The sequence below is a fragment of the Brassica napus genome, chromosome C1 (genome assembly GCF_020379485.1).
Source record: "Brassica napus cultivar Da-Ae chromosome C1, Da-Ae, whole genome shotgun sequence".
Classification (NCBI taxonomy): Eukaryota; Viridiplantae; Streptophyta; class Magnoliopsida; order Brassicales; family Brassicaceae; genus Brassica; species Brassica napus.
The window spans coordinates 3269218-3387820 of NC_063444.1; the positions used below are offsets into that span (position 1 = coordinate 3269218).

The 118603-nt window shown below is 36.9% G+C and overlaps 16 protein-coding genes, 1 long non-coding RNA gene and 2 pseudogenes across 30 annotated transcripts; 5 read left to right on the forward strand and 14 right to left on the reverse strand.

The window, feature by feature from the left end:
* Positions 1–3168: 3168 nt before the first annotated feature.
* LOC106375328 (ethylene-responsive transcription factor ERF043-like) lies at positions 3169–4302 on the reverse strand. Its single transcript, XM_013815206.3, has one exon. It carries the CDS (start codon positions 4031–4033, stop codon positions 3335–3337), a length of 699 nt encoding a protein of 232 aa, XP_013670660.1. The 5' UTR covers positions 4034–4302; the 3' UTR covers positions 3169–3334.
* A 5544-nt stretch (positions 4303–9846) lies between these two features.
* LOC106374213 (VAN3-binding protein) lies at positions 9847–13824 on the reverse strand. Its single transcript, XM_013814289.3, has 8 exons — positions 13636–13824; positions 13258–13556; positions 12453–12518; positions 11641–12007; positions 11390–11554; positions 11273–11322; positions 11117–11174; positions 9847–10310 (listed from the first exon to the last, which is right to left on the reverse strand). The coding sequence occupies exons 1-8, from the start codon at positions 13688–13690 to the stop codon at positions 10087–10089; spliced, it is 1284 nt and encodes a 427-aa protein (XP_013669743.1). The 5' UTR covers positions 13691–13824; the 3' UTR covers positions 9847–10086.
* Positions 13825–15878: 2054 nt separating this feature from the next.
* On the reverse strand, positions 15879–18566 carry LOC106375329. Of its 3 annotated transcripts, none has more exons than XR_001275242.3 (5): positions 17089–18566; positions 16683–16940; positions 16475–16601; positions 16293–16378; positions 15879–16206 (listed from the first exon to the last, which is right to left on the reverse strand). It is a non-coding gene; the product is annotated as an uncharacterized LOC106375329 (long non-coding RNA). The 3 variants fall into 3 exon arrangements; XR_001275243.3 differs by having other exon boundaries at positions 16475–16596; positions 17089–18565; XR_001275241.3 differs by having other exon boundaries at positions 16475–16583; positions 17089–18491.
* A 3122-nt stretch (positions 18567–21688) lies between these two features.
* Positions 21689–26311, reverse strand: LOC106375330 (TOM1-like protein 9). 2 transcript variants are annotated; one of them, XM_013815209.3, is made up of 10 exons: positions 26007–26311; positions 25649–25727; positions 25311–25409; positions 25113–25226; positions 24874–25034; positions 24322–24403; positions 24045–24130; positions 23409–23606; positions 22657–23105; positions 21689–22530 (listed from the first exon to the last, which is right to left on the reverse strand). In XM_013815209.3, exons 1-10 carry the CDS (start codon positions 26105–26107, stop codon positions 21944–21946), a joined length of 1956 nt encoding a protein of 651 aa, XP_013670663.2. In that variant the 5' UTR covers positions 26108–26311; the 3' UTR covers positions 21689–21943. The 2 variants fall into 2 exon arrangements, with proteins under 2 accessions (XP_013670663.2, XP_013670662.2); XM_013815208.2 differs by having other exon boundaries at positions 21689–22533; positions 26007–26307.
* Positions 26312–30730: 4419 nt separating this feature from the next.
* Positions 30731–35906, reverse strand: LOC106375331 (transcription factor MYB3R-1). 5 transcript variants are annotated; one of them, XM_048745202.1, is made up of 14 exons: positions 35697–35906; positions 35472–35567; positions 35075–35226; positions 34864–34918; positions 34615–34672; positions 34356–34450; positions 34164–34267; positions 33935–34063; positions 32237–33746; positions 31744–32012; positions 31558–31672; positions 31219–31437; positions 30915–31030; positions 30731–30787 (listed from the first exon to the last, which is right to left on the reverse strand). In XM_048745202.1, exons 3-14 carry the CDS (start codon positions 35122–35124, stop codon positions 30754–30756), a joined length of 2754 nt encoding a protein of 917 aa, XP_048601159.1. In that variant the 5' UTR covers positions 35125–35226; positions 35472–35567; positions 35697–35906; the 3' UTR covers positions 30731–30753. The 5 variants fall into 5 exon arrangements, with proteins under 5 accessions (XP_048601159.1, XP_048601157.1, XP_048601160.1 ...); XM_048745200.1 differs by having other exon boundaries at positions 35628–35842; XM_048745203.1 differs by having other exon boundaries at positions 35472–35532; positions 35628–35823.
* Positions 35907–36491: 585 nt separating this feature from the next.
* LOC106375332 (la protein 1) lies at positions 36492–38951 on the reverse strand. Its single transcript, XM_048745205.1, has 10 exons — positions 38777–38951; positions 38597–38675; positions 38365–38514; positions 38125–38267; positions 37883–38031; positions 37675–37797; positions 37257–37587; positions 37022–37169; positions 36865–36937; positions 36492–36753 (listed from the first exon to the last, which is right to left on the reverse strand). Exons 1-10 carry the CDS (start codon positions 38825–38827, stop codon positions 36660–36662), a joined length of 1341 nt encoding a protein of 446 aa, XP_048601162.1. The 5' UTR covers positions 38828–38951; the 3' UTR covers positions 36492–36659.
* A 2865-nt stretch (positions 38952–41816) lies between these two features.
* On the reverse strand, positions 41817–42488 carry LOC111201842 (putative defensin-like protein 230). The gene is made up of 2 exons (XM_022694175.2): positions 42340–42488; positions 41817–42162 (listed from the first exon to the last, which is right to left on the reverse strand). The coding sequence occupies exons 1-2, from the start codon at positions 42413–42415 to the stop codon at positions 41945–41947; spliced, it is 294 nt and encodes a 97-aa protein (XP_022549896.1). The 5' UTR covers positions 42416–42488; the 3' UTR covers positions 41817–41944.
* A 5753-nt stretch (positions 42489–48241) lies between these two features.
* Positions 48242–51756, reverse strand: LOC106375333 (proline-rich receptor-like protein kinase PERK14). The gene is made up of 8 exons (XM_013815213.3): positions 50540–51756; positions 49729–50172; positions 49553–49639; positions 49400–49470; positions 49225–49310; positions 48966–49113; positions 48721–48882; positions 48242–48611 (listed from the first exon to the last, which is right to left on the reverse strand). Exons 1-8 carry the CDS (start codon positions 51453–51455, stop codon positions 48414–48416), a joined length of 2112 nt encoding a protein of 703 aa, XP_013670667.2. The 5' UTR covers positions 51456–51756; the 3' UTR covers positions 48242–48413.
* A 391-nt stretch (positions 51757–52147) lies between these two features.
* Positions 52148–63374, reverse strand: LOC106375334 (helicase and polymerase-containing protein TEBICHI). 2 transcript variants are annotated; one of them, XM_022694509.2, is made up of 26 exons: positions 63120–63374; positions 62211–62653; positions 61887–62118; positions 60977–61792; positions 60366–60430; positions 60131–60236; positions 59845–60045; positions 59502–59702; positions 58999–59160; positions 58639–58878; positions 58263–58475; positions 57802–58152; positions 57563–57715; positions 57228–57449; positions 56863–57081; positions 56667–56784; positions 55421–56511; positions 55096–55293; positions 54716–54975; positions 54388–54577; positions 54204–54311; positions 53702–54054; positions 53294–53402; positions 52910–53050; positions 52700–52796; positions 52148–52626 (listed from the first exon to the last, which is right to left on the reverse strand). In XM_022694509.2, the coding sequence occupies exons 1-26, from the start codon at positions 63153–63155 to the stop codon at positions 52559–52561; spliced, it is 6393 nt and encodes a 2130-aa protein (XP_022550230.2). In that variant the 5' UTR covers positions 63156–63374; the 3' UTR covers positions 52148–52558. The 2 variants fall into 2 exon arrangements, 1 of the variants encoding a protein (XP_022550230.2); XR_007318295.1 differs by lacking the exons at positions 52148–52626; positions 52700–52796 and adding an exon at positions 53496–53591 and having other exon boundaries at positions 52944–53050.
* A 338-nt stretch (positions 63375–63712) lies between these two features.
* Positions 63713–65424, reverse strand: LOC106375336 (two-on-two hemoglobin-3). Its single transcript, XM_013815215.3, has 4 exons — positions 65099–65424; positions 64643–64776; positions 64181–64325; positions 63713–64025 (listed from the first exon to the last, which is right to left on the reverse strand). The coding sequence occupies exons 1-4, from the start codon at positions 65233–65235 to the stop codon at positions 63917–63919; spliced, it is 525 nt and encodes a 174-aa protein (XP_013670669.2). The 5' UTR covers positions 65236–65424; the 3' UTR covers positions 63713–63916.
* A 204-nt stretch (positions 65425–65628) lies between these two features.
* Positions 65629–67803, forward strand: LOC106372803. The gene is made up of 2 exons (XM_048745207.1): positions 65629–65946; positions 67093–67803. Exons 1-2 carry the CDS (start codon positions 65739–65741, stop codon positions 67746–67748), a joined length of 864 nt encoding a protein of 287 aa, XP_048601164.1. The 5' UTR covers positions 65629–65738; the 3' UTR covers positions 67749–67803.
* A 122-nt stretch (positions 67804–67925) lies between these two features.
* On the forward strand, positions 67926–71803 carry LOC106374214 (annotated as a pseudogene).
* A 2443-nt stretch (positions 71804–74246) lies between these two features.
* LOC106366681 (probable E3 ubiquitin ligase SUD1) lies at positions 74247–77993 on the forward strand. Of its 2 annotated transcripts, none has more exons than XM_048745209.1 (9): positions 74247–74563; positions 74737–75291; positions 75396–75926; positions 76000–76187; positions 76296–76622; positions 76690–76844; positions 76952–77103; positions 77243–77326; positions 77411–77993. In XM_048745209.1, the coding sequence occupies exons 1-9, from the start codon at positions 74333–74335 to the stop codon at positions 77786–77788; spliced, it is 2601 nt and encodes an 866-aa protein (XP_048601166.1). In that variant the 5' UTR covers positions 74247–74332; the 3' UTR covers positions 77789–77993. The 2 variants fall into 2 exon arrangements, with proteins under 2 accessions (XP_048601166.1, XP_048601165.1); XM_048745208.1 differs by having other exon boundaries at positions 74248–74563; positions 77180–77326.
* A 300-nt stretch (positions 77994–78293) lies between these two features.
* Positions 78294–82449, forward strand: LOC106374216 (annotated as a pseudogene).
* A 65-nt stretch (positions 82450–82514) lies between these two features.
* LOC106375337 (serine/threonine-protein kinase AFC3) lies at positions 82515–85577 on the reverse strand. 3 transcript variants are annotated; one of them, XM_013815217.3, is made up of 12 exons: positions 85278–85577; positions 85005–85122; positions 84785–84811; positions 84535–84688; positions 84381–84429; positions 84035–84149; positions 83837–83907; positions 83512–83659; positions 83359–83423; positions 83167–83264; positions 82962–83067; positions 82515–82869 (listed from the first exon to the last, which is right to left on the reverse strand). In XM_013815217.3, the coding sequence occupies exons 1-12, from the start codon at positions 85365–85367 to the stop codon at positions 82732–82734; spliced, it is 1179 nt and encodes a 392-aa protein (XP_013670671.2). In that variant the 5' UTR covers positions 85368–85577; the 3' UTR covers positions 82515–82731. The 3 variants fall into 3 exon arrangements, with proteins under 3 accessions (XP_013670671.2, XP_013670670.2, XP_022550231.2); XM_013815216.3 differs by having other exon boundaries at positions 83816–83907; positions 85278–85574; XM_022694510.2 differs by lacking the exon at positions 85278–85577 and having other exon boundaries at positions 83816–83907; positions 84764–84811.
* A 1689-nt stretch (positions 85578–87266) lies between these two features.
* LOC106411515 (potassium channel KAT3) lies at positions 87267–94740 on the forward strand. Its single transcript, XM_048745210.1, has 13 exons — positions 87267–88082; positions 88218–88433; positions 90992–91153; positions 91253–91310; positions 91442–91759; positions 92024–92263; positions 92344–92442; positions 92526–92558; positions 92663–92848; positions 92944–93021; positions 93211–93289; positions 93393–93524; positions 94478–94740. The coding sequence occupies exons 1-13, from the start codon at positions 87832–87834 to the stop codon at positions 94579–94581; spliced, it is 1956 nt and encodes a 651-aa protein (XP_048601167.1). The 5' UTR covers positions 87267–87831; the 3' UTR covers positions 94582–94740.
* Positions 94741–95112: 372 nt separating this feature from the next.
* Positions 95113–103500, reverse strand: LOC106375338 (protein transport protein Sec24-like At4g32640). Its single transcript, XM_013815218.3, has 25 exons — positions 103246–103500; positions 102170–103076; positions 101707–101934; positions 101523–101597; positions 101322–101420; positions 100997–101108; positions 100566–100693; positions 100154–100273; positions 99768–99848; positions 99316–99393; positions 99131–99223; positions 98711–98765; positions 98468–98544; positions 98322–98393; positions 98134–98217; positions 97816–97935; positions 97657–97725; positions 97371–97448; positions 97137–97275; positions 96884–97048; positions 96639–96784; positions 96363–96542; positions 96099–96187; positions 95972–96003; positions 95113–95608 (listed from the first exon to the last, which is right to left on the reverse strand). The coding sequence occupies exons 2-25, from the start codon at positions 103016–103018 to the stop codon at positions 95502–95504; spliced, it is 3276 nt and encodes a 1091-aa protein (XP_013670672.2). The 5' UTR covers positions 103019–103076; positions 103246–103500; the 3' UTR covers positions 95113–95501.
* Positions 103501–103711: 211 nt separating this feature from the next.
* LOC106374683 lies at positions 103712–107912 on the reverse strand. Of its 2 annotated transcripts, none has more exons than XM_022694176.2 (13): positions 107237–107912; positions 107041–107102; positions 106856–106943; positions 106720–106781; positions 106477–106570; positions 105766–106200; positions 105374–105691; positions 105149–105280; positions 104970–105065; positions 104796–104885; positions 104522–104702; positions 104390–104438; positions 103712–104311 (listed from the first exon to the last, which is right to left on the reverse strand). In XM_022694176.2, the coding sequence occupies exons 1-13, from the start codon at positions 107333–107335 to the stop codon at positions 104179–104181; spliced, it is 1839 nt and encodes a 612-aa protein (XP_022549897.2). In that variant the 5' UTR covers positions 107336–107912; the 3' UTR covers positions 103712–104178. The 2 variants fall into 2 exon arrangements, with proteins under 2 accessions (XP_022549897.2, XP_013670111.2); XM_013814657.3 differs by having other exon boundaries at positions 103712–104314.
* A 203-nt stretch (positions 107913–108115) lies between these two features.
* On the reverse strand, positions 108116–113794 carry LOC106375339. 2 transcript variants are annotated; one of them, XM_013815220.3, is made up of 5 exons: positions 113556–113794; positions 111068–113378; positions 109443–110969; positions 108926–109190; positions 108116–108834 (listed from the first exon to the last, which is right to left on the reverse strand). In XM_013815220.3, exons 2-5 carry the CDS (start codon positions 113309–113311, stop codon positions 108350–108352), a joined length of 4521 nt encoding a protein of 1506 aa, XP_013670674.1. In that variant the 5' UTR covers positions 113312–113378; positions 113556–113794; the 3' UTR covers positions 108116–108349. The 2 variants fall into 2 exon arrangements, with proteins under 2 accessions (XP_013670674.1, XP_013670673.1); XM_013815219.3 differs by having other exon boundaries at positions 108116–108837.
* Between the last annotated feature and the right edge of the window lie 4809 nt (positions 113795–118603).

Genomic DNA, 118603 nt, shown 5'->3' on the forward strand with positions numbered 1-118603 from the left:
AAGATTCACCAAGCTCTACATGCCGTCATGCAGAAATACTATACTAAATTATATAGTACCCAATAGAAAAAACAATAATAATAATAACACCGACACAACAGTTGAATATGGGGAAAATTATTGTTAAGATTTCGCTTTCAATGAATAGAAAAACAATGTACATGGGTTTTTACTAGAAAAAGTAATCAAAAGCCAAAATCCAATAATTTCATGCGACGATCATAGCAAAAATTAGACTGTCGCATAAAAGATGGATTCTGATTTAGCACGTGGCCTACTAACCATGCCGACGATCATATATATGTGCAATAATTCATGCAATATACAATGCAAGATTTTCACAAAAAAAAAAAAAAAAATACAATGCAAGATATATGAATTCGATGAAGAAAAAACTAGTGATCAACCAATTAATTAATCGGAAGAAATTTAAAAAGAGGTTCCCATTTCAATTACACCAATGTAAAAGGTCCTTTTTCTTTTGATTTCCTAGCATTCAGAGTCGAGGTTCCGACTAATATTTTTTAAAAAAGTTTACTTTCAAGGGAATTTGCAGTAGATATACAAATTATACAACAATATCTTTTAGAAAACAAACGTAGTTGGATCCAACAGAATTATATAAGGATTAACTGAAGTCGTAAATGCACACTTAAAATGCTTGCTATATAGCTACCAAGACGGTGGGTATTTAAGCTCCTATCTTGTTTAGTGCTATCATCGGCCAATGATGCGACCTTACTTTTCTAAAAGTACAGAAAATGAAACAAAAAAAAAAATTGAGATTTAATTGGGAACACGACAATGCGAGTGATAACTGGACCAATCAAGATTTGAATTTATTTCTGTCCTTATCTTCTTTTGGTTTTCCACGATGAATCTTAATTATTTTGTCATGGGACAATCTGCAGATTTTATTTGCCTTCCACAAATCAAACATGCACGTGGGCGTTTCCCTTCACGTATTCATGGAACCATCCAAAACTCTAGACGTCTGTTTCCTTTATAAACTCACTGCCGGTTTACCAGATGAGTATTTCTATAAACCATTTGAAACCAATTTATTAGAGAATCTCTTTCCATAAAAATTATAATTAGCGATCATACGCATTGATCAAATCAATGTTCTTGTGACCATTAGCTTAATTCCAACTCGTATGATATTTTCTACATTAATATCATGATTCCTGAACTTCAACCCAAAAACATTATTGATGATCATGAACGTACGTCTTCAGTTATGGGTATATTCACGTCTATGTATACTTTGGTACGCTCAATATAGTTGTTGGCCCTAGTTATATGTTACTCTATTCTACTTTTTAACAAATTCTCTACTTTACAAAGTTATATCCATGTTAGGTAAATTATAGTGGAAACGTTTTACAATTCGTTAATTTGTATTCATTATGCTTGTTCGGTGGGTATTTGACTGTCATTTAAATATCAGAGTAACAACGTTTTGGTAGGAGGAGACAATTAGTAAACTTGTGTTTCTTTGATATCATTGGATCACCTTACATTGTCAAACTTAAGAAAAAAAAATAAGAACAAGAAGTTATAGGATTTGTATCTTGGTTGTTGTTTGTGCACGTTTGCGACTGCATGTTATATAATATGATGTTTTATAAAATGAAACACAACCTACGTTAATATTAGAAAAGGTAATAATAATATCAAAAGGAAAAGAAACTATGTTTGGACCTTACAGAGATGTTTTACAAACAATCTTGTGTTTAAAGATATTTTGTTTAGAAATCATTTAGGGGAAAAATCACATAAACACAACTGAAAATGGTGTTTCGATCCATGATCAGAAGCCTAATAATGGTTATAGCCCCTGTTCTGGAACGCGGTAGGCGCTAGTCGGGCGGTCGGGTTGGGCCTAGCGCCTAAAGAAAAAATCGGGGATTAATCGGAAATTATGCGGGGCGGAATTTTTAGATGGTTTACTATGTTATAAAACATGTTAATCTTTAATTGTGTATAACATTAATACATTTTCATGTTTATGATTGTATAAAACACACAAATAGAATATATAGATTTAATATAGTGTAATTTTCATCAAAATTATGAATATAAATGATATTTATAAAATTTTAGATCAAATAAACAAATAAAAATATTATTAAAACTAAAAAAAAAATTTAAAAAAAAAAAAAAAAAAATTAGGCGGCCGCCTAGGCGGCTAGGCGGTCATTTAGGCGGCTAGGCGGTCATTTAGGCGGTTTAGGCGGAAAAAATCGGATATCCGATTTTTTAAACCGATTTGACATAAATCGGGGCGGAAAAGTGACGCGTAGCGCCTAGGCGGCCGCCTAAGCGGCTAGGCGGCCGATTTTTAGAACAGGGGTTATAGCTTAACTAATTAGGTAATTAGTTAATGAATGCCCTTTTTCAAAAAAAAAAATTAGTTAGTGAAGTAATTTTTTTTTATTCGAGATAAATTTAGTATACCAACCCCTACCCACCCTCCCCTTGCCCAATAAGTTACGTTTCATTTTGTAGCACATGTTTGATATGTTCTACCTCTGTTCGTAAATGTAGGATGTTTTAAAGAATTTTGATGTTTTAATATATAAGATTTTTCATTTTTCTAGGTAATTTTTTACTTTATTAAAAACTGTGCAACCAATCATATTTGATAATATATTTTTTAATTGGTTGAATAACATTAATTTATAGTTTTAATGATACTTTCTATACAAAACAATGATTTTCTTAATATGCGTGTTTTTATCTAAAGATCTTATATTTATGCATAGAGGGAGTATTTAATTATGCTCAAAGTATAAATTATAGAAGCTTTAAATAATGCATCACTCATACATCAATTAGTTTTTCCAGTAATCAAGTACCTGCCGGTTTACTTCTTCCAGCTAATTAAATGTCAAAGTTTAAATTGTTGCGCAATGGGAATGTCAAAAATTAGAAAACATGGCGTAACAAAGATGGATGAGCGGGCCACGTTACTGTTTTCAAATAGTAGAATTTTATATTGATCTTGCAAGAATATAAAAAATTGGAAGGTTTAAAAAACACAAACACTACTGTCATTATTTCGACTAAACTCGAATAATATAAACACTTACATTTAATTTTTTTTTTTGACTAAGAAACACTTACATTTCATCATCTTTCATTTCGCCGACTAAACAAGGAGCATAACTAACAAAATTATCATTTATCAATGCCACAGCACTACCTGACCATCTTAGAGATATCTCATCACGCAATGTGAAAAAAGAACATAGAGATTCCCATGGAAACTAAACCAACAAAACAAAAAGAGAGAAAAATACACCATTTTTTTATTTTACAGGGAAAATCGTTACCAAGAAAAGCTTTCATCGAAAACAGAGTTCAACGGAGAATCATTATTATTATACGTAAAATCATCTCCCGGACCACCGCGTAACCATGACGGCATGAACACCAAATCCTCCAACGTGTCATAAAACGCGAACTCGTTCGACTCGTCTAGACTCGTTCCTAGACTCGGCAGCTCGACTATTTTCTCCAAATCGTCCGAGACTCTACTTTCCTCGTCAATGCTCGTCACACACGACGACGCCGTTTCACTACTCTCGCTCTCTGACCCTTTATCAGACGTCGCCGTTTCATTACTCTCGCTCTCTGACCCTTTATCAAACGCCGCCGTTTTGTTACTCTCGCTCTCAGACCTCACGTGACGTACCTGCTTCGTACCGAAGTCCATGAGAGCCGCTTTGGTCGCCGCAGCTCTGACGTCACGAGGGCTGAGAGAAACGGGACGTGGCAGAGAATCCGAGAGCTCAGGGAAGTTGAGAATGGCGGAAGAGCCTTTGATGCTAAGAGCCGCCACGTCGTGAGCACGCATAGCCATCTCCGCCGTCTGGAAAGTCCCGAGCCAGATCCTAGACTTCTTACGTGGCTCACGAATCTCAGATACCCATTTTCCCCAGCTCCTCATGCGTACTCCACGATACACGGGCTGCTTACTTCCTCCCTTCTTCTCCTTGTCGGAACCAAGTGAAGAAGAATCCACCATTGTTAAGTTGTGTTCCAGAGCTGTCGGAGAGAGCTGGACTCTTCTTCTTTTACCTTTTTTTATTGTAATGAGATTTGGGTTTGCTATAAAAAGAAAGAATCTAATAAACTCAAGAATATCTGACGCGGAATGAGGGAGGAATTGTTATAAAGAGTTAAAAGATTGTTCTTGTTTGTATCACTATTTGGTGAAATTTCTAAGTCTAGTTTTTTTTGGATGTTTCCAAATCTCTCAATGATTTCTTTCAATGTTTAGAATTAACTTATATATATATAACATGTTTGCATACTCTCGTTTATATGTGGTGGAAAGAGATGGACCCATGCTTACCTACGAGACACGTTGGTGTGGATGTAATGTAATGTAACTATAGTTTTATTTTTGCTTAAAAGTTTTTTTTAAATCTTTTCAATTATAACGCAAAACACGAGACGATGTTTTCTAATCTTTTGCTTTTACTTTTTTCTTTTCTTTTGTGATGTGACACTTAGAGGTTCCTAGATTTTTCTTCTGCAGCTACGTTTGGTCTTATTTTTCGCTAAAAAAAGAAGAAGAATTACAATAAGACTCGGATCGTCTTCAATATATTAACTTGTACGACTTGAAACGTGCAAGGATTCGAATCTACGGTAGAGTACATAGTCAGTCAGCAGTCTGTTGAATTTACAGAACTCATAAGTAGAAAGAGTTTGTCTTTCAATTATTTGTCATTGTTACTCCACAAAATATTTTACTATAAATATAATAAATGAATTGGTTAAGTCGGCAACCTAGGCTAGGACGTACTAGTAAATTCCTAACTAATTAGTAATTACTAAGTAACAACTAACAAGTACTACATGCATTATGTCACGTTTCTTGAACCGGTGCTGAATCCGTTCCATCAAAAAATAAATAAACTTCATGAACGTTACCATCAAACTTACACTGATCGACCTATACAGTGGGAACACCTTGCTCTTTTTAATTGTTGTAATCCGTATTCTGGCTATAACTAGGTATGTTCAGAAGAACTAAATTACATATTGTGTGTCGGCTAGAGACGAATGTTAAATATGTTAATCAAATACCACCAAAGGTCAAATTTTTATCATGCGATATAGATACCATCATTGCAGTATGGATTTCTATTCAAATGATTATATTTTGAAGTTGTCGTTTTCTGTATCTCCTTCGGTGGTGGGGTTCTAAAAGGGCCTTCGTTTTTTTAAAAAGTTGCTCCATTATTACATCATCAATACTGTCGAAAATATCAAATAGTGATAAGGCGGACTTCTCAAGCTTTTTGTTGCTTATATTGCTGAGAAAAGATCAGTTCGTCTGTCTAGCTATATTTGCAGTTTTGCACGAATGTTTATTTGTATGATAATTTGTTCACAATGTAAGGAAATAGAAGGCTGTAGCCGTATATATCCATGAAAATGTACTATTGCTTATATAATCCATAAAAATTCGGAACATATTAGAGCACCAACATTGGAGATTCGTGGGTAGAGTTCACAGGCTTTCCCAGAAAAAAAAATATTATAATATGCTACAGTAATGATCCTGTTTCGCTATGCTCTTTCCGTATGAACCCGAGTCGTCACTGTTCAGCGGGCCCCATGTCACGTGGCGACTCGCTATTGGTCAATTTATTTTTTTTTATTTTTATTTAAAAAAATAAAAATAAAAAATAAAAAATAAAAAATTCAAATTATGAACCCCAACCGGGGGTTCATTATTAATGCTGGTGCTCTTAGTTTAGACGTACGATGATCAACCAATATGCACGATAGCTTATAAAACATGCATACATATAATGTCCTTATATATCTATGGTCTTCACTTAGTTCTTAAATCTCTCAGCCAAATATTATTTTCTTATTTCAATTGTGAACATAAATAGTGTGCTAGATACTTTTTATAAAGTCACAGAAGCATGCAGTTAACTTAAAAACCAGTAATCTTTAACTTGTTTAAATAATAACATGACAACGGTTAATTTATTTTTCATGAGTTTTAAGCAAGTGATTTTTTCTCTACAATAAAACTAAAGCTTTGAATACGTAGTTATGAGATAAAGTAGCTTTGAAAAAAAAAAATGAGCTTTATGAATGTATTTTTACATTATAAAAAGTAAATCTATGTAAATAAAAATAAATATATTTTACCAAAAAAAAAAAATCTATGTAAATATGATATGTAAGAAATCTATAATGTTAATGAAATACCCAAATTCTTTTAATAATATAGGTCTTCTAAAAGTGTTGTGCACACTCAACATTGTTAATCTCTTAGAAATTATTAAAATCATCACATCGTGGCATGTCATTATGACCGTTGACGTTTAAAAGTAGGAATGTTCTATTATTAAACCATAAGCTATTTTACTATGAGTTTGACCGGTGGGAGAATAATTAGAGGTACAATAATATAGAGTAATTTATACTTTTATAGGAGATAAAAGTAAGTAATAGGAAGGAAAATTAACTATTCAATTATATTGTATTATATTTTTATATTTTTATGTGTTATTCTAAACTCTTTTCAGAAAAGGAGAAGGAAAATATTATCAAAAATAAGAAAAGACAAAACAAAAATGGTTATTTTTAATGAAAACGAATGAATATAACTTTTTCTTTCGACTAATAAAAGCTAGAGGGAATTGGAATAACTACAAAATTTTATCTCACACTTTTACTTCTATAATAACTATCTAGCCAGATACTATATGTATACCATAAATGAAGACTTTTAAGAGTATTCTATCATAATAGCATTTAGTTCGACCAAATTGATTGACCTGCATATATGCTCCACACAAATACACACTTAAATCGACATAAACGTTACATGGAACCTGCATAGAACTAGAGAAGCGATGATGTAATTAATGGAGATCTTTAGGTTGAAAGAATAATTCTGATATTGATCAGATATTAGAGTTTGAGTTCTTTTATTGCGACTTTCTAACAAATGCAAAAGGCTTTAAACACATATACATGCGCAAGAACTCCGGTTCATATTTTGGTAGAATTTAAAACCTGGACCAAGTATTGTTATATTACTTCATACACTTATAATTAAAAAACTTGTCGTCACCAGTCATTGTCTTTTGTGTACTATTTCGCCATCGTCGTCTACAATCCACATAGTTTTTTCTTGATATTTATTTGTCGACGTCAGCTTTTTCTTTTGTTTTTCCTTCCCATCCACTGAAATTCTATGAGCTGGAATCAGGTTTTAACAGCCCAAAATTGAAATGAATTGAGTGAATGCTAGCTACGATATACTATTATGAATAATAATTAAAATGGACTATCGTGTAAAACAGAGTGAAGAAGTCGACAAAAGTTGAAGAAGAAGAAAAGAAAAGTTGTACGGACAAGATAATCCAGCTGTCTTGTTGAGTTGCATTGTTCGAGTACTTGACAACTCTTGGACGCGTTTTTTACTACGGTTTACACGTGTCCCAACCGCGACTAGACACGGTCTCACGTGATTCAATTATTGCACCCTGCCACCATATTAACAAGGGATTATAATATAAAGTTTGGTCATAGTTAAAGTACAATTTGACTAGTCGACACAAGAAAAATACAATATACCAGAAAAACTAGCGAAATGCAAACTAAAACTTTATAATCAATTTTTGACCAAAAAAAGAAAAACTTTATAATCAATCTGACTACATTTCCCCCATTAAGCTTAAATTACCTCTGCATGCTTTGTTACAAGTTACAGAACACATATAAAATTGTGTATATATGTTGAATTTTTAATGGTGTTTGATGTAGGATAACAGGTTAGAAAAAAAAAAAGGATAACACGTTTTCGTTTATACACTGCATATAAATGATGTAAAAAAAGGTGTCAAATAAGTAAATGACATTCCATTTACATCATTGGAGTAATATTAGAATATATAGATTGTCATTCGTATATACCTGGTAATCATTGTGTACTTTATATATTAACATTATTCATTAAAAAGTTGTAGTCTTCTTTTTCTTTTAAAGCAAAATAAAAATTGTAGTCTTCACTATGTTATTCTCCAAATATAATTTTAAGATCATTCGATCAAGAATATTAAAAGATCTTTTACTTTTATATTTTTATTATATAGCTTACAAATCTCTTCTCAAATTCTTTTATTTGAAATTTTTTGGTATATTTTTTTTTAGATTTTATAAATTTAATTTTCATATTATGATATTAATATATATATATATATATAATAAAAATTATTTTTGAAAATTTAAATAAGAAATTTCCTATTATAGACATTTTTTGTTTATTTTCACAAAAATAACATGCAAATAGAAAAATGACCAAAACAATTTTTATTAAAAAAATGAATATACATTTATATACTAGAGTTAACTATTCTAAACTTATGGTTTATAGTTAAGGAGTGAGGTCTCGAGGGTGGAGATTCAAATATTTTTAAAAATAAAAATAAAATATTAAAAAAATTTAAATAAAAAAGCTATTTAAATCATTTTTTAAATCTATTTTAGTGACGAAATTTTAAAAATGCTATTTAAGAGAATTGTCATTAAAATAACGATGTTTAAGAGATTTCTAACCATAGTCATCGATAGATTTCTAGATCCATTCTCAATATCTATAGATTTTATGGTCGAATAGTTTGTTCAAGAAGTTTGAAAAACATTTTTCAGTTCACGGGGTTCTGATATCATTTGTTACCAAGATCAATTAAATTCAAGTCTTGAACTCAACCTCACTCTCGATTATTCTGATACGTACCGAATCAAGATAAATTGCAAAGCACACTCGGAATAAAAGCCTAATTTTAATTTTGGCTAAACTGACAGCAATCCACTACTTCTTAAGCTCCCCAATACTCTTACAAAGATTCATCATCAACCTCTACATATACACATAGAGACTCAAGCTCGAAAGAAGGCTACCAAAATAAAGCCATTAAGACGAGCTTATTATTACTGTTTTCTTATAACATTGTAGTCGATTATCTCATTGGCTAACTCCAGACCGATAATGTAGCCACAGTCCTTGAATAAAATTGGAATAGCCTTCAACTTCTAGGCCCAAAATTACTAAACATATCGAGGAGCACTTTCATGTACCGCATGGATCTTGTTTTTCTTACCATTTACTTGACCATACGAACAAATGTGTATATATTTCTTACGTTCATGATGTACATTGTACATATGTATCTTCGTGATCAATAAACTTGAATGTGTATTGTGTAATATTTTAACGTACCCAGGAAAAGATAATCATAAGATCTATATCGAACACGTTATGTGGTCCTCTTTTGAATAATTTGTGCCGATGATGGTTACAAGCAATACCTACTTGGTCGATCCTGGCCACTGTAATTGATATATGTCTACGTAACCAAAATAGGAATATGATTTTAACGTAGGACACAATTATACACAAAAAGATATTCCATTATAAACAGATGACCAATTGAAAAGTAGCTGCATAGCCATACATGTCTTTTTACGCCATTGAAAAGTATGCCATTATGTTGTGTCCAAAGCAATGTTTGTCGTCGAGCATCCACAAGTCAATTATGTAGAAGTTCTTTTATTAAAGATGAATAAAAATCAAAGATTCTTCATGCTTTTTTCGCTGTTTTGAGACCTAAAGATCGATCCCTTTCAACCAGCAACATGATGGTTATGGTTATATGTTTGTTTGACATCTACGATGACAATATATCAGAACGTTCAAGATACAATCATATGAAAATGGTACTTTATAGAAGATGGAGCATAACAAAATAGAATCAGACGTTTTTCCAAAACGTATTTGTTGCTGTGGGAACAGTCAAATGATGTAAACTTAGTCGTAACAATTAGATCCGGAATGTTAATTGAACCGTTGAACCGGATACAAACCACTAGACCACTTCACAATTATTTTACTTGATTACACAAGAAACAAAAGATTTTGACAAATCACACAGGACACAAGGATACATACTTTCCTCAACACGCGCGAAACAGAAAAGTTCAATCTTCATCACATGATGTAATTTTCAAACATGGTTTAGTCTTTTTGATTCAAACCACCTAATGTTTTCCAGTGAACACTATGGAACCGGTCTCAAGGGAGCTAAGAAGCTGCTGAATCCCTTCTATCCACATCTGCTTCTCTCTTTTGTTTACACACTCGAATTCAATCACCCTTTCAACGGTTTTTACCCCAAAGTAGGCTCTGCTCTCGACCATTTTTTCTACTCTTCCTCCTCTATAAGCCCATTCCGGTATATCTCGGCATACTCCATTGACAACGCCTGCATCCAAAAGCACCCAGCCAATAATTATAGGTTTCTTAAATAAGGTGGAAAAAAATATTTAACGGCTTTCGCTAAAAATCAGTTTCTTATTAGCTTACTGTTAATGGATGAAATCAATTTAACATCGGTGGTTGAAAAAATAATCAACTAATATACAATAGAATCTCTATAAATTAATAATGTTAGGACTTTGAAATTTTTATTAATTTATAGAGATATTAATTTACAAAAGTTTCCTTATTTAGATTTTTTTTATATTTTTTATATTTTTATTTATAAAATAAGAAAATATTTGATTTTACCGTATGTACATTATTTAAATTTTAGAAATTTAACGTTCATATTGTTTTACTATCTTATTTGGTGTATATTTTTATGCTTCATAAAATTTTTACGTGGTGTTCGATATAACTTTACTAAATATTATCAAAATATATTGAAATGTTAAAAAAAGTAAAAGTATTTTCATTGTGAATATAAAACCAACAATATAATGTTTAGTTTGTATTTATATAAAATTATATATAGATAGATTATTAATTTATGATTTTAAATGGAATATATATTTACATGGGAGTTTTAAAAATATTATTATCTTACTATTTTATCGATTTGTGTTATATTTTACATCAGTCCAAGTAGGGACCGGTGAAATTTATTAATTTATAGAGATTATTAATTTATCGAGTATTAATTTATAGATGTTCTACTGTATTATATAGGTTATGACCAATCCATTTATATATCATTCATTAGTTTTAAGTTAAAAGTCAATGATCGATAAACCCAAATTTAACACTTACATTTCTTCGTCTTTGTGAAAGTTCCACCCACATGTTTGCTCTTCATTTTAAGTACCACCTATCTCAAAATGAAAGAGTCTATATATAAGAAGAAAGAACATAAAATGTGTATATATCAAATCTTGATGAAACAATCTTCCAAGCAAAGGAACTTACTTGCCAGTTCGAGTTGATGTTAAAAGATACTTGCTTCCAATGAAGATCCCCTTTCAGAACAATTTTTTTGTTAGCTTCCTGACATGATCAAAATGGATTTCTTGGATAACAAGTTACCTTTGCGGGTACGTTTGAGAAGCTCTTCTCCTCTAGAGACAAAAGTCATCGCTCCAAATACATTCCTCTCTTCCCTTTCTACGTTCTCCTTTGTTGCATATAACATTGATTTGTTCTCATTATTCCTTTCCATTCTTGCTCTTAGAATCGCAGCTCCTCGTAACGCTAAAATCTCTCAAACAAACCTCAAAATCAGCCGAAACATACCAAACCAAACGGTAAACTATGCCATAAAGGAATCATTACTACACCTGTTGCAGCACTTGCCGTCAAAGCCATAACGTCTCCGTTAGTCCTAGCGTTGGTCGCAGAGCTAACGGCTGTTTCTATCTGGTTATAACCCGCTCCAATCTCTCCCGCCATTTCGATGCAGTGTGAAGCAATGAGAGCGGCTGCAGACGCGACCGCAGCAGCCACTGCTGTTGATTCAACCGTATGTTCTGCGGCTGCAACCGCGTTAGATGCAGCGTTCGCGGCTACGGCAGCAGCTACTCCCGCGACAGAGACTGCGGCGTGAATCTCAGCGTTTCGAGTTCTGGTTTCTTGTTTCTTCTTCTCCTTCTGATCCTTGAGTCTTCTTCCCATTGTTCTTCCTCTTACCATGCTCTTGTACAAATGCTGCATCACTCATATTAAAACTTGTATATAAGTTTCATTAATATATACATTATTGTAATCTTATTGTGTATTACATATCCATTAGTTGGGATTTGGGAACTCGTTTATATTAATATTATATTTAATTTCCTCAAAATTTTATTTTATTAGACCATATCAGTTTCATCTCAGTTCAAGTTATTTTGAAATAAAGATAGGCAGCTCATAATATTCAGCTTTACCATATCAAAAAGAAAAGAAAATGGATTGAGTTAACAAGTGCATGTATCCATCATGACATAACTATTATAATGCCGTCTCTTTTCTCTCGGTTAAATTTTTTTATATACCAAAGTTCAGAAAGCAACCAGCTTTTTTCCTTCTTTACGTGGGCTTCTTTTAATAAAGACATGATTGATTTAAGACAAAAGATAAACCGAACAAAAACCGGTTTAATAGATCTTACCTTCATTTCTCTGCCGGTTCTTGGAGAAATTGGAGGACTGGTCTTGTTTCCTATGTGTGGCAGCAGCTGAAAAATAATTGACTAGTGTAAATTTTATGTTCAAGTAATGAAACTGTAACCAAAGTCATACTTTTAAGTACAATCGATTTTCTTCTTTACTAAAACACACAACAACCACCCAAAAATCATATACAAAATTCCCATAAAAATGTCCATGCGCAAAGTTTAGTTACTTTTGACCAGACACATATAATCAACCTCTGAGGATCTTTATTAAACTAAGATTTCTACCTTTAGTTAGTAAACTGTAATATATTAATGGGATTCCTCTCTAGGACGTTCAAAAAAAAAAATTAATTCCTCTCTAGGTCGACCAAAAAAAAAAGTTCCTCTCTAGCAAATCAAAAACAATACTAGAATTATTTTAGGTGAAATTTTATTGATTGTATACATTTATTTAAAACAAAAAATACTTAGTACTTGTAGAGAGGTAGTATCGTCGTGATATCTTTAACCTGTTTGATATCAATGTTGGTCGATAAATAAGTCTACGTACTTGGTACTCATTGGATATTCACATTAAAAAACATATTATGTATATATATATAATCATCCATCAGATATTAAAAAATCACACGAATATTATTTCCATCTATTTTGTTTATATTGTGGAAAAAGTTCACATTGTCATTTTTAATTGTCATATTTTCTATTGCCTCAAGTGCAATTTCTCATAGAAGTAAAACATCATCATACCGAACCAGACCAGCCGAACCGGTTTAGAATGTAGGAAGAGATGACTTACAAGGTCACGAGAAGACGCCATGGAAGTAGAATCTTCTTCATCTTCTCTAACTTCTTTATTGGTATTAACAATAGTAGAGAGAAGAAAAGAGTTAGTGTCGGCAGCCGAATTGTTGAAGAAAGCTTTTGTGAGTTCCACGGCTGAAATGCTCCATGATCTCCCTAGAAACTCCATCGTCTCCGTCGGCGTCTCCGGTGGTAACGCCGTCTTCACTTCAAGCGCCACCGTTGCTGGACCTTCCTCTTCTATGTTCTCTAGTTTTTTCCATGAGCTATCTTTTCCCGTATGGCACATCATCACTGAAAAATTCACATAACACCACAATTAATTTGAATGATTAAAGAAATTAATTAAGAGCAAGGAAAAACAACAACTTACATTGGTCTAAAGTAGTGGGACTATGTGTGAAGAGGGTGTTGTGCAAACTTGTCATTGTTGATAGAGATTTCAGATTTGATTGGAGAAGAATCACTATGTGACTTTGGCACTATATAGCTATAATTAAATGATTCCCTCTTCCCTATTTTCTTGCATTTCTACATAAAAGTAATAACTCCTTTTGTAAGTAAAATTTAAAGTAAGTAATATATAAAGAAACATTATAAAATACAGTTCTGTCAAGGGATATTTAAATAAATATATGAATAAAAGGTTTTCAACTAAATTGGAATTTTAATTTTGCTTTAACTTTGTTTTAGTTAAATCTATATTACCTTCATTTTAAGTGAGCTTACAGTTCAAATTCGCCGGTTAAAAATTAACCAGCATAGCATAAATTAAACAGTCAGCAAAGATACTGATGACTGGGAAACATAAAATTGAATTGTTATTCAACTTCTCCTTAATCATATACCATCTCATAATGTTTCATGATCTCTCCCTAAATCTTCACATTCTTCATGTTTACAGTATAAAACTTTGTTAGAAAATTTTATCCCAAAATCACTTTTCACCTAACTTGAACATCAACACCTAGAATACACCGAACTATCAAACCATTAAGTAATGGACGATAAATATAGCAACCAAGGAAAAAGAAACAGAATTAGAGGCACAAGTAAAATAATTAAAAAAATTTCGATTGAATTCCCCAAAGGGGGTTTGTGGGTTTAAATTTAAGTAAAACAAAATGATGGTTTGCCATTTGTGTCCTAATTATTGCTTAAATGGAATGTTTGCTGAGAAAAGAATTCCTTGCTTTCGTTTTTATTAGGAAACAAAACCAAAATAAACTTAACTTATGTATAATGAGATAATGTTACATCATATATTAGTGTAAAGCAAAGTAGAAATATATCTGCAGAAGAATTAAAGGTAAATTGGTGGAGCCATAGAGTGTGGCATTTGTGATGATACTGGACAAAGTGAGCCGATATTAAGGAACTTCTTCTTTCTCCTTTTTGCCTCCCACTCATTTTTATTCATATCTAACGAGTCGAACCCTTATGATTACCAGTCCATTATCATCGTGGTTTCTATCTGGGAAGAATGAGTGGAAACAAATTTATATATTTATGTTTTTTTCTTAATAAAAAACTAGGATAAGACATGCGTCTTGAGCATGATAAATTTAGTTGTATATATTATCTACAATTATTTTTATACATTTGATCATTTTATTTATGCATATACAATGTTTTTTGTTGTTATTATATAATTTCTTTCCGATGGACCAGATCAATTTTTATTAAAAATTGTAGAACTAAACTATAATTAATATATCATGGGTTGATCAGATTGGAAATTAAACAAATTATGACACAAAACCTTATTTTTTTCTACCAAACACATTCTTGAAAAAGTGAACAATATTTTTTCCACAGTTGAATTGTTTTGACATTTATCTTTCATATGGTTTTGAAAAGTTTCAGATCAACTATCAAATCGATACATGTCATTTTAACGCTTTTAGTCATATGCTTAAGGAAAACTTATATATTTTTTTTTTGTAATTTAAAGTCATTTTAAAAAAGTTCAAAATATAACATATAAGCAAAAACTATCATATAAAAAATATAACATATAAAGTTTCTTCATTTTTGTAATTTAAAGTCGTTTTAATTTTTTTTTAAAATATAACATATAAGGTTTCCTCATTTTTGCAATTTAAAGTCGTTTTAAATTTTTTAAAATATAACATATAAGGTTTCCTCATTTTTTTTAAATTTTAAGTCATTAAAAAAAATTCAAAAATTTAACATATAAGAAGAAAATCTAATTTTTTTATTATATGGTTAATTTGATTGTTTAATTTTTTTTAATAATATAAAATTAAAAAAAAATAAACAAGGATGCAAAAATTGTTATCAAATCTTTATTATCCATAATCATTAATTGTCATATATATGTTAACAATATTAGGTAATTTCGTAGCTTTTATTTAAGGAAAAAATACACGCTTCATATATTTTGGGTTAATATAATGTTTCCTAGTAATTGGATTTGAACAAATATTTTTTTCAATTGATTTTTAAGCTGTCACGTAAACTAAAATCCTTAATTAATATACATGGGATATCTATGTTTTAAATGACAAATAATTATCTATGGTAAAAAAAAAATACATATCTATACAATAAAAGGTAGTTGCGAAACAATGAAGAAAAGGCTTGAAAATAATGTATCGGTCGAATCTATTACCCTTGATACAAGTCATTCATGGTTCTCAGATTGTTAATCAGTTAATGGCTCTTTGGGTTTGTTCTTCTGGTTAAGAAATTACATATACAAAAAAAAAAATCAACTTAAAGGAAATACACATAATGAAACAGAAATAAATTTATTCGAAAATATATTTTTTAGAAGGCTAAATGACTTCAAATCAACCATGCATGAAATCACATAAGCTAGAGAGGCAGCTTGAACCGGTTTTGTTGTTCTTTAACCAGCTTCTGAGGTCGGAGCGCGCAGAGGTGCACGCGCTTCGTTTGTTCTTGCCTCTAGTTCCACCTGTCACAAAAGACATTCATCGGGTAAGCCAACAATGTTGTCAAAGTGAAGCTGAAAATGAATCCTGAGGAGGAAATAGATATTACCATATGGGTTTCATTCTCTGCAGTCATGTACCAATAACCCCAAGGAGACATTTCCCATCTAACAATCCATCATAGTGCACACAAACCTGCACAATTTACAAGGGGCTCAAAGATTTTTAATCTACTTGCCTAAAATTGTGTCTTCACTGTCAATGCGTAAAACGTTATTAATTAGTGTATACCAGCGCAGCAATTTCAAAGGTCTCAGTCAATCCGGGTAACTGCCTCAACCCGCCAGATGCAAGTCAAAGCAACTTCTCCTTTTGCTCTTTCAAATACGTTACACTGGACCTGCAAAGAGACACTTGACTAATAAAGCTATGGAACAGCATTTCAACGTGTAATACATGATGTATGTATGCCTAATGTAACATGGATGGAAATGTTTACCCAAAACCATTTTTCTAGGGAAGCCTCCACCCCAGTTATTTTCTGAATAAGAAGGCGCATCCCTAAATTCAAACCCCTACCCCTTCTTTGATAAACATTGAAGAAGAAGTCTCCTCCTGCTCCTCTGCAGCAGCATCTGAGTTGGTCTTTACTTCATCCTGAGATTCTTTTACCTCCTTCTGTTTATCCTTCTTTTTCTTCTTCTTCGAGGCCTTTGATTCTCCCACTGTATTCTCCTTCTTTCTTTTTCTTGCTTATCTGTCAGGTGTTTGCAGAAGAAACTTTTATCAGTATTAGCCAATGATTTTCTCAGCAAGTAATAATAAAGCCAGTGTAGAGCAGAACTGTGCGATTAAGTTACGCAAGCTCGCGTGAATAATGTAGAGGAGAATTGTGTGATAGATACCTTGAGAGTTTTCTTGACCATTGTTGGGTCCAACTCCAAAATCTGCTAACAAAGCGTCAAACTCAGCTTGTTCCTTTTGTTTCAGCTCTTTCTTGGAAAGCTGCCTCTCTGGCTCCTTAGGTGGTGCAGGAACTTCAGGAGCCTTCTTCACCTCAGTCTCTGCTTCTGGATGAACCTGCGTCTCATGCTCTTCCTCCAAATCATCATCATCATCACCTTCATCAAGAATATATTCTTCACTTTCACTTTCCTGCCACATTAGAAGCAAAGGCATCTCAATCAGAAACCAAAGAACAGATAGGCACACAAACAGGGCGCAAACATATCATTAAAATTCTCTAACAACAAAGGTAATAATTAGATATAGGATGACCTTCAGAATACATAAAAACCACATAACATTTTACGCTGAGACAATACAACATCCAAATATAACATGAAAATGCCAACCTTTTATCATACATCAGTCAAGTACAAAGGCTATATGATGTAAATCCACAGCAAAATAAAAGCCAAGACCGTTTGAACGCTCAAGTACTCAACGAGATTCATTGCATAAACAAAAAAAAAAAAAAAAAAGCTTCTTAAACCAACTTTAACACATGGGAGACACCAAATTAAACATATAGACGACGCAACAGCCTATGAAAGAAATACAGCATAAAACTACCAAAAAACTGAAAGAAAGATACGTCCCTCTGATTGAGCCACCCCCTAGGCGTTGTTTTCCGCAGATGGATTTTCATGGACATACGTGCCAACTGATTTGAACCATCGCAGCAAGTTACGATGATCCTTAACATAAATCCATGCCTGAAGAAACGGGAAGAGACTCTCGTTCACACCTCGCTCCTCTAGGAAGCTATGGAATACGCCTCTCATCTTCTCGTCGAGCTCCCTGTTAAAACAATTTACCAACACTGTAAAATCTTTGCTATCAACTGTGAGTCCCGTTTTTATAAACAGAATGCTGAAATTGCAGGAATGAACATAGAGCTGATAACGTTTTGGCCAACAGCGTTATCTAGATGTCTGACATTTGCTCGATGTTGGAGAAAACAGTTGACCGAAAGGCGTTTATGCGTTGTTCAAACACAGAATATGGTTTGGTCACAGAGTCTCATTGTCAAGATCGGTTAAAGGAAGAAACCGGTGAGGAAATTCGTGCGGTGTAAAGGCCTTTTGATTTTGTAAATTGAAATAGAATGAACGCGTAGGAGAGTTCGAGAATCAATGATTTTAGTTTCAGTGCGTTCCAAATACTTTATTTTTCTTTTACTTTTATTCTCTGACTCTCTGAGTTTATCATGAACAAAACCTATATACAAGAGCCACGGCAAAGAATCGTAGAGCATGATTAACCCGAGTTCTAAGGATGAAGTTCTTATCGTAAGTTAAGAAACTGTTTCTTAACTTTTAACTAAAAAAAGCTAAGAACCGGTTCTTAAATAAGGACTTTAAGAACCGGTTCTTAGTTTTTTTAGTTAAAAGTTAAAATTCTTAATTTCCGCTAAGAATCCCACTCTAAGAACCCCGGGTTAATCATGGTCTTAGAGGACTTAAATAAATGAACATGGAGAGAGAGAGAGAGTAATAAGAGGACACGTTTCAAAGTGTTTGTGGCAGCCAAAGAAACTAGCAAATCGCATTGCTATCACATGTTATATGTATCTTTAAGGTTCAAGTAAATACTATTCAGTAGAAACAAAGTTGTAAACACAATACAGAAGAAAAGAATATACTATTCATATATCAACCACCTTTCTGTTTGCCAACATTCTTTTCCCCTTTATATACATCTTTCTTCTCCCCAATTTCTGCACAAGAGAAGTGTTAGAATGTATATCAATGTTAACAAAGCTGAGTGAGAAGAAAAGACAAACTGTGTTCTCAGTCACTTCCTAGATTTCTTTCCATTAGCATTCTTTTTACCAGATTGTGTTTTCTTTCCACCGGCCTTCTCCTTTTCAGCAGAGTGAAAAGTTACCAAGCAAAGCTCTAGCTGACTGACTAAGGAGAGTAAGACGACTTTGTATCACTTTCATCTTATCCTTTGTGCTCCACTCATTTTCATGTGTCATCATCTTCTTCAAACTACAACGTGATTCAGCCTCTACTTGGTAATTAGTATGTTTGGTCGTGATATGTTCATAGAGAGCCTTGATCTTATCTTCTCTATAGAGTTCAACTTGCTTCTCTTTTATGTAGTCTAGATACATTATCAGACTGATTATCAATATGTGATATAACAATAAATGTTGATTGATCTTGCTCATAATAACAAAGACTCTTTTGATCATAGCTTCTTCAAAAAGTACACAATATTTTTTTGTTATGTAGCTTACACTATCTTCCTTAGTAATTAGTATAACTATACAGAAATTAATTCGTCTGTTGATCAACAGATATGAGTAATCATGTGATTTTCAATATAACTATACACAAAGGAATTTAATCATCAATAATATAATATACCTTGCCCGAATTAAGCTTCTTGGTCTTGCTCATAACATCAAAAACATGATAAACATGTTTTTATCAAATCTTCATTAAAAAGACCAGCATGCTTCTCTTTGATGTAGTTTACACTGTCTTGCTCATTCGTGGAATGTTTGAAGCAAAAGCCTAAACTTCCAATTAGAATAGCTTTGTCCAACTTGGATGACATGTTTGCCTAATTATCAATATGAGAAATGATGATGTGATCATGTAATTTGTGTAATTAGGTCCAAAGATATAGTAAACCAAAGAAGCAAAACCAATTAGGGTAATAGAACACCTAATAACCAAGATCTCCTCCCTAATTCTAGCAATATGGTATTTTTAGAAGACATCACATGACATCAGATCGAAACTGAAGCTTTCAGGATGTTTGACTGGTGAGGAATGAGTGATTATCAGAATCTAACATCAAATCGCAAACATTAATCCTCAGATTTACCAAAAAACCTTCTAAATCTACAAGATCAAATAAGAATTGGGAAATTTTTGAATATTTTGAAAGATAAGTTCAAGAAAACACGATCATCCAACTGAATCATAGCAATATGGTATATTGAGAAGAAATCACATCGAATCTAAAGCTTTCATGATGTTTGAATGATCAAACAGAGTGATTATCAGAATCTAACATCACATCGCAAACACTAATCTTCAGATTTACTGAAAAACCTTCTAAATCTACAAGATCAAGTAATAATTGGGTGAGAAATTTCTGAAGATTTTGAAAGATAAGTTCAAGAAAGATATCCAAGACAGATTTTCATACCTGAAAAGAAGAAGTTGCAGATATCTCTCAACTCTTCTTCTCTGCTCTCCTCTTCTCTTCTCTTCTCTCGTCTCTGGCGGGTTGAAACAAAAGACTGGTATTTTTTATTCTTTTGTGTTTGAATGTTTAAAATTAGTTTATTTTGGGTTATTGGCCCATCACCAAAGCATTCGGCCCATTAGTTTCAGAGTTGTTAGCTTCTTGAACACTCAATCAAAAGGGGAAAAAGTTCATTTTTAATGATGAAAATCACAAAAGTCTGTATTTTAAATTAACACTCAAAATAATAAAATTAATTTTGATAACATATCAAACTTGACCCAAAAAATACATATTAAACATTGGAATTAACTTACCTATCTATGATCAGTATTATTCATTTGTAAGAATTAGATAATCTAACAATTTTTCTACAAAAAAAATATTTTAACTAATAAAATAATATAACAATAAATAAAATTAAATAAATTGAAAATCAGAAAAACTATAAAAAAAATTCAACTTTTTTTTTTAAATCTTAAAATTCAAAAGATCAAAAATTAAAAAAAAAATAATTAAACTTTTAAGATTCAAAAATATAAAAATTGCTATCATATGTCTTGATATGCAAGAAAATATTGATTGTTGACTCTGATATATTAGAATTCTTCACCACCGACCGCCACTATGTCCAAAATCGTCATTTTTGTTCGTTTTTTCATTTACCAAGTTTTGTCCCTGGCAGCAGCGTATGATGATGACGACGATGAGGACGATGATGATGATTGATGATGATGTTGGAACAGAACGCAGGAATGGTTTCACCCGGGCATGATCTCGAGTATCACATGGAGTTTAGCTAGAAGTAGGATGTTTTAGATAGCTAGGGTAGTAACAGCTTTTTGTTTCAGCAAATGTTTTGGAAGTATATCATATACTTCATAGGTAACATCTTACCTTTTTACCCTTGTAACATATACTGTATAGGTAACATCTTAGTTTTTTACCGTTGACGCTTTCATGGTCTTTTGGGCTGAATATTTTTAAGATTGTGGTATTTGGAAGATGAAGATGTCATTATGTTAGATTTAACTTCATAGGAGCACCATCTTAGATTCTCAAGAGACTGCATAGATCAAGATTTCCCCACCCAAACTACCGCTAAACTTTCAATTACGGGGCTTATTGGATTAGGGGTTCTGTAAAATTTGAGGGATTTTAGATTTGGTGGAAATTAAATGGAGCACTAAGCCAATATCAACATCGCTGATAGTAAAGACATCTATACTGATAAAATGGAGTCTGTAAAAACGAAATGTATCCAGAAAAGGTCCTACAAATGGTATCTCCAGGTAAACCGCAACTTGCAAATGTTATTTGGTATGCACTAGAAAGGGTTTGTGATTACAAATATACAAATGCATTACCCGTCATAATCATAAGCAAGAAAGAAGACAACATGTAGATTTATGAATATGTATGTCTCTCCCAAGAGTGTCAAATCAAATTGATCAAAAGCTTAAGAACAAGCGAAGCAACAGAGTTAGCTGAGTAAAGAAGACAGAGAGATGAATACTCATAAATCATGAATCGATGAATGATTTCTTTTCACATGGTACCAGCTCTTCCGGATGTAGGTTTTGTACTAGGCTTGAATTTGGAGATGTCGACGAGATCCCCAAATAGCTTATCCTCTGGTTTATTCTTTGGTTTCATTGGAGGCAGATAAGACGATGATGATGGTGGTGCCTGATGCGACGCCTGGTCTCTGATGGACATGCCATGCATTTGCTGCTCAAGATATGGGCTGCTTCCTTGTTGCTGTTGATTATAACCATATCCATATCCTCCCATCTGGTTGCCATACGCATGTTGCTGCTGTTGTTGCTGTTGGGCATAGAACTGAGCCATCATCATCTGCTGCTGTTGCTGTTGGGGTGGATAGCCTTGCCCTAGAGCTTGGTTTGGCATTGGCTGTTGCATGTACATACCGCTAGGCATTTGAGGGTATGGACTGTTGTTGTTAAACGGTTGGCTGGTTTGCGGCATCTGAGGATATTGTTGAGCATGTGTGTAGGCAACTTGTGTCTGATTCATTTGAGGAGAAAACGGACTTCCTGACTCTGCAGGGGGACTGAAGTCTTGATGCTGAGCTTCCCATGGGGGAGGTGGAAATGCCGTACTGTCTTGCGCACCTTCTTCACATTTACAAAGTTACCATAAGTTAAGGTCTATACTTGAGACACACTTAGCTAATTCTCCCGAATCTAAAAAGTGAAATGCTTTCTTGTTAGCATGTCTCAAAAGTTGAGGTATATTACCATAAGATGGGTGCTGTGGTTGTTGCAACTGCTGTGCAGGCTGACTATTCCAGGGAGAAGAGGCCCCTTGCCCGTATGATGGCTGCTCAAACTGCGAATAACCACCATGAGGAGGAAATCCATTGGATTGTTGTAATCCAGCTTCTCCAGCTTGACTAGTTGGTAGCTGGTGCAATTGAGGATTCAAAGGGATACTCTGGGTAGCTGAACTTCCAGTTGGTGCAGTTGCAGGACTTGGACTATTGGTGTTGTCTCCGAACATATCGATAAGAGCAAGTGCATTTTGATCTGATGCGACCGGACTTGCTGATGGTTGAGGTTCAACAGGAACAAGGGCAAGATCATCGCCACTGAGGAGGTCTATTTTGGAATTGGCTGAACCATTAGCTAGAGGCGGTGCAGGGAGGGCCAACTGATTTAGAATCCCGTTACCAGAGCTTGATGTGGCTCTGCAAAAATTGTTGGACATGGTAGAAATCAGAAGCTATTTAAATCAGACAAAAAGCTTTTACCAGGTCAATTGGTCCGAAACCCCAGTTTCTTCTTGCTAAGAGACAAATCAGTATCGTTTATATAATAATGATTATATAAAGGTTCCTCTCATCTTCATCATTAACTTGTAGTTTTCGCATCCAAGATTGTAATAATTTATACGTGTAAGCTAGCCAAACAGAAGGCTTAATCTTGCAGCTAAGATTGGTGATATATAAGAAATTCTTGGGTGCATGAATGAAAAGTTTGGTACTGCATACCCGTTCGCCTGATTACTGCCGTCCCCAGTATCGATAAGAGGACCATCAACGTCTACAAGGGACTTTTCTGCGTCAGACTTGGGCTTCTCGGTATGAACAGAAGTTCCAGGATTTCCAGAAGCGATTGCTTCATAACTGGTTAGGACCCGCTGCAGATCATCATTCAACGCCAGGCCTTGACATAACAGAGACTCGTCCCTGGAAAACAAAGTTGCGAGGTAAATAATATTACAGATAAACGCTAGGCTCTAAGGCATACACGCAACTCTCGTCAAATGGACTATTCCACGTAAGTATTTCACAGCAATAACTCCGAAACGTGTGGATTTGAGATATTCTTAATAGGGTTCTCTCTTTACCCATGAATGCTTCCCCAGTATCTCTATGTTTTTCAATATAACACAGAACCTAACCAGCTAAACATGGTTACAAACAATAAATTGAAGAATCAACGATGGTTGTTTTATTCAAGTAGACTTAGATTCTTTGGGCCTCCAAACAGACATCATCTGTGGGTTATATGTATGCGTTCAGAAAAATAATAAAAGGAGAGATCTCATCGCCGTCAAAGCAATATAACTAGTATGAAACATGTTCGAAAACTATATGTAACTAGAGAGAAGAAAAAGCTCTTACGCAGATGAGTTGACTAGATGTACCACTCTTTGTTTGTATGTACGACACTGCTCCACCAGATCGACCATCACCTCCTGTTTAAGGTCCTAAAGAAGTCCAAAAAAGAAGGATGGTCATCCTGATATGATCGCGTATATGATACAAAAATAATTAACTCCACAATCGCAATTTCCAAAAACAATCCCGAAAAATAATCCTGTTCTTCTATTATATTTTGCACCAACTCAACACTTGCAAACAGGTAGAGGCATCTTTCTCTGGAGGTAAATCGTCTTACCTCTCGGTTTCCCGGCTCTATTGCACTTAGCATTTCCGCAAGCACATCCATGATGCCTTTTGCATTTTGAATCTCCGACAAACTGAAAAAGAATTTCGATATACAACAGAATAAATATTGAGAAGCAACATATACTGAGCAACAAAGGCATGCATTACGTCCTAAAATAAAGAAGCAAACAGACGCCAGATCCTAACATACATTCACAATAAGTAAAACGAAAAAAAGAAAATTGAAACTCCAGTACTACACTAATGTTTTACAAAAACTAGAGAGAGACTACTTAATTGTGGTTATTTTCTTGATTCTAATCACATCTCAAATGTGCTAAAAAATTCACATCTCAACTTTGGTTTACCCAATATCTAGGCTTACAACTATGGTTGCTTTCTGCTAATGCATTTAGGTGGAACAAAAAGTAGCTAAACGTATATAAAAAAATTGTCAGATAAGTCAAGGACGTTGACATTCATTGACCAACAAAATCTTTCAATGCTTTTGTTAAAAAATCATCAAATTAGAAACAGTGAAATTGTAACAGAAGATATTTACCTCAGTGTCGGAAAATCTGGCTCTGCCGAAGGATCAGGCACTTCGTTACTAGGTCCAGCATTACGAAGATTTGGAGGGTAAGACGACAGAGGCTGTGTTTGTGGAGGTGTGAACACAGGTGCTGATCTCTCCGATCTCTGAGGGAAAACAGCGCCAGCACGCTGAAAGAGACAGGACATCCATAGTCAGAAGCAATACTTTAGTGAAGGAAATATATAAAACAATTTCGGTAGACCTACCAACAACTCCTGGTATCCTGCATAGTATTGTGGATATCTGGCCCTAGGGCCACCAAAGGCCTCTTGCCATGTGTCGATAAGAACCAGGATCTTCTCTTTGACATGAAAGTCCGGCTATAACATCAATAGATACCTTGAATTAGATAGAGATATAGAGCTAACTTTTCCGAGAACACCAATTTTGAAGAAAACCTCCACCTTTTTCTTAGCTATCCGGACCATCTCATGAATAACGCCCTTCTCAGCCACATGCATATGAACCATGTCGCCACAGTTCTTCACTATCGTCTCAAGCAGCTAAAACATAACAAATCCATGATGAGTGAACATACACTATCGTTTACTAAACAAAGGAGAATATGACGTTAACATGATATTCAGCATATCATTCATGTTAGGCTACTCATGTATATCGCAAAATCTTCGTGTGACAACTGCCCATGGATCCTTTGAACTGAGGCTATGTGTGTAACTCAAACAAAACAAGATATATCTAAATGGCAGAGTTAATAAAGCAAAAATCATGGAGCTCTCACAGTTAAGGCAAGAAGTTGAGTTTTCGGATTCCTGCTACCAATCTTTTTCTTGACGCCTTTCACAACATCTTTTGCTTGCCTGCAAAAAAACAGCAACCAGTTTCAGACATTACGTAGGAACCACCCCCTTGGTAAAAATCAAATCAGCTTCTTCCAATTCAAAAAAGCATATAAAAGGAAGTAACTTCCTTTAATTTTTAAAATAAATCATGAATTATTAGGTGTTCTAAAGCTACTGCAATCAGAGATTCAATTCGATGTAGAAAGATTCAATATTTGTGAGGAGACTAATAAGCAAACATAGGTAGGACCAATCAATCAAAGGAATTCGAGGGAGGAGCAGAAGAGGCGAACATACACGGGATCGCTATTGAGCATGTCGCAGATCTCGAGGTTCATGGCCCAATCAGGCCCGATCAGCATCTCGCTCGTCGCTCTCTCCACCATAGCGTTCACCATCTTCGCTTTGACCTCCAGAAATCAAAAGCTTCCAGGGAGAAGAGAAGAGAAGAGACGAATTGAGAAGAAGCAGGAGGCGTAAGATCACGCACGAGAATACACCGGCGAAGAATCTCTCCCTCAGGAATTCACGCCCCTCTCTCCCTCTTTCTCTTTTTTCTAGTAGATTTGTTTTTTTTATTTTTTATTTTTTTGTTCCTCTATTATTAAATTTTTAATTTTATGTGTTCTTGGATGATCAGATCTTTTTATTATTATTTAAAGCGTTTCCCACTCACTTTTTTTTTTGACACTTCCCGTTCACTTTTATATTTACATCTAAATATAACTACGGTTATATAAACATTTTTAGAAAATGATTTTACTTTAAAACTACATATAACAAAATCCTTCAAAAAATTTAAAAAATAAATAAAGGACATTATTGTATAGGCCTATGATTTTTATCCGAGAACCGGATTCGATCCGAGATTCGATTCGGATCCGATCCGAAAATTCGGATATCCGGAGGGGCCGAATCCGGATCTAGATGATAAAATGTTGGATCCGTCAAAACCGGATCCGGATCCGGATATCTTGATTTTTTAGTCCGGATATCCGGATCCGTAAGTTTTATTAATAACTATTTCAAAAATAGTAATATCTATATATAACTTTATTTAATATATTTTCATTTTTATAATAGTATATGTAAATTTTGTGTAAATTTTGTAATATTATACATAGAAATAATTAAAAACATTATATATTTTTTATTTTTAAATTATTTTAATATTTTATATATATTATTATTATTATTTTATTTATTATAAGGATCCAAATTCGGATCCGGATATCCGCCGGATATTACAATTTTTAGAAGGATATCCGACACCCGGATATCCGAGAATCCCGGATCCGGATAATGATAATAAAATTATGGATCCGCTGGATAAGGATCCGGATCCGGATACCTTAAAATTGCCCGGATATCCAATCGGTCCCATGCCTATTATTGTAAGTTGCTGGTCAGCTTTATTATTAACATACGATGTCATGTCATTCAGACTACTTTCAATTCATCTCAATATTTTTTTCTTATACAGAAATAAATCTCAATTTGAAAAAGTAATATCCATCTATATTTATTGTAAAAAATACATTTCCTAATTTTTTTCAAAAAAAAAAAGAATATCTGAAATAGATTTTCTTCTATTTTTGACTTCTTCTATTATTTTTTTTTTTAAAGATAAAATTAGAGATTTTCTAAGTATATACTAGTCCAATATAACAACAGGTGTTCAAAAAAAAAGAAAAATACTAGTCCAATATCTTTGACTTAATTTCTTTTAATTTTGTTTTGCAGATTGCAATTACCCACCAATAAGGAAACAAATCTATCAACTTTTGGTGGTTACCATTCTTATCGGAAAATTGGATAAGAGCAACATTAACCAGATATATAAGAAGGTTTTTAGAAGGGGAGGGGACCACAAAAATGGGGAAACCGAGGAAGAAGGAAGTCAAATGTAGCCAAATAAGAAACGTATGTAGTGGGGTTTTTTTACAGTGCGCGGGCCCCACTGACACGTGGCGGCCTGCGATTGATTCTTTTTTAATTTTTTTTTTTTTTTTTAAATCGGCCAAAAAAAAAAAAAAAAAAAAATTAGAAACCCATTTGGATATTTGGGTTAATGCTGCTCTTATGTAAACAAAAGATGAGGGACCTATCTGTAATTAATTTGCCACTGCCCGACGGCAGTTACCTCTCACCGCTTTGCTACGCGCCATATTTGCTCCTCTAACAAACTCTCCTGCTCCATTGATTCTTCTTCAAAAAGCTTTGAGATCATTGGAGACGCGCTGCGTCAGGCGTTTACGCCGAAGCAGGAGTACGAGAGCCTCAGGGAAGGAAGATAGAGCCTGGGGTAAGCTTCGGAGGCCGGCGGTAATGTCTTCCGTGTCTTTACTTTGCTTTGTCGTCTTCGCTTGCACGATCGTCAGCTTGAGCATTGTGTTTCCGAGGAGGCCGTTCTGCGGAGAGGGAAAGGTGCGGACTTTGAATGTATATGGAAATGGTTTTCACTTGACGGATCAATAAACTGTGGATTTTTACTGGATTGTCTTTTTTCTTCCTTCGATGATGCTCTTCCTTGTGTCATCTGTTTATCTTGTTGCAGGTGAGTGTCAAGTCTCTAGCTTTTTGTAGTTTCATTATCTCTAGAACTGGGCTTACTATTATCATCCTAATGAATAAAGCCTCTTTAGAATGTATCCTTTGTGTTTTTTTTTTATTAGTCTTAATATAAAGTTATGGTATGTCTTCTTCTTATTTTCTCGTTATTTTGTTGCAAATACTGCAGGAATTTTTGTGGCTTATTCGTTGAAAACAACTACTGTGCTTCGAGAAGAGGTATATAAACTTTCTTCTCTCACTCCTTAAATTGTATTTCAGATTTCCATATATATGTTTTGTAACTTCTATGCGTGCCTGCAGCAAATTCATTCCTTTTCAGTACCAAACTTTTATGTACATATAATCATGTTTCGTATGCTTACTACCTCGAGCTTCACGATTTTTTTCGGCGAATTGCTTTGCGCGAAGGAGGACACTGCCGCTGGAGAGGCTCCCATGGTGGTGCATCTTGACGGAAGAGGGGAGACCGATGATCTTGGTGACGTGGTGGTATTCGTAGTCATGCAAGTTGATGCCCCAAGTGGTGACGTAAAATAGGTCGGTTATGTTGGCTGTGGAGTGGCAGTGGCCTAACTTCTTGATAGTCCTCACCGTGGCTTCTCTTCCCTGACTAGAGACCTCCACAACAACCAAGTCCTTCCGGGCCGCCAGGGGAGAAGCTACGTAGGCCCTCGTCTCGGTCACAACCTCAGCTGTTATATTAGTAATCAAGTATTACGTAACTAACTATGTGAATAAATATGCCAAATGGAAATTAGTGAGAGTAGGCAGTAGTTATTTCGTACACATGCGCATGAACTTCTCCCTGATGAGCTCGGTCGTGCGGTAAGTGTTGGTGTTGCCGTTGTGGTACTCCTTGAACTCGGTCGTGCGTTCACTAATTTGTTGATGTGGATGCGGTAGTCGGTCGTGCGTTCACCGTTGATGGTACGGCTGTAGGAGTTGAACGTCATGATCACTACCAATTGGGTTTCTTATAGAGCTTTGTGTTTATTCTTTGCACAGGCGGGGAATGTCAAGAATATATAGCAATTTCCATCACGAGCCGAGGTTCTTTTACCACCCGACCACGAGGGGTTTTACATGAGTTGCCTCTCGCCCTCCAGACCACTTCGCGTAACCAGAGGCCCTTAAGTGGACGCTTAAAAATCCTGTAATGGCATGGGCTTAGGCCCGGTGGGCTAGTCGATCACGCAAAAGTGGTCGGATACTGGATTATCAAAAAAAAATATAGCAATTTCCAAAGGAGAAGTGAGTGTGGTAGGTTAGATGGACGGGTCGATGAAGCTCAACGTGTCTCGTTGTTAGGCCCTTTGATTTTTTTTTTTCTTACCCACCATTCCCTTTGGTTGGTTTTTATTTTCTATATACTAACTGAAATTATTTAACTAATTTTTTTTTGTTTTTAACATTTCGCACCACTGACTAAAAATATTTATAACTATTATTGTTTGGCTAAATTGCCTAACTATTTTTAAAATAAATAAACAACCACATAAAAATAGTTTTTTTTTTTCAATTTATTGCAGAATATGAAAATTAAATACACAAAAAAATTACGTTCGAGTTCTCAAAACAACTTACATGAAATTATTTATTCATTTCCTTTCTGTATTTTCTATATTCTTATATAGGTTCCTATGATCCTACCTACCATGTATGTTTATCTTTCTTTTGAAATGGTGTTAATTGAATATAAGAACTTTTCTCTATGATCCACTTTGTTTCTTTTGGATCGTTACATTTCACCAGACAAATGTATATCACTAGGTCGTTGCTCTGTGGTCGGTCAGAAAACGCTCGTGTTTTTGAGCGTCAATCACGTAGATAACGCAATTTGATCGTACACTTCTTATAAATATTTAATATCATCGTGGCATCTCTTAACTTTTAGAGCAAGCGCATTAATGAACCACGGTTGAGGTGCATAATTTGAATTTTTTATTATTATTATTTTTTATTTTTTTGATTTTTTTTTTTTAAAATAAAAATAAAAATAAACTGACCAATAGCGGACCGCCATGTGGCGTGGGGCCGCTAAACAGTAACGACCTGAGTTCATGCGGAAGGAGTGTGGCGAGACGAGGTCTTCGCTATGGCGACTCGTTTATTATAATAATTTTTTTTTCTCGATTTGCGTGTGAATCTCCCCCTAAGACTCTTCAATGGGGTTGCTCTAGAGAGCTCACAACGGATATGGTTTACTTGGCTTTCAAGGTTTCTGTTTCTTCAATACGCTTTTAAGTTTAAGGTAATTGGGCTTAGATAACAAAAAAAATGGACCTGGTATGGTGAGGTCAAGACCATGTTAAATTAACTTTCATTAAAAGAGTAGATCCCTCCCAATAAAAATGCCACTTGGACGTTCTCTAATCAAGTTATATGAATTAAACTTTTTATTTGTGTTCAAAACATATTCATGGAAATTATAAGTTGATTTCTTGAGATAACAAGTAACTTTTTTCGCCATTTAATCAATTGTTTTATGTCCAGAGTTGAAAGATCTACACATTACAAGGAAAAAGTTAGACAGAGAGAGTGAATCTGACATTAGACATACATATATGGGATGATAAATAAAAAATTGAAGGTGAGAATGAATGTCTATCAACAAATGTTGTTTTTTTCTACCTGCAACTCTTCAAAAGGTAAGATGATGGGCTCGAGTAGCTGCCTGGAGAAGCAGATGATACCTTTGCTTTCCCCGGTGTCCCACAGTTACTGAAGTCCAAGGCACGACCCTCCACCTGCATTTCCACACAGTATTAGTTCAGAGTAAGTCAACTTATAAACTCAAAAACTGATATTCCTCTTATCTCTACCAGTTCAAGATTCAATTATCAACATTAAGCTAGACCAAGAAGAGGAGAAGAGACTTGATAAAGTTTTCTTGTAGCTAGCCTACTGGTTAAGAAGTGAGTTATGTTATGACTACCTGGGATCGGTTTTCCAGTTGATCCTGAGGCCAGTGCTGATTTTCTTTCCCTTGAATAGATTTGTTCAGCCGTCTCTTCTTGAGTATTGTTTCAGGTGTGTCATTACCCAAGACTTCCAAAGCATCTGCATATGCCGTAGCTGTGTGTTCACTCAAGTGTTTCATCAGTCCTATGGCATCATAACTTCTCTCTCCAGGACTCATAAAGCATCCAATATCCTGAGAATAAAAGTATAGCAAGAAAGAATATTTGTCCATCAGCAGCGCTCTCCAATCTAAAACTAACAAGTAGAGTATCCAGAAACTAGTTTCATTCTTAGTTAATCCACCTCACATTACCTCAAGTGTAATATCTGGATCCAAATTTTGGCTTTGCAAGAAAGAACCAAAGAGTAAAGGTGATTTCCATGGTGATGGGGTATCAAGGAGTTTTTTGAACGGAGTTCCATCAAATCTAGAAACGAATGGAACCAAAGACAGCTTAGAATAATACTTTCCAGCAATCAGAGGAAAGGAGAAACTTACATGCTGAAGCTTTCAATATCAACACTACTCTCTGCAGTGTTGGTTTTAATTCCTGAGATTACTGATAAAGGAATCTCGTCTGCTGTGAATGGAGGTTCTGACGAGATTTCTCCAGTTGGAATATTAGCTAATGACCTTTCGTGTTGGTCCGATGGATCTTTCGCCACTGTATTCACTTTGTTATCCAGTCTAGATCCAGCTTTATCAGGAGAGCTCACTTGCATTCCAACATCATTATAATAAACCAAACTCCTACGAGTTTCTTGGTCCTGGTGCAGATGAAAGCAACAGCTTTAGAGAGATTAAAGCTTTTAAGGTTAAAATACTGGAGAAAGACAGATTAGATTACTAGATGCAATGTGCTTGAACAAACTAGACTGCCACGTTCCAACAAGAAGAGATTTCAATGAACTAGATGATGTGTTAGGCAACGAGAAGTGAACTAGTAGACTCATTATATGTATACCAGAAAGTTCCCTTTGAATGAACTTACAATTTTAGCTGAAGACACTCCTCCTGACTCCAAGGTTTCCTTTGGATCCTCTTTGGCTTCGGAAGAGGAGGCACGTTTATTTTTATTGCAATCATCTAATCTTGAAAAATTTAAAGCCAAGGAGGAAGCCTTAGCACTTTTGACCATTTTTTCTTTTCTCCTATCAAGCATAGGTGACAGCAGCAAGTCCCCACGCCGCTTCCTTAAGATGGATGGTGCACCACTGAAACTTTTGACATCAGGGCTCTTATCATGACGACACGGTGAATCCCATAGCCTTAACGGAGTTGTACAATTCATCAACTGGCGGATACCAAAGGGACTGTACTCTTGCCTTAAGTCACTATTTGATGGTACAAGATCACAGCTGAAGAAAGGAATATCTGCACTTGGAAACCGTGGAGGCTCATAACAAAGAGATCCTTTGTCCTTCTCAGCTTGCTTCTCGTCAATAGGGAAATGAATCTTGTTCACTCTAGAAGGAGAAGCAAAGTTATTCAGAGGTACTAGCTTCAAAGAATCATTGGTAATATATGATTCTGGGATGCCATCATTATCATCATTGCCATGGGAAGCCAGATGTCCATCATTTGTATCAGTTTCACGTTCTAGTGCAGTAGCTCCAAGGAGGTGACAACCTTGAGTAGAATCATTATGGAGTAAAACTGAGTCCTCCACAGCTGAATATAATAAAGTAACACCATTATGACCCTCCAGGCTCTCAGAATTTGATTGATGCCAAGATAAAGCTGGAATGTTTCCAGTTTCATGAGCATGTGTTTCTTCTCCTTTGCCCTTTGGAGGGTCAACCATGTTCTGACCTTGCTCACCAGAAGATGTACCATTATCTTTAATGGCATATGGGAAAAGAACCCTACAACACTCCACGTCCGTAGTCAAAGTTTGAGGTTGTGGATGAAGACTTGTGTCCAAGTTTGGCAAAGAAGGTTGATAACTTAATCTGACAGAATCTTGAATAGCTTGGCATGCTTCATTATTTTCATCTCCGTCCATGTTATTGGTCAATAACTGAGGACAGTCTAGATCGAGATCCTGTCTAACGTTATTAGACACGCCCTGCAAGTGATTCTCTGTAGCTGTGGTGGTTCTAACCTCTGGGACAACAATTTTAACATCTTCAAATGAAGGGCAGTAAGATTCTGCATGAGATGGAGAGTTTGAGACTTGCTGCTCCAATCCTGAAAGCAATTCAGGAATGTAGAACTCTTCATTTGGAGGTTTAACCTCGTCTAGCAAATCATTGTTCGACTGTGAGCAGCTGAAAACGGTTGAAGCTTGGCTGCATTCTGATTCTTCAGCATCAGCCCCTTGCCTGAAATTACTTTCATCTCCACTGCTGTGCATCAACGAGGAAGATGAAGCGATGGATCTATTCTGAAGGGCAATGAGTGGCGAGCTTTGAGACTGATCTAAAAGACCTGATGCGTAGTAGGAATCCAACTTCTTCTTAACTGCACTGTTCCAGTGGTTTTTTATTGCATTGTCTGACCTATGAATGAGGAAGGAAAATGTCATAATCATCAGCAGGAGAAACTTTCTTTTCAGATCTGGTCTAAGTAAAAGTTGTGCAACAATCAAACAAGTCAATCACTAGCAACTTAAACCAAATCGGAGATACTACAATGTGTACATAAACGCTTAATGAAGTTTGGACGCATGGAAAAGATATATATATACCTTCCTGGCAAAAACTTCATTAGCTCTGCCCATTTATTCCCATAAATTTGATGTGCACGAATAAGAGTAAGTTCCTCTTCTTGGGTCCATGCATTTTTATTAATGCCAGGGTTAAGATGGTTATGCCACCTACATCAGCCACAATACTTGTTCATGTGTATCCAAGCACAACTTAAAGAGAAAAGTGTAGTAGTAAATGGTAAAAGAAGTAGAGATTATGAGCATATACCTTTCCCTACATTGCTTTCCTATGCGTCCAGGTAAATGCTGAGAAATAGTAGACCATTTCGTTGGACCATATTTTTCTACCAGAGCAATTATTGTGTTATCCTCCTTTGAATGTATGAAAAAAAATAAGAGTTATGAGACCACCAGGTAGACCAAAGTTGAGTAAAGCATATAACGCAATTTCACCACCTACCTCTTTGGACCAAGGCCCTTTCACAAGCTCTGGGTTCAATACCTTTTGCCATCTGTGAAGACACTGGACATCAGTCCGGTCCTTAACACATTCAGCTGAAAAGGTGAAACAAATTAAATCACACAATGCTTTCACCATCATAATCAAAGACTACAAATAAACATGACAGCTCAAAAGTGGAATGGTGATATGATCTTTGAACTCCTTGGAATGCTAAAGTAGGACAAGAAGGAAGCAAAAATTGCTACTTGAGTTTTACCTATCTTCTTCCAGTTCTTTCCTTGAAAACGCTCGACAGCTTTGCACAAGACTTCGTCCTGGTCCAAGAAAAACAGAATTAATCTAACAGGCAATTTCACAGAAACAAATACCCAGTACATGCAAATGTAGCTTTTGTACAGTTCGATTAGGCTAAGCTAGTGTGCCAGAATACATCTCTGATTGAAGAACTTGCCTGATTCACAATAAATAAAGAATGCAATAATCAGAGAGATTCACAGGAACTCACCTCTTCGGGCGTCCATTGTCCTTTAGTGGATCGTCTTGTAGGGCCACACGTCCTCCTATGAAAGTGTTCAACACAAAACAAAGAGCTAGCAACATTAACCTGAGAATGTCTTGTTGGAATTCAATAGATGGTGCTAATAAAACGCAATTCAACGTCAAGGCTTAAAAAAAAAAGCCTGACAGAAGAAAAGGAAGTGAGAAGTGAAGCATACCCATGTTTCACTCCTTCTGTAACATTGGGGGCTTTCATCTCAGGCTTCATACTTAGCAAGAGAAGCAACAGTACAATATACCCCAAAGCCAGTTTCTTTTGTTGTGTCTTTTACATATCCCTAGTAAGCTTTTCGCACAATGCCCACATAGCCTGATACAAAAAAATAAAAATAAACCATAAACTTAAACACAGTCAAACAGAAAAAAAAATCATCAATGTGCTTAAAGACAGAATACTCATATGATGAGATAATTACAAAACTAAGGATAATAAGAACCCAAAACAAAACAAACAATAAAGCTTCGAATTTTGTCTAAACAAAATCTGACTAAAATCGAAATGGCAGTGTGCTGTGAAGAGAAAACAAAGACAAGCTTCAAAGAGTAGATTTTGACCTTTGATTCAAAGCTCAAAGCTTCAAAGTGTGAAACTTGATCTTTGATTTAAAGCTCAAACCTTCAAATTTGATCTCTTTGATTCAAAGCTCGAACCTTCAAAGAGTAAATTTTAATCTTTGATTCAAAAAACTGAAGAAGAAGTCTGAGTGTGACCTTAAGAAGCAGGAGATGAATCAAATCCAAGAATACAGGGAACGTAGGCACGAGGCAACAAAGACTCACAGTAACAGCTCAGCAGATCCAAGTGACGATGATGATGAAAATAAAGAGGAGAGAGAGATGTGATGTATTCAAAACATGGAGAGGCGGAATTCAAAGTTTGAGATCAAACACACAAAAGTGGAAAGATGATCTCAGCCGTTCATTTTCAAGCTGTGATGAATCTAAAGTCTCCTTTAAAGTTCCACGCCTATATTATTTAATTTATTTATATTTATTAACAAAACGTTTTCTTAATTTCTCTCTCTTTTGGGAGATTCTGCTGCATCCTCCTCTTCTTCACTCAAATAGCATCATGCATTCATTAGCGTATATACACATTTTCAATTCATTAACAACTGAAACGCAATTTATTTTCCAATTTAGGTACTCTTCTTTTTTTTGTTCAAACAGGTTATATAACTCTTCTTCCTCCTCTTATTTCAAAATGCAATTTGCATTAAACCCCTAAAAACCATGTGGACAAAGTCAAACGAAAGGACCACAACAAACAAACTATTTAAAAATGACTTTTTTAACTTTTCAAAATGAACTAAAACATCTCAAAGTAACCAGTGAGTTAACAATAATTTCTAATAAAATTTGTATTTAGATACTGGAATAAACTTACTGTAGTTAGTACTGTAATAGTTTCAGATTATCACTTAACTAATATTTTTAGATAAAAGTTTCCCCAATTAAGACAGATCTATAATAGGAAAGAGAAAGACAATAGCAAGGGAAAATACTGCTAAATACTTTCCAAATATATAAAAACGAAACCAAATATGATCTTAGCAAGAATTTGTTAAGAAGCAATTACTACAAAACTTGATTGCTGATTTATAGTTTAGATAGCATCACAACAAAGTCACCAGTAGATGATAAAAGGTTTCGACTGTGAAGTTACATATAGATAATAAAGCAGAAGCAACAAGTCACGAGCTATAAAAGAGAAAACGAGAGTAGAAAGAAAGTGTGTCATCATCATGCTTCCACCTTCTGAGATTTGTTCCAGCGACCACCCGGGGAATCAGATCCCCTCTTTCTCCCGAACCTCCCTCCTCCTCGTTTCCCTCCCCTGCATAGACCACAAACCGAAATGTCTCAGGCAAGTTTCTAACAAAACAAACTTAACTGCATAAGCTGAAAATGAACCTAACATATTTAAATTACTAAAGCATGTACTCACCTTCCTCCACGGCCACCCTTGTCAAACCGGTCTTTGCTCCTAAGGAGTCCCCAGTACTCCTTTTCAGCTTCGCCTGACACAACCAATATACCAATTTAACTCAAGTAGAACAAGTATAAGTTAAAGATAAAGATGGAAGTTAAAACATGTTTTTTACCAGTAAGAGGTTCCAGGACTGCGATAAAGTTCTTCACGGCTAGTCCACCTTCTTTGGCTAATACCGCTGCAGCACGTGCTTTCTGGGATGCTTCTGGCTCATCAAACCTAAGGTAACCCGTCTCAGATCCCATCTTGAAATCCACAAACTTCACAGTGAAAAGTAACAAACGATGAGTAATAAAACTACAAAATAAAATGGAACAAAAGGTGTATCAGCCGAGGATGTTAGGTACCTTGACTTCACCGAATTTTCCAAACACGGCCTTGAGATCTTCACGCAGGACAACATCTTTGTTATCTTTATGAGTAGCTAGAGCACCACCCTTTTCTTCTTTCTCTCCATTTTTAGCTGGAGAATCAGAGGACTCGTCTTCATCGTCTTCCCCCTCTGTTCCTTGTCCTTGTGCCTGATCAGTGTTTTCCTTATCCTCAGCAGGGTTATCTTCAGTCTTTGATTCACTTTCATCCATTTTCTTATCGGCTGCCTCCTCAGAACTCTTCTCTGTAGCACCTTCTTCAGCTGAGCGCTTTAGAGTGAATGAAATGATCAAACCCTTGGGATAGCTACAATAATACAAAACAACCAAAGTCAGCTCAAGAACATTAATCAAAAGGTAAAGAAAATTAATAGCAGTAGTCAGAAACTCCTACTTTGCCTCGGATTCAGAACCGTTCCTATGGTCAGAGCCGTTCTTCTGATTCGCAGAAGCCTTTTGAGGACGGTAGTTAGCAAACTTCTCTTCATCTTTCTCCCTTTCATCATCAAACTCTTTCCTGAAAGACAAATGAAAATCTTTTAAGTAAACGCATCCTGAAAGAAAACCTTATGAAGTGAGAAAGAGTCAGTAAAGAGGATTACTTTGGTTTCATCTCCAACTCGAGACCAGCAAAAACCAAGCTTTGCTTCATAACATTCTGCGCATCCTCTTCAGTAGGGAACTCAACCAAGGCAACGCCACAAAACACTCTCGTCTCTGCTACATGACGAGGCATCCTCACACTATTAACCTGCAGAAAAAAAAAACACATACACTTGTATAATCAATTACTCTTAACTATTCTCCAAAGATTAAAAATTGACGAATGATGTAGTGCATTTACCTTTCCGTACTGACTGAAAAAGGCTTCCACGTCTTCCCTTTTAACATCGTACGAGAACGGTGAAGCAGCTACAGTTCTAGCGTTAAGCTGTTCAATCAAATCTTCTAGCTTCAACAACTCTGTACTCCTACCAACCTTTTTCCCTGAGTAATCAATTCAAATCCAAAAGTGATCAATATTCAATATAATATATATAAGATATTATTGAACTTGAATCATGCGTTTAATTTAAAAACTCACCATCTTCAGAAACCTTGAGAGCAGAAGAGGTACGGAGAGTATCAGCAACAGCTTTGATGGTATCTTCAGGAACCTCATCTCCTTTGGAATCACCCAGCTTCAAATAAGCTCTCATCTTACTGAAGGAGCATATCAACCCCAAACTAACCACTATTCACCAAAAACCAAACATCAACAACACTTAACCAATAACAAACAAGAAAACAAAAACACAACAGGTAAAGAAACTTACATCCATCATCACTCTCTCTAACGGTCTTCTTGAGGAAATCATCGATGGGGAGATTACTATCACTGAAGTAGAACTCCACCTATACAAAATCGATACCAAAACATAATCAAATCAAAACTAGTGAAAGCCATAGATAATAATAATAATAACGTGAAGAAGAAGAAGAAGAGATCTTAGAACCTGGCGTAGCACTGATTTGGCCGTCTCTTCGGTTAGACAAGGAATCGACATTCTTGGTTCAGTGATGGTGTTCGAGAGGAAAGAGAGAGAGGCAGAGAAGCAGAAGGGTATTAGGGTTTTAATGAGAGACAGCTTCGGTTCGAACTTTTGTCTATATTTTATTTTATTTTGCCTTTGAGCCCTCTATTTCATCAACTTTATATTGCGGAATGACCTAGACTCTTACTATATAATTGATTTACCCCCAATATGATTTTCAACTGACAATTTAACCCTGGAATAATCTCACAACCCTATGCCATCTGTTAAAATACTTGTATAAATATCATGCAATTCTTTTTTTTCCCCTAATTTAAGATGATAATTTTTTTTTACAATATTCTATATTATTATATGTTGCTCTTAATATCACAAAATATTATTAGTATATATTTATCAATTTTGTATTTGGTTTTGTGTCTATTTCTTTTTGTATTTGGTGATATTTTATAATAGTTGCAAATCATACTGTATTTTTAACTTTCAATAAAAAAGGTTTTATTTTATATTTTTAGTGATTTTATAATTTTATTATTAGTTGAACTGTTTGTTTATGATGTTTTATACCAATAATCTAGTTTAAACATTTAATGCTATTTTGAGAAAAGAGATCATAAATTAATATTTCTATGATTTTATTAAAATATCATAATTCCAACATGTTAGTGTACATCTCTTAAAATACTATTGAAGTTTTTTTTTGTTTTATTACTAGGTCAACCAATACCGGGTCACACTTGATTGCGGGGTTTAGAAGTTTTCATGCTTTATGTAGAAGTCATCGTGTTTACCGGTTCCACCATGAATCTAAACTTGGTACAAAAATATTGTTTTCATTTAATTTCAAAATAATTTATTTTAAAACAATAGATGTGCTAAGTGTGATCACACCATATGAAATTAAAAAAAAAAAGAATTACAAATATAATTACATCAATAACTAAATAAAAATAATTTTATTTTTTGTATAATACAATTCTGTAACATAATAGGTGCAACAAAACTAACATACTAATTTATACTCCATCTTTTCCCAAAAGTACAATTTCTAGTGATTTCACGTTTATTAAGAATATAATAAATATTTACAGTTTAATTTATTAATTATTTTTCTACACACTTTTCAAACTATCCACCAATTAAATCTAACCAATTCAAATATTCGTAATTAATGTTTCTCAAAAGCATTCAAAAGTACCTTAAAAATATAGAAAAATCTATCTTTGTGAATAATCATCCTAACATATAAATTTAGACACTAACAATCATACAACTTGGTTTAGTTCCCAAGTTGTAACATACATATTCTTGTCCAATAAGCAAGACATTTATATAGTCATCCCAAGGATGACTATCTTACATCGTTAGGTTCAGTGATCCTCGTGATTACGCTATCCTCATGATAGCTAAAAACCTCATGAGTGGAGGCAGCCGTAACTGACACTGCCATACCCGCCCGTCACCCGACCATAACCTGCATTTAATTCTTCAGTCCATCATAGTCCAACTTTCGAAGGAAGACCACGGCCCATAGCTCGATTTTTCCAATCTTAGTAAACCATTCAGCAAATCACATCCACGTACATATGATATTGCTGGAAATTGTATAATTTATCAAAATATTATAGTTCTAATATTATTAATTTAGAGTATTAACAGTATAAACATCTTGTGGTAAAAAATGATTTCTCTAAAATCTGGAAAATAGATTGATTGAGAAACTCATACTAGTTATAAAATATCAACTCATGACTTTATTACCAAACAAAATATGGGTTACTAACAAAACTTATTTGTGTTACACTAAACTCTCACAACTTTTTTTTTTAACTGAACAAACTCTCACAAGTTCACAACTTCTCTTTTGTTATTAGTATAAAAGGAGATTTTATTTAACAAGCTTAAGGTGGAATGCCGTCATTACATCGTATGGTACATTCGCAAAAACGTTTGATTTTATGTAACATGTAGAGGTTGTCATATATGCAATTATCATATTTGCTTTATATGTTTTCCTCATATAGTTAATGCACCCTTTTGGTCCATCAACTTTGCAGTCTCCTTCGAGATCTTCGATTCTTGGACACAAATTATTTGGTTCCTTCTTTTCTATTATTTTTATATCAACCACACACACAGAGCAAAAAGAATGTTAACTGGCGGCTGAAGATCATTATGTGTACAATTGCAGTGCAGCATTTGCGAGTTGTAACAATCAATGTTTCGTAATAAGCAAATACCGAAATGAAATGAATAGAGTATACCTTTAGGTCCTTTACCGTCACTCATCACGAGAAAGATGAGAACACAAAAAACTATACACCAAGTAGCAGATCTTATGTTAAAGATAGAAATTGTGTTAAACAATCTTTTACTTGCAGACTACTATAACTTGTGTGTTTTCTCTCGTGATAAATATTCTTAAACACACATTAAAAATAGACAATTCTATCTTTCGAAACATATACTTTGTAAAATTCAAATTGTCGCGAATTAACTAATTACACGGGATCAATTTTTATTTTTAGTAACTTCCTAACATGCATGAAATCCTTTTTCCATGTTTAATCATCCTTACACATTATTTTCTTATAAATGAATAAAATTAATAATAAATTAGTCTCATTCAAAATATAAGATAATTTAATAAAGTAATAAAATTTTATTTATGTTGTAAAAAATAATAGGTATATGTTAATTCTTATTTGGTGATTTTTTAAAAAATAACTTGTTACAATTTATTATATTTTCAATAAAGATTAATTAAAAATTTGTTATTATATTTTAATTATTAGTTTAAATTTTAATTCATACTAAAAATTAATTTTGATTTTTAATTTGATGCTATTTAAATAAACATAAATTAATAGTTCTATAATTTTTTAAATATTTATACTTCTTAAAATTATTAATTTGTAGAGTATAAACTATTAACAGTATAAACATCTTGTGACAAAATTTAAAATCTGGATTTCTACAAAATCTAGAAATAGTTATAGAATATCAACTCATGACTTTATTACAAAAGAAAGATTTGGTGACTAACAAAACCTATGCGTGTGTGATCTCCACACTGCAAACTTTCACAACTTCTCTTTTGTTATTAGTAAAGGACTAATGAGATGTTATTTAACGAGTGTGGATCGATGGAGGTGGGGCGTCTGGACATATTTCGTCACATCGGCAGTAACGCTTGATCTTACGTAACATGTAGACGTTGTCACATGTGCAATTAAAATAGGTACCGTTATAAGTTGTCGACATATACTTCTCACACGCTTTCGGTCCATCAACTTTACAGTTTCCTTCAATATCTTCTATTCTTTGACATGTATTATCTGGATCAACTTCCACCAAAAAAAAAACTTATCTGGATCAACCTCTTCACTAATTTTATATGAACCACACACATCAAAAAAAAATGTTAGCTGGTGGTTAAAGATATTTAGAAGAAAAAAATTGGAGTGCAACATTTTGCGACTTGTGACAAAAACATTATCGAAAGGAAATGAATAGAGCTATACCTTTAGGTCCTTTACCATCAGTTATTACGAGAAAGATGAGAAGACAAGAAACTATACACCAAGTAGCAGATCTCATGGTTAAAGATAGAGATACTATAACTTGTGTGTTCTCTCGTGAAAGTATTTGTAATCTACGTAAACACCTCGTAACAAATAAACTTAAAACACACATTAAAATAGATAATACTATGTTTAGAAACATATACTTCGTGTAATTCAACGTGTTGGATAACTAATTCCACGGGATCAATCTTTATTTTTAGTTAATTTCTTCTTTGAAAATTCAAGTGTTTATTTTCACATTTTTCTGTGTATATATGTACCATTGTATATACATTTAAAATAAGATTTTTTTTTTTTGAACATACGTTTAAAATAAGAATTGAAACAGCATTTATAACCATTTGTCAATAAAAGATCATCAAAAAGAATGATGAGGTGCTGCAAAGAGTGTGACGTACAAAAATGTTCAAGAAAATATATAATCAAGATTACGCATATATTTATAGTTCACGGTGAAAGCTAGAACACAAGCAGTGTTCTTTGGAACCCCTTCATGTACAGATGTTTAAAATAATAATTGAAACATCATTTATAACCCTTTGTCAATAAAAGATGATCAAAAAGAATGATGAGGTGTTGCAAAGAGTGGGACGTACACAAATGTTCAAGAAAATATATAATCAAGATTACGCATATATTTATAGTTCACGGTGAAAGCTAGAACACAAGCCGTGTTCTTTGGAACCCCCTTCATGTACAGATGTCAATCAAATAGCTACAAATGAATGAAGTAGACTAATCATGCCAATAGGGCCAGTAGTTGTGGTGCTGAAACTTATTACACTTTTAGGACCTGTAAAATGATGTTGTTAACTGATCCACCGATATTATTAATTTATAGAGTATTAACAATATAAACATCTTGTGGACAATAAAATAAAATATGGATTTCTACAAAATCTGGAAAATAGATATGTTGATTGAGAAACTCATACTAGTTATAAAATATCAACTCATGACTTTATTACAAAAGAAATGTTAGGTTACTAACAAATCTTTTTTTAATTTATACTAGATTTTGTTAATTTCACTAATAACTTAAAAAATATTTTGTTAATTTGTAAGAATTTTGTTAATTTAAAATATGTTTGCATTAAATTAGCGCTTATAAATCCGAGCCGGATCTGTAGTCAAACTGGTTAATCCTGTGATCCGATATGTAATTCGGTTTGGGGTTTTAAAAACACTCATATTTAAAACCCGATAAAACCTGTAAAAATCTCTAAAACCCAAGGCTATCCATCTGAACCGATGAATGACTGATATAGTTTGATTTAAATTGTTATAGTTTCATAATTTGTCACTTTTTAATCTAAATTCTAACGTTTGTTTTTTTTGTAATTTTGGAAATTATAACGTTTTTCAAAAAATTGATAGAAAAAATGATAAATATAGAGAAATTAAGAACTATAAATAAGTCTTGATCATATTAGTCTTATAAATGTAATTTGGAAATGTGAATTATTTTATTGCTCTTGATTTTATTATTGGAAAGATATGATGCAAATATTTAGAAAACAAAATATTTTAAAAAGAACCATAAATATAACAGTGGCACAAGATGTAATATTATAGTAAAAAAAAGTGGATATATAAAAAGTTACTTCAGTTTTAACTTTTAATAGAATAGATTTCACTAAACTCTCACAACTTTTTTTTGAACTGCCCAAACTGTCACAGCTTCTCTTTTGTTATTAGTATATGGAGATGTTATTTAACGAGCTTAAGGTGGAATGTCATTACATCGTATGGTACATTCGCAAAAACGTTTGCTCTTATGTTACATGTAGAGGTTGTCACATATGCAATTATCATATTTTGCTTTATATGTTTCCTCATATAATTCATGAACCCTTTCGGTCAATCAACTTTGCAGTTTCCTTCGAGATCTTCTATTCTTGAACAAAAATTATTTGGTTCTTTTTTTTCTGTTGTTTTATATCAACCACAAAAAGAATGTTAACGGGTGGTTGAAGATCATTCATTATGTATACAGTTGCAGTGCAATATTGCGACTTGTGACAATCAATATTTACAGTAGGCAAGTATCGAAAGGAAATGAATAGAGTATACCTTTAGATCATTTATCATCACTCATTACGACAAAGATGAGAACACAAAAACTATACACCAAGTAGCAGATCTCATAGTTAAAGATAGAAATAATTGTAATAAACAATCTTTTACTTTTTTACAAAAAAACAATCTTTTACTTGCAGAATACTATAACTTGTGTGTTTTGATCTCTCGTGATAAATATACTTAAACACTCCTTTAAAATAGATAATTCTATCTTTAGAAACATATACTTTGTAAAATTCAACGTGTCCAATTAACTAATCCCATGGGATCAAGGTTTAGTAAATTCCTAACATGCATGCAATTCTTTTTCCATGTTTACTCATCATTATACATTACGTTTTATAAATGAATAAAAAGTAACAATAAATTAATTATTCCGATTCAAAATATAAGATAATCTAATAAAGTAATAAAATTTTATTTATGTTGTCAAAAAATAATTAGTATATGTTAATTCTTATTCGGTGATTTTTATTTTAAAAAAACTTTTTACAATTTATTATATTTTAAATTTCCAATAAATATTAATTAAAATTTTTTATTATATTTTATTATTATTTAGAATTTGTATTCATACTAACAAACTAATTTTGAATTTTTGATGCTATTTAAATAAACATAAATTAATAATTCTATAATTTTTTAAATATTATACTTCTTAAAATTATTAAATTGTGGAGTATTAACAGTATAATTAACATCTTGTGGCAAAATTTAAAATCTGGATTTCTACAAAATCTGGAAAATAGATTGATTGAGAAACTCATACTAGTAATAAAATATGAACTCATGACTTTATTACAAAAGAAAGATTGGTAACTAACAAAACCTATTCGTGTGTGATCTCCACACTACAAACACTCACAACTTCTCTTTTATTATCAGTAAGGACTAGTGAGATGTTATTTAACGAGGCTGGATCGGTGTGGAGCGTCTGGACATATTGAATCACATCGGCAGTAACGCTTGATCTTATGTATCATGTAGACGTTGTCACATGTGCAATTAAAATAGTTACGGTTATAAGTTGTCGACATATACTTCTCACACGCTTTCAGTCCATCAACTTTGCAGTTTCCTTCGATATCTTCTATTCTTGGACATATATTATCTGGATCAACTTCAACCAAAAAAAAAGCTTATCTGGATCAACCTCTTCAATAATTTTATATCAGCAATACACACATTAAAAAAATATTAACTGGTGGTTAAAGATATTTAGATTAAAAAAATTGGAGTTCAACATTTTGCGACTTGTGACAAAAACTTCATTAGAAATGAATAGAGTATACCTTTAGGTCCTTTACCATCAGTTATTACGAGTAAGATGAGAAGACAAGAAACTATACACCAAGTAGCAAATCTCATGCTTTCTTTCGTGAAAAGTATTTGTTTTCTACGTAAACACACTCAGAATAAATATACTTAAAACACACATTAAAAATAGATAATACTATCTTTAGAAACATATACTTTTTGTAATTCAACGTGTTGGATAACTAATTCCAGGGATCAATCTTTATTTTTAGTTAATTTCTTCTTGGAAAATTCAATTTTTTATTTTCACATTTTTTCTGTGCATGTACCATGGTATATATGTTTAAAATAATACTATTGAAACATTGTTTATAACCCTTTGTCAATAAAAATGATAAAAAAGGATGATGAGGTGTTGCAAAGAGTGGGACTAATTACACAAATGGTCAAGAAAATATATAATCAAGATTGCAGCATATATTTATAGTTCACGGTGAAAGCTAGAACACAAGCAGTATTCTTTGGAACCCCTTCACAGATGTCAATCAGATAGCTACAAATGAATGAAGCAGACTAATCATGCCAATAGGCCCAGTTGTTGTGGTGAAACTTATTACACTTTAGGACCTGTAAACTGATATTGTTCACTGCTCGACTGAGAAGGATTGATTCCATATTTTGAAGTGTAGAATCCGTGTTGAACCTCCTCTTACTTGTTCCATACGTTAGAGGGTTGTCACTGGGGTTTTCAGAAGAGCTATACGTTCGGCCACTCCCTTCCACGTTTCTTAGGGTCACGGGTCACCTCGCCTTCAAGAGCACGGATTACCTATTCAAGTTTTAGGTTTGTTCAGTGTGGATATAGGGACTCGTCACGTTGTCATGAATATGATATGATGTGTTGGATTAGAAAAAGGAGAGACAAACCTGGCTCGTTCGGGGGCGAAACTAAGCTGATTGGCGTATGCAAGCAGCCATGTCTGCCATCTGAGTTTTATTTGGTAAATATTTTGTTACATATTATTATTTAGCCAATTTCTAATAAAATTAATTATTTTTATTAGTTTAAATTTTCATTCATACTAACAAACTAATTTTGATTTTTATGCTATTCATAAATTAATGGTTGTATAATTTTTAAATATTATAGTTCTAAAAATGTGTGGACCGAGAGCTTGTGGTCAAGTGGTAAGGGGAAGAGTTTGGGACGCCAACAATTTTCAAGTTCGATCCACTTACTATTCGAAACTAAGTCACATTCTTCCTGTACACCTAATATGGATATGAGCTATTGCTTTCGGTTCATTTGAATACCTCAGAGAGAGGGTGTATCCATGGGCTGCACCTCCCCTTTGGTGATTAGTCTGGGCCATTCTATAGACCCGAAATACCCCCATATTTATAAAAAAAACATATATTGTGGCAAAATTTAAAATCTGGAATTCTACAAAATCTGGAAAATAGATTGATTGAGAAACTCATACTAGTTATAAAATATCATCATGACTTTATTATTACAAAAGAAAGATTGGTGACTTTTTTTTTTTTTTTTTTTTTTTTTGAAACAGAAAGATTGGTGACTAACAAAACTTATTTGTGTGTGATCTCCACACTACAAACTCTCATAACTTCTCTTTTGTTATTAGCAAGGACTTAAGAGATGTTATTCAATGAGGCTGGATCGGTGAAGGTGGAGGTTGGTCTGCACATAGTGACTGACAATAGCAGTAACGCTTGATTTTACGTAACATGTTGATGTTGTCACATGTGCAATTAAAATAATTAATCTTATAAGTTGTCGTCATAAACTTCGCACACACTTTCAGTCCATCATCTTTGCAGTTTCCTTCGATATCTTCTAATCTCGGACAAAATTTTTCTGGAACATAGTCTTTTAAGAATTTGATATCAACCACAGAAAGAAAAGAATGTTAACTGGTGGTTAAAAATATCTAGATAAAATAAATTGCCGTGCAACATTTGCGACTTGTGACAAAAGCATTATCGAAAGGAAATGAATATAGTATACCTTTATCTTTTTTACCATCGCTGATTACGAGAAAGATGAGAACACATAAAACTATACACCAGGTAGCAGATCTCATGGTTAAAGAATAAAGATAGAAATGGTGAATAAACAATCTTTTACTTGCAGAATACTTTTAACTTGTGTCTCTCTTATGACAAGTATTTGTTTTCTACCTAAACACATTCGTAATAAATATACTTAAAACACAAAGGAAAAAATAGATAATACTATCTTTAGAAACATATACTTTGTACAATTCAACTTGTAGAGTTAACTAATTCCACGGATCAATATTTATTTTTAGTAAATTGCTTCTTGAATAATTCAATTGTTTTCTTTTCACATTGTTTTTGTGATGTACAATTGTCTATACGTTTAAGAAAATAATTGAACATCGTTTACATATCCCTTTGTCAATAAAAGATGATGACAAAGAATGATAAGGTGTTGCAAAGAGTGGGGACTTACACATTGTTCAAGAAAAATATATAAATCAAGATTACAACATATTTATAGTTCACTGTGAAAGCTAGAACACAAGCAGTGTTCTTTGGAACCTTTCACCGGTGTCAATCACATAGCTACAAATGAATGAAGTAGACTAATCATGCCAATAAGCTCAATAGTTGTGGTGAGTCACTTACTACACTTTAGAACCTGTAAACTGATGTTGTTCACTGCTTGACTGAGAAGGATTGATTCCATACTCTGAAGTGGAACCATTGCTTGAATCAGTGTTGAATCTCCTCTTACTTGTTCCATACGGTAGAGGGTTTTCAGAAGAGCTGTACGTCTCTTCCACGTTTCTTAGGGTCACCTCGCCTTCAAGAGCACGGATTACCTATTCAGGTTTATCCGTGAATTAGGCTTTTGTTCAGTTTGAATATAGTGACTTGTCACGTTCTCATGATATGATGTTTAGGATTAGAAAAAAAGAGAGAGAGACAAACCTGGCTCATCCGGGGCCGTAGCCAAGCTGATTGGCGTATGCAAGAAGCAGCACAAGCAGCCATGTCTGCCATTTGAGTTGTGTCGTAGTTCTTCTCCAGTCTAGGGTCTACAAGAAGGTCAAAACTCTCTCCAGAGATAGCTTTTGCAAGCAATGGCCTCGCCTGAGGAGATATCAACATTTAACTTCTTTCAACTCTAATATATGAATCATTATCATCATCATCATCATGTATATTGGACTTACCCAGTCAACTAAACTCTGGTTTCTGGTAGGATCTTTGGCGAAAATTGGTGGACGTCCAGTGATGAGTTCTAGAAGCACGACCCCAAATGAATATACATCTGATTTATCAGTTACTTTACCACTAGACGCATATTCTGGAGCCATGTATCTGTTTAAAACGCATACCATACATGTTGAGCACAAGACACTCTAGTGATTAGTTTATCTTTTCATAAAGATTTAAAAATGAAGAAAGCTTGAAACATGGATGGTGTTTTACCCGAAAGTTCCTACCACTCGAGTAGAGATATGAGTGACTGATGAATTAGTGTCTGAAAAGAACTTTGCTAGCCCAAAGTCAGAGACCTGAAAGACAAAGCAAAAACAGAACAAGAAACTCAAATGGTATGAACTCTAAGCTACATGTAGTTTTCTTAAATAGAACAACAAATCACCTTTGCTTCATATTTGGAATCTAGAAGGATATTAGCTGCTTTGATATCACGGTGAATTATAGTTGGACTGCCTGCAATATCAATCACAAGAAAAATCAAATCAATACAAGTATTTGAAAAAAAAAAACCGAAAAATCGAAAAAAAAAACTCACAATCCTCATGAAGATAAGCTAATCCTTTAGCTGCTCCTACAGCAATCCTGAGCCTCATTCCCCACTCCAACACACTTCCTCTATTCCCTACAACACTCAAAACAAAATGTCTTTAAAAAAAGTAATATAAACACACAAAAAACAAAAAAAAACAAAATCATGTAACATTTGTTTACCATGCAAGTGGAACTCCAACGTATCTTTAGGAACAAACTCGTAAATCAACAGTCTTTTATCTCCGTTAATGCAATAACCAACCAACGAGACAAGGTGCTTATGATGAACTCTACTAATAGTGTCAACCTCAGCTTGGAACTCTCTTTCACCTTGATTGCTCCCAATCTTCAGCTGCTTCACCGCAACTTCTCTCCCGTTTCTCAGCACTCCTTTGTGAACGTAGCCGAACCCTCCTTCTCCCAAGAGGTTGGCCTCTGAGAATCCACCCGTTGCCTCTAGTAGCTCTTCGTATGTGAACGTTCCTGATGATATTGTAACGTTCATTGCAATAGCATTGCTCTTCTCCTTAGTACCGTAGCTTACGCTAGATGAATAGTTAGGTGGTGGTATAGTGATAACATTGGACTGGTTTGGTTCCACATTACCACCTCGTTGATGTTGAACTGATCCAGACAAGAACTCAAAACCGTGTTACTACGTTATTAGAACTTTTAGACATATTTTTAAAATTATTATAAATACATTATTGAAAATTTAATAAATTTAATAAATTTAAACAATTCTTAAAAAAAAATACATTTTACCATCATTAACTATAAATATTAAATTAAAAATATAAAAACATACCTTTCTAAACAAATTTTTTCTCTAAAATATGGATCATTTTAAAAACAATGGAGTATCATTTTATTTGACAAAATGAGACCAAAGGTTCAATTTTTATGTATGATCATCACACTGTAGCCATAAAGGTTAAGTTTTTATTTTGCATCAGACCATAAAGTTTGAATTTTTATGGAAATGCGTTACCTTTTGGTGGAGTTTTTGATTGATGATGACGAGAGGTGTTGTTTCTGTTTCTGGTGGCTCTGTAGAAGACGTAGAGAAGACCTAAGAGAACAAGCAGAAGAGCTCCAACGATCACACCGCCGAATAAGAACCCGGCGGAGGATCGGTGATACGACGTCGTTTCGGGGAGACTCTTTGGTACAAGTGGCTGTGCTGTTCCCGGGGAGATTGTTTCGCCGGGGGTTGTTTTGGGCTCTATAATGGGCCCAATGGGTGCTGCTATAGTTCCATCTGGTGGGCCTACTGGGCCGAAGAAAGGAAGAGTTGTTGTTGCCGGCGAGTTCTTCGGCGCCGGAGTGGATGAAGACGGGAATGGTGGTGGTTTAGTTGGTGGGGAAGTTTCCGGGAGAGACGGAGTGCTCGGAGAAGTCTTTGGAGGAGAAGAACTGATGGGAGGAGGAAGTGAAGGTTTAGGGCCACGCAGGCGAGGAGGAGACGGAGGTGGTGGAGAAGCTGCATTCACCGGCGGGGGTAGTTCAGATGGTAGTGAAGGAGGTGGTGGACTATCTGTTTTTCCCGGCGACGGTAGTGTTTCAGAAGGAAGTGGAGAAGGCGGCGGAGACGGTTTGGCGGGAAGGAAAGGCAATGGCGGTGAACCGGAAGGAGACGGAGGAGAAGGTGTGGGTTCCTCTGGAGGAGACGGTGGTGGTTCCTCCGGGGGAACCGGTGGCGTTTCCAACGGAGGAGATGGTGGAGCTTCTAACGGAGGAGACGGTGGTGGTGGGGAAGCTGTGGGAGGTAAGATAGACGGTGGTGGAGCCAATGGAGGAGGAGAACCCAATGGCGAGGGAACAGGAGACAAAGGAGGAGCTGGAGGTGATGACGTGGCGGGCGGAGAATCTGCCGGAGCCGGCGAGGCGGAAGGAGAGAGCGACATGACAAAACGGAGTCGTTTTAGGAAATGAAACAAAGGGTTGGTGAGGAGTTGTCGCTTTATCTCTAAGAGAGGGAAGAAGCAGGTGAGGTTTTGATTTTGAGCATATTGTCACAAGGTTTTGTCGTATAGAGCAGTGTAAGCTTCTTAAGCTGAGAATGTGATTCAGCTTTTTCTCTCATGTCGACTCTGTTTCCGGTGATTATTAGCATCTTTTAATGCTTAACTTATTAGTTATTATCTTATATATTTTTTTTTAATGTTCAATAACACATTAGACAGCGGAGCAAATCACTCTGGTTAGCATCGCCGCTCTTGAGCAAACCCACTACCTATTGTCAATTATACAAACTTATCTACTGTGCTCGATTTTATCAGATTATTTTACATGTTTCCAGTTTTCTTTCTTAGAAGTGGAAAAGATAGATTCCAACTTTCTGTGGATATTTTTTTGTTGACAATTGGCCCATAATTTCCCCCACTAAAGAATTTCAATGATAACAATTTTCAACTGTGAATAAGACGGGTTTAGAGGTTCACGGGATGAGTCTTGTGCCCGTTGAAAACGACGGTTTGTTCTATTAAGTGGCGGACACAGTCCACAGAATCTAAAGCCCACTAAATTAAATAAACAAAATGTGTTAATGTACATTAATTGCATCTATCTGAAGCATACTAAATTAAATCACAGAGCATAATCAACAATTATATTTACTCTTTTTGAGCAATGAGTACATATAGAAAAACTATGTATTTACAGAAAAAAAATTACATTTTCTAATCTTTCCATATGAATTTGGTCATGTTAAAGTCATTGTCTAAGTAAAACTATCTGCTAATGGTTGTAAGTTTGTAACTTTACAGTCTCTTTGAATCTGATAAGGAGAGCACTCTGAACACAGCATCCGAAAAATTCCTTTGGAATGGTCCTGAGCCTCTCCACTTCCATCTTCAAGCACAAGAAAGATTGAAACAGAGCATTGCCTTGAGTCAAGCTGTGGATGTGGGAACATTTCGAGTCATCAAATACGCATGTGAGCGACTTGGTCAAACAATCTGAAGCTCTCAAATAGAGATTTAAAGACAACTGAGATTTTGTTGATGTCTTAATCAGCCTGCAGCGGCTCTAAAGAACCCCATGTTTTCCCAACCTTCAGTTTCACATGTAGAGGGACTGAAAATACACAACACAATCAATCAAGTCAACATATGATTTACATGTATACATCGCATAAAAAGGAACATACCGAGAAGTGAAACCGCATTTTCCATGCTGGATTGTAGCAGCATTGCAGCTTCTTTCACGTAAGAAGGATCAACTTCCAGCACAAGTTCATCATGTACCTGCATCATAATGTGAAAAAGAATATGTTAACGTGCAGGAGAAAAGTATAAAGATATAAATTATGGAAAGAAACAACATAACTCAAGCTATAAAAACGGTGGACAACTCTCACCTGTAGAAGAATCCGGCATCGTCCCTTCAACACGTGAAACCTAGTTTCAGTTGAAGAACTAGATGCTGCACTATCAATATCCTCAGAAATTGTAGAATATATGTTTATCATCGCAATCTTGATTATATCAGCAGCAGAGCCCTGAATGAAAACACAAACCAGGTAAACATTATATGGTCTGTAAGCAAATGTTCAGGAATCCATTTTTGAGTATTCATATTGAATGAAATGAGACTTCTTATAACTGTCACCAACAGCGAAAGACCAAAAAGGGAAGATCATACATTTTTATACTAAATAGATAGATCTGGTAAAGTGTCTTATTAGACGTCACAGCATAACATGAAGTGTAAGGGAAAAGGAAAGGAAGAAACAAGGTCGGACCTGGCACACAGAATTTACAGCTTGTCTTTGAGCCTTAGATTTCTCTTTGGCATTCCCAAATTTAATTTTCGACAAGAATCTTCTTCTTCCCTTGAGAGTCTGAATGTACCTGCATATCCAAAGATGTTCTTGCATTGTAATCATAGCTCATAAATAAGCAACCCAATTAATTATAAAGCTGAAAATTCCAAAGACCGAATACAATGCAAAGGGGCCGTGGACTGTATTCAAAGCAAAACATAGAAGGAACTACTAGACTTGAGGTCTCCACATGAAGCTGATCAATTCGTTGACCAGACTGTAAAGCAAAGCCGAGGGAGATTGAAGAAAATTGATCAAGGTATAAATGAAATATTGCAGTAATATAAGTATAATAAGCATTGATGAAGATAAGTAAAACATACTCACCCTTTTTCCTGGCAAAATGAAACTGTTTCGTTAAGCCAAGAGGTGACTGCAGGGAAAGAACTTTTGAAGCTTCTGATTTTCTCCTTGGCTTCATCTGAGCTGCGTTCAAGCTGTTCCGCAAGCCTGTTTGCACCCATTCCATATAGAATTCCATAGATCAATCTTTTGGTCTGATCTCTATCATGCGGACTAACAGAATCCTCGTTCTTCCCAGTCCATTTGGCAGCTATCATTGTAAAGACATCACCTTCTGGCTGACTAAGCTGTGCAATCAACGAGGGATCTCTAGAAAAATGTGCCATAAGCCGCAACTCTATCTGAGAATAATCTGCCGTCAAGAGTAACCAATTTTCCTGTGGTAAAAAAATAAAATAGATAATCATATTCAGTCTTTTTGGAGGAAATAAATGCTTTCAATTGCACAACTCTTTTTTTGACAAATATGCTTTGTCTTGTCGGCTTGAAGACCAAGATACAAAATTTTTAGAAATTACTAATTTACCTGAGTAGGAACAAAGAAATCACGTGCATTGACTTTGTAGCGGTCAGAATCTGAATTTACTTCCGTTCCATTTTTGTCCAGTGTGAACTCTACTTCATGCTCAACAGACTGCAGAAAAGTAACACGGTCATTGATTTTTTGGATACATGATAGAATGAAAAAGGAAACATAGTAGAAGTCATACTTGGAGATTAGGCTCCTCTATGGAAAGCCGCCCAGTTGCAGTTGATGTTTGAAGCCAGTGTCCATGCAAAGTGTACCTTTGCGTGCTCAAGCGTAGTTTGGCAAGTGAACAAATTGATCCAAGTGTACAATTTAAGAGCTTTGCCAACGTCCGGTGCTCTTTGATAATTGGGACAATAGGATGCTCATTCCTGGGACAAAATCATATTCCCAAGTAAGCACATGTTCTATATAAAACCTTACTGCTGAAAATACCTCAAAAAATCAGTTATCCTTAGTGATGAAAAGAGATGACATTGTAAGGAAAAGCAATTAGCTCTTTGCAATACCTTAAAAGATCCAAGCACTGCTTATCAGTACTTGGATGAATTTTCCCTTTATTTTGGGTTTCCGGTATGGGCAACTTCAACTGTTTAAACAGCACATTTGAAATATCAGCTGGGTTGTGCAATGAAAATGTCATGCCAGCTAATTCAAATGCTTTCTTCTCAAGGGACCGCAGCTTATCCCGCAATATATTCCGTGCACCAAGGCATCCCTCTATATCGACGCCTATACCCCACAGCTCCATGTCTGCAAGGACATTGACCTGAAACACAGAATGAATGCATTATGCTGCCGCAATAACAACTACTTACCAGAGTAAAACCGGATGCTGGTGAAATTTAGATAAACTTCCAAATGAAAAGAGCATTTAAAGGGGACATACCAGCGGCATTTCAGTGGTTGTGAGTGCTTCAAGAAGTTCTTCGGAGACAAGGATCTTCCAAAGAGCTGAACAAAGGGCTCGCGTTTGAGCAACCCGTCTGCAGCAACCATTGTGGGCAACCCTTCGTATCTGATTCCTCCACCGGCCACTGCGATTTGCAGCTTCAGCTGCCTCTGGTGATAGTCTTTTCTTTACCTCCTATAACAGTTTTAGAAACTTTTTTTTTGATCAAATATACTACCAACAAAAGAATAAAATATATAACACCATCATCAGGAGAGATATGATATTAAATTCACTCTGCCAGTTATCAATCTAGAATTACCTTATCTATGTTTGGATTTGAGTATCTTTCCTCATCTGGCCAAAGAATCCATGTCACGATGCTCATGTCAATGGTGTGGTTTATGGTAAGCTGAGGCATCATTAACCAAGATCCATCCACCAACTCAAGATCCCTGATCCCTTCTGCAAGATTCAGGCGAGTGCATCTTTGGATTGAAATAGCAGGACTCTTGAGCACTTGAATCTGGACTTTCAAATTCCATGTGAACTTTCTCGTCTTTTCATTCCCCATTATATTTCTGATTCTGTTCCACCTAGATTTTATAACATCGGTACCCAAAGCCTCTTTCTTGCCAATAGCAGCATCCTTGGAAAGCTTTTCTGCACATTCCAGGCTGAGAAGGTCCTTGTTAAGATTGACATAGTAAACAGGAGAGCTATCCCAGCAGATCGCAATTCCATGTATCTCATAAGAGATGCGGGAATTCAAGCCTTGTAGTTTATTAAAGTGGATATCAAAGAAAAATTCCCCAGCAGATTCCCAGAGTTCCAGGAAAGAGACAAATCCGCCACGAATATTTCCTGCAGTTATTGGACCCTTTTCACCTGCATTATCCTTATTACTAAGAGGAGTAACGGCATTCCTCGTCAACTGCTGCTCAGTATTATTTTCATTTCTGATATCTCTGTCATCACTGGCAGCATTAGTCCCATCAGTGCCAACTGTAGTTTCTGTAGGTTGAAAGTCAGGAAGAGGATCGGTCAAGTTAACTTCTGATGAAACTCCTAAGGCAGCACCAGATACATCCCTTGGCTTTTCTCTGTGATTATCCGTGTCAAAGTTTCCACGTTCCATGTGCCCCACCATGCTTGATTGTCCTGGAACATGTTGTAGTCCATTGGGAGCAACAATGCCTCTGGAAATGTCTCTTTCAATAGTTACTAGTCCATTGAGACTACTAGCAGGAGCCAACGGCAATGGATTAGACAGGTCATGAACATCCAGACCAAGCGATTTAAAGGCAGAGAATGCAGCAGCCCTCGCCTCTTCTGCTTTCTCAAGAACAATTTTGCGCGCCCCATTCTTGATTTTCTTGGCTAATCCCAACTGTATCCTTCTCTGTCCAGTACCTTGTACACCATATCAACTCGAGCACATTAGATGAAATGGGATAGAATATTTTTTTCAACAAATGGCCAACTTATCATTCCTTATATAAGCTGGAGAGACACCTCAATGAGGTAACAAAACATCAATCTAAACTGTCTTAAGAAAATTGAATTACCTTCTGTTGCCCACGCTGAAGATTCAAAGAGGGCTTTGACAATTTCAGGGATAGATGCTTCTGCTATCGCCTGAGATGTACGCAAGCCAGCTTTGTACAATGCTCTCGCTCTTGAACCCTATTTATTCAGCACCGAAAGCTATCTTTGTCAACAACACTCATATCGTAGCTACAAGTTTCTGGAAGTTACAAGTACCTTTATATATGGAATGCTAGTAAGTTCAACAATTTCAGCCCTAACACCAAATGATACACGGTTCTGGAGTTTGGCAACTAAGCCTTCCAGATCATGCCATCCAAGCCTTTCACAGAACACTGAAACCATGGAACAAAACCTTCCAGCGTTCTCCTGTAGCGCTTGAACCATACCTCTAGCCACTTTAAAGGCTTCACAAACCTCAGATACAGAAGCTTCCTGCATTTCATAGTTCAAAAAGAAACAGTTTAAGAGAATATCTTGGAGTATACGTGATCGTGCAAGCTGCAACGGGTTTATATATGAACCAAAATAAGAAGCTTAGCAAAGATAAACAAGAAAGAAAGAAGCTGTAGGGGAGCCACCTGAACCAATTTTGACAAGATGAGGGCAACAAAAAATCGTTTGCACACTCGAAGCATCTGTTCATCTGAAAGCATCTTACTGCTCGTTGAACCATGACGATTGTCATATTCTCCACGCAAATTCTTCTTTACATCTTGTGGTTTGTTTAGAGTGCGCACTGTTGCACCATGTGCCATGCGCATCAGAAAAGGTTCGAGCACTCCAACTCTATTGCCAACAGACTGAAAATTGTGAGATCAAGTAACAGCATCAGCATAAAAAAGTTATCTGACAACATAACTATTGCTTATCAGCACATAATAATGCCATATATTACCAGAGAGTACATGCTTACCTGTTCTAAAGGAGACAGTTCCATAAACCGTTCATAATACAATTCCCAGTTTGGTTCAACACCAACATTAATTGGTGTGACTAAGTAAACCAAATGTAAATCAGAAGCCATAACTAGTCCTTCACGTGATCTTAGAAGATCATCCAGCACTATCTGCAGAAGCACCAATTACATACACGTCAAGCATGCTTAATACTATATAAAATGCATTGTTAATTATGGAAGTCAGATTAAATTACAAGTGACTCCTCTGGGCAGAGTGAACTGCCAAAAGATCCACGTCCAAGGGGTGTTGTAGTGTATAACTTTGTCTCTTCATTCCACTCAAGAAATTTTCTGTGACACAGCCACCGAAGGGAATCCTGAGCTGATTTGACCACATCTTGAAAGGGTTTTGTAGAATTCAGAAGAGTACACCTAACGTAGCGGTGTATATCTTTGGCAGTCTGAACAATTCCACCTGCAACAACTTCTAATATTGCATGAGTCATTCCATTCTTGTCTTCAGATAAACAAGACTCCAAAGGTGGGCAGCTCTCATTCAGAAGCGCCATTATTCGTTTGAGTTCTCCTGGTTTGCAAATCAACACCTGGAAAGATTTAAAAATTTAGAACAAGAATCAAAAGCCTAGACCGTGGACCACTCCAAACAAGAAATATAAATTATAACATTATTATTCTATAGAAATTAAAGGCATACACTTTCTCCTTTTGTATCAATCCCAGTCCGCCCAGCCCGACCAGACATTTGCTTGTACCTTGTTCCATCAAGAAAATCACGGCCAATCATTGGTTGCCGGAAAATGACTCTCCTTGCAGGCAAGTTAACCCCCGCCGCCAGAGTGGATGTAGCTGTTAAGACACGTACAAGACCCTTACGGTAACAGGTCTCAACTATCTCTCTTTCTTCTACCTGTTATACAAATAAATTAGCCTATTTAGTGCTAATACAGGAAGATATTCACTTCGCGTAATATTCACCATCTCAAATGAAAATAGCAAATGAATCACATATTCGTTATCAAATACAGCCAGGTCAAGAAAACATATACGGCAAATGGATTGGGTATACATACTGTAAGACCAGCATGGTGGTAGGCAACCCCAGAGGGAAGAGTTTCTTCTAGTACAGGATCCACTCCAGATGGAGACCTTTGCAAGGCATCAATAGCAGATGTGATATCCATAAACTCGCTATTTTCACCATCTACGTCTATAAGCACTTTTTTAATGAGCTTTGCAATATGCTTAGCAGTTGATTCACATCCTTTTCGACTTGAGCAAAATATCAGCACTGAATTTCCCTCTTGGACAATCTGGATTGTGATATAACATCTGAGTTTTCGTTCTTGAAACAAAATTGAGTACATGTCTAATAAAAAACCTACAGAAAAGGAAAGTAATTAATCAAGACCTTAACTCGCAAACGCCATTACCTCGTTACAAAGCTCAATAATATGGTCTGGGTCTTTTCCTCCAATATCAGCAGCTTTTGGTAAAGTCCTCACAACTTCCATCTTTTTATTATAGATGATGTTACCAACTTTAATATACTCCTCTAGCGGAACTGGTCGAAACTCGGTCTGATATAAAGCTGCCTTTCAACATGTAAAACCACAATAAGTTCTGATTAAAAAGGCCACAATAAATTACAGAGTTCTTCTATCTTCCGAAAATAACTACAAAAAACCATCATCCATTTAAGAGATCTGGAGATACACAGGTCTTCATTTTAAAGAAAACGTAACAGTTATTAACAATCACGAACAGTATTCTGTGCAATTTCATATCACATTCTTATAGTTCCTTAGACATGGACGTCTACACATCTATATATGAATACCTATATGTTTAGAGAGAAGTGTCATGTAACTGAGTGATCTTAATACACACATGTATGTATATATATATATATATAGAATAGTGATTTTTATCTTACTTGAAGCCAGTCAGCAACTGCTCCGACATTCGGCATTGTAGCACTCATACCCACAATTTGTAAGCCATGAGCAGGATCATTCTTTCCACTGCTACTCCCTGAACTCTCACCACTACTTGACTCTGAACTGCCTTCACCGGCAGCATAACGAAGTTTCGTCAGCATAAGTTCCAAAAGATAACCCCTATGTTGGTCGCCCACCTGTATAAACCATGCGCAACAGGTTCCTTTATTGCATTCATTATTAAATATGCGAAGGTAGAGTACGAAGAAAATAAAGATAGTGTCAGACAGTTATAAGCTTGTTCGAGATCTATTTAGAGGAGATATGTGAAAACCGTACCATGTGCAGCTCATCTATAACAATTATCCCAAGGTCAGACAAACGACCCTCTTCAAGCAAGCGATTTATCAAAGAGTTTGCCTTCTCAATCGTGCAGACAGCCACAGAAGTGCCTTTAGGAAGAGTTCCACCGCCTTGATTTCCATAGTAACTACGAACATGCTTACCAAGTGGTTCAAGAAGGACCTCAAGGTGTTCCGCCTGCATCCAATTGTTATATGGCTAAATTAAAAGAAACAAATATTATAAAACGTGTAGGATGCTGGGAGAGACTAATAAAAGAAACCTTCTCAACGCAAATGGATACATAAGGTAGCACAAGCAATGCCATTTTTCCAGTTGTTATGACCCGGCGCAGCATCAAGACTTCTGCAACAAAACTTTTACCAGCACTGCACAAATACCATGGTTTTGAAATTGAGCATACATTCTTGTCAGATAGACGCCTGCTAGTGAGATCAATAATGTATGAAAAGAAGTAAACTTTTAATTGGCAGATTCATGGCAAACCATGAAGATACCTTGTAGAAGCACAGTAGACCAGATTCCTTTTCTGTAAAACACCATCTACCTGGAGACACTCGACCTAGAAAATTTTATAACAATTTGTATTCAGCTAGTCAAACATCAGAAGCAATAACATACACAAAAACAGGCAATATAGACAGAATAGGAAGTTCTTTCAGATACGATACCCGCCTAAGAAGCTATAACTGTGTATCAGAATGTTGAAAAAGGTCATTCTACAATAAGTGGCAGAAACTTAAGAGAGTATATATACAAAAACTAAGAACAGAGTCGAGAATAAAAATTGCTAATCAGTTTTCCGCACAAACCCATGAAACATATAAAACAAAAAAGATAAACAAAATATACTGCATGAAAAAAAAAAAACACTCCATAAATGATATAATAACTGCCATGAAAGGAAGAACGCAACAAGAGCCGATTAATTTTGGATGACAAATACTAGTTACGGGCTCTGAACTACTTTACACTTACTACACTGCAATGGAGAAGCATATACACATCTATCTATCTATAGGAGTAGGGACACTGAAAATATTGATCAACTGTAATTTAAATATAGTTGACAAATAAACAATACACACATCAACTAATAATTATGTACCTGCCATGGATAGAGTTTAGATATTCCTTTCTTATTGTATACGCTGCAAACTTCTGAGGGAAGCCAGGTGCTAAGACTTAAACCATCTTTCTTATGATAATAGCTTGAAGGAGTCTGACTTTCTTCGGATTCACTAGAATCAGCTGATTTCCTCATGTTGCTTATCGCAGGGACAGATCTCACATTATTGTTGTCTACGCACACTACAACTTTATTTTCTTCAGGATCTGGATACACTTTGCCTATCAAATTTTTATTTGCAACATCAAGACTTCCACATCCTCTATTATCAACCAAAGCAGATTGAGAGATCCTACTGCTTCCTCGAGTAATGTTGTTTTGATCAAATGAAGTACATTGCTCTCGGGTGCTTCCATTTGCTTTTCTATCTTGAAACAAAAGTTCCAGGTTTTTGACAGGGAGCGGAGATACTTCTTTATTGAAATCTCTCCCATGCTTCTCCGCGACCTTTGAATAGCCAGTGGCATCTTTATCCTTTACTCTGCTTTCATCTAAATCTAAACTTCTCTTTAAGTTGTCATTGCAGTTATCTTCTTTGTCTCCGTCTTTAGCTTCTACGGAATCAGAGTTCTCAGTTGGCACTGACAAACCATCAGCAAATTGAATTGCTTCATTCCAGAAAGAATCTCCAGGAGAGAAAATTGAGCTACCACTTCCTGACTTAGGGGTTCCAACATGACATGATTTAACGGCTGATCCAGGCGTGCGGCATTCAGTTAGATGAGCAGATGGTTCTGGTGCCTTAGTACACTTCCTCAAGCCCATTGGAATTTCAACAGATTCATTCCTTGGAATCTGTGAATATATTAGAGCAGAGGCATCAGATAATCTAAAATGAATCAGTTTTAGCAGGAAGACAAGTAACCATAACTGTTAGTTCCATTTATACCTTCTTCGTAGGGTCTGGAACAGATTTATCTCTTTTATCAACAATATTAGCAACTGACACTGGCTTACTACCGAGAGGATATGCAGGTGCATCTAGTGATGGTATATTTGCGGAATCACAACGCCTCTTGTGAGAAATTTGCATATCTTGAGCAAGTAACGAAGAACTGCCGCAACGCTTCAATTCGTTTGCCTTCTGACGTGTAGGTGAGCCAACAACAGACCGCACTTCACTGCAAAAAGCACACAGGCACAATTTTAAAAACCCCTCTAAAATCTCAAAACAATTTATTCAGACATGATAGACACAATCAAGGCATATTACCTACAATACAAGGACAAAAAACCAGTAGCAAAGTCTCTTAATTCCGAATTATCTTTCTGGTTGGCACAGAGCAAAACATCTGGTGCATGATTCTCGGCTGTAGCAACACCTTCTTTAGGCAAGACTTGAGATCCTCCCCGGTTCAAACCCCCTTCAGCTCCTTTAGAACTTTCAGCACTTGCAGGTTTAGGCAGGGGTGGATGTATACTTTCACCAGCATAAGGGGGGCGAGAAACCTCCAGATCCAATTTTTTCGTAAACGCTTTCTGCTTCGCCTGCAACGCACTATTGGAAGTGCTCTTGTCATCCAGGGATGGTTTCAAGTAACTGTCCAAAGTGCCTTTGTCTCCAGGAGACCTTTCTCCAGTCACCTTCGCATTTTTCTCGTTTCTCCCAGACTTTAAATTTGGTGAGAGGTGTTTCCTCTTCTTCGAAACATAGAACTAGAAGTACAGTAACAAGCAACATAGGAAACACACACATTAGCTTCAATATCACAAAACTCTCTCTTTATGCAAACTTCTCATCCATCATAAGTTCATAACTAACTCCACTGTTGATAGTTTGACTAAAGAAAAAAGTCCAAAAATCAATTCTTTAACCTAATTGATGGAAAATCCATAACTAAAAACCATAACTAACTCATAGTGAAAAAAAGAAAATCAAATAATCATGGGATTTCAGCAAAAATGGGTTCTCGATTCAACGCATAGGTCTTCTTAAAAACAATCGAATGAATCAAACACTCTATAAAGTTCGTCCCTTTGCATCGATAAAGGTCAGATTCCAAACACGAATTCTCGAAGTCGTGAGAAACTTTAAGATGTCGCAGCAAGCGCGAGCTTACACACGAGTAAAAACGGAGAAAAAAAGAGGAAGAAGAATCAAAGAGAATAAGAGAATACGGACCTGGTCAATCCGCGATCTAGAGGAATCTGAGTCCATGGGCGGATGAAGAAGAAGAAGAATAACCGCCGGAGATCAGAGGAAAAAGGAAAACCCTAGTCGGCGATTTCAGCAGCGAAGGAGTGAGGAGAGCATCCCCAGATGTAGAGAAATATAGAATCCCTAGCGTTTGAATTTTTGATTTCCTCCCCCTTCTATACACACACAGCTCTCTGTTTTTTTTTTCTTTTGGTTTTCGCTCCTATTTTTCAGTTTGAACCATAAAAGTTTTTGGCTTTGGTATACTTATTATATACGAACATCGATTTAAAAATACAAACTTTAGGGAGAAAAGACACTGCGCTTTTGAAACTCGTGGAGCATCATTGTTTACATGAATCTTTAAGCTGCTGTATATTTGAAGAATAACTAACTAACTCATGGAGCATCAAATGTTTATTTACATTTCAAATTCTTGAAGTTGATAGCATCTTGTTAATACTCAAATGATGTGGACTTTTGGTCTCTTAAAATGTAAACATTTTAGGCTTTTCATCCATATGATGGTTGAGGATTATTCTCCTTTAGAGTGTTGGATACTATATGAGACATTGGAAGAAGTAAAACTTGTAATACATCTTTATTCGAATCTTAAAATGTGTCATTCCATCTAAAGAAGAGTGATATATCGCATTAAGAGCCGAGACCAGTCCTATATATCTCTTGCATAGCTTTTAGAAGAACGACCAATATTCCTCGAGTCTGTGTACTTTTTGAATGAAACGGTAAAACTATAACAAACAAGAATGCTGTTGTTAAAATTACTCTTCTGCTGGTTTAGTGGCAGCGTGTTTACACGCAACTTGGTTGTTCTGATTCTGATTCTGATTCTGCAACTCGTTTCCAGCCACAAGGAAGAAGGCAGTGTGCCTGAAACAGATCAAAAGCAGCAATACTTAATACATTTGCTCGCTAACACATGTGCAGAATCCATAAGTTTATCAGACTCTCTCATCAATTTGACTTTATTGGTTTCTGAATTTACAAACTTTTGAGTTTGAGAAAGAAAGATGGTGTTGTGTTACCTGAAGAAATTCATCATTTTGACTTTAGAGTCCTGGTCAATGTCAACCGACTCGTCCATAGCATTTTGCATATGCTGCAGCCATCTCTCTGCAGCTTCATGAGTCACCGGAAATGGACGGTGACGACCAATCAGAGCAGGGTGACCTACACAGGAAGATCAATGGCAACAAAATAAGCAAGAGTCTGGCAGATGCCAAGTCATACTCAGTCAAACCCAACTCACATTAGTGCATTTATATTATTATGCCAATGGTTATACAATGATACATAAGTGAGTGTCTTCTGTACTAAGTGAGAACCACAAGGGAGACTAAATGTTTCACCAAAGTGACAAAAAAATAAAAGAATGAAACTGAGCTAAGACTATCAGTCAAGCTTATAAAACACTAATCAAGTCGAACAAACTTGAACCACATCATTTATTGTAAAGGAAGAAGAATCCAGATGTAAAAAGACGTAACCTTTCCTTTGAGAATAGAGAGGAGGGCCTCCCATACGCTGAACAAAGAACTCATATTGGTTCTGAATGGCATCTTCTTTCTTAGAGTTAGCAAACATGGATCGAAACCATTCTTCTTCTTCATCATCATATACCCTACAAGAACACAGGTCCAAAAGTGGAAGCATTACCCAAAAGAAGTCTCTAGAGAATAAAAAGTAAAAGACTTTGTCAAAACAGAAATGAACCAAAACCATTCTTCTTCGTCATCATCATATACTCTATACAATAAACAAGAACCCACTTAAAAACACAGGTCCATAAGTGGAAGCATTACCCAAAAAAGTCTCTTAAAGAATAAAGTAAAAGACTTTTTCAAAGCAGAACACAAAGCAGACAGTGGACTTTAGTTCTGTAATAAGAATTCACAGTTCCAATTGTAATCCAGAGAAAGCACACATAAAGGAGATTAAGAAACCTGGTGTAGAAGTTGGTGGAGAGGTTGATGAAGCTCTGAAGACCGAGCTTTTCGAACAGATTGGACTCGTCTATGGCGAACGCGTCAGCCTGATCCACGCCGCTCCATGCCGATGCCTTCTCCTGCAGCGACTGCATCTCTCTCTCTCTCTCTACTATCTCTCTATCTCTCACTGACTAGGTGAATGAGAAAACGGTGGGCGATTGAATATTTAAAAAAAGGAAGGGTCTTTCTTTCTTTCTCGTTGGTGGTGGTCGCGTGGAGGTAACGCTCTTTTTGTTTACTTGTTGGTCTCCAGAGAGAGAGAGAGAGAAAGACTTCTCTTGTTTCTTATTGGGTGCAATGTGGAGAGAATAAATTCTTTTGGTGTCACTATGTCAACATTTTATTCTCTACACGCTACTTTGGGATAAATAAAATTGGCGGCATTTGGGCTCATTTAAATTAGCCCATTAAGCCCATTACTTCAAACGCGACCAACTCGTTTACTGACGTTTAGCGTTTAAATTCGCGTTTTAGAAGGATCAATCCGACATATCGACAGAACTGGCTTCTTGTTCCTCGTTTCACAAAAAAAAAAAAAAAAAAAAAAAGGCCTTCCTGTTCCTCGCTCCGACCGAAGACAAGAATTCAACTGGCAATGGCGTCGAGCAGCAGAGAAGCGAGGAGGCGGAAGATTTTAGAAAGAGGATCCGATCGCTTGGCCTTTATCACTGGTCAGATCAACGACGTTCCTCCTCCTCCTCCTCCTCCGCCTTCTTCCGATCCCACTTCTCTTTCTGAATCTCATCTCCCTACAGACGACACGGTTCCGCCTCGTGATCAGATACGTACTGATCGAGAAACAGGTTCCATTTCGCGTTCTCTCCTTGTGTGTTAAGTTCAGATTTCCGTTATTGTTTGTGTGTGTATTTGCAATTGCATCTTGCTTTTCGGAACATTGGGTGATGATGATGATGTGCTAAGCCATGCCATTATCTTGAGCTTCGTGCTATAAGATGATGGTGTAGAAGCATAGGGAGTAATCAAGTTTGCTTCTTTGACCAAAATGTTATGTGTCTGGCTAGTTACAGTGTGGAGTTAATGTATGCAACTATGATATGGTATAACCCGGATTGAACCGTTGGATGTTTGAAATATTGTCTAGGGTCGATAACTAAATATTTTGTAACGCGAAATGAGACGCATAGTTATCTAAAGATTATATCTTGTAGTGTATACTGTGTCAACCAAGTAGTTGTTGGAAAGTGAAGCAGCTAAAAATCCTGATTTTCAGGGAGAATCTACTTGGCTTAAGCTGAAATTATATCTTAATAAAGGTTGTATTGTATCCGTTCTGAACCTGTTTTTGCTGTTCTCTATTTGTGCTCAAGTCACTTCGCTCCTTGAAGGTTTTCTTTGCTACTCTTTGAAATTCTTTATTTGTGTGGTTCAGTGACGGCTAGAGTGTGCCACGAAATTTACGCTGTTGTAACTTCTCTGTGCCTCAGTTTTTTTTTGGATCAAATATCTAAGGAAGAGTTTGAACTTATATGATTTTGGTGAGATGTATTTGGTCTTTATGACTTGGTTGAGTTTTGTACACAAATTGAAAATTTATAGAAGTGATGACAGTCTTGCTTATTTCTGCATTAAGAGGTTTTAGAAGGTTCTTTTCTGGATCAGTGGACGCGATTAAGAACTTATCATAGGCCTAGTGTACATGAGATAAAAGACTGAAGGAACCCACTGGCTGTGAATGATCTTTTTCAATGTTTCTTTACACTTCCTTACACTGATTTACTTCCTCTATCCACGTACTCACAATGTGTCTTTCGCTTGCTTAACTTGTTATATTTTGAAAATGAATCGTGATAAATGTATTTGGTAGAGAAGCATGTGTTAGCATCATTTATATGTTGTTGATTCCAGTCTCTTATAAGCATATTTAGAAAAACGTAGGGACTAGTTAGTGCGTGCATTGGTTTTTGATGATTCTAGTTATTGCATTGCAGCTTTCACAAGCCATCAGGAAAACACCTCCGATGCTTTGTTTGATAACGTGAATCATATCATCCATCAAAGAAGAGCAGAATCGCTTCAGCCTCACAAGTACACCGAGACATCGGCAGAAGCCTCAGCTTCAACAACACTACAACAACCGTCTCCTGCAACATCAACCACTCAAACCCCACCAGTGGTAGATTTGGGTGCTTCTCAAGCATTTACTCCTCTGGTCAGTTTCGCTAACACCATCACTCCAAATCACATTGGAGCCGCCATCGATGCGTCAGAATACGCACGGATGTTCTCATCTCTCGTGATCGCCCTTCTTGTCATACTCTCTCACCTCGGGTTCTCTTCCTTAGGCAGCAGCATAGTAAGCTTCAGACCCGTTTTCTTGCTTCTCTTAACCGACGCCACAATCGTTCTTGGACGTGTTCTGCTGAGCCATTGTGGAGAGCCTTCCTCAGCCTCAAGACGAGAAAACTCGGGACAAGGCATAGCGGACCAAGTGGGCAACGCACTGGAGACAGTCATGATGATAAAGAAGATAATGGATGCAATCTCTATGGATTTTAGCTTATACGCTGTGATTCTCATATGTGGCTATATTGTTCACACAAAACATCTTTGCTTAAGTTATCGTTTCTTTGTTCTCCCCACGTAGGTTTGTGATCTGTATACACTTTTGACACATTACTAATAAGCCACGTTCTCAAACATCTCATATTCATATTCATCTCAGTATTGGCTTGATAATAAAGAGAGTCTATTAATGTTTTTGACACTCGGGTAGAATAAAACAAATCCACCACTCTCGCACTCTCTGCTCCCCCCCCCCCCACCTTTTACCTTTTTACTTTCTTTGGGTGAAAACTTGTGCGACACGTCTCTTGCTTCTGCCTAGAAATTAAAACTCCACATGTATTGGGTAATTGTTTCAACAACCCACTTGATCAACCAAAACATGTTCTAGTTTTTTAAATATTCTCGCTACTACATTTTCTTTACAAAATAACTTTAGTTTTATTTTTTAATGGTTTAATCTCTTTGGTCTTTCAAAGGAAAGGAAAAAAAGAAGTTAATGAGATATAAAGATGGTTTCAGAGGAAGCAACGAAGAAACTCACTCTCTGTAACTCTGTACACTGTAGCTGTCAAGAACATAAAAGCAAGAAACAGAACCATACGTCATACGACCAATCATAAGCGTTATATATTTTCTATCATTAAACATTTTATTTATTTATATAAGAACATGTCTTTTTGGCAACCCTATTTTCATTTGCCGCTAAAGCAAAGTTGCTGAAGAGAAACACAGAGAGAGAGAGAAGAGAGAAATACAAGAGGAGCTTTAATGGAGACAGAAAACAAAGAAGCTGTTCAGACAGAAGCAAAAGACATGAAAAACGAAGATGTAGACATTTGCCGGATTTGCCAGTCACCGGAGGAGCCAGACAATCCGTTGAGGCATCCTTGTGCATGTCGTGGCTCTCTCAAGTACGTCCATACTGACTGTATCTTCCTCTGGATCAATCGTCGCAGACGCAAGCACTGCGAGATTTGTAAACGCAGCTACTCAATCGTTCCGGTCTATTCCGACAACGCTCCAGAGAGACTTCCATGTCAAGAACTCTTAAAGAGCCTTCTACTGAGAGCATTTCGTTTCATGACTCTGATCCTTCCTTGGCTATTGGCGATTACTTTCCACTCGTACTGCATGTTCTTTCTCGAGAGCAAGAGAGTTTTTGAACTGTCATGTTTCTTTCTTGGTCTTATTTACACCGTCGAGATAGTGACTGAAATCACTTTCATCGTTGTTCTAAGGGTAGTATACGAAGAGCTTGTAAGAACAGAACACGAGTTGTTACGCCGTGTGCATCTCATAGCGAATGGTCTAAGACATAAGGGTGTTACTAGAGTTCTGCTTGTGTTATGGAAGTATATGAGGGTTCTTTGTGATTGGTGGCATGATCAGCTCTTGCAGTTACCTTTCTTCCACGACATGTTTATGAGAGGACCTCTTGCACTTGCGTTTGTTCCAAGAAACACACAGCTTGATGAGTTTGGATCCATAAGAAGGTTTCTTTTCTTCTTGGATGACAACACTTTTTCTGTAAGTACTCTTAACCTTAATGCCTTGGCCACAATTAAAAAAAAAAACTATTTTGCATAGTTAATATCATATTAATAAACTAATTAAACTATGTAATATGTAATTGTTTGTTAGAAATCATCTCCATTAGTTATTTGTTTTTATAAAATATATAGTTATTATGATAAATAAAAAATTTGTATACAATTTTCTAATATATACTACTGAAATTAAAATATTTTTAATTTTGTATGGGGTCTTGTTTGCTCTGTAGGTTCTTGCCATCAACATCTCTTGGTCTTTCCTCGACTGTATGTTACCTTATTTGATTGGCCAAGCTGTCTTTGTGTTCCTACACTGTGTCCCTCCACACGGTTGGGTTTTGGAAAACATATCTGAGATTACAGTTGGACACATAGTTCTATTCTCAGTTTGGTTGGCTTACCTTAAAAGCGTTTTCACTCTGATTCGGAATCCAACCAGAACAAGATGGTTTTCACTGTCAGTTAAAGATACATTGATCTTGTGTTTTAAAACCATCCTTCTGCCTTGGATGCTTGGTTTCTGGATAGATTTCTGTACGTTCCCTCTAACCGGAGCAACGGTTTCTCAACGGCTTGAGGTTGTTTCAGACTATCCACACGTGGCTGCCAAACATTGGTGTGTAGGAATTGGGTACTTGCTAGTTGCTTTGTCTTGCATGAAGCTTATCCAGGAGGTAACGTTTTGATCTTTGTTTCATAATTTACTCAGCTTCTTATTCTTCTTCTTCCTTTTGACAGATTGTTCAGAAACGTGCCTTTTGGTATCTCTTAGATGTCACATAACCAAACTACAAAATCACTAAACTGCATCTACGTTCCCTACTCTTTGCGTTTGCTTTCCATGGAGCAGTGGTAGTGATTGTGTTCCACTTACCGATAAAGACAATCACTCTCACCATCCAGTCCTTTTTCCCTCTCAAATTTGGGCAAAGCTCTCACCACACACTGTTTTCTAATTTCTTGATTCTTGAATAAAAAATGTGTTATAAATGGTGCAGGGTCTACAAGGATGAGTTTATCCTTGGCTTACTCGCTGCTTATATATGCTGCCCCATGCGGTTAGCCAACTCTGTTAAACAATCTATCAAACCAATAGTTCACAAGTGGGTTGTTGCTGTCAGTTCTTGCCTCAAGTTAAGTGATTTCTTGGTTAGAAGAGACGGTGTGAATCATAATGTGAGACTAGCGTTTGGCATAGCTGAAGGTTCTATGGTGAGCTTTTATGGATCTCAGAGGGATACTACATGTGAAGAGGATACAAACGAGCAAAGAGATGAATGGTAAACACCCATTTAATAAATATCACTCGGTTGTAGAATTTAAAACTTTGATTAAAGTTAAAAAAGTTTCAGGTTTATGCTAAGGATTGGACTGATGCTGGTTCTAGCTGCTTTGAGTGTGTTTCTTGTTAGTACAACATTCATGGCTTTTACCAGTTCTGGTTGGGAGAGCGTTCTTCCACTCTATCTCTTTCTACATGCTAAGCTTCGGACTCGAACACGATGGTTTGTACTTTCTTTTTTTTTGCTTCAATCTTTCATAAACGTTTCTTCTTTGTAGTATTACGCTTCTATATAATCTTTACAATGCAGATATTTGTGCTTTCTGGATTGGACTGTGTATCATGCGGAAAATCTATAAAATCACATGCTTCGTCTATGACCATATCGTGACGAGAAGAGTCGATTTGCTTCTCAAACATGTCATGAAGTGGATCCAGAATGTCTTGTTGTTCTCCATATGGGTAACAAACACTCAAAATTTTACTTCTTCTGTGGAGACATATCTATAAATTAACATGCAAAACCTGGATGAACAGATCTTTGTGGTACCTGGCTTGCTCGGTCTCCTTATCAACCTTATGATCATCATCCCATCACAAGTTCCGCTAGACGAATCACCTGTGTATAACTTTCTCCACGATTGGTTGATCGGTCTGTACGTCCTTCACATCTGTATCGCCTTGGTAAGTAAGAAACTTCAACATTATCATCATCATCTCCTTTTTCTTGAGTATCAAGTAACCGCTTTATATTTTTTTTACTCGCAGACTATGTTCACACCAGTCACCTGCTTCGCGACCGTTGCATGGCGAGAAAAGCTTCAAAGAATAAGAAGCGTGGGGATCAACCATCTTCCTTTCACATGGCTGATTCGAGATGTCATCGGCTCGGCGATAAACACACTTCTAATTACTCTCTGCGTCCCCTACGTGATGGTGACTTCTCTGTTCCCTGTACTTGGATTCTCACGTGAAGCCAACTTAACCGTCCAACGGTTCGTGTGGCCGGTGTTGCTAGCTTTGATGGTCATATGGTTTAGTGCCAAGCTCGTTCGTAACCTCATCGTTTACCTTCACCAAGTCGAATTCGATAACCGGTATAAAGTGGGAGAGAGGTTGGTCGATTTCACTGAAGATCTCTGAGCATGCAAACGACCAAAACCAATGGTGTTATATCAACATAGAATATACTAGTTTTCAATATTATTATGTACATAAATTAAATGCAGTTTCAGAATGTTATTATGGAGTCAAATGATTTGGATAATTTAGTAGGTCCCAGTCCACGAACGTCAAAATCAAACCACGTTGGGGACACTAGAAAATTCTGTTTTAATTACTGTGACTTTGTTGCTCAAAAAAAAAAATTACTGTGACTAAAGGTTGAATTTACTTGTCCAAAAAAAAGTGAAATTTTACAGTTTTACGGTGGTAAAGCAAAGTAGAAAGTGACTTTCTATCACAAACAAACAATGAACGGTACGAATCGTCAAAACGGCCTCTGGCTCGCTTTTTAATTTATTTTGATTTAAAATATATATATTTGCTCCTTTTAAGCTTTAGCATGAACAAGTGACGAGAGAGACTAGAGAAGCTAGTGACGAGAGAGAGAGAGAGAGAGAGAGAGAGAGAGAGAGAGAGAGAGAGAGACGCGAGAATATGGACGTTTTTACGGCGGAGAACGAAGACGGTGGCTACGATCGAGCTCTCCCGGCGGAAGAAAGTGACAAAGACGACGACGACGACGGAGGAGATTTGTGCCGGATTTGCCGATCACCGGAAGGACCAAACGATCCGTTGAAGAGGATCCATCAGGAGTGTCTCCGTCTCTGGCTCAACCGCCGCGGATACAAGCAGTGCGAGGTTTCTTCCCTCTTTCCCTCTCTCTCTCTCATCTTCCTCATATTCTGTTATTAGAGGAGTTGTTGCGCGTGTGTTTTGGAAACATATGGCGATTCTGTGTGATTGGTGGCATGATCGTCTCACAGTCAGTGGATTCATCTACGTCCTTGTAATTGAACCTGACGAAGCAGTGCTTCGTCCTCGAAACCCACAGTTTCATGAGTTTGGAGCAGTCAGGAGGTTTTTTTTCCTTCTTGATGACAATGCATTTGCTGTAAGTCCCCTGTTTCTACACATTTCTTCTTAGTTATCCATATTTTGAAATGTCTTATTATGTTAACAGGTTTTGTTTTATCTCTGCAGGTTCTTGCCACCAGCATTTATGTCTCATTCTTCTTCGTTCTTCTTCCATTTACGATGGGGAGACTTGTCAGTGCAGTCCTGCTTCTTTTCCAACTCATGGGGGTAGCTACGCAGCTTCTTTCAGGAGACTCATCACTTGTCCAAGAACCAGTTCTTGTTGGATATTTGACTATGCTATCGCTGTCCTTGGCTTATCTTGGAAGTTTTGCTACTCTGAGTCGAGACACAATTCAAGCCATAGCCAAGAGATTATCGATGGGGTTTCTCAGGGTGGCAATGACACTCCAATACGTCTTATGGGTGATTTGTTCAGCAAAAATGTGGAAAAATCTATTTGTGGTTAAGGATGGGTTCGTCTTGTGTTTGGAATTTGGTGTTTTGCCTTTGGCACTTGGCTGCTGGTTTGATTTTTGCACACTCCCTATACTTGGAACGACGGTTCCCCAGAGGCTTGAGTTCCTTTCATACTGTCCCATCGTGATGATCTTACATTGGATGTTCGGACAACTTTGCTTGCTATGGGTTTGCAATGCCATGGAGCTTATCCAGAAGGTAACCCGGTTTAGTTTTACTTTCATTCGTACAGGACCTTATTTTTTTTATGAGATTTTTAAAAGGTATTTTTCCATTTGACAGATCTTGCATTACTAAAATTGTTAAAAGTCTCACATTCAAATTTTGTGATCCATGGTTTAAAATTTTAGTTATGACAAAAATACAAATGATTACAAAATCATATAAGTAAAAAGTATAATTTAAATAATTATTAAGGTTAATATATATATATATATATATATCATTTTAAATTAAATTATAAACCTTATCAAATACATAAATATTTTAGTTTCGAAATTTGATCTGAACAATATTTTTGATAAAAGATTTGAATGAACACTGACAACTTAATTTAAAAATATATATATAAATTACCAAAACTATTAATCCCATGAAAATTTTGTTATCAGTAATTTAAAGTTTTTACTATAAAAGATACAAATGATAAATTAATCATATGAGTAGAAAACATCATTTTAATAGATATTAATATTAAAAATATAATATGTATGTTAATATTATTTAAAATTTAATTACATATCCTATCAAATAGAAAAAAAAATATTTTTTGGATTAATAAAATTGATTTAATTATATGTTCGCACCAATTTAATTATATATGTAATAGTTAATATATATTTATTATTTCATGTAAAAACATATAATATATATAATTATTTATATATATAATGTTCAGGTCTTAACCTAGTATTATTATATATGGAGTCAATGATTTGGATAATATTTAGACGGTGATTAGTATTTTTCCAATTTAATGGGTCCCAGTCAACGAACGTCCAAATCAAACCTCGTGGGAAACCACAAAATGTCTGTATTAATTACTGTGACTAAAGGTTGAATCTTACTTACAGTTTTACGGTGGTAAGTAGAAAGTGACTTTCTACCACAAACAAACAAAGAATAGTACGAATCGTTAAAACGGGCCTCTGGCATTCTTTTTAAATTTATTTTAATTTAAAAATATATTCGCTTTTTAAGCTTTAGCGTGAAGAAGTGAGCGACGAGAGAGTGAACCGACTGACGAGAGAGAGAGAGAGAGAGAGAGAGAATATGGACGTTTTTACGGCGGAGAACGAAGACGGTGGCTACGATCGAGCTCTCCCGGCAGAAGAAAGTGAAAAAGACGACGACGACGGAGGAGATTTGTGCCGGATTTGCCGATCACCGGAAGGACCAGACGATCCGTTGAGGTATCCGTGCGCGTGTCGAGGCTCCATCAAGTACGTTCACCAGGGATGTCTCCGTGTCTGGCTCAACCGCCGCGGATGCAAGCAGTGCGAGGTTTCTTCCCTCTTTCTCTCTCTCTCATCTTCTGTTTTTGATTCCTTGTGAAGAAATAGGGTTTTAGCTTCTTTTTTTTTTTTTTTTTTTTTTTTGAATCTCATCGTGACTGTGTTTCTACAAGATTCGTGACCACAATCCATGTTTGCTTTACAAAATCTTCGTCAACGCAGGTATGTAGGCGTAGCTACTCGTTCGTCCCTGTTTACTCTGAGAACGCACCGGAGAGGCTCCCATGCCGTGAGTTTGTCAGAGGACTGTCGCTGAGGACACTACGCGTCGCTGCTTACGTCTTCGTGTTTCTCTTCAACGCCTTTTGCTTTTCTTTACATCCATGGGGACGAAGTACTGCGATTGATAACCAGAGAGTTTTCAGAGTTTCTGAGAAATTTGCTTTGCTCTTCGCTGGCTTCTTGTACAACGGTTGGATTGCCTATATTATGACCATGATGGCGGTTCTAAATTTTATGGCTGAAGATATCTTACGGATCCACCGTGGGATCCATGGAGAGAACGAACCAGGACGTGGAGGAGGAGGTGCGTGTGTGTTTTGGAAATATACAGGGATTCTGTGTGATTGGTGGCATGATTGTCTCACACGCCTTGGATTCTTCCACTCCATTTTCGTTGAACCTCTTGAAGCAATGATTCGTCCTCGAAACCCACAGCTTCGTGAATTTGGATCAATCAGAAGGTTTCTTTTCCTTCTTGATGACAATGGATTTGCGGTAACTCTCTGATTCTCTTATGTTAAATCACACGTTTCTTCTTACGTATCTAATATTTGGAAATGTTTAAGTATGTTAACAAAGTTTTGTTTAAATCTCTGCAGGTTCTTGCCATCAGCTGTTATGTCTCATTCTTCTTCGTTCTTCTTCCATTTATGATGGGGAGACTTGTCATCCTTCTTTTCCAACGTATGGGGGTAGCTACGCAGCTTCTTTCAGGAGACTCACTTCCACAAGAACCAGTCGTTATTGGGTATTGGACTATGCTGTCACTTTCCTTGGCTTATCTTGGAAGTTTTTCAACTCTGAGTCGAGCCATAGCAAAGAAATTGTCACTGGGATTTCTCGTGGTAGCAGTGGCACTCCTATACCTCTTATGGATTTTTTCAGCCAAAGTGTGGAAAAATCTGTATGTGGTTAAACTTAAAGAGGGTTTCGTCTTGAGTTTGAAGTTTGGAGTGTTGCCCTTGGTGCTTGGCGGCTGGTTAGATTTTTGCACACTCCCTATACTTGGAACGACGGTTCCCCAGAGGCTTGAGTTCGTTTCAGACTATCCCTTCGTGATGATCGTACATTGGGCGTACGGAGAACTTTACTTGCTATTAGTTTCCAATTCAATGGAGCTTATCCAGAAGGTAACCCAATTTAGTCTAGTTTAGTTTTACTTTCATGGATGAGATTGTTAAAATGTATTCTTTCTTTTGATAGATTTTGCAGAAACGACCCTTTTGGTTTCTACTAGACGTTACTGATCCCGACTACAAGATCACTAAACTGTACCTTGGCCAACTTCTCTTTGCGTTGGTTTTCCATGCATCATTGATGGTGATTTTGGTTCACTTGCCAATAATGACTATCTCTTTCATCAGCCCCTCCTTTTTCCCGCTCCATTTATGGTAAGATCCTTTTTGCCTTTACTTACCTTGTATCATGGCTAGTTTCATGCTACTGTACTTCGATGTTTTTCTGTAATCTAATAAAAAACGCATGAATATATGATGCAGGTTCTATGAAGAAAGGATTATGTTTCTCTCAATGGCTGCTTATTCATGGTTAGGGAAAATAAGAGTAATCGATTGGTTAGTCGATCTTATTCAACCAGCTATAGAACCCATAGTTCACAAGTGGATTATCATGGTCAGTTCCTGGCTCCAATTGAGGGACTTCTTTCTCGGAAACCATGCAAACCAGAATGTGAGACCGTTGTTGCAACAAGGGCTGGAGATTGCTGATGAATGGTCTCAAGTGCTTTCCATAGCTGAAGGATCTCTAGTCAGCTTCTATGGTTCTCAGCATGATACCACTTCTGAAGAGGATACTGACGACGATAGGTAACAGATAGAGAGCTTTTCAAGAAAGAGTTAAACTTGTTCATGTTCTAATAACCTGAAGTTGCAGGTTTATAAAACTGAGGATCGCATTGATGTTGGTTCTAGCTACTGTGAGCCTGTTTCTCATTAGTACAATTTCCATGGCGTTGCCAATTCTGGTGGGAAGGACTTTCTTCCACACTATCTCTTTCATCATGAATAAGTTCGGACTCAAACACGACGGTTTGTAACTTCCATCATCTTGCTTCATAACTTTTCTTCATACGGCTTCATTGCAAATGCCAGTTTTCATGTTATGCTCTAATTAATGATGAAGTGTCTCATTTTAGATCTTTATGGGTTCTGGATTGGATGCTATATACTGCGAGTAACCTATATCCGGACATGCTTCATAATTAACCATATCATGATTAGAAGAACCGATTTGCTTCTCAACCTTGTTCTGCTGTGGATACGGAATGCCTTACTGTTCTCAGTCTGGGTAAGAAGACTCAAAACTCTTCCTCTCAGCATTATTGAAAAACGCTTTTGTATAACTTGCAACATTTGATGAACAGGTCACCTTCATATCAATATTGCTTGGTCTCCTCATCGATCTTATGATCATCATCCCATCGCAGGTGCCTCTAAACGAACCACCGGTTCATTCATTGCTCCGAGATTGGTTGATCGGACTAGCTATCCTTCACATCTGGACCTATATAGTAAGGAATACATCTTATGGATTTTTGGCTTTCTTGCTTTCTTGCGCAACAAGTAATATCTCGATTCTGTTTCTTTTATTACAGACTATGTTCACGCGTATCAACTGTTTCGCAACTGTGGCGTGTCGGGAGAAGCTCAAGAGAATCAAAAGTGTCGGAATCAACACGCTTCCGTGGACGTGGCTGCTTGGAAACGTCATGTGTCCGATAATAGACACTCTTCTAACCACTCTCGCATTCCCTTTCTGGGTGGCCAACTCTCTATTGCCATTGCTTCAATTTTCTGGTGCAGTCGAGCAAGCCGTGCAGAGGCTCATATGGCCGGTGTTATTAGCCATCATCATCCTAGGGTTCCTAGCCAAGCTCACTCTCGATTTGTTCCATTACATTCACCGTCTGGAGTATGATGATCGGTATATGGTGGGAGACAGAGTGGCTGACTTCATTGAAGATCATGAGTAAGGAAACAAGTCCTCAAGACTATGTGACACTGAACGTTGCATGGACAACTAGTTTTTCTAGGCTTTCTCAAACTTGCTATGCTATGCATCTCTTGATCTTGTTTACGTACATTTCATCTTATTTAGCGATGATCAGTTTAGAAACACCGGTCCGTTTGTGCGGGTTACAACACAAACATGATAACTGTTTAAAAATTTTGACGATATTTTCGTTTTGGTAGTCCGTTTTGTTCTGTTTTCACGTTAAAGACGTACAAATTAAGTCGAAAAGGTTCAAAATGTGGTCAAAGCGTCTTTTAACTCTCAACAACACAATGTAATTAATTACAACAGAGATTATTCCTCGCAGACTATGTTCACACCAATCACCTCCTTCGCGACCGTTGCATGGCGTGAAAAGCTTCAAATAATCAGAAGCGTCAATATCAACCATCTTCCTTTCACATGGCTTATTATTGGCTCGGCCGTAACACACACTTCTAATCACTCTCTGCGTCCCTTACGAGATGGTGACTTCTCTGTTCCCTGTTCCTGGATTCTCACGTGAAGCTAACTTAACCGTCCAACGGTTCGTCTGGCCGGCGTTGCTAGCCTTGATGGTCATATGGTTTAGTGCCAAGCTCACTCGTGATCTCATCATTTACATGCATTCACCAAGTGGAATTCGATAACCGTTACAAAGTGGGAGAGAGGTTGATCGATTTCACTAAAGATCTCTGAGTATCAAAAGACCAAAAACCAAAGGTGTTCGTATATATAATATTGTTTTCTACATTACGTTAGATATATGTAGTTTCAAGATGTTATTATGGAAGGAAAATCTTTAGACGGTGATTAGTAGTTAACACGTAGTCAAATTTAGTGGGTCCCAGTCAACGAACGTCCAAATCAAAGCTCGTGGGAAACTAGAAAAGTCTGTTTTAATTACTGTGACTATTAAAGGTTGAATTTTACAGTTTTAAGGTGGTAAAGCAGAGTTGAAACTGACTTTTTACCAGAAACAAACAAAGAACGGACTCTGGCTCACTTTTTAATTTAATTTAAAATATATTTGCTTTTTAAGCTTTAGCATGAAGAAGTTAGTAGTGACTAGAGAGTGAACCGAGTGACGAGAGAGAGAGAGAGGCGAGAATATGGACGTTTTTTCCGGCGGAGAACGAAGACGGTGGCTACGATCGAGCTCTTCCGGCAGTCGAAACTGACAAAAGAGACGACGGAGGAGATTTGTGCCGGATTTGCCGATCACCGGAAGGACCAGACGATCCGTTGAGGTATCCGTGTGCGTGTAGAGGATCCATCAAGTACGTTCACCAGGAGTGTCTCCGTCTCTGGCTCAACCGCCGCGGATACAAGCAGTGCGAGGTTTCTTCCCTCTTTCTCTCATCTTCCCGATACTCTGTTTCGAGTTTTTCTCTTTCATTGCGACGAAATAGGGTTTTAGGCTTTAATTTCGTCATCGCGACGGAAAATCTACGTTTCGTCTTCCTTTTAACGCAGGTGTGTGGGCGTAGCTACTCGTTCGTCCCTGTTTACTCTGAGAACGCACCGGAGAGGCTCCCATGCCGTGAGTTTGTCAGAGGACTGTCGCTGAGGACACTACGCGTCGCTGCTTACGTCTTCGTGTTTCTCTTCAACGCCTTTTGCTTTTCTTTGCATCCATGGGGACGAAGTACTGCGATTGATAACCAGAGAGTTTTCAGAGTTTCTGAGAAATTTGCTTTGCTCTTCGCTGGCTTCTTGTACGATGGCTTGATTGCGTATCTTATGACCGCGATAGCGATTCTAAAGCTTATGGCTGAAGATATCTTACGGATTCACTGTGAGATCCATGGAGAAAACGAACCAAGACGTGGAGGAGGAGGAGGAGTTGGTGGCATGATTTTCTCACAAGGCGTGGATTCTTCCACTTCATTATGGTTGAACCTCGTGAAGCATGGACTCGTCTTCGAAACCCACAGCTTAATGAATTTGGAGCAGTCAGGAGGTTTCTTTTCCTTCTTGATGACAATGCATTTGCTGTAAGTCCCCTGTTTCTACACATTTCTTCTTATTTGGAAATGTTTTATTAGGGTTACGAGTTTTGTTTTAATCTCTGCAGGTTCTTGCCATCAGCTTCTATGTCTCATTCTTCTTCCTTCTTCTTCCATTTATGATGGGGAGACTTGTCATCGCAATCCTACTTCTTTCGGGAGACTCACTTGCCCAAGAACCAGTCGTTATTGGATATTTGACTGTGCTATCATTTTCCTCCGTTTTTCTTGTAGACTCAGTTCAAGCCTTAGCCAAGAGAATATCACTGGGATTTCTCATGGTAGCAGTGGCACTCTCATACGGCTTATGGATTCTTTCAGCAAAACTGTGGAAAAATCTATATGCGGTTAAGGATGGTTTCGTCTTGTTTTTGAAATTTGGTGTTATGCCTTTGGTAATTGGCTGCTGGTTAGATTTTTGCATACTCCCTATATTTGGAACTGCAGTTTCTCGGAGGCTTGAGCTTGTTTCAGACTGTCCCTTAGTGATGATCTTACATTGGGCTTTCGGACAACTTTGCTTGCTATTGGTTTTCAATTCCATGGAGCTTATCCAGATGGTATCCCGGTTTAGTTTTACTTTCATTCGTACAGGACCTTATTTTTTGATGAGATTTTTAAAAGGTATTCTTTTCTTTTTGACAGATCTTGCAGAAACGACCCTTTTGGTTTCTACTAGATGTTACTGATCCCAACTACAAGATCACTAAACTGTACCTAGGCCAATTTCTCTTTGCGTTGGCTTTCCATGCATCATTGATGGTGATTTTGGTTCACATGCCAATAATGACTATCTCTTTCATCAGCCCCTCTTTTTTCCCACTCCAGTTCTGGTAAGATCCTCTTTGCCTATGCTTACCTTGTATCATCTCTAACGTCATGCTACTTCGATATTTTTTTCTTTAAACGCATTAATATGATGCAGGATCTGTGAAGAAAGGATTATGTTTCTCTCAATGGCTGCTGACGTATTGTTAGTGAGAATAGGAGCTATGGAGTGGTTAGACGAGCTTATTAAGACAGCAATGGAACCCATAGTTCACAAGTGGATAATTACTGTCAGTTCCTGGCTCCAGTTGAGCGACTTCTTTCTCGAAAACCATGCAAACCAGAAAGTGAGACCGTTGTTGCAACAAGAGCTGGAGGCTCGTGATAGTTGGTCTATACTGAGTCCTATAGCTGAAGGCTCTCTAGTCAGATTCTATGAATCTCAGAACGATGCCACTTCTGAAGAAGATACTGACGACAGGTAACAGATATAGAGAGCTTTTTTATTAAAGAAAAACTTAATTGTTCATGCTCTAATAAGCTGTAGATGCAGGTTTATAACACTGAGGATCGGATTGATGTTTGTTCTAGCAGCTTTGAGCCTGTTTCTCATTAGTACAATCTCCATGGCGTTGCCAATTCTGGTGGGAAGGACTTTCTTCCACTGTATCTATTTCATCATGATAAATTTCAGACTCAGAAACGACGGTTTGTAACTTTCATCATCTTGCTTCATACGGCTTCCTTGCAAATGACAGTTTCATGTTATACTCTAATTAATGATGAAGTGTCTCATTTCAAAATCTTGTCATTTTAGATGTTTATGGATTCTGGATTGGATGCTATATCCTGCGAGTAAGCTATGTCGGGACTTGCTTCATATTTAATCTTATCATGAATAGAAGAACTGATTTACTTCTCAACCTTGTTCTGCTGTGGATACGGAACACCTTACTGCTCTCCATCTGGGTAAGCAAACTCAAAACTTCATCTTCCTTTCAACATTATTGAAAAAAGCTTTTGGTTGACTTCCAAAATTTGATGAACAGGTCTCCTTCATACCAATGTTGCTTGGTCTCCTTATCGATCTTATGATCATCATCCCATCACAGGTGCCTCTAAAAGAACCACCGGTTTACTTATTTCTCCGAGATTGGTTGATCGGCTTAGTTGTCCTTCACATCTGGACCTATCTAGTAAGTACTACATCTTAAAGGTTTTTTGGTTTTCACGCTTTCTTGGTTGACAAGTAATATCTAGATTCTCTTTCTTTTATTACAGACAATGTTCACGCGTGTCAACTGTTTCGCAACTGTGGCATGTCGGGAGAAGCTTGATAGAATCAAAAGTGTCGGAATCAACAGGCTTCCATGGACGTGGCTGCTTGGAAACGTCATGTGTCCGATCATAAACACTCTTCTAACCACTCTAGCGTTCCCTTTCTGGGTGGCCAACTCTCTATTCCCATTGCTTCAATTTTCTGGTGCAGTCGACCAGGCCGTGCAGAGGCTCATATGGCCGGTGTTATTAGCCATCATCATCCTAGGGCTCGCAGCCAAGCTCACCCTCGATCTGTTCCTTTACATTCACCGTCTGGAATACGATGATCGGTATATGGTAGGAGACAGAGTGGCTGACTTCATCGAAGATCAGGAGTATGGAATCAAACTCAGGACTATGTGACACTGGACGTATGTTGCATAGACAACTAGTTTTTCTAGACTTTCTCAGACTCTCATGAATCTTGTTACTCACATTTAATCCTCTTTAGCGATGATCAGTTTAGAAACACCAGTTCGATTTTGCGGGTACAACACAAACATGACAACTCTTTGAAAATTGTGAAGATATTTTCGTTTTGGTAGTCCGCTTTGTTTTGTTTTCAAGTTTGGTCTGGCAATTTACGTACAAAGTCGAGAAGTTTCAAAATGTGGTCAAAGTTTTTTTTAACTCTCAACAACACACAATGTAATTACAACAGAGATTATTCTGTAGCCAAACTTGAAACCTGAATACTCTTGTATGGTGCTATTGAGACGAGGGTGTTTAGAATCTAACAAAAACTTGATACAAAGAAAAATTCTACAGTTTATGGTGCACATTGCTATTCAGACGGACACTTCGCCTCCTCTGTTTTTGCTTCTTCTCAACCTGCGCTCTTAAAGAAAGGATGGTCAAGAGCATCGTTTGCTGTGAGACGCTCGGATGGATTATACTGCAGTAAACCATACAACAGGTCTGCAAATCCAGATCTTGTGTTGTCTACATGCCTTGCTACCATCTCCTGCAAGTTCATGAGCATTTTCTAGTTCAGATTACAATGTCATAAAAGAAAGACATGTCAATAGACACTAAAACATAATAACGGTGCACAACCTTCAGACGATCGAGTCTTTTTACAGCTCTAATACTCTCCCTAGAGTTGGCCCCTTCAGGCCAATTCAGCCTACCTCCTCTCCTAAAATATTTCTCAGCACCCCGGCTGCAAAAAGCATAATGACACAAACATGCAACAAGCCATGAGCATTTATATCTCTCTGAAGTTTCTTGTACACAAAAATGAGGAAGTAGAAAAATTAACCAGGCTTTCCGGGTCATATGTTCAGGCAGAGGTCCCAATGCCCTCTCCATCATCGCTAGGTGTTCAAGGTTATCATGCGTCTGAAAGAGAGCCTCACCCTAATGTACAGTTTTGAATTGTTGACAATAGTAAGCAAAACGACTGAAAACAAGGAGATACGTATTCACTATACAACAAAATGAGAGAATTTACCGTGCATAGTTCAAATAGTATACAACCTATGCTCCATAAGTCACACTGATAACTCCATCCTAGACCTGCAATGATATGTTCATTTGTAGGTAAGTGTCAGCTATGAAATCCTCAACAAGTATGTATTGTTGCGCACAGAATTGATTTACCAACCTAAAATGACCTCAGGGGACCTGTAATGCCTTGTTTGGACAACAGAGTGATGAATCCGGTTATCACAAACAGTACTGCCAAAATCAATCACTTTAATGGCGCTTGACTTTGGTAAACACCTGAAATGCGTCTCATTTGAACCACTCCTCTGTTTATCAAAATCAAACACCAAACTGTCAAAAGTGCGACTCTAACAAAAGAAAATTTCTACAAAATACTAGCTTATTAACTACTTACATAAATCAAACTTTTTTTTTTTGGTTTCAAACCAAGCACAACCTTAATCTAATTATATTCTAGATACCTTATTGTCAGGAAGCTTTACATTTTCTGAAGATACCAACAGAATGTTCTCGGGCTTGAGGTCGGTGTGAACTAACTGTAACTCGTGCATATCTGTAAACAAGAAAGAAAATAAAAAGATGTTAAGAACAGAGAGGCATTAGGTTGGACAACAGCTACCGAACTTAGAAAAGGAAATGAAAATGCTATTAAAAACAGCTGAAAGGAACAATTCACAGACATGCTACAGATTCCAAAAGCTGGTATCCAAAATCACGGACAAGAGCCAGAGGAAATGCGGAGTATTTATTTCTCTTTAGAAAGTCAAACAAACTTGGCCCAAGCTTCTCGAACACCTGGTAACACCATTACAATTCATTCAAAGGAAGGTTCTGTTTAGTTCCCAAACTTCATCGACAAAAACAATATGAAATATCTACACATGGAACTGGATTTTTTTTTAAATCAGGAAACAAATAAAAGAAAGCTAGCCAGAGAAATTAAGAGGTCACTGAACATAGAACCAATAATACCTAGAGATGCATTTCAGTGCGGGAAGAAATCAATAAAAAAACTGGAATACTTACAATGCAAATATGATTACGGTAATCAAACCAGTCCTTCATCTGTACACATCTGCAAAGACAAAGCAGAGATGAAGAAACTGAGCATGATATACACCTCTACAGAAGACCATGTCACTCTTTGCAATCAGCTAAAAGAAGATTCATATGAAAATACCGTTTGCGGCCTTTGTCAGTCTTAACAAGCTTCTGAAGAACATCAATTTCGATCATAGCTGCATCCCTGTATTTCTTGATGCTTCGGATAATCTTTATAGCCACATATTCTTTAGTTTCACGATCCCAACATTCCAAAACCCGACCAAATGTGCCTACAACACCAGCAACGACACTGAAATGGCGCGATTTTTGATTCACATAAACATTTTTTTTTATCTCGAACACACCATGCCACTTGACAAGCTAACCTTCACCCATCTTGCTTAGTATCTTATCTGTCCAGAAAACACACACACATTGGAGTGAGTAAAAGCTAAAACAATAAACAATGTTCATAAAAGCCAAACCTAACAAAGATCATCACTGATCCAATACTGCCACAACAAGGAATACTAATAAACAATGCACATATCACATAGAAAGTTAGCAACTTTATCAATCAAAAACTCATCAAAAAAAGCAACTCACATCTAGGAGTGAGATTCTCTCTCAAACTGAAACTGTAATGGCCATCGCGATCATCCTCCCTTAGTGGTGGTGACAACAAAACCCTCCCATCGCTTCCATGTCTCTGAGACCTTTTAGCCTATCCACACATAAACAAACAAAGAAGAAATTATTAGAATTGTGAGAGCTTGAATCTTTCTCTCCACGTTCAAAGGAATGTTAAAACCTAATTTCTAAATGTGAAAGCTTTAATTTGAATTTAAAAAAATTAGGATGAAGAAGAAGAAGACGAACGTCAGGTTCAGCTGGGGCCTCGTCCCAGGTCATACGCGGCCGTTTTCGAACTCGTTCCTTATCCATCTTCTCGAATTCGTTCACCATCATCACCGACGCGGAATATAATCGATCACCGAGACATCAAAAATAGATTCCGATGCTAATCTGCAACTAAAGGGAGAGAAAACTCGATAACATGTAGAAACTGTAAATGGCTAAGCACAAGGCGGCGGCGGCGAATCGACGAAAGGGGAGAATGACGATGATGAATGCAAGGGGGACTAGGGTTTCGGATTAACAGCCTTACAGTTACAGGTACAACCCGTACAAGATATTTGGTTTGTGTTAACCAATATTTAACCGGCCAATCCCTTCGGTTTCGAATGGCGAAATCAACCAATTTTCATAAGACTCACCCGGACCGGGTCTAAAGATTTTCGGATCTGCAAATTTAGCCCCGTAGTTACGGGACGTTATAATATCGGCCCAGGCCCACTATGGAGAAATTAAGGGGATGTATTCAATTTAACATTTTGATGTGATTTGATTTTTAATGGGGTTTTAGATTATTTCAATAAATTGCAGAGATTTAAGTGATTTTTGTTAAACTGCTCTAAAATACCACCTAAAACTATGAGATTTGGGTTTTAATTTTTTTAACTAAGAAATCCTATCCAAACACCCTAAAATCATCTGAAAACTTTAAAACTCCACAACTTAAAATATTTTCAATAACAGTGGATTTCAGAGTATTATAAGAAATGTCAAATTCAATAACAGTGGATTTTAAATGAGTTTTTAAAATTCATGTTTCAATAACAGTGGATTTGTCATTTTAATACAAATCACCTGAAACTCTCAGTTGAATACATTCCCCTAAGCTTGACGTCCGTTTCAAGGCATATGCCGCATCTATTAATTCAACAAACACATCACTGTGGCTCTAGGTAACAATTAAAAAAATATAAGGAATACAAAGAAAATGAATGAAAGAAATAAAAGAAGAGAAAAATGTATTCTTCTCCTAATTTGATTAGAAATAAATGTAGTATATAAATAGTGGCCAAGGAACGGCGAGAAATAATGCATTCTCTAATGTTTCTAAAAAAATTATCATTTACGAAGAATAATTTTTTTTTATCATTCTCTACTATTTCTTTTTTTTGTAGAAAAATAAAGAACAAAGTTAATCCTTGTTAAATATGGGATGGAACAACTATTCTTTTTCATTCCTGTAATTTTATTTTTCTACATTCATTTTTTATTTATTCCACTTGTTTTCAGAATGGTCACCAGTCGGAAATATAGTCTATTATTCTTTAAATTTTAAAGAATGTCAGGGAACCATATAGAACAAATATTCCTTGTTTTTTTTTGAACAACAAAAATAAATATTCTCTGTAAATGATATAAATTATATAGAACGATAAAGAATTCACTATTGTCACTCACTCCTTTGGTCGACATTTATATTGATTGCCTTTTCTTCTCACTCGGCATCGAACATTGAACACAACATCTCTAGTCGTCCGTGACACCTTTTTTAAGCATCCGTGACACTTTCATTCATATATCTGAGTCTTAGTTTTGTCCTATATATAGAAACACGACAAATCGATTTATAAAAGCATGATTAATGAGGATTTTTAGACTATAGCTATTAGTGTAATATAAGACACGTCTCTTATCTTTTAACTAAGAAACAGTAAAAAACTTTTTCTAAATAAAAGATATAAAAACGTCTTTTACCAAAAAAGTGGCAAATCATGCTCAAAGAATGGATCTCCATGAGCTCGAATGATCAAACATGACAATCATCATTGACAACTACATATATAAACTACATGCATTGATGCACATTCAACACTTCAGAAGTTTATTTATATGTAAATATGTGTTCTTACTTATGTTCTTTCCGTTTATTGTGTCAGTTAAAAACAAAAAATGTACTAAAACATAGTACTATAGTGTATCTTAATTTATTAATGTATTTATTATCGTTGGCATTGTTCTCAACATTACGATTCCTGTCAGGTGTCATCGATGATAAAAACAAAAAACAAATACGTCCAGATTTGACTTTGAGAATATCAATACTTCAGCTCTACTACTTAAATAACATTTTCGTACAAAAAAGAACCTTATCCTCTAGTTGTATTTTGTAGATCTCGATTATATCATTACACTGGTTGTCATATTGAATACACACACAGAGACGTGAATACAAGTCAAAAGTCTCAATGAGCTCTTCGGGAAAACAAAGGGTATAACTGGAGTGGGTACATTTAGCATGCAACCCAAGAAACTAGCACGTATGCGTATTACAGAATAAAATCATGTTATTACTAACTTGATTAGGGAAACACACATGTTGTAGACTTGTAGTGACAGTATATAATTTGATTAGAAAAACAATTTTTCCCACAAATTATTACGAAAAAAAGTTAATAAAGTCAACGAAACTCGCTCACCACCTTTTCATAATTTAAATAAGGATAAAAAAACAAACGGTAATATAAATGACAAGAGAGGCAACCAAGCCTGAAGGAGAGAAAAGAAGAAGGAAACAAGTATGTCTGCGACGACTTCAGAGGCGAGATCGCCGTTACCTCTGCTGTCTAGAGGAGGAAGGGCTTCGACGGCGCCGTTAGGAACGACGGAAGAGAGATCGCCGTTATCGTTACTATTCAGAAGAAGGTCAAGCAAAGATGTGAAGAACATAACGTCGGTTTCAAGCAGTCTCTTGCCTGCGTTTGGGACAGTCGTCGATAAAAATCCTTCTTCCAAACCTTTCATCGTTCTTCCTTATGATCGTCGTTACAGGTTTTTTACAATATTTTCACTATAGTTATTTCTCAAAAAAAAAAATATTTTCACTATAGTATGAAGAATATATCATTTCTAACATTAAAACCTTATTATAAAACAAAGAAAATGAAAATATATATTTATTGGTAGGTTGTGGGAATTGTATCTGGTGATCTTGGTGGGGTACTCGGCGTGGGCATCTATCTTTGAGTTGGCTTTCGAGAAAGCTGCTGATGGAGCTTTTCTGACCATTGATCTCGTCGTTGACTTTTTCTTCGCCGTCGATATCGTCCTCACGTTTTTTGTTGCCTACTTAGATACTTCTACTTACCTCATCGTCGACGACTACAACCTCATCGCCAGACGGTAAATAAATCAATAATAGTAATACCTAGGTTATTTCACAGTATATTAATATATATTTTTGTCATTTAAATCTCATAAAGATTAAATCATATGTTTGATCGTTAGTATGATTTTTCCAAAAAATTGTTTCTAAGGGCATGGTTATTGTTTTTTTTTTCTTTGTCATCTATCCATCTAAACTAGATCAAGTGGAGAGTAGATGAGTCGATTCTCCGAGAAGTATCTCCATCTACCCGGGTCTGATCTATATGAGAGAAAATATAACCTTTGATCCTTGCCTCCTTTGCTAACGCGTCTGCTCGGCCATTCCGACTCCGAGGAATATGAGATAGACTCACATCCTCGAAGTCCTCCTGTAGCCTCTGGAACGCCTCGATCTCTGTCGTGAAGGCTGGCCAATCCATCGGGTTTGTAGTCATTTCCACTAAGTCCGAGCAGTCCGTCTCAAATCGTACCGAGGTAATCCTTCTGTCTCTCATACAAGAGGCTGTCCAAAGTAAGCCTTCCATCTCAGCGTGCAAAGATGAGAGGCTCCTGTGACACGTCCGTAATCCAAAAAATCCTGAGCCCATTTGATCCTTAAGACTCCACCCTAAGCCACTGACGCTGCCATTATTGATCTATGATGCATCAATTTGGCAGGTAGGGATTTGGGGCATCCAAGGGGGCACAGTCTCAACCTCCGAAGCATGGGGAACGTCTTGATCCTCATTTGCTTCCTCCTGCTCGTTGGCTTTTCTCCAACATTCTGCCTCAAGAGTCGCGTGTCGTAGAGTGTCGATTGGGGATACGTCTTTCCCATTGAAGAGTTTGTCGTTCCTCGCCTTCCAGATGTACCAACAGATCCATGGGAAGGTATCGAATTGTGGTCTCAGCGGAGCCACTTCTTTTCTCTTCCAAAACAGGAAGTTCATGTTTTGATATATGGATGTACTCGGGAAGTAACCCGGAAGGGACGGATAGTCCGATAAAGCTCAAACCTGAAGGGCTGGAGGACATTCAAAAAGAAGATGATTAATCGACTCCACTGGCCCAACACATCTAGGACAACTCCTATCGGTGCCCAGGTGTCTATACATGAGCCTCTCTGCCGTCGCCACACATCCCGTGATAGCCTGCCACAAAAAATGTTTCATCTTGCTCGGGGCCTTTATCTTCCACACATGGCTCTGTAGGCCTGTGATACTTGGTTCTATAACGTCTTCATGTGAAAGACTCAACTTGATCGATCGGAGAAGGTCATAACCGGTTTTAACAGAATACACCCCTGATTTTGTGTGATTCCAAACATATCCATCCGGAGAACGAGAGCGAGAAGGTTTTAGCCCAAGTATCAAAGGAATATCATCTGGGTGGAAGAACTCCCGTAAAAGTTGTGTATCTCACTCCTTGGTATCATTCCTAATAAAGGACTGAACAAGAAGTTGGGGTAGTCTGTATACAATGTGGTCAGCAGGTCTAGGTGGTCGAGCCACTTTATCTGGAACCCAAGGCTCACTCCAAACCCTCGTGTCTCGATCCGTACCAATTGTTTTCCGTAGACCCGATATGAGTAGAGGTTTTGCCGCTATAATACTACGCCATCCATATGATGGTGAGTATGTACGCCGATCTTCTAATGGAGAGGTGTGATTGTAGTATCTCCGTTTTAAAACACGTGCTAGTAAGGAGTTTGGATAATGAATTAGTCTCCACAATTGTTTTGCAAGAAGAGCTATATTGAAGTCATGAAGATCTCGAAAGCCTAGTCCCCCCGAATCTTTAGGGGTACAGATCTCGTCCCATGCTATCCAATGTAGGCCTCTGCTGTTCTGTTTATAGCTCCACCAAAAATTAGACGTCGTACTCTTTAATTTATCAGTAATGCCTTGTGGGAACAAGTAACACGACATCACAAATGTCGGCGCTGCTTGAGCCACAAATTTGACTTGAACTTCTTTTCTTCCTTTAGAAAGGAGTCTCGATGGCCAAGTGTTGACTCGCCCATTGAATCGATCTTGTACAAATGAGAACACTTTCATCTTCGAGCCACTGATTTGTTCCGGTAATCCAAGATACATCCCCATACCGCCTTCTGAAGAGAAACCTAAGACATTTTTAATATCTTGCTTCCGAGAATACTCGACTCGGTTTCCAAAAAACATCGATGATTTGGACGTATTTAGTCGTTGTCCTGATGCCTTCCCATATTGGTAGTCCCAACATTGGTCTTTAGTGTTTTTGGTGTGGGGCCCACCACATTTTTCTAAGAACTTTGCTCAAATGTTCCTAATTAAGAAACGTCCCAAGGGTTGTCCCTAACTGTTTGCGGGCCCCACTGACACGTGGCGGTCCACAATTGGTTCATCATTTTTTTATTAAATAAAAAAAAAAAAAAAATTAAGGACCAAAAAATGTCCCAGCCATAATCATGCCCTAAAGACTACCTAGTTATAACTTACATGGAAAAATAAGTAGCTTCATTATATACTCACGTCCTGGTTATGATTTATTTGACGTGAGTATATTAATATAGTTAAGGGTTGAGATTAATATGGAATATGTGAAGCCATTGTCAGGTACTTGAAGAGCTTGGCTTTTGTGATGGACGTAGTATCAACGTTACCGATTCAGTTCATTTATAAAACTGTCACCGGAAATAGCGGACGAGGCCAAGCTTTTGGCTTCCTTAATTTGCTCCGCCTCTGGCGTCTCCGTCGTGTTGCCGAACTCTTTAAAAGGTGTATATAGTTTTTAGACACATGTATATGTTTTGGACATTATAATACACATATTCTTCATAAGTCATCATATAAATGTATCTCTTTTTCTTGTTACAGGCTAGAGAAAGACACACTTTTCAACTACTTCGTGATCAGAGTCATTAAGCTTCTTTGCGTAAGTTCCACGTGACATGTGATCCACATACACTTGTTATAAGTCGATACCGGCATATATGCAGATTGGTTACTAGCTAGTCTCGAACTTGGTTGGCTTTTTATCCATCTTTTTTCATAATTTATTTTTAGGTAACGATATTTTGGGTACACATTGGGGGTTGCATTTTATTCTGGATAGCCTACCATTATCCAAGCCCTGTAGATACATGGATAGGATCACAAGTTGAGGATTTCAAGGACAGAAGCATATGGCTAGGGTACACTTACTCAATGTACTGGTCCATTGTCACACTCACCACCGTGGGTTATGGCGATTTGCATGCGGTTAATACACGTGAGAAGACGTTCAACATGTTCTACATGCTTTTCAACATTGGTCTCACCGCTTATATCATCGGTAACATGACCAATCTTGTTGTCCATGGCGCTCTTCGTACATTCACCATGGTACGTTCTTTCATTACAATCATCACTTCTTTCATTGCATGGTTTCTTTCACTAAAACCAAATGGCTATAGTTACTCTAAGAACAAAGCCGTATCTGAGATTTAAGAAAGCATAAACATTTTGAGATTAATCTTATTAAATAAAAAATTCAACAATTTGGAGATCATGCGACTTATATATAATAGCTCCAACGAAGACTAATGGTTTCATCCGGATGTAACCAAAACCGGCCACGCTTAACAAATTATTCATGTTGTTGGACAGAGAAGTGCATTCAATCATATATTGCGGTACACAAGCAAGAACAAGTTACCGGATATGATGAGGGATCAGATGCTTGCACATATGCAGCTCAAGTTCAAGACTGCTGAGTTAAAACAAGAAGAGGTTCTCCAAGACTTACCTAAGGCCATAAGATCAAGCATTAACGAGCATTTATTCCGCTCGGTCATAGAGAATGCTTATCTTTTTAAAGGATTACCTGATGGCCTCATCGTTCAGATGGTGATCCATCAACAAGTCCATTTTATTTTTGTTCCTTGTTAAAGAAGGCATTAACTAATTGTTCCTGTTTGTTTTTGTAGGTTTCTAACATAAAAGCAGAGTATTTTCCGCCTAAAATGGAGATGATATTACAAAATGAGATTCCAACGGATTTCTACATACTTGTATCTGGAGGAGTGGTATGTTATCTATGTCATATACATTCTCAAAATATATATAACTTGACTTCAGTTGATAAATATAATTTATTTTGAAATCACAGGAGATAATTAGATCCAAGGGTGCAAGTGAACAGGTAAAACTCTAAACCATTACTTTTTAGTTAAAATTAAAACACATTTATTTACACTCAACATTGATATAGAGAATTAAGAATTGATTTTATAAATGGCGATGAAGGTATTGGCGAAGTTAGGTCCAGGGGATATGGCAGGAGAGATTGGAGTTTTCTTCAACATTCCTCAGCCTTTCACTGTGAGGACAAGGAGGCTTTCTCAAATTATTCGAATAGGTCATCATAGGTTCAAAGAAATGGTTCAATCTGATATCGAAGACTCCAAAATGATCATCACAAATTTCATGACTGCAAGTTCATCAAACTCTTTAGTAACCTTAAACAGTTAAACACATTCAGCAACTAGTGCTTATATTATAAAACTGATAATGTTTCCTTTTTGTAGTATCTCAAGGATTTAAATGATGACTTGAAGAAAGAAATCCCATTTCTTAGAGATTTATTAGCTAATGCAGATACTCAGGTACACTTTTCTCAAGGTTACTCCACAATTATCTTTATGGCTAACCAGAAGGTGTTTGGACTTAAATTAGTCTACATTTGACATAGATATCGGTTTAAGGACCATTGATTTTGTTATAACAAATGCATAGTGCTCACGTAACGATTATCAATTGGTTTTGAGATGAATTCATATATTTTTTTGTGAAAGGAAACGGTTCATACAGAGGAAGCACCACAAAGTAACAATGAGGAGATAGTTATGGTGTCGAGAGATGAAAATGAAAAGAGTAAGAAGACAACTTTGTAGATTTGGAATTACAGTTTTTCGCTTTTTCATTTTTAATTATGTATGTTAGATCATCATCATCCTTCATGGACATTTGAATGCAGAAGAAGAACATAAAAGAGAAGGAGCTCCCATAAGAGTGATAATCCATGGACATCCTCCTAATCAAGATAACAACAACAATGGTAGACTTGTCATGTTACCTGATTCTATCCAACTTCTATTCGACTTAGCTGGTCAGTTTCACTCTTTCACTACTTATTTTTGTTTTCATTTATTTTTATAAAAATATTTTATTTTCAATTCTAAATTGGTATATATTATATTATATATGTGTCTATCGATTTTTAAAACATAATAAGTTTACGGTATATTTTTTCACTGAATAAATTGTTTCAAACATTCATGTATTTGTATCTTCTTCAATATATATATTTTTGGATTATTATATCATTATTAAAATCGTAACTATATATATAAAGATTAGTAAAATATTGTTTTACTGTCATATTCAAAGATATTGTAACATTTCACAAATTTAGAAAGTTTTTAAAAAATTAAACTTTTCGCTTCATAGATTTATATTATCGAGTAAATAATTAAACATTTAGTTTTTGTTTAATTTTTAAAATTAACTATATAGTTTAAAAATTGTTTTCATTGGTTTAAGGTAGTAAAGATTAATCATTGTTAGATAATATAATTTTTGTTATTTAAAAAAATCTTTATAATTTCAAAAGTTTAACATCGACGAATATTTAAATATTTAACATATGGAGGTATAGTATTACAACATTAAATTATATATATTTAATTTATACTATCTATAAATCCAATAGATCATCTATTGTTTAAATCTAATTATTGATAGCCCGATAAAAATATCTGGTAGATCAAAAATTTAAATGATAAAATTAGAGATTAAATGTAACAAGATTTTTTATGAATAAGTCTATTAGGTCTATTTTTTAAAAAATCACACATAAATCAAAGCTGTGAATTCTATTTTAACGTATAAAATATTTTTAAAATATACTTATTTGGAGATTATAAAAAGCGACCGTCCGTCCGGTTATGCTTTCCATATTATAATCATTTACTTTTATCAATATGTGTAGATGTATATTAAACACAACACTGCAATTGTTGGATTGTGATTATTAAATTTGTATTAACTTTAATGGTGCAGAGAAGAAGTTCGGGAGACGAGGAAGCACGATTGTGATGGCAGATGGTGCACATGTTGAACAGCTTGATGCTCTCCGGGAAAACGATAATTTATATATTTTCTAACTAATATAAATAACAAATATATTACAATTTTCACTTCCCACATACATCTCGAAAGTTAATATATGTGTCCGTCTTTCATATATAAAAAGAAGCAAATTAAGATTGTATATGTTCAGTTCAATTATCAAAATCTATTATACGATGAACTTTATTCTTTTCTTTTGGTTTGAGGTCTTGAACTCTAATTATTTCAAATTTCAGATTGCATCTGTATGCAACAAAGTTCATATGATCATTACTTATTTTAACTATAGTTTTGTTTTGAATTTTGAAAATCGCTATATACAAAATTATTTATTGACTTATGTGTCCTTTCCTTTGGTCTATGTATTATCTTTCTTGTGTTTCTCCTTATTTAAATCAAAGTTGGACCTCTTTAATTAATTTGTTTTTACAAATGATAAATTCTCAAAAAACTATTTAATGATCAAAAGTCAAAACAATTCTCCGTAAAACCTAACCGTAAACGTCAGTTTATATTAAAAAAACACTCTGAAAGGTTAAGATGATAACAATAGTTAAGAAAACAAATTTAAAGAAACGAATGGTTATTCGTATAATTTACGCGGCACTGTATATTAAGATTTTATTTTGTCCCTTCGACAACATCCAATAACAAGCTTTATCAGAAAGAAAAAAAATTCTTAGTTCGAGCTTAAATAAAACACCCACACAAAGTGAAAACCAAAATGGATTGGATAAAAACTCTTTTATATAATTCTTACGAAAAAAGTGGAGACTATTATCTAAACACTCTTTCAAATTGAAGTGAAACTTCTGATGTAGTAGTCTATGCCCTCTCTTCACTTTCAATACTTTTCAAGTAGCCAGATTAATGTTTTTTTACCGTTCTACGCTTTCCTCCTGTAAGCGGAGGACATTGAGAGAGACTTTTGTAAGGAGTCCTAGAAAACAGATGATCAGTTCATCTTGAGCTGGATTTGGCGATGGACTTGAACAAGAAACTCCACATATGATGGGCCGCTTGCTGTCCTGTCCTCTACCATATGTGACAGAAACAGCATTCCTGAAAAGCCAATTGAGGATGAGGTTTTGTGAAATCAACACTGCCGAGTAAGCAACATTCCATGTTTGAAAGCCAAAATATTTCTGCTAAGCAACTCCTAATCAGCATGATTACGTATAGAAATGTTTTCCCTATGCATACACAAGTCATTTGCCAAAGAGCTACTAGATAACTCCAAATTCGGAATGTCTCAGGTGCTTAAGTAAAAGACTATGAAACTAGACATTGGTACTAGCTGTAGACAGGAGCTATGCTGTTACTATTAGCGTAAAACTGATTCTGTTGCAAACAGAGACATAATAACATGTAGCCTTTTCTAGGTGCATGGAGCAACTGAAATTCTATCAAACCAGAATCACTAACCTGATGGATCTCCTTTCTTGCACAATTTGAAGCTGCGTAGAGAAAACAGAAAAGAAGTTGGTAAAGGATTAGACAGGACACAGTTATCTTCTGCTCAGTTAAGGAAGGAAAAGACAGTTACTGATACCTTAGGTAAGAACATCTTTGCCTCCTTATTTCATTCACCACATCATTGAACTTCTTTGATAGCTGATTATCATATTGCTGCAGCACATACTGTAAAGAAAAACCAAATATCTTTGCTTAGTAGGATTTTCACAATACCAGAAAAGAGATTTCCCCTTTAATGGTTTTAACACTGATAATGAAACCGTCACAACAGTCATCTGCTATAAAATTTGTTGCAAGTTAATTACGCTACAATTTCATGCGCTAATGAAGTTGAGATTACCTGGCTTGGAATTTCAGCAGCTGAAGGAACACCAAAAAGTTTCTGCAGTATACCAGAGTCCACTGATTCAGCAACATAGAGTAGACCATCTTCACCATTCTCAAGAAAATAGATTCCCTCATTGCTAATGTGTTCACTTGACAATGGGATTGAAGGAGGAAGGACTGATCCTTCATCGTCCTGATATATTGAAAAGCAAGAATAATCAGAAGTCTCTCACAACGTGAAAATTAAGGCTTGAAAGAGAGATATTAACTGAATGTAGCCGCATCATACCTTTGCATCAAGGTCGTGGACAGAGATCATTCTGGGATAAACCAGTGGGACTGCCAAAGGAGTAGATATAGAAGATACATAGTTGATCCAGAACGATCGATCATCAATTCTCCCATCCGTCCTTAAACCCACACTTTTGGTCAATGCTAAAGAAAAAAAAACCATTTCAAGGGAAACAACATCAAATTAAAATCTAGAAGAAGATCCTGACAAGCTTTAAGTAGGCAAAAGTCACAAGAAAATACCGAGAGTATATAATGGCAAGAGCTTGAGCGCCTCAGGAAGAATAAGTTGTCCAGATGATGTAACTGTGGCACAGAATTTACGGTAGGCATAGAGTGCATTAGTGCAACTATTGATTGCTTGCTCCTTTACCAATGGAAGTGCCTTTGTAGGGATTTCATTAGCCGCTGCATAAAAAAGAAACCAAACACAGATATTAGCTTATAGTGACAACACTGGCTAGCAGTAGAATCAGCACTGGAAACAGTGACCTACCTTGTTTCAGCATACAAGCAAATTGAGAATCCAAATCAGCTGCGCGAAATAAATTACTGAGCAGGTTCGTACAGGGGAGTGATAACGTGGTAACCCTGATTCTTCTTTCTCCATATATGGTTGTATACAGAAGGGCGCACTGAAAGAAAAAGAGAGGACGAACCTAGAATCACATCATCTTAAACAAGACAGAGTACCATCATTTACACAAGATGCATGTATACAAAAATACACCTGGAAAGAACATTCAGCTCCATCTTGTAATTTGTCATCATGCTTTAATGTCACCATTATAGCTTTGTCACAGTCAATCTGCATTCGCAAAATCAAGGTTTGTTTGTCAGAACTCAAGAGTAAAAGGAGTTTAGTACCACAGGGAACCTCCTTGTAAACTTGCAGCAAGATGCACACAGAGTAATGAAGAAATATGTTTTCAATAATATTGACACAAATTCAGCAGATGCACACAATGCTATCCAGAAACTAGTTGGTGAGAAAAATATAAGAAGGATCCACCCACCGCTGGAAGATCGATATCGGTTGGAATGCGTTTGCAGAAATTCCCTGAATATTCGTGCACTTGAATACCCTACAATTATTAGAAACGGCGGTTTACAGAGCCTTGAACTGGCGTATATAGAGTAATGCATGAAGAGAACTCTCTGCCACAAAAATATACCTGGCTGCATCTGACTCGCATGACAGCCTCAAAACCCTGCGGCCTAGTTATATTCCACTTAAGATCGTTGTAAAGCTTGGGAGGATCTGAGAGAGCTGAGAAAGGGTAATAACAATACACCTGTAGAAAATCGTTTACAAGGGAAAGTTTAAAGTTCCGCAAAAACCAAGGCGCCAACATCCATGAAAAGAAAAATGATAGCCATGAGAGATGCATCAACTAAGCAAGACTTTCGCAGACTAAATCAAATGCAGATTGTGTACAAATGAATAAGAACTTGTTAAATACTCATTAAGGACAAGGAATATCGAAATATACCTGTCCTCCAGTAGTTGTTGGAATGACGGATATTGAAGCCATGTCAACGTAAGCCTGACTTGTGATAAATAAATCTACACAGACCTGAAGCATTTCTGGATGTCTTAGATTGCAATTAAGAGAAAATGATACATCATATATTATTGATAAGCAGATAGAAACATCTATCCTACTCGGTATTGGCATACCTGGTATTCAGCAAATTCGATAGCCATGGTCTTCAGAGTTTTGTCTGCTGGCTGTAATAACTTATGGGCCTCCTGAAATCCAAATTACAGAGCGCTTTAATATTTTGCAATGAAATACAACAGCCTCTGAAACAAAGCACGTTTACCTTTTCATTGGCAGACATATTAGCTCTCCCTTCTGCCTCTCTAGAAGAAAGTGCACCGACACCAACAGAACACAAAACTATCGAGAAAACGGCAAACATATTAGTTAAATGATAGAGGTTCTGAACAGTAAGGTATATTATAAGAAGTGAGATTTGGTGCCTCTAACAAATATATGATTTTTAAATGTGCATATATGGATTCTACATAATTGGAGCACATGCATCAGTAAACCTAACGCATACCTGACTGAAACACCATAAGCTTCCCTCCTTTGCTCTTCATTGCCAAGAAAGCAGCCTACGAGAAAAGGAATTGTTGAGTAGATATTATCCTCAATATTGCTCCCAGAAGAAGAAAGAAACATTGGTTCACTTGAGATGATTGCAGCACAAAAAGCATGCAAGCTTGGTAACATTGTCCAGTTAACTTGAAATGTCACTTTATTAATTGCTTTAAGCCATATATTTAACTTATATTCTTTTCAGCCACCTCTAAACTAATTGACAAGGCTACATGCTTACTAAACGGCAAACAAAAGTCGAGGAGGCTACATGCTTACTAAACGGCAAACAAAAGTCGAGGAGGCTAACAAATTTATCGAGCCTCTACTTGTACAACCAATTAAAGCAGGTAAAGTATCAGCATCTTCAGAAATTCCATACCTTAACTGCTGCAGCAAAAGCAGATTCAGGAGTCTTACTCTCCTGAAACATCGTTGGGATACTATCCAGCAAAAGCTCTAGGTGTTCACGGCACTGAATTCCAACAGAGAAATTAGGACAACGAATCTCAAGAATAGCAGACAGCTTATATAACACAAATAGAAAATAGATGGCCGAAAACTTACTTCAGATAGCTGAACAATGATATCTGTTTCTAAAGGTGTATAAACATCTTGCACATCAGGGACAATGAGCATCAGTGGCTGCACATAAACAGAGACCATCAAATTCACAGGCAGTTGTAATCAGTTGTCTAGTAGTACAAAGATCCCAGGAAGAAAAGAGATAGCACCCATTCCAGAAATAGCATCAAAGGAATGCAGTGTTCAACTATTAATTGGCAATAACTTTTATGGCATCATAATAGAATGTATAAGATTTATCGTGACAATGCAAAGACTTTCACGTGAAGTAACGGATAGATAATACAATTTTTGAGCCAGTAGCCCAGTGACCCAAAAGAATTAGTTGTAGTATTATGATGATTGATGAGTGATAGTTGTGATCCTAAGAGAACAGATGATTTTTTTCCACCCAACAATTACAAAAGAATGAAAAGACTAGTGCAACAATTCACCTGCTGCAGTGCACGTTTCAAATTATAAAAGTGGATTGTTGAGTCGAATGTAGCAATTCCAACAAATGTCCTAGGACCTTCCTGCAAACACATACAGAGATTTTTTTTTAAATGTCTGCTAACAAAAGTTCACAGTCTCATTAAACATGAGGTACAAACGTTAAAAGATATGCAGCAGAAGTTACTTCTTAAATGATTCAATAACGCCTTAGTATGCAAAGGAGCGTGATTAAAACAGCAAATACAAACTATTAATAAAATGGCAGTTATTAACAATACCATCAACTTAGTAATCTTTAGGCACATGTAAACCAAATATATGTCGAGAGATATTGTTGACTGTTCTGCATCGAATATTCAACTACTATAGAATGTTGGGAACTTACAGGCAGGTCTGAAAGGACTTGCTGGATTGCACTGCAAGCAGCAGCAGTAGCACCTGTTTGTATCGCATTCATTGAGACATCAATCAGGAAAAAATACACTGCTGGCATCGGATCCCGCACCTATTAGAAAAGATAACAACATCAAGCTACGTCCATTATCTTCTCCCAAAAGGACGTCAATACAATTATCTAATCTAGATAGGTAATTTAGGTGGTGGTTCACTAGATCAACATGAAAGTAAATATAGAGAAATATAATTTTCTACCATAGTAATAGGTAAAACACAAAGCCAGACGACAACCATCTATCCAAAAGAAAGGTAGATTCCAGACTGTATAAAACAATCTGACATCTGAGGGAAAAAACCCACGGAATTTCACTTTTATAACCAGAAAGTTTTCACAAGCTAACCATGTATTCTTTTGTTGCAACAAACTCGACGGTTCCCCTACATAGCTCAGGTCTATCATCAGCATCCCTACGTCTACCATCTGGACCCAGATTACAGTGATAGTCACGGGGAGTCTCATCAGTGTATCCTGTGCAAGAAGACAGTTGATGAGGAAATGGATCACGAAGCAAACCACATCATCAGAATCTCAAACGATTATGACAATAACTAATATAAAGAGTCTCTCTTAAACTCCCACAATAAGTGTAATACTGTAATTTAGGATCACAGAATAGATCTTTTAAACCAGGACGGTGAATGAAAAAAATGCCTGTCAAGGATTCTAGCTCAGAATATTCAATTATAATATAACTTGATACATACAATTGCAGTTCCCCCGCTATAACTTCAGATTGTGTGGCTTGCATTAACTGAAAACAGAAACACTTACCACAGAAATTACAGGTGAACTTCCTTCCTTGGTCAACGAACCTCATGAAAGGATTTATGTAGCCCTTACAGCGCGAACATCGAACAGGTCCACCCTCACCAAAGTCCACAACCTGCACCACGGAATAGGTTAGCGCTACAAGGAATTGATTCTTTCAAAGATGTAAAAGAAAACTTATGTTTCAAACACAAAATTATCGGCGTCACAAAGAACTATAATGATAACGGTAAACACAATCAGTAAGATGAAAGGGAGATTGCGTATACAAACAGAAAAGCATTAAAACCGAATGCTTAAGCGCTTTGTTTGGTCAGACAAGGCTTACTTGTATAGGCTCTTCAGATGGATGAGGAAGCGCCAGCGGTTGGACCATCAACGCCAGTTGCATTCCAGATGTAGATAGAAGATCAACCGTACATGGGATCTATTACAGAAAAGGGAGACAAAAGTATCAAGTTCCTAGGAATGATGAACAGCAAAGAAAACACATCCTACCATAAAAAAAAAGATAATGCTTCATTGTTACCTGATTGATCGTGCACCTCATGTAACGGGGACTACAATTTCCGGTGTCTCTAACTATATAGTCACTAGTAGCAGGCTTCAAAAAAATTATAAAAGAAATTCAGGGGAAAGCTAAAACAGTTTAACAAAACCCACATACTAAAGATAATGACAATCTCAGACTAATGTCTGAATTGAAAACTCACCGGGGGAGGATTAGCCTGATTACTACGGCGAGTTTCAAACACAACTGGGCTGGAGCTTGAACCTGGCCTTGGGATTTGATTAGGATCAATCCTTGAGGGCCCAGGAACAGGGGCACCAGGTTGACCCATGGCAGAGGGTATGGTGGTCATCGACTGATTTGGCAAAGGTCCCATGCCATATCTTGGTGGTTGCATTTGGCCAGGAAAGCCTAGAGGAGGTGGAGCGACCTACCAACATATAAATTTGAAGACCATCAGAATCAACCACCGCAAAGGAAATACATCAAGTGAAAAGATTTTGCTTAAGTTGAATTAGAGAGCCACAAGCTACAATGCCATTTCAACTCTTTCACGGTCAACTAGTATAATAACCTCACGGCATCACATGTTTCCATCAATCTATACATCAGATTCACAAAAGTTACATAACAAGAACATATACCATAACCTTATGCTACCATACCTGCCCTGATGGTGGACCGTAAGGCGAGCCTGATACCGCTGGCCTGCCATAAGGAGCTCCAGGAAAGGTTGCTGGTGGTGGGGGCATTGAAGAAGCCGCAGAGGGAGCTAATGGTGAATTTCCAGAAAGAGGATGCGCACCAAGTGGCTGCGGAGGAGGCCGCGTAAAAGGTGATCCAGGAGGCTGTGCATAGGGTGCCGCCTGTGGAGTCGAAACAGCAGCACCAGGGAATTGGGGACCCCTCTGAAATCCCCCTGAACCAGCCACCTGGGGTGGCCCGTTACTGACCGGACCACCAAGCATGCCTGAGGGAGGCATAGACATGCCAGATGATCCAACAGGTGGAGGAGGTGAACCAAATCCCATTGGGCGTGCCCCTGGAGGAGGACCTGATGGACCAAAAGCTGGAAACCCACTAGAAGAAGCCCCCGGCTGGGCCACTGGTCCTCCAGGCATTGACGGTCTAGAGCCAAACGGTGGCTGACTAGAAGGTGGACCAGTGGGTCTGCCCAAAGGCACATTAGACGGAAACCCACTTGGCTGTGCTCCAGGAGGAGGACCACTAGGCCTCCCCATTCCAGCAGGAGGAGGAGGTCCAGGCCTAGCCATAGGAGAAGGCCCTCGCTGCGGAGCTCCCTGAGGGAAAGGTTGCGGTGACTGACCAAAAGGAGCAGGTGGCCTAGGGCCTGAACCAGGTGGCATCATAGAAGGTGGACGATTCATGCTCAAGTTATGCATATTGTCAGCTAAAGCATTAGCGTTGCCTTGAGAACCAGGGAAGTAATTTGGTGACCCGGAGTTTCGCTGGTTGTTGGGTCTAATGTCCCCTGGAGGCACAGGAGCAGCCATGCTTCGATTACCAGATCAAATCCTTACAAAACCTTTTCCACTGTGTTTGCCACAAAATCTACAAATCCAAATGATCAAAATCAGTAACTGTAACAAAGAACTAATGAATGATCAGATTTGGATGATGCCAATCCTAAAGAGGAGAACTTTAAAAAAAAAAAAAACTCTAAAGGAAGAAACTTTTTTCTCAAAGATCGTAATTTTGATCCCCAATTCCAATTACGTACCGGATTTGAGGAAAACGACGGAAAGTTTTCAGATTTGAATGATCCGATCCGGTAAGAATGAGCCCAGAAGCTCAGATCTGAGCACAGAGAGGGAAAGAGAGAGACAAGGGCGATGATGGTTAAACGGCGTCGGTGTGTATCACGGATTCGGAACGACAATTAAGAATTCCTTTTTTGCGTAGAAGAAGAAAGGAAGTCTGTGATAGATAATTCGAAAGTACCTTTTAGCGAAACTTCAACAAAATCGGAGGGTTACAAGAATAAAAACGTGAGAGAAGTTGTTGAAGAGTTGGAAATTTTCTGAATTAATTATTTTGTTTTTATTTTCTTACACATACACACACTTCTGTAGTAAACCAGACAATCAATCTTAGTCTCAAACTAACCGGACATGTTTGGCTCTTATTTAAAAAAAAAGAGAAATTGGTTTTAGAAAGAAAGTAGAGAGAGAGACAGGAAAAGAAAAGAGGTGAAAGACTGTTATTTTGGTTAGCGAGTGAATTTTGGATTTTTTTTGGTGTTCCATGCAATTTCTCTTGGTTCTATCAAAATTATTATTTTTATTTACAAAAAAAATATATATGCAACATAACCAACAAAAATTACGTTTACTAATTATATAATCTATATATCAAAATATTGTTCTTATGAATTTGTGATATTTAGTTATCTTAGTTTAATGGTTATAAATTATTATGAGCATTGGAACAAGTTTTATCGATAAATTACATAATACTGTATATATATAATCTTTTGAACGATTACAAGTAAAAAATTTCCCACATTAAATATAAATTTTACCAATAAGCAATTAACGGATAGTTTTGAAAGAGTATTGTAGCATTCAAGCTTTTGTGAGTCAAATCGTAACGGTTATATATCTCATTCAGTTTCCATTAAAATGCTCCCAATCAACTCAGACGTTACGCTTTCTCAGTCAAAGGGATTTCCTCTAGAAACATAAGCATTTGGGTTTGCAGAAGGATATCCATTAAAGTTTGCTTGATGATATGAGTGTGCACCGTTGTAAGTAGCTTCTGCATTACCCATGCTATTCATCTCTTGCCTTCTGCACACAAAACCAATTTTATTTTTTTGCCATAAAGTGATATATAAGAAAACTAAGAAGTACAATGTTATTTACCTGAAAGATGGGGGCATGTTTACATGTGGTTGCTGCCCTGCGTATGCACCTAATACCCCATGACACAAGCGTTAGAATAGACTTCAATTAAAACATGAAAACACTTGTTGCAATACATAAATTTTGTCTCACCAGGGAGAAGATTGGATGCAAGAGATGGAGAAGTTGGAGACAAAGCTGGTGCGTAAAAAGGAGACTGAGAGGCCATCATTAGTCCAAACGAATCTGCAGCCATGCTTGATGAATCCGAAGCACCTCTTGGAACTGACACAATAGGCAAGCCTCCTCCTTGTGTGTATTCCATTGAAGGATACTGAAAAAGACACATTAAAACATGGGAATTTTAGTGATAGTGGCATCTCGAGACATCAATGTTGTGATGATGTTAATGAAGTAGGTTTCATACTTGTGGTGTTTGGTTTGGACATGTATCATCATAACTGACATCAAAGGGATTTGATGATGGTTTTGCCGTGTATGGAAAGGCTCCAGTAGCCTACCAAGAAAAGGATATCACATGTAAGATCAGCTCAAAATCTATTAATCGGATCCTAATAATCAATTATGCCAAATAAAATACCACAGGATATTGATAATATTGCATGCCATATCCCATGCCATGATGTTGAGCATGAACTTGAGGGGAGGCAAATGAGAAGCCTCCAGAGAAAAGGTCCTGCCAATAATGGTTAAGACTCTTATGATTGTAGATACCAAAAGAGTAAATCCAATATAAACTAAAAGGAAAGTGTTTGTTACCTCAGGAAGTGCACTTCTTACGTTTGATTTTGTCTCTTCTTGATGATCTCCATAAGCATAATTTGTGATAGCTAGTGTTGACTGTTCCGTAGAGGTTCCTGATGGTTCCTTATGTGGTGTAGATGAATCCACCTATGTTAGCACATGAACAAAACATATAGTATAATAACCTTTTACTTTTGATTCTTTGTCAATGTGTGTTTAAAAACTATCTCAGACACCAACCTGGTTATTTTCAGCTGCACTTGTTGTAACCATATCTTTTGTACGTAAGTTATCACCAGCATCAGGTAGAAGAGCTAGCTCTAAAGAACCGGCGTGCGAGATTGTAGGTGCTGTGACAAAAGAAGTAACACTGTCTTGTGTTCTTGGCACCTGTTGGGTCTCAGGGTTAGCTGCAGGATGATTGTCCTCAGAAGGATCAGAGTATCCAAACAACAAAGCTTCCAAAGAGTTAGGAGCTGGACCCTCAATGGCCTTTTGAGAAGGTACATCATCAATTAAACTTCCAGGACTCTCCATTTTACTAGATGATGCAGCCAACTACAAAACATAAAAGAAAAGGTACACATCTTCACCGTATACGTAACATGAGTTTGTAGATTATTACACTTTACCTGATTGCTCATTGGATCCTTCTTTTTTTCAACTTTGACAATTTTTTCAACGCGCAAACGAGGATGATTCTCGCCTATGAGCTCACTGGCATGGCGTACAATGGGCAAACCGGAAGTTTCCTTGTTGTTAGAGAGGTCTAGTGATTTGGAGCTTCCTCTTGGCTCTCTACGCGCATCGTATCTCTTAACACTTCCATCGTCTCTGTACCTATCGTCAACAATCTCAAAGCGGATAGGACTCTTTGGTAAGGCTCTAGACTTTGGGTTATGTGTAACAAGTTGTTGTTGTTGTTGTTTAGGTTCCTTGCCTTCAAAATAATACTTAAGAGATCTGTTTCCACTCTTTATTTCAAGTTTATCAACAGAGTGAAAGCTTCTAGATCCCAAGAAGTTTGCACTGGCCTTCTTGCTTTCCTTGTAATCATCAGTCACAGCCTGAGTGGAAACAGAACAAACTTGTAAAAAAATTGAAAACTGTGTAAATAGGGCACGTCTTCAACATTGGAGCATATAGTACAACTGTCCCATAATTAGCTTTAGATTTGGCTAAGTTGAGAAAATGTTCATGCAGATTCCCTAGCAAAGGAGGCTAGGAACCGAGAAGTCATTTTTTCCCATGTAGATGAGACCCGGCGGTTCAACTTGACATGATTGTATGGGTAGTTGACAAAAAAAGAAAAGAAAATGAAGCATCTAAGAAAAGCAGTGTACCGGTTTTTGCTGTGAGATCTTGTCATTGCTCTCACTACTGTATCTTTTATCCACATAGACACTTCTGATAAAGTCTCTGAGCTTGAAAATGTTACTGAACAAGAAGAAAGAAAAAAAATGAGGTTTAACTATAAAGTATTTAACGTTAATAATAGTTCGGTTCAGAAAAAAAAAAACTATAAAGTAATGCTACTCCTCTTAGTGTTTTAAATCGGTCTGAGATTTAATAAAATGTCCATGAACCTGGCATCAGGGTAAGCATCACGCTGAGTATCCCATTCTTTAAAATAAATTTGCCTGGCTCGCTGCAAAGAAACAAAGCAAAACATATCACTATGGAAGTTTATAAAGATAACAATTGTTCTAACATTACACAAACCTCGTTTCCTCCTGCACGAAGTGCACTAACTTCTTCTGCCGTGAACTTGGCCATTGATATAGATTTCACACGATGTGTAAACTCTCGACTAGACATATACACAAGGAGAAAAAGAGGTCTTACACACATGATATGGGACAACACTTTTCAAGTTCAAATGAGGAACCTCGAGAGAAAATACATACTGGATTCCGCTGCAGTTGATGCAGACAAAAGTCCAGAACGTTGAGCAGACATATTGTGGACCCTGCAAGACTCAGATTATCCGAAAACTTAATAAAAGAAACCAGCTACATTGAGCCATTTATAGTTGACTTGATAAGCATGTTTTTATATAAACTATTAAAAAGAAGAATTAAAGATGGTTCCTGGCCAACATACCAGACTGTTGCAGTTGATGCATCTTCGATTCTCGGGAAGCTTCAGCAAACTCCTGATAGCCTTTTCAGTTCGCTCGTCTTCCTTCATCTTGCTCCCCATTGTTGGCAAAAAACTTTCCCACTCTTATCAAGAAAATCAATTATCTCAAATGAGAAATCCTATCAAATAGCAATGCCATCATTACCAAATCACCTGAGAAAGAACAGAGGAACAAAAAAAACACCATCTTAAGCCAAAAGAATTTTAACGTTATTCTCTGGTGCATGTTTCAATCTTGAAAGTTTCATATGAGAAGATCACCAAAAAAAAAAAAGTTTCATATGAGATAAAAAGTTGCAAGATTGTTGTTTCCGGAAACTCATTACGTTACACAGAATCAAAATTCTTCCTAATCGTTTCCTCTGTTGGATACAAACGCACATAAAAGACGAGAATCTTGAGGTTTTTTATTTCCTTGTGCTATAAGGTATTGCAAAACCTAAAAAGAAGAGAAGAGAGAAACCTTACAGAAGAAATAAAGATGAAACAGCCAGGGAAAAAAGAATGGAGGTGACAAGAAGATGATCTCTGTCTCTCTCAGGTTACAGAGATGGCAAAAATAGAGAAGGAGCCAGCAAAAGAAAGGAGACATTCTCCTGAAAAACTGCTGTCTTGAAAGCTTTCCCGCCGTTGAAGTCTCTCTTCTCACTCTCTCATTTCATGTAGATAACCAAAACGAGCTATATAACTCTTAAACCATTAGGGTAGATCCGCCTTAAAACGCAAGTTATGTTTGTTTTGTTTTGTTCATTTGATTTACCAAACAGACACAAATGATCTACACAGTCTTATTTTAGATTGGAATAAGAAATAAAATTATTAGTGTCCCATAACAACATATCAAGAGAAAACACCCTTCTTATTTTATTAACAACTATCGGTTTAACATATGCCATGAATAAAAACGTATGCTTCAAGACCATTTTACTTAAATTCTGATTTTGATCTTTCTAATAACACAAGATATTGTAATTATACGCTACAATAGCAACATGATATTCAATTCAAACCTTGTTCCCTAGCTGATCAAAAAAACTAAACACAGCAACAGTTGCAGAATTTAATTTTTTTTTTTTAAAATGATTTATTTACGTTGCAGTGCCGTCTCCCCATGCTACCGTCTGCAAACATGAGAGCAGCTGCAGCTTTCTGGATGGCTAGATCTGCTTTGTACCTCAATCTCTCTGCTCTTTCTCGCTTGACCTTGGCTATAGCCCACGCCCTCCTTGCAGCACCAGCTGCTTCTCGCAGTTTGTACTCATCAGTATCCCTACTACTACTACTATGTAACTCTTCCGCATCAAGACAAACAAGACTGGAACCGGGGGATTCATAATAGCCTCTTGCATTCCATCGTTCACTCATGTTCCTCTTCCCGTTGATTCTCTGAGACTTGTTTTGGTGACATCCATTCCCACCGCTCGAGAAATATCCCATGCCTAGGTCACGTGGAGAATACGTCCCTGGATGACTCGGAAAATCCTCCGAATGCTCGTAGTGGTGGTGGTTTGAATATACAAACCTCTCATCTCCAGAGGCGAGACCAACGCATCTTCTTCCTGCTAAATAAATGAAAGACAACTCATATAGAGAAGAACCAGCAGAGTCCATAGAGGATTTTAGAAAACAAAGCAGGTAAAAGAGGGTTACCAGATGAATTATAAGCATCATAATTTCCCAGAGCAGTACTATGTTGATGAGCATAAACCGATAGCTTCTTCTGATGTGACCGGTGTTTTGTTCCCCTGTGCTTGACTTCCAAACCTCGAGGCTTAAAACAGAAAGCAAACATCGCTGGCTTCTCACCAGGTGATTCTTTCATCTGTGACGACCCATTCGAGTTTGGAGTGTTTGCTTTGCTCATAACCAACTCCCACTTTTTAACCTCTCGTTGATACTTTTCCCACAGAGGTGGCTGAAATGAAGATGTACAAAAACAAGTGTTTATATAAGGCGCAAGTGTTCTTGCAGAAACATATTACAGCAGAATAACTACATCATTGTTGAGCCAACAATTAAGAGTAATCTACAAACTACGTAGTATATAAAACAACTAGCCCTACTGTCCAAAAATCTGCGTTTCACCCAAGTACATAAATATCTATATAGCACCTAGCAATGCAGGTTTTGACAAGAAAAAAAGATGGAAAGGCATTAGAGATCATACCTGAAGATGCCTGATTAGTGGCATTCCCTTCCTCTGCCTCTTTGTTCTCCAGTGTTCATATATTGTTGTTTCCATTGCTTCCAAGGATCCAACACCGGCCATCAGTTCTTGAATTTCGATTGAGGTAAAGTGATCACGCTGCTTTACATATGAAGCCTTCTCTAACATGTCCATCGCCTTCTCAAACATGTCCTCACTCATCTCACAAGAAGCACTATTCTCAGCATCCGAACACTCACGAATTCTCGCAAGGCACTGCTCATCATCGCTGTCCATGTCATACAAAACACGTGAAGGATCCAATGCCATCTCAACATCAGTTTCAGTCTGCCTGTAATATTTAGAACAACTGCGGATAAACTCAGCTTCTGTTCCATCAGAACTATCTGCTTCTATCATACGGATTCCAGGAATAGGAATATTTCTAACTAAAGCAGCCCTGGTATTTCTATTGTAGCACTCTTCATGCATCTCTTTGAAAAGAAACCACTGGCCCCTATCAGGGAATTCTAGGGTCCAATCTTTTCCTCCTTTCCACATCATAGCATGTGTAAACCTGTTTGTCGACCCAGGCTGCAGAAATTGATGTGCCCTGTGTGAGTATTTTGTTGCCCCTGATATTTTCACGGCAAGTTTCCATTCGTTTTTATCAAACGGCTCCAGGAAAATCTGAGCTCCATATTCTCTCCACCCTCTGTCTCCAAGAGTGACTAACACATTGGCATCACAGAAACTAGACTCCAAATCTTTCTGACGACGTACGGAAACATCAGCAGCAGACCTTCTAATTCTTTTGTTTGGAAGCCCCTTGTGCAGGGAACCTTTGTTTCTTGAATCTGAACCCCCAGAAGGTAATGAATATGACACCTGGGTACGTCGCTTCTTAGGTCCACTTCCCAAATTAGTGTGCAGAAACTCTCCCTTTGAATCCGACCAACCATGTGAGAGATGGCCATTTAAAGAACTTTTGCTTCGTTGCCACATACTTCTTGGGGCAGTGGCCTTGGGACTTGAGGTGCTACCTTGAATATTCGAAGCAAGATTACGTGACTGCAGAGCACCATCTTCAGAATGATCAGATACTGGAACTTGAATATTAATGCCATTCATCGCAACGTTAGACCTGGTTTCGTGCTTATGTCTGACAACAGAAGAGCTGCATGACATCCCGTTTTCAGAATTAAACCCTAGATGCTGCCTTTGAGTGTCATGAAGGTCTCCTGACTCTTGCGCTTCCTGCCCTCTGGAAGAAGTGGTAGTTGGTCCGCTATCTGCCAGATCACAACCTCCATCTGTTACTAAATTACGTTCAGTTCCTAGGCATTCGGCTGAATCTTGACCCAACTCTCTCACCATTTCCAGGTGTAAATTGAGGAACAGTGTAGGTGGTCGTGAAGTAAAATGCAGTGCAAATGGGGGCGTGCTTTGCTTCTTGTAGCAAGCAGATATGGGCAAGGCTTCAACGGATGACGATCTTCTAGAAACAAATCCTGAGCTGATTCCATGCCTAGATCTCTTCTGCATAACCTGATGTTCAAATAAAAAAACAAGTGTGTAAGATAAACAATAAACGTGAAAGGGAACTAAACAATTTACCAGAACCATGCATTAAACCATCATGGTACCTTCTGCATGGCCTTCATGTTATCGGGTGTACATTCGGAAGTTGACACTTGCTTAACCAGCAAAGAATGCCTCCTGAAATTATGTTCCAAGTATGACCACTTCAAATTTTTCACTTCATGGAAACTGTAGAACTGAAATGCAAATTGCCTTTGCAAGCCTGGGACGAAAGAAACTTGGAGACCAATTGAGGAAACTGGCGAATTCAAATCAGCATCCGCTCCTTGTACTCCTTGCTTATTAGAATGATCCACTACCGTCAAGATATGAAAAATCAACTGAACAGCTTCCATTATGCAGCCTTCAAAAATTAGATACCTTAACCCATCTTGGTTATTCAAGAAAATCATTTCCAAACAAACCCGTGGCCACAAAATCACAAGTGTACCATGACGAAGCAAAAGTGCTACACGTGAAAGCCGGTCAAGATCCGCCAAAAAAAAGTAGTTCATCAACGAAACAACCTGTAGGCTAAGGGACAACTCAACTGGCACTCTGTCATTCCACGGACAGTAAATCTCCAGAAGCCCAGAATCTTCGAAAGGCAAAAATTCTACTTCAGGATCCGGATATTTTGAGACATGAAGCTGCTCAACACTATTCTCACCTGACCCCTTGTAGATTCCTTTTTTTGCTGTATGAAGTCGTCTCCTATAATAGACAAGAGGATATATGCTACTCTTACAGAAACCAGAGCCTTCCAACAAGGACTCATTCACACTCGGTCCACATGATGGAAGAGAACTAGCAGATCTATCTGTGTACTGACCTGTAGTGCCCCTAACAACATCCCCATTCATTTTCAGAGGTTCATCAGATGTCATTATTTCTGATTTTTTCCATCTTCTTACAGCCTTAAGAGTGGAAGACTTGTCCCGATGCATAGACCTAGCCAACCATTTTATGATCGGTTCTGACTCCATGTCGCCCATGCAGCAATCATCTTCTAGCTTTACCTTCTGCTTCTCCTCGTCTTCACTGGATTTATCATTCCCTTTTATTTTTGGAGTAGATTTGGAATCTGAACTGCTCCCTTTCCTTAGATTTTTTCCAGGAACTTCAGAAGGGAACAACAGGATTTTGAATCTTTCACCCTGTAAATTGATCCACTCTTCATCGCGATCATCATATTTTACATGATGCAGGTTCTTGTCTCCATCGTAACCATCCACAAAGCCATGATACCAATTCTCATCCAAAGGCCACAGAACTTTTATTTGTTTGTTTAACAACCAGTGTGAATCCACATCTGAATATGATATTTCATAAAAGTGTCGCCTTCTCCGAACTTTACTCTTCCCATCCAGCTGTCTCCTTGGTCGCAACGATCTATCATCAGGGTCGTCTGAGACAGATTTGGAACTAAACAACTCAGACTGAGGAGCAGCTGAATTCTTACCAGAAGATAACGGGTTCAATCTACTGGCAGACGGTGAACCAGGAGTAACAGGATTCAAAGGAAACTGGGTGCAGTTCGGATCAAAGCGCGAAGACAGCATTCTAGCTGCATTAGCTTCAAGATTCTCCTCGTCATCTTCTTGTGATACCTTGGATATTCTACCGGATGAAGACTTCGCCTCGTTGTTCCCCGCGCGTCTGCTTGATGCCGAGGACTTCCTTTTTCTGCTATTACAGGGCTTTTGCTTAACAACCAGCTGGTCATCCTTCACTGGAAGCGGATCAGAATGCACGTTTTCCAACTGCAGCTGAGCTACTGAATCAGATTCTTTTACTTCTTTGCCACAGTCCTCCTCTTCGGCTTTAGAGAGCTGATCCTGAGCACTAGATTCTTCACCAGCTTCCTTGAAAAGCTTATCAAGCAGCTCCTCCTGACTACCAGATTCACCAGCAGACTTCTGTACAAGGCCATTCTCAAACCTACTCCTCCCAACAAAATCCCTCCTACGTCTAGGCACATAGATCATACTACCAGCCAAACCAAGCCCATTACTATCACACAACCCCACACTGGAGTCCTCCAAGCTCTCCAAAACCGTGGTGCCATTACATGCATTATCAACTAACTTGTCGTCTTCGCTATCCACTTGCTTAAAGCTACTTAGAGAAACAACTTTCCTGATCCTCTTGTCCTGCTTACCACCATCATTCCCAGGACTATTTTTCCTCTTTAAGCTCTTACTCACAGAATCGTTGCTAATGCTGGACTTATAAAGCGTCTTAAGATCCAACGACCTCGATTTCTTCGGAACTCCCACTGCATCAGAGCTCCCTAGACTATCTTCCATGAAATACAGCTCGAAACGAAAAAAACCCAGAATCAAAATCTCAAGGTCTCAAATCACATCTTCAGATCTGTGACATCAAGACGAAACCCAGAATCACAAAATTACCCAAAATAGATAAAACGAAGAACATACAAGTTTCCCCCCAAAAAAAAAGAAGAAAAAAACCCGATCATGCATTCAAATCCAAACAATTTTCTCGAGAATCAAGCGAATTCAACAATAAAGGAGAAATCTGCATACTTACCTGCATCACTTTATCTGACGAAATCGACTCCTTAAGGATCTTTGTAATCGCCGCAATCCCGAAATCAAAATTAGGGCTTCGGTGAATCGGACTGCGAATCGGATCCCTAATCGATCAAAACTTCTTTTTTCCCCAAATTATTCGTTCAATTTCGCGGAAAATAAAAGGCAATTTTGGTTTTCTTTTTTAACCGTGAGAAACGGAGAGAGCTAGGGTTTCGTATGGGAGTAAGGTTTTTTCAGTTAAGACACATATATTCCAAATTAAAAAAAGGATGGATGATTGATACCGTCCGATCTCGACGCGCTACTAATTCGACGATCAAGATTTTATTTTTGGATAATTTCGAGAAATAAATCTGCAACAGAAAAAGGCTAGGATGGACGTTTTGGATCCTCTGTTGGGAAATATTATTGACGGCCAGGATTTAAAGATTTCCTCGGAGAGAATAAAATTGTTCATATAGTAATTCTCACGTGTGTTGTGCTGGTACAAGAAAAAAAAAAAAAAAATTCTCACGTGTGTTGCTAAACCTACCACATAATCCGTGTGCTGTTAAATCCCCCCCCCCCCCCATAATCACGATTGTTTAACTTATAAGAGCATCATTTTCAAGTAACAACTAGTTTTGCTAGAGGATAATTGAAATTATTAAAGGCATTCACAAATTATAACTTAAAAAAAAAACTTTATTTAACTGATTATTCTTCTTTTGTGATTGCCACAAAATAATATATATAGAATTCTATTTATATGTCATATATACACACACATAAACTCTATTTTCTCTTAATTTTTTCCTTGCGAGGCCAACCAAAACGAAATTGAAGAGGAAGAGGATGTGGTTTAGTATGTTGAATGTACCGGTTGATTAAGTTCATAGAAATTGTGTTACAAAAAAAAAACAAGGAGATTAAAAAGTTCATAGAAAAGCATGCCAATTAAGATACATCAAAATATCAAATACAGTATATATGTACTTTTGAAAATCTTATTAAAATGAAAATCTTAATTAATTGAATTGTTTTTTTTTTGGACCAAAAAGAAAAATCTTAGTTAATTGAATAGTTTTTTTTGAACCAAAAATGAAAAATTATATTTTCCCTGAGTAGTAGTTATTGCTAGAAATGAAAAAAAATAAATGTAAAAATTATAGGGGTTACTGAGGTAATCGAACCCAAGAATTGTGGGTCAAATTGCTCAATTTCAAAAGAACTCTTTCGTAACAGAGAGAGCAAGCCGTCAAATTGCTCAATTTCAAAAGAACTTTTATTGAGTCAACTGGACCCCACATCAAATGGGTCCCCCTAACTGTCACTAACCGTCACCTTCTTCTTCTTCGTTTACTTCACTGTATATATACGCATACTACGAGCTCTCTTGTTTATTCGTTTTAACAAACTCTCCAAAACGAAGCTGCTCTACGTCTCCTCTCTCTCGCTACTCTTTCAACTGATCAGCATCGCTCTATCTTCGCCGAGTATGTCTTCCTCTAGCTCTACAGCTTCTGAGACGAACAGGTATGTTATCCAAAACTTGAATCGGAAACTCGGAATCGATTAGCAATGGAGAAACTACTGTGTATAGACGGAGTTGATCGGTAACGTATCACGATTATCGTTGTTTGACCATGGATTTGCAGAATAAACGATTAGCGTAGAGGGAAGTACTATCCATCGAATCGATTAGGAATAAACTGTGTAGACGGAACCGATTCTCGTAACGTATCACCATAAGCGTTGCTTGAACATGGATTTGCAGAATAAACGTGTTGGATTTCCCTCCTTAAGCCCAAAACTAATCAAATCATAATTAAGCCTTAGTCCAAGAAGAAGAAACATCTAGAGAAAAGTGGAGAAGTATAGATGAAGAAGTGTGTAGAAAAGGAAGTGTGTAGAAGATGAAGTGTGTAGAAGATGAAGTGTGTAGAACTAACTTGTAGTCTCCACTTACTAGTATAAATAGGGGTGCTTAGCACCATTTGTAATCATCCAAGAATCAAGAAAAACAAAGAGAGAAAATATTTGTAAGAGAGAGTTTCCAAAAACAAAATCTTTGTAGTAAACCCTTTCCTAAATATTAAGAGTCTTCTTCTTAAATTTTCTAGTTGTCTAATACCATCTTCATCTCATCGATATTGGATAATTTTCCCAACAGCTGGTATCAGAGCAAGGTTACCGTTATCTTTGAAGAAGTGAAGATGGAGGCCACCGTTACCTTTGAAGGTGACATGTTCAAGCTCACGACGGACAACTTCTCTTATTGGAAACCGATGATGGAAGATCACCTTTATTGTAAGGATTTGCATGAGCCCATCATCATGAAGGATAAGCCGGAAGGAAAGGATGATAAAGCATGGGAGATTCTTAATAGAAAGGCGGTTGCCGTAATCCGTAAGTATGTCGACCGATCTCTTTTTGAACATGTCTCTACCTACACAAATGCTTTTGAATTATGGACAAAACTTGAATCCATGATTCAAAAGAAAACACCTCGAAACAAAGCTCTTCTTGTTCGACGGTTGGTAAAGTTGGAGTACAAGGATGGCCAGAGCATGATGGAGCACTTGAACAATTTCAAGGGGATTGTAAATCAGCTTAACAAAGTTGATATGAAGGTTGAAGACGAAATGCAAGCCCTTTTACTCCTCAGTTCACTGCCGGAGAGTTGGGACACACTAGTTGTCACTCTAAGCAATTCAGCACCGGAGGGAAAGCTTACCATGGACACCGTCACTGATAGCCTTCTAAACGAAGAAGTTCGCAGGAAGGAACGAGGTTCGAGTTCATATTCAGAAGCTAACATTGTTGATAGACGAGGTAGAGAAGAGACTCGTGGTCAAAACCGAAGCAGAGGACGAGACCAATCTCGAGGAAGATCCAAGTCACGTCCGAGAGTTACTTGCTATTACTGTGGCAAACAGGGTCACATGAAGTCGGAATGTCGGTTTTTCAAGAAAGACAAACAAGCTGGTAATATCAAACCAGACCGGTTCAATCCTACAAAGAAGCATGAAGAAAAGACTACCACCATTGTGGAAGACCAGAGCGAAGAATTATATCTCGTTGGAGAATGTAATCTTAGCTCTGATGATAGCTCATGGATCGTTGATTCTGGTGCTTCTTTTCACGTCACCCCTCATGGAAGCTTCTTCACAACCTATCAAAGTGGTGACTTTGGTAATGTTCAAATGGGAAATCAAGGAAGAAGCAAGATCATTGGAAAGGGGGATGTTATTCTTACATCAAACACTGGATGTAAGATAGTTCTCAAGGATGTGAGACATGTTCCCGACATGCGACTCAATCTCATATCAACCGGAAAGCTCGATGATGTCGGCTTGGACAGTCATTTTGGTGGTGGCAAATGGAAGTTAACCAAAGGAAGTTTGATCATGGCTCGAGGAAGAAAAGAAGGCTCATTATACGTGACTCAAGCCAAGCTTTGCAAGGAAGAAGTAAACGTTGCAAGTGATGACATCGATATATGGCACCGAAGACTCGGGCATATGAGTGAGAAAGGTTTAAGTATACTTTCTAGCAAGAAACTTCTTCCTGATATGAAAGGTATTTCTCTCTCACCATGTCATGATTGCTTAGCCGGAAAACAACATAGGGTCGCTTTCCGAAGATCATCTACGCCTATGAGAAGAAAGCATATTCTTGATCTTGTGCATACTGACGTATGCTCCATGTCCGAGAAATCCAATGGAGGGGCATCATATTTCGTCACCTTTATTGATGACCATTCAAGGAAGGTATGGGTATACCTTTTGAAGTCAAAAGATCAAGTTCTTGATGCTTTCAAGGAGTTTGTAGCCCAAGCAGAGCGAAGTACGGGTCAAAAACTCAAGTGTGTTCGATCTGACAATGGTGGAGAGTACCGAGGTCCCTTTGAAGCGTTTTGCAAAGCTCATGGAATCAGGATGGAGAAGACACCACCAAAGACGCCACAACTGAACGGGCTAGCTGAAAGAATGAATCGAACGATCACAGAAAGAGTTCGGTGCATGCTCTCTCACGCTAAACTACCCAAACCATTTTGGGGAGAAGCCATAAAGACTGCAGTGGACGTCATAAATCTTACACCATCAGTTCCTTTGGAAGGCGATGTCCCGGAGGAAGTTTGGTCGGGTAAGAAGGTCTCTTACAACCATTTGAAGGTGTTCGGTTGCAGAACGTTTGTCCATATACCTAAGGATGAACGAGCCAAGCTAGACTCTAAGACTAAAGAGTGCATTTATCTTGGATCACCAAAAGACGAATTCGGCTATCGGCTTTGGGATCCGGTTAACAGAAAAGTTATCCGGAGCAGAGATGTTGTTTTCTTCGAAGATCAAACAATCGAAGACATCAACAAATCAAAGAAACCAAAGCTAAGGGTTGTAAGGAACGAAGATTCTCATAAGCCTCAAGATCATGAACAAGTGATTGGAGATGATGGCGAAGGGGATCCAATCATGGATCCGAATGGTGATGAAGGTGAAGAAGAAGTTCAAGTGGAGCCAGAGGAAGAACATGAGCCAAGAAGGTCTGGAAGAGAGACAAGACCATCTGTAAGATATTATCGAGATGAGTACGTTAATCTTACAGATGAAGGGGAGCCTCAAAGCTATGAGGAGGCCATAGGAGACACCCATAAAGATAAGTGGGTTGAAGCTATGCAAGATGAAATGCAATCCTTGCATGATAATCACACTTATGAGCTGATGAAGCTACCAAAAGGAAAGAGAGCCTTGAAGAACAAGTGGGTGTATAGGTTGAAGTATGAAGATAGAAGCTCAAATCCAAGATACAAAGCTCGATTGGTTGTGAAAGGATTCAACCAAAAGAAAGGCATAGATTTTGAAGAAATATTCTCTCCAGTGGTGAAGATGTCCTCTATCCGAGTGGTTCTTGGTCTAGCAGCAGTTCTAGACTTGGAGATTGAACAACTCGATGTCAAGACGGCCTTTCTACATGGTGAACTCGAGGAGGAGATCTATATGGAGCAACCTGAAGGATTCAAGGTTCCAGGAAAAGAAGACTTGGTGTGCCGATTAAAGAAGA

Excerpts from the sequence above, each read along its gene's own strand:
- LOC106374213 (XM_013814289.3), bottom strand. The coding sequence starts at position 13,690 with ATGACAAGTTTGCACAACACCCTCTTCACACATAGTCCCACTACTTTA. Across the intron at positions 12,519-13,257 it reads TGGCGTCTTCTCGTGACCTT|CTGCTGCCACACATAGGAAA; the intron begins GTAAGTCATCTC and ends ATTATTTTTCAG. Across the intron at positions 10,311-11,116 it reads TTTCACAAAGACGAAGAAAT|GCGTTGTCAATGGAGTATGC; the intron begins GTAAGTGTTAAA and ends TTTTGGATGCAG.
- LOC106375328 (XM_013815206.3), bottom strand. The coding sequence starts at position 4,033 with ATGGTGGATTCTTCTTCACTTGGTTCCGACAAGGAGAAGAAGGGAGGA.
- LOC106366681 (XM_048745208.1), top strand. The coding sequence starts at position 74,333 with ATGGACGTTTTTACGGCGGAGAACGAAGACGGTGGCTACGATCGAGCT. Across the intron at positions 75,292-75,395 it reads TTGATGACAATGGATTTGCG|GTTCTTGCCATCAGCTGTTA; the intron begins GTAACTCTCTGA and ends AAATCTCTGCAG. Across the intron at positions 77,104-77,179 it reads CCTTACTGTTCTCAGTCTGG|GTCACCTTCATATCAATATT; the intron begins GTAAGAAGACTC and ends TTTGATGAACAG.
- LOC111201842 (XM_022694175.2), bottom strand. The coding sequence starts at position 42,415 with ATGAGATCTGCTACTTGGTGTATAGTTTCTTGTCTTCTCATCTTTCTC. Across the intron at positions 42,163-42,339 it reads TGATGGTAAAGGACCTAAAG|TTGATCCAGATAATACATGT; the intron begins GTATAGCTCTAT and ends TTTTGGTGGAAG.
- LOC106375337 (XM_013815216.3), bottom strand. The coding sequence starts at position 85,367 with ATGATGGTGAACGAATTCGAGAAGATGGATAAGGAACGAGTTCGAAAA. Across the intron at positions 84,150-84,380 it reads ACCGTAATCATATTTGCATT|GTGTTCGAGAAGCTTGGGCC; the intron begins GTAAGTATTCCA and ends TGGTGTTACCAG. Across the intron at positions 83,068-83,166 it reads CATATGACCCGGAAAGCCTG|CCGGGGTGCTGAGAAATATT; the intron begins GTTAATTTTTCT and ends TGCTTTTTGCAG.
- LOC106411515 (XM_048745210.1), top strand. The coding sequence starts at position 87,832 with ATGTCTGCGACGACTTCAGAGGCGAGATCGCCGTTACCTCTGCTGTCT. Across the intron at positions 92,264-92,343 it reads ATGGCCTCATCGTTCAGATG|GTTTCTAACATAAAAGCAGA; the intron begins GTGATCCATCAA and ends TTGTTTTTGTAG. Across the intron at positions 92,443-92,525 it reads TACTTGTATCTGGAGGAGTG|GAGATAATTAGATCCAAGGG; the intron begins GTATGTTATCTA and ends TTGAAATCACAG.
- LOC106375338 (XM_013815218.3), bottom strand. The coding sequence starts at position 103,018 with ATGGCTGCTCCTGTGCCTCCAGGGGACATTAGACCCAACAACCAGCGA. Across the intron at positions 98,394-98,467 it reads ATATGTCTGCCAATGAAAAG|GAGGCCCATAAGTTATTACA; the intron begins GTAAACGTGCTT and ends TTTGGATTTCAG. Across the intron at positions 98,218-98,321 it reads TCGAATTTGCTGAATACCAG|GTCTGTGTAGATTTATTTAT; the intron begins GTATGCCAATAC and ends GAAATGCTTCAG.
- LOC106375332 (XM_048745205.1), bottom strand. The coding sequence starts at position 38,827 with ATGTCGATTCCTTGTCTAACCGAAGAGACGGCCAAATCAGTGCTACGC. Across the intron at positions 37,588-37,674 it reads GGTTCTGAATCCGAGGCAAA|CTATCCCAAGGGTTTGATCA; the intron begins GTAGGAGTTTCT and ends GTATTATTGTAG. Across the intron at positions 36,938-37,021 it reads AGTCCTGGAACCTCTTACTG|GCGAAGCTGAAAAGGAGTAC; the intron begins GTAAAAAACATG and ends TGGTTGTGTCAG.
- LOC106374683 (XM_013814657.3), bottom strand. The coding sequence starts at position 107,335 with ATGGGGAGCAAGATGAAGGAAGACGAGCGAACTGAAAAGGCTATCAGG. Across the intron at positions 105,692-105,765 it reads AGGATCCAATGAGCAATCAG|TTGGCTGCATCATCTAGTAA; the intron begins GTAAAGTGTAAT and ends TATGTTTTGTAG. Across the intron at positions 104,703-104,795 it reads GTCCAAACCAAACACCACAA|TATCCTTCAATGGAATACAC; the intron begins GTATGAAACCTA and ends TGTCTTTTTCAG.
- LOC106375334 (XM_022694509.2), bottom strand. The coding sequence starts at position 63,155 with ATGGACTCAGATTCCTCTAGATCGCGGATTGACCAG. Across the intron at positions 52,797-52,909 it reads GATGCCGGATTCTTCTACAG|GTACATGATGAACTTGTGCT; the intron begins GTGAGAGTTGTC and ends ATTATGATGCAG. Across the intron at positions 52,627-52,699 it reads AAATGCGGTTTCACTTCTCG|TCCCTCTACATGTGAAACTG; the intron begins GTATGTTCCTTT and ends GTGTATTTTCAG.
- LOC106375339 (XM_013815219.3), bottom strand. The coding sequence starts at position 113,311 with ATGGAAGATAGTCTAGGGAGCTCTGATGCAGTGGGAGTTCCGAAGAAA. Across the intron at positions 109,191-109,442 it reads CACTAATCAGGCATCTTCAG|CCACCTCTGTGGGAAAAGTA; the intron begins GTATGATCTCTA and ends TCTTCATTTCAG. Across the intron at positions 108,838-108,925 it reads TGATGCTTATAATTCATCTG|CAGGAAGAAGATGCGTTGGT; the intron begins GTAACCCTCTTT and ends TCATTTATTTAG.
- LOC106372803 (XM_048745207.1), top strand. The coding sequence starts at position 65,739 with ATGGCGTCGAGCAGCAGAGAAGCGAGGAGGCGGAAGATTTTAGAAAGA. Across the intron at positions 65,947-67,092 it reads ACGTACTGATCGAGAAACAG|CTTTCACAAGCCATCAGGAA; the intron begins GTTCCATTTCGC and ends ATTGCATTGCAG.
- LOC106375330 (XM_013815208.2), bottom strand. The coding sequence starts at position 26,107 with ATGGTGAACGCTATGGTGGAGAGAGCGACGAGCGAGATGCTGATCGGG. Across the intron at positions 25,227-25,310 it reads TCCGGATAGCTAAGAAAAAG|CCGGACTTTCATGTCAAAGA; the intron begins GTGGAGGTTTTC and ends TTGATGTTATAG. Across the intron at positions 23,106-23,408 it reads GGCAGTAATCAGGCGAACGG|AGCCACATCAAGCTCTGGTA; the intron begins GTATGCAGTACC and ends CAATTTTTGCAG.
- LOC106375331 (XM_048745202.1), bottom strand. The coding sequence starts at position 35,124 with ATGAAGCCTGAGATGAAAGCCCCCAATGTTACAGAAGGAGTGAAACAT. Across the intron at positions 34,451-34,614 it reads AAAGAACTGGAAGAAGATAG|CTGAATGTGTTAAGGACCGG; the intron begins GTAAAACTCAAG and ends TCACCTTTTCAG. Across the intron at positions 31,438-31,557 it reads ATCCAGATATTACACTTGAG|GATATTGGATGCTTTATGAG; the intron begins GTAATGTGAGGT and ends TTTTATTCTCAG.
- LOC106375336 (XM_013815215.3), bottom strand. The coding sequence starts at position 65,235 with ATGCAGTCGCTGCAGGAGAAGGCATCGGCATGGAGCGGCGTGGATCAG. Across the intron at positions 64,777-65,098 it reads TCCACCAACTTCTACACCAG|GGTATATGATGATGAAGAAG; the intron begins GTTTCTTAATCT and ends GTGTTCTTGTAG. Across the intron at positions 64,026-64,180 it reads AAAATGATGAATTTCTTCAG|GCACACTGCCTTCTTCCTTG; the intron begins GTAACACAACAC and ends GATCTGTTTCAG.
- LOC106375333 (XM_013815213.3), bottom strand. The coding sequence starts at position 51,455 with ATGTCGCTCTCTCCTTCCGCCTCGCCGGCTCCGGCAGATTCTCCGCCC. Across the intron at positions 50,173-50,539 it reads ATCAAAAACTCCACCAAAAG|TTCAACATCAACGAGGTGGT; the intron begins GTAACGCATTTC and ends TGTCTGGATCAG. Across the intron at positions 49,640-49,728 it reads GTTGGAGTTCCACTTGCATG|GGAATAGAGGAAGTGTGTTG; the intron begins GTAAACAAATGT and ends TGAGTGTTGTAG.